Below are 144179 nucleotides of genomic sequence, written 5' to 3'. Positions count from 1 at the left end.
AGTAATGAACTCCTGGGACTCCTTTCATCAAGACAGGAGGACAGCAGAGAGCTCCAGAGCAGAAAGCAGTCGGAGAGGAGGCCAAGGTATGTTTCTAAGCGCTTGCTTATCAACTGAGATTTTTGACGTAAAAGGTCATTAGATCAATTTTGTAAGTACAAGCCATATTGCTTAATGAAATAGATGAGACAAGAATAGAAAAATTAGTGAGTGCACTGTGCATCACAATGATGAAAATACTTTCTCATGAACTCACTTTTGTTTCATTAATATATGTACATATATTTGTGTAACGGATCACAATGTAAAATGTGTTTCTTAGTATGAATCACAATGAAAACTGTTGGAAAAATACTGTTCTGGCAAACATAGAGAGAATAAAGGCCATAAGTAATTATTAGCACACATTTTAGAAAATGCTTCCTTACAAAAACCTCTTATAGGGACTTCCCTGGTGGCACAGTGGTTAAGAATCCTCCTGCCAATGCAGGGGATGCAGGTTTGATCCCTGGTCCGGGAAGATCCCACATGCCACTGAGCAACTAAGCCCGTGCGCCACAACTACTGAGCCTGAGCTCTAGAGTACGCGAGCCACAACTACTGAGCCCGCATGCCATAACTACTGAAGCCTGCACGCCTAGAGCCTGTGCTCCACAGCAAGAGAAGACACCGCAATAAGAAGCCCGCACACAGCAACGAAGAGTAACCCCCGCTTGCTGCAACTAGAGAAAGCCCGCGTGCAGCAACAAAGACCCAATGCAGCCAAAAATAAATAAATAAATTTATTTTTTAAAAAACTCATATAAAGACGAAGTATTTAAAGTAAACTTGAGAGCCTGAGTCCTGGTCAAACTTTTATTTACTATGTTAATAAAAAAGCACCTGAAATTTTAATACAGGGTCTAAGAGCTGGTGTTACTACTATCATTGCGGTTGAGGCAAGAGTAATCATCTCTGGAATCACTGTGCTGTTTTTTTCCAGAAAGATGAGAATGGCAAAGTGTGGGAAAGCTGAGAAAAAGGAGGTGGGTAAAATGCATATGGAACTCAATGCATAACCACTGTAATTTGAAGAGTGACTACAAGAAGGGAAATGAGCGCATGGACTCAGATTGCAAATGCATCAACGTAGGACAACGCAAAGATCTTTGAGGATTACTGTTCATTAGTTAACATCATATATTTGTAATGGTGAATATGTACTCAAAATATAAGTAGCTTGAAATTGGCTTTACCAATCTTAAAATGTGACCGCAAGTGTCTCACATATGCAGATTTAATTTTTTAAACCCAGAACTTGGACAGCATCATTAAAATATTTATACATAATATTGAAGAGTATACATTAAATATGCTTCCACAGTAATGGCTGAATTACTACTGTCCCATTCATCATGATTGAAAGCTTCCTACCTATTTACTTTGTGTCTTATACACATAAACTTTTTAGTGAAATATGAAAGAAAGCATTTTTAAACAGAAAAAAAAGCAAAAGTGAGAAAGAAGGACAGAAAGAGAGAGAGAAAGAGAGAAAGAAAGAAAGAAAGAGAGAGAGAGAGAAAGAAAGAGAGAGAGAAAGAAAGAAAGAAAGAAGGAAAGAAAGAAAAGAAAGAAAGAGAAAGAAAGGAAGGAAGGAAGGAAGGAAGAAAGAAAGGAAGGAAGAAGAAAAGAAGAAAGAAATGGAAGGAAGGAAGGGTGGGAGGGAGGAAAATAGAAAGAAAGAAAGAAGAAACCATAAGCAATTACATACTAGGAACTGATTATTTTTCCCAGCTTCCCTGAAAGGGCTCTGATACAGGGAAGCAGCAACTTGGTTCAAAAACGGCACATGTTAGAAACTGTATGGAATATAGAACATGGAATTCAGAACATCCTCGTGGTGCAAGAAAAAAATAATCCAAAACAGACTAGAATAGGCTAAAAGCTGGGGTACTGGGTTTAACACTTCGTTAGGAAAGGGAGCTTGGAATCACACTGCAATGGAAAAGCTGTGCTTAAATCAACTACATAAACACAGTTCTCACCCATTAGTGAGGATTCAAGCATCCTCCACTCGGCTTTCCTATCGTCTCCATAAGCTCCTCAGTTAAAAACATCCCTCCAAATATAGCCATAGTTCAAGAGCTAAAGTGAAGAGATCCATCCTGACTCTCGCAGTCAAAACCCAGATACACCATCAGAGCCGACAAACCAGGCACTGAGCCCAAGTTACAGAAACTCTGCCTAGCCAGGCATATTTGGGCATAGGTATGCTACCCAAGTCACACATGCAAGAAAACACAAGCAAATTTGGTTATCCACCAGAAAATTCCAGCCATAAGCCACAGAAAGTCAGGAAAATAGCTCAGAAAATTGAAGCCACAAGCCACAGAAAGTCAGGAAAATAAGTAATATGCCTGTCTGTTTTATCACCTTCCTTTCAGATGTTACACACAATCATTCACACATCTTCAAAAGCGAAGTTTCGAAGTTTTAGAACTTTATGCAGTTCCCCAAACATCTCCTACTAAAGTTCTGCCTTTATGCTCCTTCTGATCATAATTTCAGTGAACTGGGTTATCACTTTGCAGAAAGGACTTGAATTCTCACAGAGAAGGCCCATAAAACACCTCGGGTTTTCATCTAAATTAGAACGTCTGCATCTGCTGCCCTCTTTCTAGGCAAGAATTTTTCTTTTCACTGTGTTCTATACTTTCAACCTATTTAAAAATCAAACTATCTTCTTATCTTCCTATTTTGCAACAGATTTTGTCTACGTGAAGCCAAAAATGACTGAGATTCTGAGCCTCCACCAAGATTTTACCAAAGTTTCATCTGTAGATGACCTACAAACACACAGTTCCTACTCAGGAGTGCGTCAGATTTCTACACGATTAGGAAATTCAATGAAAAAAAAAAATGAGGACAACTTGCGATTTAGCTTCGTACAAAAAAAATTAAGCTGCCTTTTTCAACACTTGATTCTGTGGTGTCCTATAGATGAAAGTTTTATCTGACACTGATCGTATTCTTTGTATCTCACTGATAAAAGTGCTTCTTTCTTTTCAATTTTATGTCATTCCTTCCTCGATAAAGTTCACATTTCTAGAACTGCCTAGCTCAAAAACAATTTTTCGCTTTCTTATTATCATATTTCCTTAACAGAACCTCTTCCTATACTATCTACACCTGGAAAACTAATAATGAACTGGAAGTTTCTTGAGTAAAAGATTATTTTTATTTTTGTATAGCACCCAACCCCACATAGTAGACACTCAGAAAATAGTGGATGCAAGAATAAATTAATTGAAACTAACACTTTGGATTTGATCAAATATGACTTCATTTTCCTATAAACTCCTAAACACTCTGTAGGAAAATTTTCAGGTTTTTTTCTCTAAAATCCATTGGATCATCTCACATGGATTTAGGCTTACCCGACTCCCCATTATTCTGTCTCCCTTGTTTAGGAACGATGTTCATGATTATAGTAAACTTTCTATTATCTGTTCCAATGAAGCAATGCAAAGGTGTGAATATAACCAGAATACAAGTTCTGATTTTGAAAAGATTCACTTTTCTGAATTAGCCTCCCTTGGGCTAATATTAAAATGTGCTTGCATCAATTTGAAAAAGACTGTTAGGTAAGTTTCAAAGAAGTGGGCTGGATTTTAGGGGAGAGGTCAATCCAGGATGAAAATTTACTGGTACTTCTCAAAGTGAGAGAAAAAATTCACATAACTACACATGGAATGTATAAATACCAGATATCACTTGCACGTTCACCTTCAAAAACTCACCCATTAATAGAGTCAGCAAGTTTGTATTTTTGCTGCAGATTAGCTGTCGGTAAATGTTGAAACATTTTTGGACACGTATTTGCACTGGGGCTACGTGTCATGAACAGATTAGTGGTTCCTATCAGATGGTCCAGACTTCAAAAGGCTTTGTTGCTTTACTCTCTGTTTCCCTGTGGCATCGCTGAGATAAATGGTCTGCATGATTATTCAACGGTTAGAAGAATCCGCTTGTTCAATGAGGTTTGTAGATGAAGCGATGGAGCCAGTCTTTTACTAGACTTTCATGTACCATCTATTTCTCTTCATCAAAAGTTTATTTTATACTGTTATATGCAAATTTATAGCCTCCATTAAGCAGCTTTTATTTCAAAACCTTGGGTGAGAAATTTCAAAACATGCATAGTGGATATCTGCCTTTTTGATTGCACAAAAGTAGCAAGGAAAGTCATTGTTAATTTCATCTTGAAATTACCTTGAAATTATAAAAATGTCAATGGACATTGAAAAAGAAATACAATCAAACTTCATTATGCTGCTGGAAATGGGAAAGCACAATAGATGTCTGTATTTACAATTGAAATCAATAAAGTCCAGAAATTTTTCGGTGTCCATGAGCAATTTAGTAGCTGCCTAGAAAAACAGACCCAAAATACAGAGAAAGTACTCTAATTCCTAATTTCCTTTTATAGAAAACCACCACCAATAAGTTTTCATCAAAAATGTAACTTTATCTTAAAATTGTTTTACCGGAGACCCACAGTGTGTAAGAACCTTTTGAGTTGCCACTTATTTTTACCAAATGCAACTGAAAATTATGACTTTGTTTTAAAGTTTTTATATCCTCTCAGAGACTGTATATAACCTGTGGATATTGTTATATACAGTCTATATAAAAATAAAAATAATCCATCATTTGTCAAGAACCTTGACAAATAATTATTATCATTCAGAATGCAATATAAGTTAATACGCCACATTTTTTAAGGATTAAGTTAAGTAGTGTGCTTTTTGTTATCTGATGGCCCTGAGCTCTGGGCAGATTTTCTGTGATAAAAGAAAATATGGCTTCAATACTCCTCTTCTTAATGAGTTAGTTAAGTAACTGATTAATTAATCCAGCTTTTGAAAGACCTTTGTGCTATTGTTTTTGTTTTGTGTTATTGGAGCTAAGATAAAAAGTTTGATTTGCCTTGAGCAAATCAGGTTTGTATCTGATACACGGACAGTACCTAAACAAAAGTAGGTACTTAGAGAATGCTGTTCCTCTTTGTAGAATTTCTACAAATTCTAGGAATATTGTTATAATTACCTCAGCTTGGGAAAAAAGAAAATGAGAGTCTACGCAAATATTCTGACTTTCAATAGCTTGTTTTCAGATTCTAAGTTACTAAACATTTTCTCCCGTCACACAATGATACCACCGAGCCAATAATATTTAGACTTCACTTTTCTGAACCAGTGCAAAGAATAATAAGCTGGTGATAAATAATCAACTACTTTAATAGATCAATCTTAGGGGAGATGAAACAATGATGAGGAGATCTGCTTCTGACGAACAGGAGGAAACACTGTCACAGGACAGAGCCCAGGAGGAAGAATAACCTTACTTGCCTGACACGTCCTTCCTGTTCAGACAACGGCCTGAGCCCTGAGCCCTGTCATGATTCACGAGGAGCCACATCCATCTCAAGAAAGCAGCCATAGAGGAGCTTCGGAGCCGCGGAGGAGAGCGCAGCCACAGGGGTGCGGAGGGCAGAGCGGAGAGATTCCCGCACAGAGGATCGCTGCCGACCGGCACTCACCAGGCCGAGCGGCTTGTCTGCTCACTCGCTGGAGCGGGCGGGGCTGGGAGCTGAGTCTCGGGCTTCGGTCGGAGCGCAGGGAGAGGACTGGGGTTGGCGGCGTGAACACAGCCTGCAGGGGGCTAGTGCGCCACGGCTGGCCGGGAGGGAGTCCGGGGAAAAGTCTGGAGCTGCCGAAGAGGCAAGAGACTTTTTCTTCCCGCTTTGTTCCTGGTGCGCGAGGAGAAGGGATTAAGAGCGCTGCTTAAAGGAGCTCCAGAGACGGGCGCGAGCCGCGGCTAAAAGTGCGGACCCCAGAGACGGGCATGAGACGCTAAGGCTGCTGCTGCCGCCACCAAGAAACCTGTGTGCGAGCACAGGTCACTATCCACAGGCCTCTTCCGGGGAGCCTGTGCAGCCCGCCACTGCCAGGGTCCCGGGATCTAGGGACAACTTCCCCGGGAGAACGCACGGCATGCCTCAGCCTGGTGCAACGTCACGCCGGCCTCTGCCGCCGCAGGCCCGCCCCGCACGCCGTGCCCCTCCCTCCCTCTGGCCTGAGTGAGCCAGAGCCCTCGAATCAGCGGCTCCTTTAACCCAGTCCTGTCTGAGCAAAGAACAGACGCCCTCCAGCGACCTACACGCAGAGGCGGGGCCAAATCCAAAGCTGAGCCCCGGGAGCTGTGCGAACAAAGAAGGGAAAGGGAAATCTCTCCCAGCAGCCTCAGAAGCAGCGGATTAAATCTCCACACTCAACTTGATGTACCTGCATCTGTGGAATACCTGAATAGACAACGAATCATCCCAAATTGAGGAGATGGACTTTGAGAGCAAGAGTTATTATTTTTTCCCCTTTTCCTCTCTTTGTGAGTGTGTATGTGTATGCTTCTGTGTGAGATATTGTCTGTATAGCTTTGCTTCCACCATTTGTCCTAGGGTTCTATTCATCCGTTTTTCTTTTTGTTTTTTTTTTTACTTTAAAAAAATTTTTTCTTAATAATTATTTTTTTATTTTAATAGCTTTATTTTATTTTACCTTACTTTATTTTATTTTCTTTTATCCTCTTTCTTTCTTTCTTTCTACTTTTTCTCCCTTTTATTCTGAGCCGTGTGGATGAAAGGCTCTTGGTGCTGTAGCCAGGAGTCAGTGCTGTGCCTCTGAGGTGGGAGAGCCAACTTCAGGACACTGGTCCACAAGAGACCTCCCAGCTCCACATAATATCAAATGGCGAACATCTCCCAGAGATCTCCATCTCAACACCAACACCCAGCTTCACTCAACGACCAGCAAGCTACAGTGCTGGACACCCTATGCCAAACAACTAGCAAGACAGGAACACAACCTCAACCATTAGCAGAGAGGCTGCCTAAAATCATAATAAGGCCAGAGACACCCAAAAACACACCACCAGACGTGGACCTGCCCACCAGAAAGACAAGATCCAGCCTCATCCACCAGAACACAGGCACTAGTCCCCTCCACCAGGAAGCCTACACAACCCACTGAACCAACTTTATACACTGGGGACAGACACCAAAAACAATGGGAACTACGAACCTGCAGCCTGCAAAAACGAGACCCCAAACACAGTAATATAAGCAAAATGAGAAGACAGAAAATCACACACCAGATGAAGGAGCAAGATAAAAACCCACCAGACCTAACAAATGAAGAGGAAATAGGCAGTCTACCTGAAAAACAATTCAGAATAATGATAATAAAGATGATCCAAAATCTTGGAAATAGAATAGACAAAATGCAAGAAACATTTAACAAGGACCTAGAAGAACTAAAGATGAAACAAGCAATGATGAACAACACAATAAATGAAATTAAACATACTCTATAAGGGATCAATAGCAGAATAACTGAGGCAGAAGAACGGATAATTGACCTGGAAGATAAAATAGTGGAAATAACTACTGCAGAGCAGAATAAAGAAAAAAGAATGAAAAGAACTGAGGACAGTCTCAGAGACCTCTGGGACACCATTAAATGCACCAACATTCGAATTATAGTGGTCCAGAAGAAGAGAAAAAGAAAGGGACTGAGAAAATTTTTGAAGAGATTATAGTTGAAAAGTTCCCTCATATGGGAAAGGAAATAGTTAATCAAGTCCAGGAAGCACAGAGAGTCCCATACAGGATAAATCCAAGGAGAAACACGCCAAGACACATATTAATCAAACTGTCAAAAATTAAATACAAAGAAAGCATATTAAAAGCAGCAAGGGAAAAACAACAAATAACACCCAAGGGAATCCCCATAAGGTTAACAGCTAATCTTCCAGCAGAAACTCTGCAAGCCAGATGGGACTGGCAGACATATTTAAAGTGATGAAGGAGAAAAACCTACAACCAAGATTACTCTACCCAGCAAGGATCTCATTCAGATTTGTTGGAGAAATTAAAACCTTTAGAGACAAGCAAAAGCTGAGAGAGTTCAGCACCACCAAACCAGCTTTATAACAAATGCTAAAGGATCTTCTCTAGGCAAGAAACACAAGAGAAGGAAAAGACCTATAATAACAAACCCAAAGCAATTAAGAAAATGGGAGTAGGAACATACATATCGATAATAACCTTAAATATAAATGGATTAAATGCTCCCACCAAAAGACAGAGACTGGCTGAATGGATACCAAAACAACACCCATATATATGCTGTCTACAAGAGACCCACTTCAGACCTAGAGACACATACAGACTGAAAGTGAGGAAATGGAAAAAGATATTCCATGCAAATGGAAACCAAAAGAAACCTGGAGTAGCAATTCTCATATCAGACAAAATAGACTTAAAAATAAAGACTATTAGGGGCATCTGTGGTGGCGCAGTGGTTGAGAGTCCACCTGCTGATGCAGGGGACATGGGTTCGTGCCCCAGTCTGGGAAGATCCCACATGCCGCGGAGCTGCTGGGCCCGTGAGCCATGGCTGCTGAGCCTGCGGGTCCGGAGACTGTGCTCCGCAATGGGAGAGGCCACAACAGTGAGAGGCCCACGTACCAGAAAAAAAAAAAAAAAAAACTTCCAACAAACAAAGCCCTGGACCAGATGGCTTCACAGGCGAATTCTATCAAACCTTTAGAGAAGAGCTAACACCTGTCCTCCTCAAACTCTTCCAAACTGTAGCAGAGGGAGGAACACTCCCAAACTCATTCTACGAGACCATCATCACCCTGATACAAAAACCAGACAAGGATGTCACAAAGAAAGAAAACTACAGGCCAATATCACTGATGAACATAGATGCAAAAATCCTCAAGAAAGTACTAGCAAAAAGAATCCAACAGCACATTAAACGGATAATACACCATGATCAAGTGGGGTTTATTCCAGGAATGCAAGGATTCTTCAATATTCTGAAATCAATCAACGTGATACACCATATTAACAAATTGAAAGAGAAAAACTATATGATCATCTCAATAGATGCAGAAAAACTTTCGACAAAATTCAACACCCATTTATGATAAAAACCCTGCAGAAAGTAGGCATAGAGGGAACTTTCCTCAACATAATAAAGGCCATATATGACAAACCCACAGCCAACGTTGTCCTCAATGGTGAAAAACTGAAAGCATTTCCACTAAGATCAGGAACAAGACAAGGTTGCCCACTCTCACCACTCTTATTCAACATAGTTTTGGAAGTTTTAGCCACAGCAATCAGAGAAGGAAAGGAAATAAAAGGAATCCAAATCGGAAAAGAAGAAGTAAAGATGTCACTGTTTGCAGATGACATGATACTATACCTAGAGAATCCTAAAGATGCTACCAGAAAACTACTAGAGCTAATCAATGAAATTGGTAAAGTAGCAGGATACAAAATTAATGCACAGAAATCTCTGACATTCCTAAACACTAATGATGAAAAATCTGAAAGTGAAATCAAGAAAACACTCCCATTTACCATTGCAACAAAAAGAATAAAATATCTAGGAATAAAGCTACCTAGGGAGACAAAAGACCTGTATGAAGAAAATTATAAGATACTGATGAAAGAAATTAAAGATGATACAAATAAATGGAGAGGTATACCATGTTCTTGGAATGGAAGAATCAACATTGTGAAAATGACTCTACTACCCAAAGCAATCTACAGATTCACTGCAATCCCTATCAAACTACCACTGGCATTTTTCACAGAACTAGAACAAAAAATTTCACAATTTGTATGGAAACACAGAAGACCCCGAATAGTCAAAGCAATCATGAGAACGAAAAACGGAGCTGGAGGAATCAGGCTCCCTGACTTCAGACTATACTACAAAGGTACAGTAATCAAGACAGTATGGTACTGGCACAAAAACAGAAATATAAATCAATGTAACAGGATAGAAAGCCCAGAGATAAACCCACGCACATATGGTCACCTTATCTTTGATAAAGGAGGCAAGGATGTACAGTGGAGAAAGAACAGCCTCTTCAATAAGTGGTGCTGGGAAAACTGGACAGGTACATGTAAAAGTATGAGATTAGATCACTCCCTAACACCATACACAAAACTAAGCTCAAAATGGATTAAAGACCTAAACGTAAGGCCAGAAACTATCAAACTCTTAGAGGAAAACATAGGCAGAACGCTCTATGACATAAATCACAGCAAGATCCTTTTTGACCCACCTCCTAGAGAAATGGAAATAAAAACAAAAATAAACAAATGGGACCTAATGAAACTTCAAAGCTTTGGCACAGCAAAGGAAACCATAAACAGGACCAAAAGACAGCCCTCAGAATGGGAGAAAATATTTGCAAATGAAGCAACTGACAAAGGATTAATCTCCAAAATTTACAAGCAGCTCATGCAGCTCAATAACAAAAAGACAAACAACCCAATCAAAAAATGGGCAGAAGACCTAAATAGACATTTCTCCAAAGAAGATATACAGGCTGCCAACAAACACATGAAAGAATGCTCAACATCATTAATCATTAGAGAAATGCAAATCAAAACTACAATGAGATATCATCTCACACCAGTCAGAATGGCCATCATCAAAAAATCTAGAAACAGTAACTGCTGGAGAGGGTGTGGAGAAAAGGGAACACTCTTGCACTGCTGGTGGGAATGTGAATTGGTACAGCCACTATGGAGAACAGTATGGAGGTTCCTTAAAGAACTACAAATAGAACTACCATATGACCCAGCAATCCCACTACTGGGCATATACCCTGAGAAAACCATAATTCAAAAAGAGTCGTGTACCAAAATGTTCATTGCAGCTCTATTTACAATAGCCCGGAGATGGAAACCACATAAGTGTCCATCATCGGATGAATGGATAAAGAAGATGTGGCACATATATACAATGGAATATTACTCAGCCATAAAAAGAAACAAAATTGAGCTATTTGTAATGAGGTGGATGGACCTAGAGTCTGTCATACAGAGTGAAGTAAGTCAGAAAGAAAAAGACAAATACCATATGCTAACACATATATATGGAATTTAAGGGGAAAAAAATGTCATGAAGAACCTAGGGGTAAGACAGGAATAAAGACACAGACCTACTAGAGAATGGACTTGAGGATGTGGGGATGGGGAAGAGTAAGCTGTGACAAAGTGAGAGAGTGGCATGGACATATATACACTACCAAACATAAAATAGTTAGCTAGTGGGAAGCAGCCGCATAGCACAGGGAGATCAGCTCGGTGCTTTGTGACCACCTAGAGGGGTGGGATCGGGAGGGTGGGAGGGAGGGAGACGCAAAAGGGTAGAGATATGGGAACATATGTATATGTGTAACTGATTCACTTTGTTATAAAGCAGAAACTAACACACCATTGTAAAGCAATTATACTCCAATAAAGATGTAAAAAAAAAAAAAAGCCGCCATAAACTGTGGGAGTGTATTGTCTTGAGGCAGGAGAGGAAGATATTGGTTGATAGCACTTATTTCTTTCTCCTTTCTACCCTATAATTTGGTTCTTAACCCACCTTTAAAAATATGTATATATAGTAATCAGAAAGCTCATTTTGACATGTACCTGTAGGTGATTTTGGAGAAAAGTAAGATAAACCACTTTCTCCTTTAGTTATCTAGTTTATTGAGAAGCCATCTAGAGCAACCTTCTAGGGAAATGAATATCTTAAATGAGAAATCAAGTCAAATCCAGTATTATTACTAAGAAAACAACTCAAAGTGGGTGTCTCACTTGCAGATTCATGGAGAATTAAATGACTTAATTCACATAGAGTACTTAGAGAAATAAGTGCCTAATAAAGGTGTGCAGTTAGTATTAATAATACTGATTAACATTTCTGTCACATATTATAGGATACCCTCAATCTTATCAGCTCATTCAATCTTTACAGTAACCTTAAGAGATAACTAATACATTTTACGGGTTAAAAAAATGTCTTATCAAGTTAAGTAACATAAATTCCACCATCTCACTCCCCACCACACACTTTAAATTGTTTCATCTTTCGTCTTTAGGATAAAGTTCAGTCCCTTTAGCATGGCGCAAAAGGCATTTCATGATCTGACCCCTTGATTTCCCCAGGGTAACTCCTGCTGTGGTCCTACACAGACCCTTCACAAAGCCACTCCTTTCCTCCAATAGATCAGCTCCATTCATTTGCATAGGAATGAAACACCTTCCCTCTAGACTAACTCCTGTCCACCTGGCCAACTTCTACTCATTTATCAAGACTCAGCTCAAGCACTGTGTCTCCTAAAAGGAACCATCCTTGACTGTTCGTTCCCCACCTTCTCTAGTGACAGGTTGCTTCCTTCTGTGCTCATCTTTTCACAAATTTATCACATGACTTTAAGCCTGGTCTGCCCCCTAATGCCCGGTTTAGATGCTGAGGGAGCACCCATATCCAGTTCTTATTTATATCTGTATTCCCAGCATTTTGAACACTATCTGACACAAGATAGGTGCTCTCTCTACGGTGGTAGAATGAAAGGGGAAAAAAAAAAGAATGAGTAAATGAAAGAACGTGCACAAGTCATAAGCAGTAGACCGACACTTAAACCCAAGATTTCCGAATCTAAGTTCTTTAGCGAACAGACATTTGTAGTGTATCCCTACTATTTTCTAAGTTTGCCACTAAACACTAGAGATAGAGAGTTGAAAAGGGCATGATTCACACCCTGAAAAGCAAATATACACATGCTATCATGCCTTAAGAAGGCCAATTATTATAAAGCTATTAGACATCTCATTTGAAATATTATCTTCCCGGATCTATGAAATTGCTCAGAGTGCCTTGCACACAGGAAGAGGAGACAGAGGAGCTGGGCTTTGTCTTTCTGTCTTAGGCGTCAAGCTGCACACCTGATGGTGACATCCTGAACTTTCCTTCACCTCAGCAAAACCATTAGATGGGAAAAGATACACAAAAGAAAACTGCAGTTTTTACAGAATACATAATTAACCATAATTATTTCCAAGCTCCTTTGATTCTGTAGAACTTGACTGGGCAGGCAAAGGTTCTGAGATGATCCTGGATGTAAATTTTTAAAAGGGCCATTTAGATGATCATCATATAATAGAACAGTGTAAAGTCACAGAAATTGATTGTGATTTCCAGCCATGTTCTTTATGTGGTCAGTCTAATCCAGCAACTCTTTATACATTTTTTGCATAATGAAAATTATATTTTATTTGAAGTCATTTATGAATTAAACATAAACTATTGGAACTAAAAGCTATTGAAAGAGAGCAAAACTGAACACACAATTTTTCTTCTTGCTGAGGGTCAGTTTCAAAATCACGATTAATTCTGACAGAAGCTCCACTCTGAGATTTGAAGCGTGATTGAGTTAGATGGGATCTTTTATGTCAAGGAGTGCAATATTTGCATATTCATAGGGAACATGCCTCCTCGGAGTAATGAGAGAGATACTATCAGGCCTGTCAGCTGAAAAATGCCTCCTCAAAGTTTGGCATGACTGTGCCTTCCCCCAGGTCTGAAACACTCACCACTACAGCTTACCTTTCAAACGCAGGGACAGGCCCTTTGGAAAATGGTTTCAAATACACTTGGGTTAATTGAAGAGAACTCTCTGGTGTTCTCTTATATAAAAGGGAATAAAAAGTTTGGAGAAATATAAGAAAGGGTTCATTAAGAAAGATAACAAAAAGAGAAAGCAATTTCAATTTTATTTAAGATCTGCCCTGCCACTAAAAAAAAATGCCACCTTTCTCAATCTTCTATTTTAAGTGCCTCTAGAAATGGAGAATAAATCTTCCATCATGAGCTTATTTTATATGAGTCTTTTTCTAGTTATAATAAAAGTTTTCTTCTACTCAGTCTATATGAGGGGTCCCCCACCCCCGGCCACAGCCTGATAGGAACCGGGCCACACAGCAGGTGAACGGCGAGCAAGAAAAGCTTCACCTGCCGCTCCCCATTGCTCACATTATGGCCTGAACCACCTTCCCCCACCTGTCAGTGGACAAATTGTCTTCCAGGAAACTGGTCCCTGTTGCCAAAAAGGTTGGGGACAGCTGGTGTACACTGCATCATAAGAATATTGCATTTTTCCACATGTTGCCATGAAAGTGCTTCAAGCTCATTTTAAGGATTTATATTAGTCCAGGAACCATGTCTAATTTTAATTACCATTAAGTGCCTGCTATGTACAAGGCACTGTCTGCTAGGAGCAGTGAAAAATATAAAGATCAACAATGGGAGGGAGAGATTAAGAGAAGGAAGAAGATGAAGAAAGAACATTCAGTGTGGGCTTGGGATGTCCATTAAGATAACGCTAAATTGGTGGCTTTGAATTGAAATGTATTTCTCACTTACAGAAGTCTAATGTGTGTGTTATTGGTCTGTCAAAAGCTTTCCTCCATGGGATGATTCAGTGATCCAGGCACTTTCCATCTTTGGCTCCACCGTCCCCTAGTGCCAGACAGAAAAGAAAAGGTAGAGAAAACAAACTCACTTCTCAGCTGCATTACATCAAAGGCAGCACACATCACTTCCACTTACCTTCCATGGGTAAGAGCTTATATGTAAGCTTCATATGGCTGATTCTACTTTAGATGGAAGAGGGACTGAGAAATGGAATCCCAGCCTAGCCAGCTGCTTCCTGCTGATCCTAGAAGCAGGAATCCGTGGTGAGACAGCTAGACATCCCTGCCCCAGAAGGGATGCAGCATCAAGGGTTCAAATTTCAACATTCACGTTAATTTTTTTTTAATTCTATGTAAATAAAGAGGTTAAAAATATGAGTCCTGATCTGAAGGAAGGGCAGTAGGTTAGACACAGAGCCACATCCTCAGTGGGCACTTAGACAGTTTTTCCTGAGTCATCTAATTATTCTTTAAAAAAACAAACATTTCATACAGTACCCAAACAAGAGTTGCTGGAAAATATCCATCTGTCTCTGTGTGTATATTTATCACTAAATAAGGTCTAGAATAGAATGACCTATAACAAGATATTAACACAGTCATATCCAGGTACTAGAGTTAGGATGTTTTATTCTTTTCTTTTTATGCTTGTGTATTTTTAAATTTATCTACAGTGAAAATGTGTTACATTCTCAATGAAGAATAAATTTTAAATACTTTCAAAGTAAACACAAATCAGTGTTTTGACATTCAGGGATTTGAAGAAGTGGTTTTTAATTTTTTCTTTTTTCAAAACCATACAAGTTTATTCACATCAGCGTTGTCTATTAGATCACAGAAGTAAGTTGCTTTTTACGTTAATCAATTTTTTATCATCGGTTCAGACCGATTTCTGGTTCTCTCTTGGACCCATCAAACAGCTCTCTCCCATAGGACACTACCCACTACCCCCACCAATTGCACAGAATAATAATAATGATAATAACAACAACAATATTGGGCATTTATGATATGCCAGACACTTAATCACTTTACATGTGATGTCCCACTTAGTACCTACCATCTGGTGAAACAAGTGCTATTTCTACCCCATTTATACATAGGGAAAATTGGTCTTGGAGAAGTATACTACTCGCCCAACCTCTCACAACTGGTCAATAGCTGAAGTGACTATGAACCCAGGCAGAGCCCACGCATTCAAACACTATATTACTCTCCCTTCAGAAAAAACTGTATGTTATCTAATAAAAACTTATATGTGCAAATTAGTTTATAATATTCAGGGCACCTTTACAAACATTACGGCATTAGCCCTTTACAATGGCATGGGAATTCTCACCATCATTTTCCAGGTAAGGTGACTGAAAGTCAAATGCTAAACTGTCCAAAGCTAAAGAAGGTTGCATCAGTATGTATCCATCCAGAGAAACAGCAAACATGCACATTATTTCAATTGAAGGTGATCTGGTACAAGGAATTGATTACCAAATTGTTAAAAGGGCTAGAGGAGAAAAAGGGAGAAGATGTTTAGTAATGACAGGGAACCACTACCATCACTAGAGCTGAAAAAAACAGAAAAGAAAGTGATGTTATCCTGAGCCAATAGGCGCTGCACTACGGGGCAGAAGTGCAGGACCCCTCTCCCTCCTGACAGCTCTGCTGAAGCTTCTGGACTGGTTGCTTTTGCTGGTAAGTTCCACAGTCACTTGCTACTGCTCCTGCAGCCGCTGAAGCCAGAAGCAGAAAAAAATACAGCTTCTCTCTTTGTCCCTTCTTAAGATCTTATACAAGTTGTTCCATTGGCTAAGTTCAAGGGCCTCAAGGAAATACGGTTTTTAGACTTCCAGCCATGTGCAATACAGAGAATACAAAATGGCAAGTGTGAAGCTGAGAGGCAAGAGATAGATAACTGACACAGTGGCAGAAACAGAACTGAACTCAGATATTCTGACTTAGAATCAGTTATTTTCATTCAATGTATATTTATGCAACTACTCTGAGTCAGACAATGTGACGGCTACCAGAAGTTACCATTACAAACTAGGTCATGGTCTCGTGGGGATTACAGTGTTATAGAAATGAACATGGGAACTCTTTCCATTACATTCCATCCCATCCTCTGGTCAGAGCTGAGGCCTCTTTTACAGGTGAAAGAGTTTGCTGGACTTTGCTGTGTCAACTTGATTCATCCGGGAACCATGTTTAACAGTGTTTCCTAATACGTATATTTCTGAGTTAGAGTTGGATAAAAGAGGAACTTGCATGAGATTGGAAAGCAGAAGCAAAACAGAACTGTCACTCTCAGAGGTCTTTGTGGTGAGATACTATTAAGGACAGATGACGTACCTGGTGGGTCTCGTCTCTCCTCCACCCCACTGCCTTCCCAATCGCTGGTTCTACCACCACCTAACATTTGGCTGCGTGGAAGCAGTTCATTATGCAGGAGCCGATTCCCCTGGGTCATTCCCTGAACTGCCCCCTTCACCCCCTTTCAGCAGCTGGATGTGCTCTCATTGCACACTTCCCTGCATGCCCCAGTCTGTCCACTCATTCTGGTCCATCAGGCAGATGAGTTAGCGACTCTTCCTCTAACGCTGGGACTTTCACTTCCCAGTCCCCCAACAGTTGTGGATGGTCTAATGTTAAAGAAATCTCTTATCTCATAAACTCAAAGTGGCCCTACTATCTTAACTGATAACATAAAGTCCCTTTGGTATTTTCAAAAACAAGCTGTCTTTCAAAATACTGGAAAGAACTGCTACATGCCACGTACTAAATCATTTCTTATGCGTGGTTCATGATGATTTCTTACATGTCTGAGACCTATCTACATCTCAACCAGTTCCTCTCCCAATCATTAGCTTAATATGCTGATCTGGCTACAGAATTCAAAGTCTAATTACATCACTGACATTAAATTAATAAATAATTCAGCAAAATGCTTCTGACAGGTCTCCTAGGAGTACCAAGTGGCTGACCAAAAAGATAACCAAAAGATGATTTGAAATGCCTCTTTCTATAAAAACAAGTTTCTTTCCCTTATTTCTTTCCCTTATTGCTTAAGGGAGTTGGATTTTTCTCCCTTCCCTGGTATAATGCTTAATACCCAGCACTAAAATGCTAACAGCACAAGTCTTCTCAACTTTCTTACGAGTAATTAACTGTCCTGTTGACTGTGTATTGGAAACATCTTCTGCTGTCATGATAATTGCCAAAGAAGATAACATAGATTCAGCAAAAGCCAATAATCAATAAAAAGCTGGGGTTGACTTTCTGATCTTCAAGAAAAAGGGAATAAGGGGTTTGGAAAAATAATCATGTGTTCTCTTCTGTGAGTCACTAAACCACTGTGTAATTTTCTTGTATGATTTCAGTGACACTGATAGAAAATGTCATCATCCAAACTATTTGAAGTGCTGACCAATGGAGACAGAGCTAAGAGAAAAGACTTTCTGACAACAGCACAAGAAAAGCTTCGAAATCCCACATCAGCTTATACTCACATTTAGTTAATTGTAGTGAATACATTAACATAAAATACAAACTAGGATGAACTAGGAGCTCTGGGGCATTTGGATAGCCAGAAGCAAGGACTTAAGTCAGAATCCCAGAGAGTGAGCTGCAAAGATAAACTACAGGGATGGTTGTCTCATTGAAATCTCTATGCAGTTGTTGGTTTGAAACCGCAGGAGCTTCCCAAGTGAAATCTGAAACTGGCCCCCATAGGTGGAAGGCAAGGAGAGACCAAAGAAAGAGGCAGACCACACCAGATTGGTACATGGCAAGTTTAGTAAGCAAGGGAACTTACATAGGAGGCTTGTCTCGGGCAGTTGAAAGACAAGCAGATCTCCACACCTGCTTGTCAGAATCTTAAAAGTTTACATAGAGGCCTTAACAGGATTCAGTCACGTATACCACCCAGATAGTCTCAATAACACATTGTTCTCTCAAGGCCGCCTGGGGGTGGCTTCCACTGTGGGAACAGTATGCAGAACATACATTTCAAGGATAGGGGAAGGGGTGAAGAGCCTCTGACTGCCTGAGTCCAGCTAATGGGTCAACTGATGGTCACGTCCTCTCGATGACCTCCTACAACAAAAACACTGGGCAAGCAAGGCAACATTTGGAGGTTGACCGTGGTGGAATGAGTTGGGGACTAGGGCAAGAGAGGGAAAGAGAGTCTACCCATGTTGGCAGAGTGCTTTTGTTCAAGGTAGCCTTGGTGCTGGTTAGTGTACCACAAGCAGGAAGCAACAGCAGCAAGGTGATGCCTTCCAGCGGCTCTGAAGAGAAATACGAAAAAGAGGCCAGAGGAAGAAAAACAACAGAAGACAGAAGGACCTAAGAGCACATGCCCAACATTTTTAAAGATAAGAGAGACCATACTTTGTTCCCCGTGGAGACTAGATCGGAGAAGTGAATTAGAATAATTGATATTGCAAGAATTCGAACTCTTAGCAAGAAAACAGTTTCGAGAGTGTGTACCCAAAATGTTCTCTGGACATGTCATTCGTCTTTCTGTTCACCACCTAGGGTTGAAAACCAGAATCCTTTGTGGAGCTCTTCAAGCTACAATTACCGGTGCCCCATCTCCAGAAAATGTCTGGGTCCTGAGTACCGAGTTTAGGATGGCATCACCCACCAATCAGTCAGCCACTTTTTTTTTTTTTTTTTTTTTGCGGTACGCGGGCCTCTCACTGTTGTGGCCTCTCCCGTTGCGGAGCACAGGCTCCGGACGCGCAGGCTCAGCGGCCATGGCTCACGGGCCCAGCCGCTCCGCGGCATGTGGGATCTTCCCAGACCGGGGCATGAACCCGTGTCCCCTGCATCGGCAGGTGGACTCTCAACCACTGCACCACCAGGGAAGCCCCTGTCAGCCACTTTTGAGAGAGAAATAAACTTCCAGCATGTCTGAGTATAACATTTGGAAGTTACTCGGTAAGTAGCTAGTTACTTAACCATACACATGACTGAGGAGTATATAGTTAGAAGGAAAATAAGAGTCCAATTTTAGGAACCCTCTGACCCGCAGGCCTCCTATCCCCGCTCAGAATATCCATCCTCTGCTACTGATCCATAGCCCCGCCACCATCTAGGATGCGTCAGCTGCTGGGGAGGCTTGTGTACGTTCTCCCCTAGCTGACAGGGCCAAAGGGCCATCAGCTGAAAGAGGCAACCCTACGCATCATCATTTCAGCTCATTTTACACTTCTTACTTTGACAGTCTGATCAGAGGGCTTTAACATCTGGGCTCGTCCCAGCCTCGGCAGGCGTCTGATCCAGCTTTAACAATGCAAAGCAGCCTGTCTAGCCATCTAGCAGGCACTGTCCCCCTACCAACCACTTCATTAGAAAGCCCTATAATCTCTACTAGGAACCACATTATAAAAATCCAAGGACTGAATTTGATGGTCTCACACACACACGCTTTTCTGATATGAGGCTGTGCTTAATTTGGGGGCAGGTAAAAAAATGAAGACGTGTTATAGACAAAGCATCCACAGCAAATCAGAGTCTTTTCCTTGGACTGTAGAACGATGGCTGACAGAACAAAAGACTTGCTCTCTCTCTGCGCTTCCTGACTCTCCCTGTCACGCTATTCTATTCTGCACGCTGCAGATCCAGAGAATCTGAATACCGAGGAGGGGTGTATTGGGATTAAAGAAGAAGCCATCACTTTCAACCAGTGATCAAGAGTGTTCGTATGACAAATAATTAATAATACAGATCCCCTTCATTATCTGATGGAAAAAAATCATGGAGAAGACACCTAAGGTCTTGAACAGAAAGTAAGTTATTCTTAAAAATTTAGGTCACTTGTAGGCAGAGCACGTCAACTTCCCTGGAAAGAAGTAGGTACGGGGGATTTCAGAAGAGCGCCAGTGTGTTTACTTCTTTGCCCTGCCAAATTTCAAGATACAGTTCTTTTTTTTTTTGTTTCTGGAAACATTCAGAGCTGACAGGATCAGGGACTAGGTAGCTGTTTGCCTTATAAATTCACATTGAATGTGTCTCCAGTTTCTGATTTGTTAACTCTGACAGGGTTTGACAAGCCTGGCGAATACAGCACACCTGACCAATTTCTTGAGGTGGGAGACTTTTGAGGCTATTTCAGTTAACATGGCCAAGAAAAAGGGCTGCTGGGAGAAGTCAGCCAGCTCTGGGGGCCGAGAGCACACAGGAGTTGATGAGAATGAAATAGGATGGGCGTGGGACTAAACACTGGACTGCAGGAATAGAAAATGGAAGCTTGTAAAGAAATCACATTCAGGTAAAAAAAAAAAAAAAAAAAAAAGGGCAGTGTGGCAGACGTGTGGGGAGTCAAGTGAATGAGTTTCTCAATTATGGGGGGGAACAGGGTCACTACGTATTAGAACCCAAGTGAACTGCACAAATGAATTCAAGCTGAGGAAGGTGGGAAATTAAGACAGTGGAAAGGTTGTTAATAAAGTGATTTCCTGCTAGGATGTGGGTCCCAGCATTACACACTGTGCTCTATGGGATCTCAAGCCTAACCCAAAAAGCTGTTCGATTTTTCTCCAGGTAAACAAGGGAGGTTTGCAGTAGGAAGGTTTGCAGTAGGACTTCTACTAGTTTGCGGATTTTTTTTTTTTTCCAATAAGGCTGCATTTTTCTGGAGTGAGGGAGTAAATTAGATTCCCTGATCTCAAGGCACTGTGGATCCCAGGACTGGGGTGCAAAGCCCCCTGTGCTGAAACTCCAGATAGAGATAACTCTATCTCTGGTTAGATAACTCTAACCAGTTAGTATCTTTTTATTACTTCATGTTTTCCAGGACATAACAATCCGGGGAAAAGCCCAAGGGGAGAGCAATAGGCAGAGAGAAAAATGGCCATCGGAACTCACAATCCCCCATCCCCAGAGCTGACCTGCTGGTACTCCGCTCCCCTCAAATTCTCCACCCACATTTCTGAGCAGCCCCACTGGCGTCAAAGGGGTATCAGAGGGTCTCTCATGGGAGAGGGTGCAGCATCCTCTCAGCTGTCCGCGGCATCCTCCGTTTCCTCTTCTCTTAATCCATGCTGCCTGCCCAGAATCGTGTTATTGGAGGCACCTCTGCTGGCTCTGCTCGCCAAAAGCAGGGTCATAGCTGTGGGTGCCCTCGCACCCACGCACATGCTACCCGCCCAGGTGCTGACGGCGTGAACCTGCTAACTGTGTTGTCACCAGGTCTGCCATCCCTGCCAGGGCTAGCTGCTCCCACTGTAAATGCTCTGTAACTAGTGTCGACGCAGATGACATTTTATTTATAGTTCCTTTAGTTTTCACTTGAGCATAATTGGAGCTCTCTCATGCCAGAGCTCAACCCAGGAGGCTGCAGTCAGGGTACAACCTGAATGGTAACATTCACCATCATCAAAATCCCTCCTCCTTTCAGACACTAGTGGACGGTCCTTTTGGCCAAGTTTATGTCTTGATATTCTCTTTCCTTAGATTGAGTTCTCTCCAAAGAGGTTTCTCCTTTCCTATAATGAATGAGGTAGACCTGTCCCTCCAGTCCTGTAGACATGTGTCATCCTGTCTGAATCCAAGGCACTGCTGGGTCACCATAATTCATTCATTTATTCATTCAACAAACATTCTTGAGCACCTGTTTACCAGAGGCTCTATGAAATGCTAGGGATGCAGTGGTGAAAAAGACCAATACAACCCCTGTCTTCATAAATCTCTCATTGTAGGAGGGAAAATAAAACAAAATAATCATAAAATAAACTGGGATGAGTATGATTTAATTGCCAAAGAGCTGGCTATATAAAAACATGAGGAAATTTTTGAATCTATGTTCAAATCTATTTGAAGAGAAGAAAATCAATCTGCTCAAATTTGTCCTGGAAGTAGGTCAACATAATAAAAGGTTCCAAAGATTATGACCTTCGCAAAAAAATTTTGCAGGCACATTCAAAACTACCTGGATGTTGTCCAGCACAGTCCTAGGAAATTGAACTATAGATCCCTCCCTAGGTAAAGTTTCACAATTATTTCCTTCCCTGTGTGTGATACAGGGCACTCAGGATAATTGGCCACAGTCAGCAACTGTGGATTTCAGAGCACAGATAGCCTGCAGAGGTTCCGAATTGTCTTAGAAATAAGATAACAGCATCGGTCCAACTCATTCGGAATTGTCTCTGAGGTTGGTCTTGTAGTTCCCCCATAGAGTTAATGTGGCCAGCGGCGCTCCTAAGTTTGCTGTGTAGAAAAAGCGCAAAGACAAGGGCATCTAAATATGTCCGTGAAACCACTGCAGTTTCCACTTTTACTACCACCATCATTGCCATCTACATGGTCACCCCCACTTTCGAATTGATGTTCCAGGGCGGGTGGCCTCTGAGAGATGAAGGGCAGGGCAGTAGATGGGAAGGTACAGGATCCTCCTTGTTCCCTGGTCAATGAAGTGCCAAGAATCTTAAAAAATAATAATAAGGATTTTTAAAAGGAAAAAACAAACCTAGTGCTTCACAGAACCTAACAATTCCAACTACCTGCAAGGGTGAAACAGAGCAAACACTAGTCCCAGGCCTTGTTAGGCCAGAGCCAGGTCCCCATCCCCCACTGCCCCGGCCCAAGTGCACAAAACTATTCGCAGCATCTCAAGCACAGCTGCCGTGGTCCAGTGCCCAGGCCGGTGAAAGGTCCGGAATCATGCATAAAGGCAGCGGTGATGACCACAGGTATGTCAGCCACAAGAGCGGAAACTGCAGTGAAAGCTGTACTGAGTTACGTCCCGTGAGGGAAATATTGGCAGGGGAGCAGCAGAGTCCAGGCCCAAGCAGCAGGAAAGTAGCCAAGCAAAGGCGATGCATCACCTCCAAGACAGTGTGGGTGTCCTTTCACGATTTTTTTTTTTTTTTTTTTTTTTTAGCTGTATGCGGGCCTCTCACTGCTGTGACCCCTCCCATTACGGAGCACAGGCTCCGGACGCGCAGACTCAGCGGCCATGGCTCACGGGCCCAGCCGCTCCGCGGCATGTGGGATCTTCCCAGACTGGGGCACGAACCCGTGTCCCCCGCATCGGCAGGCGGACTTTCAACCACTGCGCCACCAGGGAAGCCCTCACGATCTTTTTTGAGAGCAGAAGGTACTGATGGAGAACGGGGCTTCCAGGAAGCTGGCACGGCTGAGCTAGTATTGTGACTCTATCGAACCTTGGTGCTGGAGAAACACTTGCTATGCTTGTTGAGATTAAGATGAGGATATCAGTCTTCAGAGCCAGCAAGGAGTTCTGGGATGGATTAATAGGAATAAAAACACCCTCCACATGTATATTCTTTGAGACAAGTGAGCTCATCCTATCTGTGCCCTTCCCACACCCATTTCTCATTCCCCGTCCATAAATAAACTAGTGGCAGCATGATGCTGTTATCACAGAGCCTCCAGCCTTGTCCTCCTGAGATCCCTCACCCCCTTGGGCTAACAAACGATCCAAGTCCCTGGCCTCCGATCCTGAATCCCACCTCTCTCAGCCGTCACCCCAGATGCTTACCTGGCTTGTACCTCCCGCCCCTCCCCTGCCCTTTATCCCTCAGTTGGGGTGGCTTCTTTCAGTCGAAAGTTTTTAATAGCTACTCAGTATCTCCAGCTGATTTCCTCTAGAAGCCCCTGGCCTATGGCGTGGAGCCCAGAAAGACACTCAAGATTGTTGCTCCTCCACAAATATTCATTTCGCCTCATCATGTGAAAGGTCGAGCTTGCTATTAGAGTTTCAGCGATATACTCCATTTGACCTCTGCCCTCTAAGACTTTATGATATCTCACAATCACCTATGGAGTTTAAAATTCTCATATCACAAGTTGCTCAGTAGCTTAGTTATGGGTTTAGAAACTTAACAAAATAAATATATTTAATGTATGCCTTGAGTTGGAGCTTCTAACCGTGAGAAAGATAAAGTCCACTGATAAGGCATGAACTAGTCAAATATATTCAGATCTGAGAGGGGGGCAACTTCATGGCCCTGTGACCAATGCAGCTCATAGGGCCTTGTGCTTGCTTTAATGCTCTGGTATCACTGTCTTGAAATTCTTAATAATTTTTGAACAAGGGGCCCTGCATTTTCATTTTGCCCTGAGCTCCGCGAGTTAAGTAGTTGGTCCTGCTTGAGAGGGTCATGGTCATGTAGTCCGCACATTCACTGAAATTCCAATTCAGGAGAATTGGCAGGAAGCTTCCAAACAGAATTCAAATAAAATCACAGAGAAGAAGATAAGAATCAATTCACATCAACAACTGAATTATCCTAAGAGATTCGAAACAAGAAGAAAATCAGCCATCCAATGTATCTCACAAGCAGGGCAAAGTCTTCTCTGCTATAAGCCATTTCATCTGTTCTTACTTTACGCTCTTAATCTCTCAGCTAAGGAAACTCTCAGAGTTTCCACAAAAGAAGGTTTAGAGTAGTTGGGGGAATGCCAAGGAAGAGTTAGGTTTTGACATCTTCTGTTTACATGGGTGAATGTGGAGTTTATAGAGAGAACATGTTGATATGGAGAATAAAGAAGTTTTTCCAAGCAAGAGAGCCGGAGTTGGCAGGGCATGTGCTAAGGTCAAGTGCAGGGCAAGGGTGTGTATGGGCAGCACCAAGAATGTGGTTGGATGGCGACTGAATGAAAGAGGAAACTTCCAGGGATATTTGAAACAGGACTTCAAAGGGTGGGTAATAGAAAACCTAGGCAGATTCTTGAACAAGAGAATAAAGTAACGTGGGTGGTTTTCTCTGAAAGGCTTGTTTGACAAATTTTTGCCTTTTGGTCTGGGATGGGAAAATATGAAGAAAAACAGCCAACTGGAAGAATGCTTCAATCATTCACAAAAATGGCGGTAAGCACTGAAATTAAAGGAAGAAAATAAGATGTGTTTTCTAAAAAATATACAAAATTGTCACCAGAATTTTGGTGGTCAGTGGGGAATCTAGATTCAAATAGAAAAAGAGAAGCTAACACAAAGCTCTGGGCAGGGTTTGCATTCAGCACCGGTGGAAAGTATTGAAACCAGGAAACATGTACAAGAAGAAGGGTGATAGACAGAAGAACCAAGAGGTGGAAAATGTCTAGAACATTCTATTTTGACAGATGTTTTTAGGATATTCAGTAAGTAGAAAGATAACTAAGTAAAGATAACTAAGTAAAGGTAATATGTGATTTTAAAACTGTCCCAGATTTATTTTTTTTAACATCTTTATTGGGGTATAATTGCTTTACAATGGTGTGTTAGTTTCTGCTTTATAACAAAGTGAATCAGTTATACATATACATATGTTCCCATATCTCTTCCCTCTTGCGTCTCCCTCCCTCCCACCCTCCCTGTCCCAGATTTAATGCATTAATTTTTAAGGGAACAATAGCAGTTTGTTTTTATTTTATAGTTTTACATTTTACTCCATGATGTAAAGCTCATGAGGGCTGACACAAGAATTCTGCTCGCCATTATACTCCCAGCACCTAGCATAATGTGGTGAGAAATCAACCTCCCCCTTCATAATAAAAGCTCATATCATATCTTCCAAAAGTAAAGATGTCAACGAACAAGAAAATTTCATGTCTTACAGCTCTTGACAAATGCTATAACCTCTTTAAAGATCCTAAATATCTTACTGGACAAACGCTAGTGACCTTTTCCAATGCTGCCATCAAATGCTGTCAAAGAGGCTTTTTGAAGTATCATGGGACCACAAGGTCCACTTAGCATCACCTCCCCACCCGCTAAGCAACTTGATATATCATCTTACCTACTTGAGGGCCATGAAGATGGCATCTCCCCTGCTGACCATAAAGCAGAGGCGATATTGGCTATCTTCAGGTACCAAAGAAATAGGGACATTTTTTCATGTTAAGGAACTAGGTGTGATTGGGCTTCTTCCTGCAACAGATATATAAACAAGGAAGTCTTGTTTATGATTTTGGGGACAAAGGCTGTGGGATATAAAAAAAGAAAGTTTTGAAGAGTGAATGATGGTGATTCACCCTCTACATTATGAAGGCTGGATGGTCATCCAACCACGAATATCATTGGCATTGACTTTGCTTTGTCTAAAGCATGAAAAGAAATGGGCTTGTCTATAAGTTGGGCTATAGATATCCTGACTGCTAAAATCAGAATAATGAAGGGGAAGAGCAAGAAGGTAAAATAAAACCTAAAGTACGTGATTTTAATTTTAAAAAAGAAACATAAAAACATCCCATAAAACACACTTTATGAGTTGAAAATTATGGGAAAGGCAAAGAGAATCAAGGATATGGGAATGATTGAAATTATTAGAAGGAAGCAAATTATATTTTAAAAGAGACTGCAGAGAAGGGGAAATCTTCAGAGGAAATAACCAAAGAAAGCCAGAATAAAAGTGCTCATCCAGAAAACTGCCACATTTTTCTTGTGTTTCATTTCCAAAAAATGTTCGTAGCTAAAAAGTCAATTAAACAATACAGGAGCGTTTGTGAGCACCGGCTAAGCCAGCACAATGTGCATAGGTCACTGGAGTGCATGTAACATGCAAGTAAAGCAGAACCCCACAGGCAGGAAAACAGATGCAAAATACAAAAGACCCAAGAATATCTCTCCAAGGTACAATGAGGGGAGAAAAACTCATAAACTATCCTGCAGATATAGGGGTGAAAGCAATGAACTGTACATAGATGGGGATGTGATTTAAATTATGTGGTGTCATGCTGGATGAACTGATAAAGGAGCTTCATCTCTGCAACAAAAGCCCAAGGTTCACAGTGACAAACTCCCCCAACTGTTGCCCAGCAATAATGTGAAAAAAAAGATGACTCGGGACAGAAACTGTACAGTGGCTACTCTCCGCACCTGGAGAAATTCAACAGAACCAGGTGAAAGAAATCAGATACAAATCTGTCCAAAGGAGAGGGGGAAAGCTCTTAGACAGATAGATGGTATTTTTAAAATTATGATGAAACCAGCTTCAGGGAAAATCGTTGACAGGGAAGTGAGGCAAGAAAATAAGTATCCATTAACATGATGGGTCTCAGAGTCCAGGTACAATGTAATGAGTCCAGAATGTACAGTAGATTTAAGAGGAGCCACTAAGATACCCCCAACCCCCCCAAAAAAAAGTCTGGCTCCCAGAGTTGCCAAGAAAAATAAAAGAGATTATCATTAATCTGCTTCCAGATGACCTCTTCAAGCCTAGAAATTTCCCTGGAAAACTCACAACCAGGAAAGCAATCTCAATGGGCAAAGAGAACATGCTCTCTGCCTAGACCTCAACTTTGGGGGAGAAATTGCCCCAGGCAGACTCAGGTTGGAAAAAGAGAAAACGTGGCATGAAATGTGCCTTTGATTCTCACAGCACGCTTACTTTAAGAGGAAAATAATATCTGATATTTATGTTACAACCACCAAGAAGTGCACAGATATGACAGAGATTAAGGAATATGCAATGTTCTGGTTTGAGTCTGAGAGTTTTTTCATAATCTGTATAAACTGAAGAGACATCCTATTCTCACTAAGCACAGCCTTCTCCTAAAGCAACTCTATACTCTCTGCATCCATTGTGTGTGTGTATTATTGTGTGGGGTTGGGGGAGAGACAGAGAGACAGGAAGAGAGACAAAGAGACAGAAAGATCAACAGAGAGACAGAGATAAAGTCAGAGAGACAGAAAGAGAAGCAGCATACAGAATAAGGGAAGGGCATAAGGAGAGTAGCTCCTAAATGGATTCCCTTTCCCCAAGGTCACATCATTTCCTTTACATCCCAAATCAGCCAGTACCCATCACCTTGCCCACAGGAGTTCTGGTTAATAGAGGTCTGCACTGGAACTCTAGGTCTGAGTAGAGATAGTCAACCCAATTAGCTGGAAAGGACAGAACAAAGAGTAGCCATTTTCAGGTGCCTATTGTCAACTTAAAGAAAAACACATAGCGTATGAGTTGTGAGTCTGTTTGATTCAGGGTCTTACTGAGGACTAGTGCCCAGGAGACAGCACCTCAGCTCTGAGGAACTGCTCCAAAGAGGTAGGGGAGAGGCCAGTTTATATATGAAATTTTTTGGCTGGGAAATACATGCAGTCCAACAGACATCTTGGTAAAATGCTAATCACAAAGAACAAATACCTCCAGTTAACAATTTTAGTGCTTTTCTACCTATGGGATGTTACAAGAATCTAGGGTCATTGAAATTCTTCCTGAGATATGCATCTAACATGTAAGGGCCTGTTCATCCAAAGCAGAGTGCCTCAGCCTGTTTTTCATCCTGAATTTCTCTAGGTCGCACTGTGGGTGGGCAACTGCAGTGGGTTATGACTTAACCTTGCAGAACAGGGTGGTGAGCAGAGCTATTTTGTTCTTCTTGGTTTATACTACCTTTCAATATCATTCTGATGCTTCCTATAGTAATAACAAAGAGAGCAAGTTTGAAAGGCAATTCTTCCTTGAGTTCACTGCTAATTCTATTTCTACTGTGAATGAAAAATATTTCCTGCCATATCTGTAAACAAAGGTTGTTGCAGCCATCAAACCATCACATTACAGCCACCCTGCGGTGAACCCTGAGGGAACTCAGGGTGGAGGCAGGATGCCCCCCAATCTAGCAGTCAGCTGCTGCAGCCACCCCAACGGTGCACCCCGAGGAGACTCAGGGTGAGAAAGCACAGGATACTGGCCCCAGATAGCTGAGATGCATATCAAAGGAATGATTTCAGAGAGCCCAGACTCTTGCATCTTCCCGTATACAGAAAAGCTCTAAATTCCTCAACTTGAGATGTCTGGTTTTCTTTTATTAACAGTAATCTTTTGATGTTCCAACTAGCTGGTCTTTGTTGCAAAAACTCCCATGTATCCTGGCTCCCCCCTTTGCCTCTTCAGAGCAATCTCTCAGAGTTACGTGAGGTGCTGTGTCCCAGGCCCAAGTCCTCATTTTTGTCCACCAAATAAAACACAACTCTCAACTTTTAGGTTGTGCATTTTTTTCAGTCAACACTACTTAACTTTCATATGATTAATAAATATTATAAGTCCATCATTTCCACAAACCACATGCCCTGACACTGCTCCCTTTCCTCCCCATCTAGCCACTCGTCGTCTTCCATCTTCTTTGCCCCCCCACAGTTCTTTCATCCTTGCTTCTCTTCATCCCACGTTCTTTCTGCTCATTGTTTTTTCTAATTTTCCTCTTCTCTCTCTCCATGTATCTTTCTCTACTTTGAACTCCTTTTGCCAAGTTCCTTCCCTCATTCCATCCTACCTTAACCTCCTTTCTCCTTTCCCTTCAACTCACCATACTGATTCTCCGAAAAACGGCTGACGTTTGGATTCAAGGTTTGTTAATACAGTAAAATCTCTGTAATTCATCATCATTGGGAGGTTATTTAACTTAATGGAAATTTTGAGGAAGAGAACTTTTCTTAAAGAAATTGGGTTTCAAAATATTCCAGGGCAAAGCAATGAAAGTGCTGTCACAGGAAGGCAAGCTGTGAAAGCACTTTAACCGATAACATATTTATAATGAGCACATCCACTGTTTGAATACAAATGTTTCAGCTAAAGGCCTTCACTCTCAATCAACATAAGATTCCCCTTGTTTACTCTATCAATTTACTTAGCAACCCCCTTTTCCGAGATGCAGGTTAAACGAGGATTCTAACAAAGCTATATGTCCCAGCAGATGGCCTGTAGAAACAGCCTTGTTGGTCTAGTCAAAACAAATTTTGCACAACAAACACTTGCGGTTCCACGGCCCTGTCATAATCATATGCCTTGTCAGAGTCATTCTCCCTGGAGGAAAAACATTTAATTGGGTATTGTTTGCTGTTTGCATTAGAAGCAGGCAGAGATGGCCTTAGATATAAATATGAAAATAGTCTAATTTTGTCAGCTAGGTCCTGCTTGCACCTCTTCTCCCCCTTCCCCCTTCTTCTATCCCACCATAAGCAAGTGGTCTATTTCCCTGCCTGCCGTGGAAGTGACTCCTTCTCCCAAGGATCAGTCCCCATTCCACTGGAAAATGTATCGCACTAACGAAGCTATGAAAAGGAAGAGTGTTGGGCTTCCCTGGTGGCGCAGTGGTTGAGAGTCCGCCTGCCGATGCAGGGGACACGGGTTCGTGCCCCGGTCCGGGAAGATCCCACATGCTGCGGAGCGGCTGGGCCCGTGAGCCATGGCCGCTGAGCCTGCGCGTCCGGAGCCTGTGCTTCGCAACGGGAGAGGCCACAACAGTGAGAGACCCGCGTACCGCAAAAAAAAAAAAAAAAAGGAACCACGAGATGGGTGATAGGGCAGAGACATGGTACAGTTAAGACCCACACTCCTGGGCAGGCAACCCACAAACAGGAGGATAATCACAATTGCAAAGATTCTCCCCAAGAAGCTAGTGTTCCAAGCCCCACACGGGGCTCCCTAGCCCAGGGGTCCTGCATGGGGAGGATGAGCCCCCAGAACATCTCGCTTTGAAGGCTAGCAGGACTTGCATACAGGAGAGCCAGAGGGCTGGAGGAAACAGCGACTACACTGTTAAAGGGTACATGCAAAATTTCACAGGCTCCAAGTTCCCGTGCAGAGGCAGTAATTTGAAAGGTGCCTGGTAAGTGGATCAGTAAGATCCACTTACTGATCATGGAGAGCCTCCCAGACAGGCAGGAGGCAACCTGGAGTCCCCTTGAGGACATATACACTCGCAGCAGCCATTTTTGGGAAGCGTGTTCTACTATGACACTGGTCGTGGCAAGCATATTTTGGAGTCCTTCCTCTAGCCCATTAACATGAAGGGTTTATCTCCCCACCGGCAAAATGGCACCAGTCCCGGGAACAACAGGGACCCACAGCCAGCCACATGGGGGCCAGCCCCAACCACCAGCAGGACGGAACCAAACTATTTCAAACTATTGAAGAGGAAGAAATGTTTCTGACCTCATTCTATAAGGCCAGCTTCACTCTGATACCAAAACCAGACAATGATACCACAAAGGAGAGAGGGGGAAGATGGCGGAGGAGTAAGACGTGGAGATCACCTTCCTCCCCACAGATATATCAGAAATACATCTACACGTGGAACAACTCCTACAGAACACCTACTGAACGCTGGCAGAAGACCCCAGACCTCCCAAAAGGCAAGAAACTCCCCACGTACCTGGGTAGGACAAAGAAAAAAGACTAAACAGAGATTAAAGAATAGGGACGGGACCTGCACCTCTGGGAGGGAGCTGTGAAGGAGGAAAGCTTTCCACACACTAGGAGCCCCTTCGCGGGCGGACACTGTGGGTGGTGGAGGGGGGAAGCTTCAGAGCCGCGGAGGAGAGTGCAGCCACAGGTGTGCGGCGGGCAAAGCGGGGAGATTCCCGCACAGAAGATCGGGACCGACCAGCACTCACCAGCCCGAGAGGCTTGTCTGCTCACCCGCTGGGGCGGGCGGGGCTGGGAGCTGAGGTTCGGGCTTCGGTCGGAGTGCAGGGAGAGGACTGCAGTTGGCGGCGTGAACACAGCCTGCAGGGGGCTAGTGCGCCACAGCTGGCCGGGAGGGAATCCAGGGAAAAGTCTGGAGCTGCCGAAGAGGCAAGAGACTTTTTCTTACCTCTTTGTTTCCTAGTGTGCGAGGAGAGGGGATTAAGAGCGCTGCGTAAAGGAGCTCCAGAGACGGGTGCGAGCCGCGGCTAAAAGTGCCGCACCAGAGATGGGCATGAGACGCTAAGGCTGCTGCTGCCGCCACTAAGAAGTCTGTGTGCGAGCACAGGTCACTATCCACACCCTCCTTCCAGGGAGCCTGTGCAGCCTGCCACTGCCAGGGTCCCGGGATCCAGGGACAACTTACCTGGGAGAACGCACGGCGTGCCTCAGCCTGGTGCAACGTCACGCCGGCCTCTGCCGCCGCAGGCTCGCCCCACATCCATACCCCTCCCACCCATGGCCTGAGTGAGCCAGAGCCCCTGAATCAGCGGCTCCTTTAACCCCATCCTGTCTGAGCGAAGAACAGATGCCCTCAGGTGGCCTACACGCAGAGGCAGTGCCAAATCCAAGGCTGAACCCCAGGAACTGTGCAAACAAAGAAGAGAAAGGGAAATCTCTCCCAGCAGCCTCAGAAGAAGTGGATTAAAGCTCCACAATCAACTTCATGTACCCTGCGTCTGCGGAATACCTGAATAGACAACCAATCATCCCAAATTGAGGAGGTGGAATTTGAGAACAAGATATATTATTTTTTCCCCTTTTCCTCTCTTTGTGAGTGTGTGTGTGTATGCTTCTGTGTGAGATTTTGTCTGTATAGCTTTGCTTTCATCATTTGTCCTAGGGTTCTGTCCGTCTGGTTTTTTTTGTTTGTTTCTTTGTTTTGTTTTTTACTTAAAAAAATTTTTTTTCTCTTAATAATTACTTTTTACTTTAATAACTTTATTTTATTTTATCTTTATTTTATTTTATCCTCTTTCTTTCTTTCTTTCTACTTTTTCTCCCTTTTATTCTGAGCTGTGTGGATGAAAGGCTCTTGGTGCTGCAGCCAGGAGTCAGTGCTGTGCCTCTGAGGTGGGAGAGCCAACTTCAGGACACTGGTCCACAAGAGACCTCCCAGCTCCACATAATATCAAACGGCGAAAATCTCCCAGAGATCTCCATCTCAACACCAACACCCAGCTACACTCAGCGACCAGCAAGCTACAGTGCTAGACACCCTGTGCCAAACAACTAGCAAGACAGGAACACAACCCCACCCATTAGCAGAGAGGCTGCCTAAAATCATAATAAGCGCAGAGACACCCCAAAACACACCACCAGATGTGAACCTGCCCACCAGAAAGACAAGATCCAGCCTCATCCACCAGAACACAGGCACTAGTCCCCTCCACCAGGAAGCCTACACAACCCACTGAACCAACTTTATACACTGGGGACAGACACCAAAAACAATGGGAACTAGGAATCCGCAGCTGAAAAAGGAGACCCCAAACACAGTAATATAAGCAAAATGAGAAGACAGAAAATCACACACCAGATGAAGGAGCAAGATAAAAACCCACCAGACCTAACAAATGAAGAGGAAATAGGCAGTCTACCTGAAAAACAATTCAGAATAATGATAATAAAGATGATCCAAAATCTTGGAAATAGAATAGACAAAATGCAAGAAACATTTAACAAGGACCTAGAAGAACTAAAGATGAAACAAGCAATGATGAACAACACAATAAATGAAATTAAACATACTCTATAAGGGATCAATAGCAGAATAACTGAGGCAGAAGAACGGATAATTGACCTGGAAGATAAAATAGTGGAAATAACTACTGCAGAGCAGAATAAAGAAAAAAGAATGAAAAGAACTGAGGACAGTCTCAGAGACCTCTGGGACAACATTAAATGCACCAACATTCGAATTATAGGGGTTCCAGAAGAAGAAGAGAAAAAGAAAGGGACTGAGAAAATATTTGAAGAGATTATAGTTGAAAACTTCCCTAATATGGAAAAGGAAATAGTTAATCAAGTCCAGGAAGCACAGAGAGTCTCATACAGGATAAATCCAAGGAGAAACACGCCAAGACACATATTAATCAAACTGTCAAAAATTAAATACAAAGAAAGCATATTAAAAGCAGCAAGGGAAAAACAACAAATAACACCCAAGGGAATGCCCATAAGGTTAACAGCTGATCTTCCAGCAGAAACTCTGCAAGCTAGAAGGGAGTGGTAGGACATATTGAAAGTGATGAAGGAGAAAAACCTGCAACCAAGATTACTCTACCCAGGAAGGATCTCATTCAGATTTGATGGAGAAATTAAAACCTTTACAGACAAGCAAAAGCTGAGAGAGTTCAGCACCACCAAACCAGCTTTTCAACAAATTTTAAAGGAACTTCTCTAGGCAAGAAACACAAGAGAAGGAAAAGATCTACAATAACGAACCCAAAACAATTAAGAAAATGGGAATAGGAACATACATATCGATAATTACCGTAAATGGACTAAATGCTCCCACCAAAAGACACAGACTGGCTGAATGGATACCAAAACAAGACCCATATATTTGCTGTCTACAAGAGACCCACTTCAGACGTAGGGACACATACAGACAGAAGTAAGGAGTTGGAAAAAGATATTTCATGAAAATGGAAACCAAAAGAAAGCTGGAGTAGCAATTCTCATATCAGACAAGATAGACTTTAACATAAAGACTATAAGAAGAGACAAAGAAGGACACTACATAATGATCAAGGGATCGATCCAAGATGAAGATATAACAATTGTAAATATTTATGCACCCAATATAGGAGCACCTCAATACATAAGGCAAATACTAACAGCCATAAAAGGGGAAATGGACAGTAACACATTCATAGTAGGGGACCTTAACACCCCACTTTCACCAATGGACAGATCTTCAAAAATGAAAATAAATAAGGAAACACAAGCTTTAAATGATACATTCCACAAGATGAACTTAGTTGATATTTATAGGACATTCCATCCAAAAACAACACAATACACATTTTTCTCAAGTGCTCATGGAATATTCTCCAGGATAGATCATATCTTGGGTCACAAGTCAAGCCTTGGTAAATTTAAGAAAATTGAAATCGTATCAAGTATCTTTTCTGACCACAACACTATGAGACTAGATATCAATTACAGGAAAATATCTGTAAAAAATACAAACACATGGAGCCTAAACAATACACTACTTAATAACGAAGTGATCACTGAAGAAATCAAAGAGGAAATTAAAAAATACCTAGAAAAAAATGACAATGGAGACACGACGACCCAAAATCTATGGGATGCAGCAAAAGCAGTTCTAAGAGGGAAGTTTATAGCAATACAATCCTACCTTAAGAAACAGGAAACATCTCAAATAAACAACCTAACCTTGCACCTAAAGCAATTAGAGAAAGAAGAACAAAAAAACCCCAAAGTTAGCAGAAGGAAAGAAATCATAAAAATCAGATCAGAAATAAACGAAGAAGAAATGAAGGAAACGATAGCAAATATCAATAAAACTAAAAGCTGGTTGTTTGAGAAGATAAACAAAATTGATAAACCATTAGCCAGACTCATCAAGAAAAAAAGGGAGAAGACTCAAATCAATAGAATTAGAAATGAAAAAGGAGAAGTAACAACTGACACTGCAGAAATACAAAAGATCATGAGAGATTACTACAAGCAAATATATGCCAATAAAATGGACAACCTGGAAGAAATGGACAAATTCTTAGAAATGCACAACGTGCCAAGACCGAATCAGGAAGAAATAGAAAATATGAACAGACCATTCACATGCACTGAAATTGAAACTGTGATTTAAAATCTTATAACAAACAAAAGCCCAGGACCAAATGGCTTCACAGGCGAATACTATCAAACATTTAGAGAAGAGCTAACACCTATCCTTCTCAAAGTCTTCCAAAATATAGCAGAGGGAGGAATACTCCCAAACTCATTCTATGAGGCCACCATCACCTTGATGCAAAAACCAAACAAGGATGTCTCAAAGAAAGAAAACTACAGGCCAAAATCACTGATGAACATAGATGCAAAAATCCTCAACAAAACACTAGCAAACAGAATCCAACAGCTCATTAAAAGGATCATACACCATGATGAGGTGGGGTTTATTCCAGGAATGCAAGGATTCTTCACTATGTGCAAAACAATTAATATGATAAACCATATTAACAAATTGAAGGAGAAACACCATATGATCATCTCAATAGATAGAGAAAGCTTTTGACAAAATTCAACACCCATTTATGATAAAAACCCTGCAGAAAGTAGGCATAAGGGAACTTTCCTCAACATAATAAAGGCCATATATGACAAACCCACAGCCAACATCACCCTCAATGGTGAAAAACTGAAAGCATTTCCACTAAGATCAGGAACAAGACAAGGTTGCCCACTCTCACCACTCTTATTCAACATAGTTTTGGAAGTTTTAGCCACAGCAATCAGAGAAGAAAAGGAAGTAAAAGGAATCCAAATTGGGAAAGAAGTAGAGCTGTCACTGTTTGTAGATGACATGATACTCTACATAGAGAATCCTAAAGATGCTACCAGAAAACTACTAGAGCTAATCAATGAATTTGGTAAAGTAGCAGAATACAAAATTAATGCACAGAAATCTCTGGCATTCCTATACACTAATGATGAAAAATCTGAAAGTGAAATCAAGAAAACACTCCCATTTACCACTGCAACAAAAAGAATAAAATATCTAGGAATAAACCTACCTAAGGAGACAAAAGACCTGTATGAAGAAAATTATAAGACACTGATGAAAGAAATTAAAGATGATACAAATAGATGGAGAGATATACCATGTTCTTGGATTGGAAGAATCAACATTGTGAAAATGACTCTACTACACAAAGCAATCTACAGATTCAAAGCAATCCCTATCAAACTACCACTGGCATTTTTCACAGAACTAGAACAAAAAATTTCACAATTTGTATGGAAACACAAAAGACCCAGAATAGGCAAAGCAATCTTGAGAGCGAAAAACGGACCTGAAGGAACAAGGCTCCCTGACTTCAGACTATGCTACAAAGGTACAGTAATCAAGATGGTATGGTACTGGCACACAAACAGAAAGATAGATCAATGGAACAGGATAGAAAGCCCAGAGAGAAACCCACGCACATATGTTCACCTTACCTTTGATAAAGGAGGCAGGGATGTACAGTGGAGAAAGGACAGCCTCTTCAATAAGTGGTGCTGGGAAAATTGGACAGGTACATGTAAAAGTATGAGATTAGATCACTCCCTAACACCATACACAAAAATAAGCTCAAAATGGATTAAAGACCGAAATGTAAGGCCAGAAACTATCAAACTCCTAGAGGAAAACATAGGCAGAACACTCCATGACATAAATCACAGCAAGATCTTTTTTGACCTACCTCCTAGACAAATGGAAATAAAAACAAAAATAAACAAATGGGACCTAATGAAACTTCAAATCTTTTCCACTGCAAAGGAAACCATAAACAAGACCAAAAGACAGCCCTCAGAATGGGAGAAAATATTTGCAAATGAAGCAACTGACAAAGGATTAATCTCCAAAATTTACAAGCAGCTCATGCAGCTCAATAACAAAAAGACAAACAACCCAATCAAAAAATGGGCAGAAGACCTAAATAGACATTTCTCCAAAGAAGATATACAGACTGCCAACAAACACATGAAAGAACGCTCAACTTCATTAATCATTAGAGAAATGCAAATCAAAACTACAATGAGATATCATCTCACACCTGTCAGAATGGCCACCATCAAAAAATCTAGAAACAGTAAATGCTGGAGAGGGTGTGGAGAAAAGGGAACCCTCTTGCACTGTTGGTGGGAATGTAAATTGATACAGCCACTGTGGAGAGCAATATGGAGGTTCCTTAAAAAACTACAAATAGAACTACCATATGACCCAGCAATCCCACTACTGGGCATATACCCTGAGAAAACCATAATTCCAAAAGAGTCATGTACCAAAATGTTCATTGCAGCTCTATTTACAATAGCCCGGAGATGGAAACAACCTAAGTATCCATCATCAGATGAATGGATAAAGAAGATGTGGCACATATATACAATGGAATATTACTCAGCCATATAAAGAAATGAAATTGAGCTATTTGTTGAGGTGGATAGACCTAGAGTCTGTCATACAGAGTGAAGTAAGTCAGAAGGAGAAAGACAAATACCGTATGCTGTGTTACATATATATGGAATTTAAGGGAAAAAATGTCATGAAGAACCTAGGGCTAAGACAGGAATAAAGACACAGACCTACTAGAGAATGGACTTGAGGATATGGGGAGGGAGAAGGGTAAGCTGTGACAAAGCGAGAGAGAGGCATGGACATACATACACTACCAAACTTCAGGTAGATAGCTAGTGGGAAGCAGCCGCATAGCACAGGGAGATCAGCTCAGTGCTTTGTGACCGCCTGGAGGGGTTGGATAGGGAGGGTGGGAGGGAGGGAGATGCACGAGGGAAGAGATATGGGAACATATGTATATGTATAACTGATTCACTTTGTTATAAAGCAGAAACTAACACACCATTGTAAAGCAATTATACTCCAATAAAGACGTTAAAAAAAAAAAACCCAAAGTAACTATTATACCCTGTTTACAGATGAGGAAACTGAGGGTTAATGAGTTTTCCCAATACCACAGTTCAGGGAGGGCCAAGAACAGAACATTAATCACCTTCTAGTCATCTCTCTTGCAACTAGATTCAAAATTCCAAAGAGTACAAGTATGGAGGAAAAAGGAGTGTAGAAAAACGACTGCGATCAGAAAAATTAATCAGCGCAAGTAAGAATAATGGGAGGAACAGCAATATTTCACTGAGGAAAATAAGATTTGGGGGCTGTCAAATATAGGCTCCCAATATCTAAAAAATCATCCCGCTGAAGGAGGATTACACTTGTTCAATACGACCCAAGTTAATCTTAACCAGCAAATATCATAAGTAGCCAAATTCTGGTTCAAGGAAAGAGGGTCAAAACTGTCCAAGCCATTCATTCATCTTAATTGGGCACATCTGATCATAAGCTGAATAAATCCATTTGCCAGACTCTGTAGGAAATTTTAATCAAACGAACAGCTGGGCTTTATCTAATGAGACTCTACATCTGCATCAGACATTGTTTCAAAATACACAAATAAACTTCTAGAGAAAGGTGGTTCTAATTTCACAATTATAAAATTAGGAATAAATTTAAAGTAAAACATAGGAAAAATTCTTTCTCGATGAAGATAGATATGTAAGTACAGTGAAGGTTTTTTTCTAGGCATTTTTATTATCCATATTCAAACAAAAGGAAACATATAAATTATATAATAAGCACCCATGTACCAGCAATGCAAATTAAACAGAAGTGAATCTGCCTCCAGGTATTTTAAATATGTTTTAAATATAAATATATACCTATATGTTATGAAGTATGTTAAATTACACACAAACGCATTACCCATCGTAAGAATGAGAATTACCTAAACTAAAGATACTCATATATTCTTCCTTATCCCAACCCTCTTCCCTTCCCTACCTGCAGAAGAAATAACTTTGCTGAATTTTTATCCTAAATATTTCCTTGCCCTAAAATGAAAAGAATAATATATTCCACTGTGTGACTATACCACAACTTACTAACTCAATCATTCTGTCAATAAACATTTGCAAAGTGAAAAAAAAAAAGAACCAGTTCAAGAATGCTGCCACCCAAATAATATGGATTCTAGAAAGAGAAAATATAGAAATTAAAATATGGAAATCAGATCCCTAAAAGAGGTTTTCAATAACTAAAGGACATGAATACTTAGATTAAAGGTCCTCTAAGTGCCCCACAAAATGGATTAAAAGAGACCCACAACCAGAAAGATTATCATGAAATATCAGAACATTGCAGACAAAGAAAAGATTCTAGAAGTTTCAGGAGAGTAAAAGATCCCATGCAAAGAATCAAGAACAGGACTTCGCTGGTGGCACAGTGGTTGAGAGTCTGCCTGCCAATGCAAGGGATGCGGGTTCGTGCCCCGGTCCGGGAGGATCCCATGTGCCGCGGAGCGGCTGGGCCCGTGAGCCATGGACGCTGGGCCTGCGCGTCCGGAGCCTGTGCTCCGCAACGGGAGAGGCCACAGCAGTAAGAGGCCCGCGTACCGCAAAAAACAAAAACAAAACAAAAAAAGAATCAAGAACAATTCAGACTTCAGATTTTAGTAGCACAGGAAGCTAGAAGATGATGGATGGATTAATTAATGTCTTCAATATTCTAAGTAGATGTTATTTCCAACCTAGAATTCTGTATACAGTTGACTTAGTTCTTTTGGCCTGCTATAACAGAGTAGTATAGACTGAGTGTCTTATAAACAACAGAAATTTATTTCTGACAGTTCTGGAGGCTGGGAAGTTCAAGGTCAAGGGGCAGACATATTCAGTGTCTGATGAGAGCCTGCTTGCTGGTGCACCGAAAGCAGTCTTGCTGCTGTGTCCTCATGTGGCATAAGGAGCAAGAGGGGGTCTCTTTTCTAGGGCACTAATCCCATTCATGAGGGCTTCACCTTCTGACCCAATCATCTCCCAAAGGCCCCACTTCCAAATACCATCACACTGGGGTTAGTTTTCAGCACATGAATTTTGGGAGGACAGAAACATTTCGTCTGTAGCACTGGCCAAACTATCAGTCAAGTATCAGGATAGATGGAAGCCATGTTCAAACATATAAGACCTCAAATTTATCTACTGTGAACTTTCTTTCAATAATCTACCAGAGCACGTGCTCTGCGAAAACAAGAGATTAGGTTAAGAAAGAAGGCAACCTGGGGTTCGGAAAACGAGAGAAGTGAAGGAATCCCCAGGATACTTGTGAAAGGAGATCCCCAGATTACTGCTGTGAACAATAACAAGAAATGGAACACTACAGCCTGGAGGAGGTTAGAAAGCTCTAGGAAACATGGACCATCTGAGGTGATTGACCATATGAGGAGGAAATTTACACATCTGGGGTAACATTTGGGATTAACTGATTGTTTTATATGTAGGAAACTTAGGGAGACAATGAGATAATTGCAAAAGTCATTAGAGGTTACTGGTTAAGAGCATAGGCTCCTGGGTTACAAACCTGGCTCTGCCACATACACCTTGGTTTCCTCAAATATAAAACAGAGACAATAGTACTTACCTCATAATGGTATACTGAGGAATATATGGGTAATCTACAGAAATCTCTAGAACAGTGTCTATCACAACATAAGAGTACAATGCATGTTAGTAATTACAGTATATTCCACACTCAGCTATATGTAGCATGTATACGGTCACAATAATATAAGATTGAACTTTCGATAAACTGAAAATACAATAAAACTGAGGCAGATGGAAGGATGGGACTAGTACATGTTCACGAGTGTGGGGAGCGTTTGTGTGGGGTAGGGGGAGAAGATATTCTTAATATTCGTCATTTGATAACGCCTGAAAGCGAAAAACAAAAAAACAGTAATAGAAGCATATTGTTTAGAGGTGCAAATGAGGCTACTAGAAGAACTAGCTTACGGAATTAAAAGTGGTTGCCTTTGAACGGAGGGAGGTATGGTACCATTATCTTTCACAAACCTTGTAGAACTGTTTGACTCTATACACTCTGTGCATGAATAACAAATTTTACAAATGTAAACCAGACTTAAACCCAGAAAGGTCATCTGTGTGTAATGCCAGAAAGAAAGCAATATACAAAGCAGGCCATTTCTATGAGAATGGAGACAGCTTTGCTACCTCTGGAGACAGACATATCGACTAACCACAGACTTCCAGGGGTGGCAATTAAGTTCTTTCAGTGGATGTTCCTTGCGCATGTCATTTTGGAAAATATTTGACCCTGACTGTCAGCCTTCTTCTGCATTTGGCCGGACTTCCCCTGGTTCTCTGTGTCCCTGTAACAGGTGAATAACTAAGGAAGAAAAGCATTCCTTCTGTCTGTAGACACTTGTTTATAATGGCATTCAGGGTCCCCTAGCTGGGCTGACAAATGCTCCTCCAGAAGGTTAATGAGATAAAGTTTCCTCCAGCTGGTCCTTAAGCAGAGATTACACCTAAGGGGAAGATAAGGAGATTATTCCAGAAGCAGGCACTGCCTCATGTTCTTCATAAATTAGCCCTCATAAAGGTAAACCAAGAAGGTTATCCTCACTCAGCTAATATCAATATTTCACTATTTTTCATATTTCTGTCATTTTATTTTTTTAATGAGACTTGGGACTGTTCTGTGATTGTTACCAGAAACACCAATGCACAAAAGCCAGAATGTATTTGGAAACTAGAAGGGCTGTTTTTGTTCTTTGGATTTTTCTCCAAGTTCAAGGAATCAAAGGTAAATTATTTAAATATTCATTTATTTTTTAATTGCTTATATATAAAATCTATTTACAGAGTTGAACATTCAAAATCAAGAAAGTCACCCCTGTATCTCAGAGGGCTCGTATATGGTAGGCCTTGAATGAATATTGATTGATGATTGAATGATTGTCAGAAATGGTTTTCACTTGCTGAATATTTATTTTATATTTGCATAATATATGTGTTTTTATATATATTTTATATTTGCATCTTAAGTGCAATTTATGTTAATAAAATAGGAGAGATGAATGCATCCTATTTACTCTTATAAAACATTGAATACACATTCATAACATTAATGTCAATAAAATTAGTAGGTCCATGAAAAAAATGAAATACTTTGTCAATTATGATCAAACAAAAAATGTATTCCATACCCTCTCATAGTTAAATCATTAGTTATTTTCCCTTAGAAAATAGCAAGGGTGCTTCATCTTCAGAGTCCATGATGGGGACCAAATCAGAAACTCGGTTGCTTGTAAAGTTGTATGCATAAAAGAACAAGCACTGCAAGTTTTTTATAGCAAATCTTCAAGTGAATCTAAAATTAAAGCAAGCCACAAAACAGGCATATTTAAGAAAAACAATGTACTAAAAATAACTTGTTGAACAAAGCTTCACTTTTTTTTAAGTATAAGGCTGACCATTATAACATAATGTTTTAAGACATTCGAAATCAATAATGTTCAGTTCTTCTTTAAGGATGACGTAGCTTTGGACAATCAACCTTTTAATTGAAGCATTGGTTTTAAAGCACCCATAGAAAAGTAGAACACATTGTTGATTGCATTTGTTAAGTCACAAAAATAACAGACCTGTCAGTTATTTTATATGTAACATTTTAGTGGTTGCATCTGGAGAGAGAAGAAAATTTCTGGAAAAGATTATATGAAAATTCCCTTTATGTTTTGCTACCTATAAATGATAATGGATGGAGAAAAAGTTTACTTACTTGCCTTTCAATTTGTCAATTACATATAAATGTTTACATTTATAAAAACATTTTAATTATAAACAAATGATGGGATTCCAGTATATTCTGAGCTTAATCTGCTGAAGCACACCGATTTGTCAGTTTCCGAAACTTGACCGGTCAAATCAGCTTTGGTTTTGTTTAATTAATTATGTTAACTAATTTAGCTATTTTCTCTATTTTCCTATATTATGTATCAGCTATTACAATTACAAATAGCATAATTACATACAGAAATTTAAATGAAAGAAGCTCACCAAAAAACTACAATTTGCTATATGCCAATATCTATGAAACAAACTATTATAACTGCATAATAAAAAATCTTTACATGGTTACTTGTTTGGAGCTTTTTATTCCATAAGAACCTCAGATCTGTGAATTTCTGTTAATCTTTAATTAGTGAGGTCCACGGGTAATTAGAGTTTATGTACTTCAGCCAGACTGGTTTCCCATTTGTGACTAATTAACCATTACGAGTGTATTTACATAGAAAATGCTTTTGGAAGAGAGAGGAGTTCAACTCAATACAACTAGCTGTTGAGCATAACAACTGGGTATTTAAAGTCAAGAATTTCTTTTTAAAAAGTTATAGATTATTTGAAAAATCGAAAGATATGGAAAATTACCCATAGTACCCCTATCCAAACACAACCTATGCTGACACCTTCATATGTTCCTCAGTCTTTTTTCTATGCTTATTCATTCTTTCCATGATTGCAGTTCTACTGTGCACACAATTTTATATGAGGCTTTTTGCACATCTTTTGCATCAGATGAATGGTCTACATTGCTATCTTGCTTTGACAAGCATCATTTTATTGGCTGCATAATGTTCCTTTCAGTTGATATCATGATTTGCTTTATCTAAATACTCAACGAAAGAGAAAGAATCGTTTCTAATTGTTTTGTTATTATGATATTAAGATATTCATTGCAATGAATATCTTTGCACATAAGCTCTCTCAGTATTTAAGATTCCTAGGATGAATTCACTAAAGTAAAATTATTGGGTCAAAGCAATATAAACAGTTTATGCATGGTATTTGATTCATTTTGCCAAATTTCTTCTCAAAAGTTTTCCTATGCCGGTAGGTAATTTTTCCCAATTTGATTCCACAAGTGGAGTGTTTGCTATGTACCCAACACAGAATATTAACAGATTCAGAGATATGCCGATATTTCAAAAGGTTTCCTTTAAGCTTTGCAGATTTCAAATGTAGTTTTTCCATTGATACATAAAAATGAAATGGTTTCGATTTCAAAACATTCATTAAATAAATCGTTTAGTGCAACAAAAGACAGTTCAATAGTTTCAAAGAACAATTAGTTCATCAAGATACAAGCACCTCTCTTCGGTTTTCATAATGCAGATGCCAGTTATATCCTACGTGTACTGCACTGCTTTCTTCGCTTACCTTTCCATTTCCCATAAACAATTTCATCTAATTGCTTGTGACATTCTGAGGTGTGGGAGAAAGAGAAGAGAGAAAAGCCACCCTTAGCAAACCCTAAAATGGAAATGGTGTTTATCAGAGTATGGGCTTTTTGCATTATATTTGGTTATACTAAATGAAACCTTAACTAAGTTATTATTAGCTCACCAAGGTAGGGTAATTTATTTTAGTAACTGTGAAATGTCAGGAAATTTGCATTTGAAGACACTCCAGTTCTTGCTAATTCTTTACTACTGAGATATGTTCTCATTTCATAAAATTACCCAGGAAGTTATTTTTCCTCATTGCGGCTCCATGAACAGAGAACAAAACTTCATTTATATACCTGAGATAGCCACCCAGTGACAGTCACATTAACTTTGCAGCCCCTATATTTTATCATCTCTGCTACGGTCTCAGAACAGTGTAATTCAAAAGGTTGAAGGCAGATCTTTTTCTTCAATTATACCTGAAAAAATGTCCTTAAAATCAGTCATGTAAATTGAAGACACTTTATGTCCAATTGAACAAACCACGGCAGCACACCTCACTCAGACCATTTATTAGATTATATGCTTTAAAAAGAAAAGGCGATTGCTGCCTTGTGACCCTTCCAGGCTTATTTTGCTGATCACACTGAAGGACTATTACATGTGTGAGCTAATTAGGCAGCGTTGACAGGACCTATTGCTTTCGTGGCCATTTCCATCAATCATGAGCGAGCCATCACCTTAAATATCAACCAGATTTGCATGCTAATCCCGTACGCAAATTCAGATCCTGTATACCTTCGGTGCCTCAGCCATGTTCACAGATCTTATGCCGTTTTAAAATAATCCGTTTGAGGCAAACCAAAAAACCAGTTTGTTTTTCATAATAGTCTCTAGGTTTATATTATATATAATTCAGTAGGTATTTGGAAATGACCATAGGAAAAGTCTGGTTTTCAGCAACCATTGGGTCTGAGCTCCCTGTCTGAGACTGAGAAACAGTCTCCCTGGGATTTTCGCCTCACTAATCAAGAGCACCATGTCAGATGGAACCGTTTTAATAAGGGAGGGAGTGTACTTTTTGCTCTGGATCCAAGGCAATCTGCATGCTGAAGCTTATCCTACAGAGAGCTGATACCGTGATAATGAGAATTCATATATGGAAATGCCACTGTCAGATCCGACCTACAGCATGCATCATTACGATTATTTATTGAGAATGTACTCCCACTGCTGCCCCTCTCTGCTGGCCACAGTGAATGTGGGAAGAATATGAAAGAGCTACAGAACCATGATAAATACTTCTAAGCCTACGGCTGTATTCAGTAGATAAATATTCTCCCATTTACATGCAGCCATTCTTGAGGAAACTGTGTCTTTCTGCGCACCTTTATAAAGGCATCTTCTTTCATTCCAACTTGGGTTTCTCCATCCAGCCACCTTTAGACCCCTCACTCACCATGGCCCACATCTATTTTCATAATTGCTCCCCTAGGAATAGGATTAAAGGAAACTAAGCCAAAAGCCAAGGAAAGAGAAGAACTTCCAAAGTCTCCCCGATGCCTTCAGAATCAAGTCCAATCATTTCATTTGAGTGTCCTTACAATACGCCCCTACCTTCCTTTCCAGCCTTACTTGTAGAGCCTACATGAGTCCGCGCCATGGCTAGACACATTGCTTTCTGCAGATCTCCTTACTTGGGAAATATACACCAAGAGTGTACAAAACATATATGTGGTATTTAGAGAATAATAATAACATGCTCGCTTCCCAGGTTAAATAATAAAACATTAATAGTATCTCAGAAGTCCCCTGTCTGCTCTGCCAGGATCTCGTCCCCTTTACCGTCATGAATCTTGTGTTAATCACGTCATTGCTTAACATTAGTGTTTCCACCTATAGATGTATATTAATATTTCTTCATTTTGTTTGTGTATTTATATAAGTAATCTCATGCTGTATGTGTTCTCCTATGACTTAGTTCTTTGGCTCAACATTATATTTTTAAGAGTCACCCACACTGTTGCATACATCAGACCCTGAGGCAAGAGCTTACCTGCTACTCTTCATTAGGGAGTGCATTTTCAGGGAAACAGGAGGAGAAGAAAATGAGGGATGAAGCAGTGAAAGAGGGAAAACCAACATAAAGATGCCTCACCAAACTGGCCAGCACTTGGTGTCAAGTGCAACCAATTGCTGATATTAAGGGACCATCTTTAGAGACTACAGGATCTCCAGATTGTCCATGAGGTTGGGAGCCTAGGGGTAAATGGAGAAAAATTCATAAGAGATCTCCTCAAAAGTTCACCTTGGGCTTCCCTGGTAGCGCAGTGGTTGAGAGTCCGCCTGCCAATGCAGGGGACACGGGTTCGTGCCCCGGTCCGGGAAGATCCCACATGCCACGGAGCGGCTGGGCCCGTGAGCCATGGCCACTGAGCCTGCACGTCCGGAGCCTGTTGCTCCGCAACGGGAGAGGCCACAACAGTGAGAGGCCCACGTACCGCAAAAAAATAAAAATAAAAATAAATAAATAAAAGTTCACCTCAAAGGACATTAACTTCCCTGCACTTCCAGTGCACCCGTCCATGGACCACGGGTGGGTCTTGGTGCTTCTCACACCTCTGCAGCAACAGAAAATCCTGGGGCAGGAGAAAGCAGACACCGTGACACAGCAAGAGGCAAGGAGCTGTGGGCTTGTGTCTCCCATAATGGGTCAGAGCTTATGAAGAGCTGGTCTGAGAGACAGGTGAGGCTAAGTGGGCCTGAGATGGTGCTTGAGAGGCGCCTGGGACATGCTGCTGCCTGGTATGGATACACCGTGTATTCATTCTTCTGTTGATGGACTTTGCATTACATACAACACTGGTACAGACATTCCCAATTGTCCCCCGGTGCTCTCCAGGAATCTCTCCAGCGTCTAGCTCTCTCTTTCTCTCTCTTTCTTCTGAATAGGAGAGAAATCATTGTGTCACGAGGAATGCATGTTTTCAGTTTTACCAGGTGATACCGAACTGTCTCCCTAAGTGTCTGTGCCATTTAGAGTGAGAATCCCTTTTGTTCCAAATCCTCATGCACACTTGTTATTGCCTGACTTTTTATTTTTTGTCACTCTGCGTTGGGGGTGAAATAGTGTCTCAATGTGGTTTTAATTTGCATTTCTCTGATTACTAACGAAGTTAAGTATCTTTTCCTGTATTTTTGGGTCTTGTGTGCTTCTTCTAGAAAATCCTTGAACAAGTTTTTTGACCAATTTTTTCGTTGAGATATATGTCTTTTCTTACTGATTTGGAGCAGTTCCTTTTAAGTTGCAGACACCAACCCTTTTGCAATTATGTTCAAAAACCTTCTGTCAGTTTGTAGCCTTGCCTTCTTACTGTCTTAATGGTATAGCCTTTGATGAACACACATTCTTAATTTCAGTGTTGTTGAATTAGCCTTAGTAACTTCATATTCTCCTATATTGTCTTATAAAAGACGTTTTGTTTTTCATACTTAATTCACGACAATTTATTGTGTGTGTGTGTGTGTGTGTGTGAAGCAGGAAAACAATTTCTTTTTTTTTTTTAATACTGATAATCAATTGTTTTAGCGCCACTCAATGAATACTTTCTCCTTTTCTCTCTGCTCTGTGATGCCTCTTCTGCCATGGACATGGGTTTGTTCATTTTTTTATCCCTGAGCTAACACCACATTGCTTCAATTATTTCAAATTTATAATAATCTTGAAATCTTGTACCCATGTTTCCCTGGCTTAGTTCTCTTTCTACAGGAGTGTCTAAGCTATTCTTGACTCTCCACTCTTCCCTAATACATTCTAAAATTAGCTCACCAAGTTCCACAAAAATCCTATGGAGGTTGAACTGGAATTATGTTGGATCCATAGATGAATTTGGGGGAAATTGACACCTTTAGAGCATTAAGTCTTTCTACCAAGAACAGGGATTATCTCTCCTTTTATTAGTACCTTACAATTAAGTTGCATAATGACTTTTTAAAGGGCTCCACATCATGGACTTATCCCTAGCCACTTGATATTAATTGTGATCATGTAAATGGCATCCTTATTACATTTTTTTAACATCGTTATTGGAGTATAGTTGCTTTACAATGTTGTGTTAGTTTCTGCTGTATAACAAAGTGAATCCGCTATACATTACATATATCCCCATATCTCCACCCTCTTGCGTCTCCCTCCCTCCCACCCTCCCTATCCCACCCTTCTAAGTGGTCACAAAGCACCGAGCTGATCTCCCTGTGCTATGTGGCTGCTTCCCACTAGCTATCTATTTTACATTTGGTAGTGTATATATGTCAATGCTACTCTCTCACTTCGTCTCAGCTTACGCTTCCCCCTCCCTGTGTCCTCAAGTCCAATCTCTACATCTGTGTCTTTATTCCTGTCCTGCCACTAGGTTCATCAGAACCATTTTTTTCTTTTTTCTTAGATTCCATATATATGTGTTAGCATATGGAATTTGTTCTTCTCTTTCTGGCTTACCTCACTCTGTATGACCGACTCTAGGTCCATTCACCTCACTACAAATAACTCAATTTCATCTCTTTTTATGGCTGAGTAATATTCCATTGTATATACGTGCCGCATCTTCTTTATCCATTCTTCTGTCAATGGACACTTAGGTTGCTTCCATGTCCTGGCTATTGTAAATAGAGCTGCAATGAACATTGTGGTACATGACTCTTTTTGAATTATGGTTTTCTCAGGGTATATGCCCAGTAGTGGGATTGCTGGGTTGCATGGCAGTTCTATTTTTAGTTTTTTAAGGAACCTCCATACTGTTCTCCATAGTGGCTGTATCAATTTACATTCCCACCAACAGTGCAAGAGGGTTCTCTTTTCTCCACACCCTCTCCAACGTTTATTGTTTGTAAATTTTTTGATGATGGCCATTCTGACTGGTGTGAGGTGCTACCTCATTGCAGTTTTGATTTGCATTTCTCTAATGATTAGTGATGTTGAGCATCCTTTCATGTGTTTGTTGGCAGTCTGTATATCTTCTATGGAGAAATGTCTGTTTAAATCTTTGGCCCATTTTTGCACTGGGTTATTTAATTTTTTGATATTGAGCTGCATAAGCTGCTTGTAAATTTTGGAGAATAATCCTTTGTCAGCTGCTTCATTTGCAAATATTTTCTCCCATTCTGAGGGTTGTCCTTTGGTCTTGTTTATGGTTTCCTTTGCTGTGCAAAAGCTTTTACGTTTCATTAGGTCCCATTTGTTTAATTTTGTTTTTATTTCCATTTCTCTAGGAGGTGGGTCAAAAAGGATCTTGCTGTGATTTATGTCACAGAGTGTTCTGCCTATGTTTTCCTCTAAGGGTTTTATGGTGTCTGGCCTTACCTTATTACATTTCTATGTAAAAAAGTAATTGGTTTTATATTCCAGAGCTTTGCTGAACAATCTTTATTCTGAAAATTCACTAGCAATTCTTTGGAGTTTTCTCCATTATCATTTGTGAATAAAGAAAATTTGAGTTCTTTCTATTCAGTCTTTGTATCTTTTCTTTCTCTATATTTTCTTGCTGCCCTTCCTAGGCCAGCCAGTATGATGTTAAAGAGAAACGCTGATGGCATGATCCTTTCCTTGTTACCGATCTTGAAGAGAATTCTTTCATAGTTCACCATTAAGTATGATGTTTGTTTTAGATTTTGTGTTTGTTTTGTTTTTGAAAATTCCCTATATTAGGTTGTGAAAAAAAGTTCCTTGCTATTCCTAAGAGTTTTAATCATGGATAAATATAGAAATGTATTGTGTATTTCTTCTATTTCCATTGAGATTACCAAATGGTTTTTCTCTTTTAATTCATTAATGTGAAAAATTACCTTAATAAAATTTCAAATATTAAACTAACCCTACATTCCTGAGATAACTCCAACTTGGTCATGACCTTTTTTCAAACGCTGCTGGATTCCATTTGCTAATATTTTATTTCAAAATGTTACATTAATATTCATAAACAAGATTGGACTATGATTTTTTTCACATAGTTTCCTTGTCAGGTTTTGTACGAGTTTGTATGAAAATAAAGTTATTTTTTCCATGAATATTTGATAGAACTCTCTGATGAAGCTAAAGAGTTATATTTATGAAAGGATATTTGACTACTGAGTCAATTTTTTAAAGGTGATAATAATTAGGTTTCCTGTCTCTTCTTATATCCATTTTGGTAAGTTGTATATTTCTAGAATTTATCCATTTCATATAAAATTTCAAATTTAGTGACAAAACATTATTCATACCCTCTTGTTAAGTTTTTCATGTCTATAGAAAATATAATGATGTCCCCCTTTTCAATCCTGATAGTAATTAAGTGTATCTTCTCCTTCTTATGATTTTTGTTTCTGTTATTAGTATTTTCAAAGGAAAAGTTTTTGGCTTTTATATGTCTTTTTCTTCTCTTTTATGTTATCTTCTCTTTTATATCTTCTTAATCTCTACTCATCTTCTTTTCTTGTATTTTCTTTTATTTTTTTTCTTTTGTTAACCTCTTGAGATAGATGCTTAGCTCATTAATATTTAGCTTTTTTCTTTTTCTAAAATAGGCATTTTAATGAGATAAGTTTACCTTTCAAGTACTGATTTAGCTATATCCCACAAGTTTTACTATGTAAAAGTTTATCATTTGATAAAGATATCTCTAATAACCAGCATGATTTCTTCACTGAATTATGGGTTATTTATAAGTATTTTTTTTCGATTTCCAAACATATAGGGAATTTTCCAGTTGTTTTTTAAAACTGATTTTTAGCTTACTTCTTTGCTGGTCTGAGAACATAATGTACATGCATTATAGTCCAATATACAGTCAATATTTGTATGTTCTCCCTGTGCTTGAAAATGAAGTATATTTTATATATAATATAAATATATACTATATTATATTTTTGTTTTATAATGTTCTATATATGTTCATTAAGTCAATTTTAGTTATGTTTTCAATCCTCTGTATCTTTATCGATTTTTTTCTGCTTGTTCTATCAGTTACCAAGAAAGATCTCTTAAAATCCACCTGCTATTATTGTTGATTTTATTTTCTTTATTGTTCTGTCAAAGTTTGCTTTATATATTTTAAGGTAATATTATTAAGTACATAAAATTATAACTTGTTACATCTTTCTGATGACTTTTAAATTTTTACCATTATGATGTGACTATCATCGTCTTTGTAATACTTTCAGCCAAATAAGGAAATTTGTCCACTGATGTGGTGGAACTGGCCCATACTGACTTACAGGAGCCAGTTGCTCACATCTCTTCCCAACTCTGTGTTCAGTAATAGCACATCGGTGGCTTGAAATCAGCCATGGGAGAGTTATAACACAGAAAAATTGGCAAATGTTGCAAATCAGGCCTTCTCATCCAACCCTAAGAGCTGGTTATGGAACATTTAACAGAAGACCTCTGACCTCATTAGATACTAATATAGCTATACCAACTTTCCTTTGATTAGTGTTTGCATAATATAACTTTTTTCCATCCTTTTAATTTCAACTTCCCTATGTCTTTTCATTAAATGTGTCTGTTAAAACAGCATATAGTAGAATTTTTTAAATGTAGTCTGACAATCTTTCTCTTTTAACAGAAACACTTTGCCCACTTATATTTAATGTGTCCCAAATATTGCATGGGACATACTTATACTAAAAATTTACATAGTTGTTTATTGGAAATTCAAGTTTGACTGGGTGTCCTATATTTTATTTGCTAAATCAGGCAATCCTATTCCTATCTTATTCCTAGCCCTAAACCTCAAAGTATAACGGTACCACATCATAATAAGAGCTAACAATGTGCCAGGCCTTCTGCAAAATCGTGACCCCTATTTTCTCATTTAATCTTCAAAACAAAACAGAACTATATAACACGCAAACATGAATCCGTATCTATGGTGTTGGAATTATTGTTATACCCTTTGTAGGTTAGAAAGTTGAAGCACATCGAGATTATTTGCCCAAGTTCAGGAAGTGGCTCAGGAAGGCAGAGCCATCTTACTGTAACTTCAGCCCCACAGGTACTCAAGATGAAGTTCATCTTTCTTCTCTGCAAGAACTGTGATAGTTTCTCATGCATAAGAAAGGCAGAGATGTATAGCTGTTTAACCTGTTTAATCTGTTCCAATTCTGCTCTCCTTGAGCAGCTACAATATCATTCTTTTGTGGCAATATATGCAAGAACGCTGTACATGCAATTCTCTTTACTCAGAATTCCCAATACACTCCAAGACCAGGTTTACATGAGAGCACTAAAACTTAAGAGTAGCTGTTTCATAGTGTGTAATATTAGAATCGTCAGCAACAAAGAGGTTCAGAAAATAAAGATGCTGGGCTAAATTAGCTGATTCTGATATGAGTACTTCAGACATGGTTAGAATCTAATGAGATAAATATGCCCCAAATATGTAGCACCCCTAGAAATCAAAGGGAGAAAGACACCAGCACAGCTGGAACCAGAGGAAAGTGGTTAATGTGTCCCATAAGCGAATCTATCTTCCTGCCCCCTGCTACTTCCTCAGTGTACTCCCAGCTTCTGAAGTTAGCCTCCTTCTAATTTGGGGGATTTTTTTACAGGCTCTTGGTAGGTCTTTGTGATTTCCTGCTACTTATCTTCCCCACCCACTTCCAAGCAGATGGTGGACAGACTCTGCCGCGAAACCCTTTGGTTTCCGTATCATTCAAACTATCTGTCAAGCCAGGCTAGAAAAATGCTCTGAAAACTATCACATTCCATACATTTGTGAGATACAACTCATCATCCGCAGATCTCAGATTAACTTGTAAAATTCCATTCTGATTCTCTTATTCGTAACCTGTGTATTTATTTAAACTCCACATTCTGAAACCAATGGAGATGGTGCCCCCCAAGTTTACATGATGGGTTAAAAATTGGAAAGCAGAAAAAGGTTAGTAGAAGTTAAGTTAATGTAAGGAAGAGATGATTAAAAGTGGCTTAACAGGGTTGGTCCTACACAGATATGGAGAAGGTATCTGCCTACCCAGGGTGATTTGAGGGGTACTAAAACATCCAGCTGCTGGGGAAAACACTGTTTCTCTCTGTCAACTCCTGAAAACAAGCCTTAGCTAGGCTAGCCAGCAACTTCAACATAATTGTTCTCACCTCAGTTTCACATGCCTGTTTACTTCAACCTGACCTCAGCACTAAACCAACTCCACTCACCGTTTTCCAAAGAAATATACTTTACAGTTAGTCACAGCTTATAGAAATATCCTACTCTTCTAACTTTCAAGACTGGCTTGTTTGGGGGAGAAAGGATTTTGCTGAGTTTGCTTATGTATTCATGTGAAAATCATTTACAATCCTTCACATTTTAAACTTCGCTGCTAAAATGCTCAAGTAAATTTAGCACTGCATGAAGAAGCTAAGTGTTTATACTGTGGTTTCTCACAACCTCTGACACACGAATGCAGACCTTGAGGGCACTTGAGAGTCAAGGGCATCCCATGGTCCTGAATTGCAGCAGGAACAGTGCCTCTGGAACCGGCAGGTGGCTATGAACGGGCCTTGGCCAAGAGGATTTTTGTGAAGGATTCCTCGCCTTAGGTGAAGGCAGGCTATGAGCCCTTCAAGCTACCCCAGGACAAGTGCCTCAGTTGTGTTGCTCTCCTTTCTGAGGACACAGAAGGCCAGTCTTTTTGGAGTATGCTCCTACCCCTACTCAACATCCTCCTCTGTCTCCCCATGAAAGGGGTGGGGAGTGAGCACCCATTTTTGTTCTGGGTCCAAGACCCTGCCCTGCTGGACCCCTGCCTGTCGACTCCCTGACACCTACCAGATATGAAGAGCTCAGGACCCCACTTGCTCACAGGTCATCCCCCTGGGGCACAAAAGAGACCACCCCCTTTCTCTTTCCTTTATTGGAAATCTATAATTAACATTTTTATAGATCTTTTTAGATTTTTCTATGTATATGAACAGATAATTATTTTATAAAAATTGGATCAACAAAATATATTTTCATGCCATTATCTTTTATGCTTGTCCAGAATTCTAATGAACTCTTTTTTTTAACTTGGTAGGTATTTTTTGTTGTTGTTGTTTATTTATTTTTCATTGAAGTATAGTTGATTTACAATGTTGTGTTAATTTCTGCTGTACAGCAAAGTGATTCAGTTACACGTATATATACATTCTTTTTCATATTCTTTTCCATTATGGTCTATCCCAGGATATTGAACATAGTTCCCTGTGCTCTACAGTAGGACCCTATTGTTCCCCTTTCTCTTTTCTACTTCTCCCTTCAACTTCCATTCGGTCCCTGCCCTCTCACCATGACGCATACGCCCTCAGCAAAATTTCTCGGCATCTCACCTATAGATTTAGTTCTTCCTCTTTTTTTTAGTGCAGTGAGATGAACTTACCAATACATATGTATCCGTGCAAATACATAGAATAGAAGATAGCAAGCTTTACTTCTTACAATGGTTTTCCAGGGTCCTAACCCTTTCCTTCTGACGTAGGAATGCAATGGCCAAACCTATTTTTGCAATGTGAAGAAAAACAGTGCAACCGCTCTAATGCTTTGAGAGAAGGGGGCACTGATTTTCACCCTCAGCAGGCGGTAGTGGTGTGGAGACAAGGAAGGCTGCCATGGCACCCAAGTTTCCAAAGCTTCAGGGAGGGCAATGGTGTGGCATCCACCTTGCATCACCGATAATCAGTCTGTAGGCTGACTACCGTGAGACTGCATTGGCTTCGTATCTCATTACAGAAAATCACTGAAGTTTCCCTAATTTCTATGGTCCTCTTTTCCACCATTTACTCGCTTGCAGCAGGCTTGTCAGGATGGAATTTCACTGGGAGCTACACGTAGGAAGATAGAGGAGAAAGCAAGACGTAGGAGCTCTTGTCATCTCCACTTGATCATGCAGAAGACAGTGTGCTTAAAATCCATGCAATTTTCTGGAAAAGCGTTAAGCAAGTGTTCAGTACAACTGCATAATTTTTGAGGTGTGTTCAGGTATGTTAAGCACAATGTACATTTAGTTCCCTTGCTCTTTGGAAGAAAAAAATTTCAGGTGGGTAATTGAGCATTTCCGCTAATGGAGGGGCTGGGACTGGGATGTTTTGCAAAGCTGAGCGTTTGCAAAAAGGCCAGAACTGCTTACTCTTTTTTGGTAAGGTCTGGAAAGCATATGTAAGATGAAATTTTTATTTTTTAAGCCTTCCAGGTATTGATTTGGTCCTGGAGTGTTACCCACTTTCTCTCTGTGGAGTTCTGTTCTTCAAATGGAGATTTTTATTCTGGAGGGATTCCAGTAGCTTTTGTCTCCACTCCTGTTAATTCGTTCATTAGGACATCGCAGCCTTTTTCCCTTAGGAAAACATAATGGGTTCACTAAGTGCTCTTACCAGTGGCTGTCACTCTCATCACAATGGTGCCGCGGACGCCCCATTCTCCTTTTTCTGTTGTCTGTTACTGTCACTATATGTGTACAGTAATCCTAGGTTGTAAGCCTGCAGGGTTAGATGGCGAGAAAACATTCCTCTAGAGGAGAGAGTCTGGTGAGAATTGGTCCAAACAGGCTGGTAAGGATCCCCTTGAATACATAACCAAGAAAGAGGCGGCCTGGTGGGCACGGTTGAGCCCTGAAATGGAAAATTTGTAAGCAATCTATGATTGGAGGCCAACTTTGGTACAGGAAGGAAAAAAAGACTCTTCAGTGATGTAATAGGGAGGTAATAGGGAGGTTTCCAGGTTGCCTGTCAACATTAAGCCCTACCAGCCTAGAACCTAGAGTGGAAAAGATACTTTTGACTGAAGGGCTGACCTTCACGTGAACTAGTGGACATGTTTAGGCAATGCTTAGACCATCTAATTTTAACACAATAAATGAAGGGGACAAAGCCCAGTATTTCAGAGCTGCCTCTCCACCCCAGCGAGATCTGACTTTTTCTTAGGATAATGTAATGTTTGAATTCAGTGTTTGAATCAAATGGTTGTTCATTAATTTCCCTTTCTGTACATTTGGACATTTCCAAACTTGTCACAGCTACCCTGGGTGGCAGGAGCCGGGTCAGCTCCAGGACTGAGCAGTTAAAGAAATTTAATTTAAATCCCAGTTTAAACCTTCGGTGTTGACCACCTTCCTCAGTCTGCTGGACGTTGCCTGCCTGTGGACCTGCGGTCCTCTTCCCGCCACCTAAATACTGGTATTTCCCATCTGCCAGGCCTTTCAGGAGAACCTCCCAGCTCAATGGGAGTCCATCCCACCATGCTACGTCTCAGCCCTTCCTCAAATGGTCTGTTTTGCTGCAAAATCACAACCTTCACCACCACCCTCATCAACAAATGTCAGTACTGAACACGCACAATCCCAAAGTCAAAGAACTGATTATTGGGGTTCCGTTTTCCAACCTTCAGCTCTCATTATATTATGTGTTCGATAGCGACACCTTCTGGTGAAGTGTCACAATAGCATGTTGAATACACAGGGCTCTAAGAGCACACTGCAAACATCAAAATAAAAAATAAAAATAAATAAATGAAAAGAAGGAAGGAAAAAAGAGGAGGGAATGAAGAGAGGAAATGTTGATAGCTTTGCATGTGGTGTCAGGGGAATCCTCCCTCACTCATATAGGACCTTGCTTTGTTTCAGGAAAGGAAGTAAAAACAGATCTTTCAAAGAGTTTTGCTCTAAGTGCAAATAGAAAAATGGGTCAGTGGCTGGAGGGAAAGTGATAGCAAGAAAGAATCTTTTAGGAAGAAGGAGAAAATAATAGAATGTTTGCAGGCCGATAGGAACGATCCAGTAGAAAGAGAGAAAAATGATTCAGTAGGTGAATGAAAGGAGGGTTTCTGGATGAACGTCCTTGCGAGGTGAAAAGGCTGGGATCCAGTGCATAAGTAAAGGAACTGGGCTTAGACAGGAGCACGGACCAGTCATCAAATAGTCACAGGAGGGAAAGCAGAGTATTGAGCACAGATGCAGCCAGTGAGTGGATGCAGTGCTGGGAATCCGAAAAGTTATCTTCTGGTTCCCCTTGCTCTCAATAAAACGTGAAGCAAGGTCATCAGCTGAGAGTGAGAATTGGTAGGAAGTGCAGGAAACCTGAGAAAAGTTGCGTGTAGTTCTCCGAGAGAGAGAGAGAAATTCAATGGACCAGAGAAATGTAGTGTGATATTGTTGAAGGCTCATAAATTTAAAGTGAGTCCTAATGGTTGATTTTCTCCAGCCATGTTCAGCTACTAGGGTGCCCGTGAGGAGAAGGCAAAGAGTGGTATTTAACCCTGGTTATGGTTTTGCCTGTCAGGTACAATAATGGGGGCAAGAGAGTGGAGGACTCGTCCTCCTAAAGAACCAGGCAATATTAATACTCTTTCCTATTGATACCTATGTTTGTAATTGACTCCATTTAGTATTTTTTCATTGGTTTACTCTTGGATAAATTGAAAGATCCTGGGGATGCTGATTTTACTAAATTATACTTTGTGTATAAACCGTCTCCTTTCTGTTCTTTTGGTTTCCATTCACAAAGGGATTTGGAAAGCCTTCTTTAACAAGATGGGAACCTAAATCTCTGTAAGCCACACGCTGGTGGTCTCCAGGGGCCAGAGTGAGGGGTCCTAGCTGTTCATCAGTAATTCCTTTCTTAAACGGTAGAACGGCTGAAAGGAAAGAGATGGAGTGGGAGAGGCAGAGTGGAGATCTGACCACACTGTTAACATGCTCTGTCACCTCTAGGCCTCGGTACCTGACGGAGTGGTAAACTGAGAAAAATGGTATCTGTTTCATCTATACACTAGAGCTTTTCTGAGAGTGATATGAAATAATACCGATGGAAAAAAATTCAAAATAAAATAGTACTCAGTGAATGTAAGTTATTTTTCTGAGAGGTCTACAAAGCTAAAAACGAAATCCAGACCTAACCCTACCAGACACCTCAGTGCCAGTAGGATGAATGGCTCCGGGAGTTTAATCCTCTGCCAACACCCTCTCTTTGACCTCTCCTCCATCCCTTCTCTCATCATCTCGCATAAAATATCAAGCTTGCTCTGTAAATGAAACTCTAAGGCCCCAAATCACTTTCAACCAGATTGCCACCCCCGGAGCCCTGCCCTCAGAGAAATCCTAGGGCTGCTGTTCATAGGCAGGGAGGTTGTTTTGTTGCATTTTTTCCCCTAGGTTTTTAGAAGCACTCTACTTCCTCATCAAGAGTGCACCTCTGGGTACCACAATGCTATATCATTCCCCACTTGAATCATCATGTCTATCTAAAGAGGCATCTCTCTGGAGGCTTGAGTGCTAAGTGAGGAGTGATTTTTAGAGAGATGTGTGGGAAAAGGTTTCAATATTCGGCAGCTCCTAAAGGCAAGATGATTCGAAATGTTGTTTTTGTTTTTCTTTTTTTTCAATACGCTTGATCAGCCCATTATGCTACTCCCTGATTTCTGAAAATGTCTTGTCATTGAAATATCACATTTGGAAGTTGCAGCAAAATAGAACTTCCATAACCCTCAGGATCAACCTTTTAGTTTTTTCCATCATTTATTATATGCTTCACTTACAGCACACACATGTATATACTCATCAGGAAATCAATCTTTTTTTAATTGAAATATAGCTGATTTACCATGTTTTAGGTGTACAACAAAGTGATTCAGTTGTACATGTGTATATTCTTTTTCAGATTTTTTCCACTATAGGTTATTACAAGATATTGAATATAACTCCCTGTGCTATACAGTAGGTCCTTGTTGTTTATTTTATATACAGAACTGTGTAACTGTTAATCCCAAATTTCTACTCTATCCTTCCCCGCTCCTTTCCCCTTTGCTAACCATAAGTTTATTTTCTATGTCTGTGAGTCTGTTTCTGTTTTGTAAATAGGTTCACTTGTATCATGTTTTTAGCTTCCACACATAGCGATATCATGATATTTGGCTTTCTCTGTCTGACTTACTTCACTTAGTCTGATAATCTCTAGGTCCATCCATGTTGCTGCAAATGGCATTATTTCATTCTTTTTTATGACTGAGTAGTACTACCAGGAAATCAATCTTTCTTTTACAGATCTCTCCATTAAAATATACAGTTCTGAAATTAAAGACATAGACAATGCCGCAAGAATTGAAACAACCGAAAATACTGGAAAATTTTACAAAGTGTCAACAATGAGACGAATATTCGATTTGGCAAAGCCTCGAACCAAAAGATCATCATTTTTCCCAACTGGGCTTAAGGTCTGTCCACAGGAATCCATGAAAGAGATTTTAGCAAGTCTTCAAGCTTATTATAGACTGAGAGGTAAGGAAAGAGGTGCAGCCTGTTCAGACTTTCCCTCTCTTCATCCCCTCCCTTTCATCCATCCCAAGGTTGTGTTCAGCCCAGAACTTCCAGTCTCTCATTCAGTCACAGGAGTTATAAAAATCAGCCTACTGACTTGAGAGTTATGAATAATAAGCCTTCCAAACTATGGTAGATCTGTGCTTGTATGTTTTAAAACCATGTCCTGTGCAACACAGAACCACGAGAGCATTTAACAAGCCACCGGAAAGCCTTGGCCTTTGGGTTTTTTTGTTTGTTTGTTTGTTTTTTGCGGTACGCGGGCCTCTCACTGTTGTGGCCTCTCCCGTTGCGGAGCACAGGCTCCAGACGCGCAGGCTCAGCGGTCATGGCTCACTGGCCCAGCCGCTCCGCGGCATGTGGGATCTTCCCAGACCGGGGCACGAACCCGTGTCCCCTGCATCGGCAGGCGGACTCTCAACCACTTGCGCCACCAGGGAAGCCCTGGCCTCTGGGTTTTACCTCTTTGTTTTATTTTTGCCAAAGCCCACTATTAAATCCTAATGTTGTAAGAAGCACAGGATGATTGCAATGTCAGGAATCTGTGCAAGTTGATTTATGACCTAAGATTTCACTTTTCAAAAACCACATTACAATCCCAATCCTCCCTCCCTTCTTGGTAAGTTTCAGTTGTTTATTGCTGATCCAGTAAAAATGTCTGAAGCTGGGAAACCTGGAGGCACAAATTAGCAGTGGTTACCAAGATATAATAAACGGGTGTTAACGGGATTTACAGCACAATTACTGTGGTTTTCATCAGAGTTACAGTGCAGTTTTTACCCCAAGACAGCATTACAGGACTCTTACAGCATTCCCGGAAATCATGATGGAGTTCAATCACACCACAGCCATCAGTAGCTGTCCTTGTCATTCACTTACCATGGATGAAAAAAAATCCCATGGCTTCTTCTTTAAATGAAAGAAAAGCATCTTTGGTAACTGCTATTAAACTCCCCAGGTAGCTTGTCTGGCTGCATCCTAAACGCAAGTCACCTTACATGTGAAAATTGAGGACGTTTACTGATTTCCACCTTGATCATAATAGATGTTTGCTTCCACTCCAAAAAGCACAGTCACCCTGCTCTATTTCAAGCCTATTGACTAGAGCAAGCTGGTTCAACTCTAGCCTGTGATGTGTTGCACATTCTGACAACTGAAAACTATGCCATCAACTAACATCCCACCAAGTTCTCAAGTATTTACATTTATAAGATGTGCAAAAGTTGAATTAATCTGGGTGTTCTTATATTGCTGCAACCAAATTTTCAGCTCTGAATTTTATTCTTAGCTCTTTATTCTTGATTAGGTTTGCTTCATTCTTGCTTCCCTGGATGAAACAAACCACTGTTTTTCTCCCCACAGCAATGACAGCCTATTATCTTTATGGCTGCCCCTGGGTGATGTGAAATTTTAGTGTTCACCAGCATGGGTTTTTTAAGTCTAACAAATTGGTTCACAAAGAAACTAGAAATAAGACCCAGCTAGCTATAAAGCAGTGTTTCTTTGACAGAGTAACCCAGTTATTGTTGTCATAGCTGCTTTTACAAAATTATCTGTTGACATTTTTCAAACTTAGAGGAGACAGCTCCCACACTCCTCAAATCAAATGGAATACTGAGCTATTTCTCCTCCCAATGCTTAAAGCAACACAAGGGAAAATGTTCTGAGCTTCCTGATAGAATCGCAAAGATTTCCTCAGAAAGCTCAGACACAAGGGTCAAGGTCGTTTCTGGTAGTTTCCCAGGCAGAACCTCTGCTCCCACCACGCAAACTCTCTTCTCTGTGACTGCCTCCCGTCAAAGTCCTCTGTGAGTCCTTTGTGATTTCACCCCTCCCCATGTCTCTCCCTCTCTCTCCCTCCCTCCCTTCCTCTCTCTCTCTCCACTCTCTCTTTCTCCCAATCCCAATATTAAAATCTAGATCTTTCTTTCACATTAATGTGTGACTCGGAGAAAGTTAAAAGTGAAGGGAATCCTAGTTTTTGCTACTCAAACTGCTGTCCACAGACCGGCAGCATCACGTCACCTGGGAGCTTGTAAGAAACGCAGATGTCCAGGTGGCTCACCAGACCTACTTCATAATCTGCATATTCTCATATTGATAAGATGCCCGGGTAATCCCGTTCCCCCACTTGCGGCCCTTTCTCCCACCTCAGGGACACAGAAAGCCCTCATCCCTATTAAAACCTACTTTCCCCAAAGGCTCTGAGAGAACATTCTCCTTGAAGCACAAATGCCTGGAGTTGCTTGAAGAATTATTTCCCTGGGGCACTGTCGTCTACAGTGATCAAAATGTCGGGATGAAACAGGAACCAGTATCTTTTCTTTAGGCGATTTTTGAGGGGCAGGATTTTGGTGACTCCTCCGATGGCATTTTTCTGGCATCCTGGAAGCTCAGCACACATCAGGAGGCACAGAATCCTTCTGTGATCAAGAGAACAGAAGCACCAGCCCATGACTCACGGGCAGAGTCATCCATCCTTGCTAAGGGAGCCTCAGATAAAAACCTTGAAAGTCGAGGCATCAAAGGACCTCAGGGCTGGGAGGAGTCTGAAAACCTCTGAAAAGCTGGATTTTTCTAACCTCTGGCTTTACCTTTCTGCACCGTCTTTGTCTGACTCTATTGGGGAGGATTGCCGCAAGGATTTTGGAGAAAGCCAGAGCCTTGCCTCTCCAGTATCCCCACAGTTGCTTGAGATCTGACCACAGAACCTCAGCCTTTCTGCTTAATGTCTCAGCCTAGGCTGTTTGATGATGTAGGGAAAACCCCAGGCAACACACACCTCAAATGGCACTTTTGGGTGCTGCAAACCCCCCCCCCACCCCGGATCTGTGGTCAGGTTGCTGCTAGTAAATGACCTGAGCTTCTGTTGGTCTGGAATTCTCTTTGCCTCTTAAAACAGAAAGCTAAGAGAAATCCAGATGTGGACCAAGTGGGGAGTGAGGGAAGGTAAAGTACTAGAGTAAGAGTCTCCAGACTGGGCTTCTCATACTTTGTTCCTCCCCATAACCCATAACCCCTTTTCTCTGCATGGCAGTCAGAGGGTTTCTTTAGAAAGTCAGATGATGTCAGCTTCTGCTCCAAAGCACCCCTTTCCCCCTCATCCCTCCAGAGTTAAAGATCAACATATTACAATTGCTTATGACCAAAGTCTTCTATCTTTTTCTAACTTAATCCCCTAAAATAATTTTTAAATTAGGTGCCCTCTTGAGAGCTTTTCTGTTGACATCTGAAGTTTTTCATCATAAGCTTAAATAATTGGATAAGATGTAACTTTTGGTGAGCTGTAAATAAGTATTGATATTGAAAATAAGATAGGAATTAAAGCATTCTCGTATATACAGTGGAATCTGTCATAGATACTCAATACTTACCATCAAGTACTCTACAAATGCATGAACAAACCCTTCCAAACAGGAGGCAATGTCACGTGGTCCCTTTTCCTCCACACACCCACGTTTCCATCCCACCTCTCACTGCAGAGTCTTATCTTAATGTAATTTAGGTCATACTTGAAAGTCTGTTATGGGTTGCTCTAAAATATTTCTCAGTAACAAAAATGTACGTACATTGAAATTACATTTTTTACTTATTTCCTAAGTAAATAACTTATTTGACTTAGTTCCAGAAATTTCTTCTGGATTCAGTTGCATTTATAATTATTTTTAATATATAATTGACTAAAGGAAGTAGATATAAGTTTGACAAAAGTTTTTAATTTTTTATTGATGGATATAAACTCAGATATGGGTTTGGGGTAACTAATGTTTATAGATACAAAACTAGGAACAAAGCTTTGGAAGGGGCCAATTTAAATGAAGGGCCTATAGCTTAAGCTCCACTAGCTTCTGCCTCTGGATAGATGGGGTTGCTTTGGTGCCGTCCCTCTATAGTTCATGTGCCATTATTTATTATTCCTATTATGTATTGCTAACATTAGACAGGATTTAACATCCATTTTATCCCTATTCTTTTCCTTAGTTTCACTTAAATGCTGAGAAAACGTGTTACATAAATAAGTAGACGGGAACAGATGGAGTTTTGTTACAGTAGCATCCTTATTCCTAAGTTCCTCCGGCATTTTATGCTAACAATCACATCGTGATCTGCCATCATTATTTTTAATGATGTATCAGCTGTCGACTTCATTAGGACTTCTTCTAAGGTGTTGAAGGCAAAGCATCAGAAACTGCCATACTTGCAAAAACTGTGTTTGCCCTTGACTAAGTTCACTCCCTGTCTTAATCTCAAACACAGTTATTTCGAATACCCTTTGTGTGGCAACCTAGGGGCACTGGGCCGTCACAGGAAGACTATGGATGGGGAGATGGGGGAAGGATGATGGCCAAAGGGAAAGTGAGGAGAGAAAGATGTGCTGTTAGGCAAACCAGTTTAGGAAAGCACGCTAAGGAAGTTGAGATCAAGAAATTGAGTCTCTTTAAATGTCTGTGTGCCTGTTTACCCCTTGGAAAGTCTGCAGATACAGCTGGGTACCTGTGCCCCAGTTGAAGATGTCTGGACCGCAAGACCTGCACCATCTCTGTGCCTCTCACCACATCCTTCCATGTTCATCCTCTATAACTCTCAGCCTTGCTCTGGCCACAGTGACCTTTTTACCGTTTCTTCAATGTGCCCAGCGTTCTCCAGCCTTGGGGCCTCTTCCCAAACTGTTCAAAAGTCACCTTGATCATGAGGCCTTCCTCAACCACCCTATTATAAATAGCAGTCTTACACACACACACACAAACACACACACACACACACACACACCCCTGTATTTCTATCTCCCTTCTTGTATTTTTCTCCGTGGTGCATATAAGGCTCAATAAATATTTGTTAAATGAATTCATCTCTATGGGCTATAGGCTATTGTATCAGCATAAGCCATGACAGAGCTTGCCATGTTTAAGATTGGGCTTGGGTTGGGAGAAGGGCATCTTCTCAGGATGCGGCCGCTTTTCACTCCTCATGACGCTGCCTTGCAGTGTGCCAGGAAGCAGTGTGGGAAGCGTATCGGATCTTCCTGGATCGCATCCCTGACCCAGGGGAATACCAGGACTGGGTCAGCATCTGCCAGGAGGAGACTTTCTGCCTCTTTGACATCGGGAGAAATTTCAGCAACTCCCAGGAACACCTGGATCTTCTTCAGCACGTAAGTTTAAACACAGAGTGTTGGGAACCCGGTCCAAATAGCTCCCAGGCCTCCAGACCCTGCCCCTTTTGAAATGGTTCCCCCAGCATAAGGGTTGGCTGAAGAAATGCTTGGAGAAATCTGAGAAGGCCAACAGGAATTTTATTCCTGCAAAATAACATTTTACAGGCTGATTGAAGTGGAGTTAAAGGGAAAAGGGAATGAAAATAGACTGGCTCTTCAGTTGGCATTGTCTCTTGATAAAATTACTTTTTATCTTCCTACAGAGGATAAAAGAGAGAAACTTCCTTGAGAGGTGAGTACCCAAAACACAGTGCAGCATGCTCTTGACTTCTGAAAGATCACATGAGGAGTGAGACTGAGCTATTGTGCCTTTATATTATTTCAGCTACTGAGATCAGAGTAGGTTATTCTGACAGACCTTTTATGCATATATTTTGCTGAAGATAAATGAGCATATAAAAGGGAAATGGATAGACCTTATAGATTGAGATAGATGTTTGCACTATATTTGCAGATAAAATGAATGCAATACTCTGATAATTATCTAACATGTTTTTTACTTATTAGATACAGAGCAATTAAAATAGTTTAATTTTTAGAACTGATGAAAAATATTACTTACATCAGGAACGTGTTGAATGCAATCAGAGAGCAACCTGAATTTTGAACTCTCATTTGGTATTCTGTAAAGTGTTAGTATTTCTCAAACTAAACTGAAGCACTGAGCTGTGTCTTCTACAAGAACCGAATATCAAATCAGAAAATCAAAATGCAAAGAAAAAGCAAAGTACTTCCGATAAAAATGATTAAAGAAGAGAGATGCTGTTGTCAAACTCTAAACTCACAAATTACACTCATAACAGTTAGGAATCTAAATCTAAAGATAATAATACTGCAGAGAGAGCCACAAATTGGGCTGTATGAATTACAATTCTTTATAATGCTTTTCACATTTGTTCCTTGGTTTCTGTTCCCTTTGTCACCACCTGGCCCAGGACCTTATTAATTTACACTGTGCAAAACGTCAAATCCTCGCCTCTAACCTCTTACCCTCCTTAACTTGCATAACTGCTCCTGGGTTCATACATCTGAGATATTCCTTTTTTTACACTGAGCCTTGTTCAAAGGCTTTTCAAAAATACTCCCGCATCTTCCCCTCGCCCTTCTGAATATCCACTGCCACCCTTCTCCACACGCTCTGTGTGCAGAGGGTTGAGCAGGAGAGACTGACTCACTGGCCCCCCTTGGCCTCTGACTTCTGGGAAGGACCAGCCAGTGTGGATCAGGAAAGCAGAGGGAGGAGCAGAATGAGGTGAGCGACTTTATCACCTCCCCACGCCCCCAACCTGCAAAGTCTTCCAGGGCTACAGACCTCTTTCAGCAGCAGCTCAGCTCCTGTCAGGCAGCCCTCTCTTTCCACAGAGCCTTCTCTGTCTCTGATGGGTGGTAACTGCTGCATCACCTCACCCCTCCTGGAGAGGGGAGCTTTTAGTACCTCGCTGTTATCACCCACGGGTTCTGCACTCGCCCTTGTGGTTGCTCGTATACTCTTCCCATGACTTAGTAAGTAAGGCCTTTATTAGACTTTGCTCAAATTACCCAACTCTGAGTGAGCCATTTGTTCCCTCTCAGGACCTCCACTGAGGCAGAGGCCAAACTGATTCATCAAGGGCTTCACCCCCTGACCTTTCCAACTTTGCCTTCCATGAGCCAGGATCCCAACACTGCCACCATGACACTTCCCCACCACATCCAGACCGCACCCTGCTCATCCTGGGCTCTGACCACAGCCTTCCCCTCTGCCTGAAGAACCTGTCTTCTCCACCCCACCCACCGAAATCCTGCTGTCCTTTCAAGCTCCCTAGTCCCCTACAACAACAGAGGACCTAGCCATTCCCTCTGGTCTTCCATCAGCGTGAGCCACTATTTAGATCAAACAGTCAACCATGACTATATTGTACAAGCCCAGACACACTACTTTGAGACCTAATAGCTTATAGTAAGAAATCTTTCAGGGAGCTTCAATAGCTATCACTACTGCTACTCCTTCCTAAATAAAGCTTGCTAGAATGGGCTAATGTGATATGCAGACAACTCTATAACCATGACCTTGGGTGACACTCCCTGGCACTGCAAACCTACCCACAACTCCATTGCAGGCAATGATTATGTCCAGAACAGGGATTCAAGACACCTTCATTATCCAGAAATCTCTCTCTCTCATTATCGTAACCACAAGAGTTACTTTATCAGATAAACTTAATGACTCTCTGAATTTACAGGTTTGAGGGTCTGAGATTTTAGCAAGAATATTTCAGTCATAGATCATGTGATCAATTATCTTTGATGTCAAGGACACAGTTGAAGCACAATGGGGACTATAAAACATTGAACCCCCAGAACCATCTTTGCCTACTATGAAAATACTCCCCAGAATGGCAAAAAGCCAAGATGCTTATGAAAAACCCTGGAGTCAAACATAATTGTTTTTGGGTTGTTTGAATTTTTCTTCAAAGAAAATATATTAGAAGATTACTTAGGTAATGAAAATATAAGTAAACCTAGTTTTAAAATATACTTTCTCTCTAATTTTTAGGTCTATTCGGTATAAGCAAATTTAAATGCATTTCCTCTATTGTCATCAAACTCCTTTTCACCAACTCTCTTTTATTTCCTATTGCGGTAATAGAAAAGATGAAATACACACAACGGAGACATTAGGAGAGCCCGGTGAAACCCCTGAGTTTTCAACAGGTAAGCTTAAAACTCCTCGTTTCATCTGCTACTGAACCTTAATTCAAACCATCATGAAAGCATGTTATGTGAAAAGCAATGGTTAATTGAAGTCGACACAGTTTATAATGCACTTTCTCAAAACTAACTTGTATTACTAACCTTACACAATGATTTAAATTCATAGCATACGCCTTGGAAAATACAGAAAAGAATAAAAACAAAACCGAATCACCCATTATCTTACAACTTGGAGGCAATCATCAATATTTTCCAACAAACAAATTCAAGATAATGTATTCATGTGTCCTTTACCTAGTCGCAAAAAAAAAAAGTAACCAGATCTCATTAGGCAAAGCCATTTAACTGTAACACATCTAGGGGAGCTCCAAACTTGCGTTCTGGAAAGGAACAATGAGGAATTTAAGTGGGATCTCGAGTATGAGTTATATTTTGCTGAAGAACATATTTGTGTGATCTTAAGAGGAAATGAGTTCAGAATGCACCTAACATCTGTAATTTCCAGAGTGACAGGAAAAGCATGTGACATGGTGACCTCATTCTAATTTAAACTCCTCCAGTCTCATTTTCGTGCCTGTACTTTTTTAAATTTCCACAGACATTGCCAGTGTCTCACCCGGGTCCCTACCTCTCCCTCCTGATGACACACTCCTCAACGAAATCGTCAACAACACCCTCCCGGACACCAAGATGCCTACAATAGTAAGAAGTTCTCAATCTAGCCCTTCAAATGTCTGTTTAGTTTCATTAGTAAAACAGGGAAAGACAAGGGATGGACTGGCCATTCACTGTTATTAGTGCTGCATTTTTATCACCCCAAGTAAGAGTCAGTGATTTCCTTCTATTCACTGTTCTCACTTCCTCCAAGGGAGGGACTGAAAGGAAAAAAAAAAATAGATTGGAAACTAGGATAAAGTGAGAGAAGTTGCAACTTAATTATTAACTCCAGGAGGGCAGGGGCCCTTCTTCCCTCAATGCCTAACAGAACCTTATGTACAGCAGGTGCTCACCAAGCGTTAGAGTGAATAAATGATGGGTGAATGAATGAATGAATGAATACATCAGTCAACCCATCAATGAAGTCCTTTCTCCACTGAAGTGTAATCACACACTGACAGCAAGGGTAGAGGTCTTCTTCCCAGTCATGTCCAGCACGAATAGACCAAATAAATAACCAAATGACCGAAATCCTGCATGTCAAGCTGGGGAAGAATGAAAACAGTGTTTTCTGGCAAAAAGCAACACTGGCCACCACTCTGAGTGAAAGGGCACGCAGGATTGTTAGGGAATTGAATGTTGGTTATCACTAAAGGGGGACTTCTTAATTGAAGTAGAGTTGACTTACAATATTTTATTAGTTTCAGGTGTACAGCAAAGTGGTTCAATGGTTTTATACTCCATTTAAAGTTATGACAAAATAATGGCTATATTCCCCGTGCTGTAGAATAGGTCCTTGTTGTTTATTTATTTGATACATGGTAGTTTGTATCTCCTAATCAAAAGGGAGACATGCTTAACCTCTCCAAAAGCTTTGAGCGCAGAGCCTCAGTGCAGAAGCAGACAAACACCGCTCCCTTTGCTCCAGTGATAGAATTGTGGCAGCACAAGTCAGGCAGCAGACACAGAAGAGGGCAGTCATGTAAGGAAGGGACCCCAAATCAGAAGCTGGATCTTATCCTTATGCCGTCACTGCCACAGGTCTACCATTCCCTGTCGTCTGTGAGGCTTCTCTGGCCCTTTCCTCTTCCTGTGACCCTCCTTCCAAGGCACAGATCAAAGCCAGAAGGTGAAGGCAGGAAGTTCAGTCTCACCACCTCTACATGGAAATTCAGAGATGAGAACCCTGCTGGCCATTCTCTCTGGGCTTTAGGCTGGATGACTGTAGACTTGATGGAACTGTTGCTATGAACAAAGAATCTAAACGTTTTGTCTTTCTCAAAAATACTGTTTCCTCAACAGTGAAAACTGCTGTTGCAAAAAATTATTGAGAAACATATTCACTGCAAAATTTCTAAGACAACTCCAGTCTGCCTTCTCTCTTTTCTCACATTACCTGTGCCCCGTCTCCTTCAAAGTCTGATATAGGTCCCTCCTTCTCCTGTAAATATCCCCTGAATATTTTATTTCACATTCATCATATCCTCCCATTAACATCCTTTTCACCACCTACATCTATATTTATTCTTTCATTCAGCAAACATTGGGCCATGCACTAAAGATACTAAGATAAACAAGACTCAGTCCGGTCCTTCAAGGAATTTATAGTGCAAATAAGGGCAACAAAATAGCCTATGTGCTATGACTGAAGACGGCCGATGTATAGACAAAATAATAGGCTAGGACAGGTTGCTGAGGATGTGACCCGCCTTGTCGTGGATATTCACTGAGAGTTTTGTGCAGAAATGGTCTCACGTTTTTTGCTTTGAGGGACTCAATGAAGTGTGGGAATCACACTGGATTCAAGGAGATTTTATATGGGGTGACAAGATTACCATATTAAAAAAAACTTCTATGTGAGTGTATCAGAGGTACCAAGTGAGCAATTCAGATGTAATTTGCTAGTGCAAAGGTTCAGAGAAGGCAAAGGTTTCTACCCTAGATGGTAGAGGAGATGTTTTTTTTAATGAACCAAAGGATATTGGTAAAAGGTAAACAAGTGTGTGTGTGTGTGTAAATGCTTTCAGGAAGAGCACACAGTCACAAAATGATGGAGTTCTCAAGGATTCTACATAATTAACTCATCGGAGCTTTGATACTCCGTGAAATGCAGAGGCCACTGCTAGTTAATAGGACTTTTATTCTAGAAGCACTTAAGGCTTCATAACCCACTTCCTGAGACAGTATCAATATATATTATACAATGGAACCATTTGCTTGTGATTTATGTTAACAGAATCCCTTCTCTTTTTTTTTAACTCTAACCCAGGAGAGGGAAGTAGAATTCACTGATGCTGCTGAGCATGCGCTAGAGCAGAAGGTGGAGCTAAGCATCTCTCTGGCAAAGCAGAAGTTCAAGGAAGAGCTCACCGACTCGCAGTCCCCGTATTACCAGGAGGTTGCAGCCAAGTCTCAGCTTCAGGTGAGTGAACCCACCTCACACAACCAGAGCCCAAGGCAGGACTCAGATCTGGGAGTCAACAGCACAGAAATCCTCTTGACTCATCTTCCTGTGACCAGGCGTTCTTTTCATTTTTTTATTTTTATTTATTTTTTTTATTTTTACCTTTTGACCCCCTTCACCTATTTCTCCTACCTTCCACCCATCTCTACCTCTGACAGTCACCAGTCTATGTTTTGTATCTATGAGCTTGGTTTCGGGGGTTTTGGGTTTGTTTTTAGGTTCCACGTATATGTGAGATCATTCAGTATTTGTCTTTCTCTCTCTAACTTATTTCACCTAGCATAATGCCCTCGAGATCCATCCATGTTGTCGGAAATGGCAAGATTTCATTCTTTTTATGGCTGAATAATGTTGCATTGTGTGTGATGTATTCCACCTTCTTTAGCAGTTCATCCATTGGTGGACACTCAGGTTGTCTCCATATCCTGGTTATTGTAAATAATGCTGCAATGACCGTGAATCTTTTCAAATTAGTGTTTTCATTTTCTTCAGATAAACCCCCAGAACTGGAATGAAGTGGAATTGCTGGATGATATGATAGTTCTATTTTTAATTTTTTGAAGACTCTCTGCACTGTTTCGATAGTAGCTGCACCATTTACATCCCCGCCAACAGTGCACAAGGGCTCCCTTCTCTCCACACCCTCTCCAGCACTTGTTGTTTTTAAAAGGCATGGCATTCTTCATGGGTGATAAGTGGAAGAACTTATATGGTCCACATCATCCGTCACTAAATCAAGACACTATCCCAAGATGGCTCTTCCATCTCTGACCATCATCGCAGCTGCTTGTTCCTGGTTAATTTAAAAAGCTCTTCATTCCCTGCAGGGTAAATCCAAACTGTCATGCTGAACTTGGCATTTCTATGCCATGATAAGACTCCTGCCTTCCTTTCCAGCCTCGTCTTCACACCAGCTCTTTACTGTCCCCCTCTTTACACTCTACTTCCCAGAAATGCGAACTGCTTGCAAATCTTTTCCTACCTTTAGTCTTTACATGTGCTGCCTTCTCTGTCTGGAATGCCCTTCCCTGAGTTGCATTTTGCAAACTTCGTCATGAAATGTTCTCTCTACGCATCCTGGGTTCAGTGCCTCTCCTCTGGGCTAACACCCGGTGCCCACCGTTGTCACAGCACTTGTCACCTTGTCTTGAGATTGTTTGTTTACATGTCTATGGCTTTCATTGTCTCCACTCCTCTCTGCTCTCCGGCCACACTCACTGCCATGAGGGCATGAGCTTCCCCTTGAGGGCAGGAACTGCTTCTTTCATCTCTGCTGCTTACCTCCTAATGCAGAGCTTGGGATGCAGTTAACTACTCAGTAACTGTTTGTAGAAATGCAATTGAAATTAGAAGCATCCGTGAGATTATGTAACCATGAGCTACATTTATGAACAGCCTGGGTGCCCAAGCATCTTAGCGTGGCCAGGGAAAAACAGGCATCTAGTTCTCATACTTGGAAAATTCAACGCTTCCCTCCTCTTAGCTGGAGAGGAGATGAATAACAAAAACGTTCTCAACCTCCAACCTCTCTCCCCGCATCAGTATTCAGTCAATAAAATGTAAAGAACCTTTTCTATGAACTTCAAAGAGAAAGCATCAGCGTGGGATATTTATGAACCAGAGAAGTACTTAGACGTGGATTAGTAGATAGAATGAATTAAAGAATTGTCTGTTAACTCTTCTATTTGTTCTTTGAAACATTCTTTTCAACAAATGCTTAGGCTAGTCAGAATATCTTAAAATTGGATAATTGACCATAGACTGTCTTCACTGACCTGTTGTTAATTTTCCAAGCACCTAAAACAAAATGAGAATTTGGGGGGGTCACTTCCCTGACCTTGATTCCTCATTTAGAAACTAAAGATGACCTCGAAGTGCCTTTCCAAGTCTAAAATGCTCTGTATCGAAATAGTAGCACTGTTCTTAACGTTTTATATATATTAACGGGATTTTTTACGGGATTCTATACTTAAAGTAAAATCATTTCTCTTTTTGACAAGTGAACATACTGAGGTGCAGGGAGATTAATTAATACACCCAACAATGTCACACCTATTAACTAGCAGAGCCCAGATTCAGACCCAGGCAGCCTGGCACCAGAATCCCTGCTCTTAACCACTAGGCTATACTTTCTATTTTTCCCAAATAAATAGGCATGGGGAAAGGATTTTTGGATCAGCAAATGAACATGCCTCTTCTAGCCTCTGAAAAATTTATCAACCAAAGAAGAGCATGTCTTGCTGGATCTCGTTTCAGAGACCATCACATCAGTCTTGCTGGTTCCATTTACATGGTCACTGGAGCCCCTCTTCTCAGCACACCTGTTCCCCTTCCAGGCACCTGAGCAGTCCACCCAGCCGCTGCCATGAGATAACCAGCCAGCCTCACCACAGCCCAACACGCGCATTAGCTCAGCCATTCAGGCCTAATCAGGAATTAATGGCCGGTGCTTTGCAGTAATTTAATTTCCACAATAAAGTTAATGACCAATTTAATACAAATGTCAAAAGGAATGCTTAGTTGTTGTCCAAATGCTTTCTGCTGTGCAAACATCCAGGAGAACTCAACACGGCTGCCTTTTTTTAACAGACATTCCAGCAGAATCAGGAAGGCCTCTGTGCATTTCACATTATTAATAAGGTTAACTGGGCACTTAATTGGCAATTTAGTGGTTAGCCGCTCCATGATCAGAAGGTCTCCGGAAGATAAGTTAGCAGAATTAACTGAAGGCCTTTGTCATCGCCTCCTTAGACGCCTTCTGCACCCTCCTAATCAAAGCTGATTCTTAATCAGTCACAGCCAGGTTCACAGAGAGGACACGGGACCAGCAATCAATCCCGTCCGCTGGAGCCGGGGCTTAGGGGCTGCTCTCCCCGCGAGGCTCCCTGCTGCGCACATCGCAGCCGGGGCTTCTCCGGAAGCAGTTCTGTGTGTGATGGGTTCTTTCCAGATGTGTAACGGCATCACTGATATCCTGGACCAGATAGATGGACAAGTCAAGGGTCTGAACCTTGAGCTCCAGAACCTGCAACTTACACTTAAAACAGTCCACGCCAGGTGCTGTCACTGGAATGGCATTTGGGGGCACAAATGCCTTGTGGCCCCAAAGCCATTTGTCACAAGGCCTCCACTGAGCTTTCCCACCTGCCCCCGTAATAAAGATCAGCTCTGCGGAAACTGGCCTCCTCTCTCACCTCTATTAAGCCCACCGTGAGGTGGGAGTGGAGGCACGGAAACTTATTACCCAGGCCCCCTGCCCTTGACCTCTGTGAGGACCTTCATCCTGTCCTTCCCCGCTGAAGTCTGTCAAAAACAACTGACTGGGGCTTCCCTGGTGGCGCAGTGGTTGAGAGTCCGCCTGCCGATGCAGGGGACACGGCTTCGTGCCCCGGTCCGGGAAGATCCCACATGCCGCGGAGCGGCTGGGCCCGTGAGCCATGGCCGCTGAGCCTGCGCGTCCGGAGCCTGTGCTCCGCAACGGGAGAGGCCTCAACAGTGAGAGGCCCGCGTACCAAAAAAAAAAAAAAAAAAAAAAAAAAAAAAAAAAAACTGACTGAAGGCTTGCTCTGCCTTGCCAGCCTCCATGCCATGTGCCCACTGAGGAAGTAAAAGTAAATCGAGCTTTAAGGAGCTGGGAATCCAGTAGAGGTGGCAAAGACTAAGTAAATAAATAAAACAATATTACCAGCTCTCTGCTCACCGTGTCAGGCACTTACTAGTTATTCCTTGTGACAACCTTACAATACACGTATTGTTATCCCATTTTGGGTGAGAAGACCAAGATTCAGAGAGATTACGCAATAAACTCAAGGTCCTGCAGCTAGAAAGTAGCAGAACCGATTTTTTTTTTTTTTTGCGGCACGCGGGCCTCTCACTGTTGCGGCCTCTCCCGTTGTAGAGCACAGGCTCCGGACGCGCAGGCTCAGCGGCCATGGCTCACGGGCCCAGCCGCTCCGCGGCATGTGCGATCTTCCCGGACCGGGGCACGAACCTGCGTCCCCTGAATCGGCAGGCGGACCCCCAACCACTGCGCCACCAGGAAAACCCGGCAGAACCGACATTTAAACTCAGGTGTATACAGCCATCTCCTCGTCACACAAAAGCTGAGCTACCTTTATCACTACAGTTGTTACACACTCAGGGAGCAAAACCACTTCTAATACTGGTACAATAAAATATAATTTAGGTGGTAAATCAGTCTGCTGGGAAAAAAAAAAATCCACGATGCACTCCAAAGCCCAATGTTAAGTGATTTGGGGATTATCTGTGCGTCACTGCTCTAGTCCTTGGCATAGATAATGTAGACTCAGCAGTAATTTTAGATACAGTGACAATGCAGTGGCATATTGATGAGTTTAGAGAAAGAAAAGATGCTCTCAACTCGATTAAGCAAAGTTTGCTGAGTCCCTACTACACGGATGACGATCTGCTACAGACTGGGAGGAAAGGAGATAAAGATGAATAAATAGGACACAATCCCTGAGCCCAGGAAGCATAATCTCAATGAAGAGACAGCATGCCCCCTCATGGACTGTTTTACAGGACGTATGGCAATAAGTTCTAGAACAGTAGGGAGAAGAAATAATGGAGCCTGACTCGGGGGAGCTACAAATGCTTTTCAATAGAGAAGATGCTTGAGCTGTCTTTGAATGATGGCGTGGGGGAGGCAGTCAATGAGCAGAAGGTAGGAGAAGTTGCATTTGGGGCTAAAGGGAAAAAAAGGTCACAGAAGCCTGGAGGAAGTACGTGTCATATTTGGGGAGACACAGGAGTTAGTCTAGTGTGACCAGAGGACACGATATTGGCCGAAGGGGTCAGGATGGCAGGAAGTGCAAATGGAAATGTACTTGGAGGGGCAGATTGTGGAGGGTCTTAAATGTCATTCTAAAGAATTGGACCTTATTCATTAGGCACTGCAGCCCATCACAGGATTTTTAGTGAAGGGCAACAGATAGGGAATGATTAACTTGGGAAGAAAGTGTAGTCAAGGGGACATCTTCCTTCGCCCGCCCTAGCACACCCCCAGAACCCATTTCCTTTCCCTCCCCCTACACACACCCAGAAAACCATTCAGCAGTGTCAGAGGGGAGACAGGGAGGGTGTGCCTGCCATGGGAATATGAAGAACGTGGTAGAAACAAAAGTCATGTGGAATTCAGACTAGCAGGCATTGGTGACTGGACAGCAGGAGCACAGAGGGAAGGCGTGTAGGGTTGCTGGACTCTCTGGATGGAAGACCATGGGTGTTCGTGACCCTGACGGAGATAGGGAGCCTGGGAGGAAAGGCAGATCTGGAAGGAAGAGGTTCACTCTGGTTTGGGCGTATTTAGTTGATGGCAAAGTTGGGATTTCCATGTGAAGAACTCCAAGCTGCATCTCAGGTGATTGTGGAAGACCCCCCAACGAGAGGCAGAGGGGAGTGGGTGCAGGGAAAGGGGGACAGGGTGGGCCCTCCCTTCAGTGCTTTACTACTAACTGCTATCACTTCCTCATGGTCTCTCTTGCCTCCCTGCCTCCCACGAGTGAACTAGATGGGGCAGAGCCCATTTCCATGGTGATGTGTCCTGAGAGCCTAGCACAGAACCCACAGCAGAGCTTCCTGCATACATGGGAGTGTGTGTGCAATGAGGGGCTGAGAATGCAGACCTGCAGAATCCTTCCAGCTGAGGGAGAGGGTGAAGTCAGAAATAGGATGGAGTGAAGGAGACTGAGAAAGTGGCCAGAGAGATGGAAAAAGAACCCGAGAAAAGCAGGCACTCTGTGGAAAAGGACTGGAAAGTGCCCCTGGGTTTGGAGAGGACCATCCTCTTTGGGGGAACCCAGAGGCAGAAGCCAGGCTGCCGTGGATCTGGGAGCCACTGAGTACTGCAGTTGTAAACTGTTCTGATCACACACCTCATGAGCAATATGAAATCAAGCAAGCGTAAAGTCCACATAAATCTAAGAGCAAAACTAATAAGATTAGAGTTTGCTTCTACCATTTTTTTTACTCATTCTTTTTTTTTTCAATTGAAAGATGGTTGGTGTACAATATGGTATGTTACAGGTGTACAATACAGTGATTCACAATTTTTAAAGGTTTTACTCTATTTATAGTATTATAAAATATTGGCTATATTCCCTATGTTGTACAATGGATCCTTGTAGCTTATTTTATACCTAATAGTTTGTACTTAACCCCTTACCCCTGCATTGCCCCTCCCCCTTCCCTCTCCCCACTGGTAACTGCTAGTTTGTTCTATCCGTGAGTCTGCTTCTTGTTTGTTGTATTCACTAGTTTGATGTATGCTTCTACCATTTTAATTAGGTACAGCAGCCAGTTTGACTTTAATAATCCCTTTAACATTACAGATGTTTTCCAAATCATATAATTCAATTCAGAAAATATGATCATTACTCTGTGTGTATAAATAAAAATACTGTAGCCAAAAAAGTTTCTTCCAAATACCACCTTAAAATTATTTCATATTTTATGTAAAGTAACCAGTAAAGCAGGTCAGAACTACCCAATTACAGCTTTTAAATAAATAGCAAAACACTTTCCTCTGGGTTTTAGAAATAAATGAGAACAAAAAGTTTGGCCTCAATCGTTACTTCAATTTTCCATGTTCACTTTTTTCCCCTAACTCATCAAAAGTGTTTAGGCTTTCTCAGTTAGATAAGATCTGACCCAGTAGAACCAAAGAGTATTTCATAAATTTCTTTCTCTCTGCAGATGCAAAAGGTATTTAAGAAACTTCCAGGATTCAAAGAAATCCATGTGTCAGGATTTAGGTAAGAGAATCGGACTCTTCTCAATTTTTAACTTTCTTTCTCGCTATCCCCTTTTAAAAGCAATGTCATGAGGATTTTAAGGTCACTTTTACCCCAATTGTTTAGCTCCGCCAAATCCTGAAATCTGAATACATTTCAGATGAAGGAGTTGTCTAATTAGAACATGACTCTAGGTGATTTTTAAGGAGTAACACAGGAGCCGACCTCCTTCCTTCCTCCAGATTCAGAAACAGGCAAGGACAATGTCATTTACCAAACCTCTTAGGAAAATCCCTCAGCAGAGACAGATCCAGAAAAGTAGCAATTAGTTACCTTGATGTCAATTGCCTGGTTTCCTATCCAGTGCTAAGTACCGTCATTGTTTAAGCAAATCAAGTTGACCCTAGGGAGACAGGGGAAACTAATCAAAAGTGGTACCTATAGGGGTAAGAGAATTGGGCAGACAGGGATGGGGATGGAACTATTAATACCTGTTTTATCACTTTGATGCCTGACCGTACTTTTATACCGTTCTGATGTCTGGTCCATAGTAATGTATTACCATGCAAAATTTATAAAATTGAATATTTAAATAGAAGACATGAAATAAAATAGTGCCACGCTAAAGCAGGGTTCCATCATGTTCCCACAGCTTTCCCATAAGCAGGCCTATATCCAGTAGCATCTCAATATTCCAATGTGGGTTCAGGAGTTTTGGCAAGACTTTTGCATCTTTCTTTTAAGTTCTCACTATTCAAAACATCTACAAGGGGGATCATAATGTGGTATTTTTTTTACTGTGCCACAGGGCATATATCAGCCCTGGTGTGAGCAGAATGAGATCCCTTGCACTGAGGGGGATTTGTAAAACGGGAGGACAGGCCTCTCTCGAAGTTCCTCCTGGCCTGTCACCATCTGTTGTCTTAAAGCAAGAAGGTCCACAGGGTGGGTCCCACATAATCACAAAGAACAGTTGTGTAGGTGGGGGGCTCCGCCCATTTATTTCTCTCGAAGCTATCAGGACCCTCTGATTTGTGTAATTTCAGAGGAAGGACATGTTGAACCATGAAAGTAACAACAGATGAAACCCTTAACATTTACCAAAGCAGACTCATTTTTCTTTATTTCACGATGCTGCTTCACAGTACTCCATGTGAAATCAGATGGATTAGAGAGAAATAAAAGGTGATAGGAGAATACTCTGCATAGATGCAAGGTCTCCTGGATAGACCACTGCAGTTAAAGAATAAATTTTTAATTTAAACCTGAAGGAAAGGATAGGAACAGTTCTCTCGGTGGATGTTCAAATGCTCATTATCTCCTCTCTTCAAATAAATGAAAAACTAATAATAATTTAAAAAATCTGTTTCAGAAGAAAACCAAAATGTTAGGGGATGAAATTTTGCAAGGTAAATATTTTAAAGTTATTAGATCCTCTGAAACTGCATCTTTCCCGTGTGTTTTTCTCTGTAAGAGTTTATCCTTCTTTCTGTCAAGGATGCTTATAAAGTATATTTGATCGCATTTTCCCAGTGATTTCCATGATGCTACGTAGACTTAGTCTCCCAGAAAACATTTTGACCCCCGAATACAATAAATAATATGCTTATGAGTGTGGCAAACTTTTAATCCTGAAAAACAATGCTCAGAATATTGTAAACTTGTTATGAAGGAAATTGCTTTCTCATGGAGCCAGATCTTCCCACAGAAGACCTAAACTCCCAGGAGTCTCAAGGTACCCTCTTTCTATGAGCTCACTCTTATAAAACCTGATCTACAATTAAACAAATACTTTTATATCAGTGACCTCATTTGATTCCTGTAACACAACTGGGAAGAAGTTAGAACATCTATTATTAACACGGTTATAAGGAGGAACATTAAAGGTTCCACTTTAAATATTGCTTTATCTCTTAAAGCAACTATGAGAAACTATTAACAATCATTCAATCTAGGTGGAGGGTATATTCCTTCACAAACGTGTACACAGCTATCCACAGCAGCTTCATTTGTCTTAGCCAAGAACTGGAAACAACCCGAATAGCCATCAGCAGAGTCATAGATAAACAAATTGTGCTATATTCTTACCACAGACTGCTACTCAGCAAAAGAATGAACTACTGGAATACACAACAACATAGATTCATCTCAGAATAATCATGTGGAGTGAAAGATGCCCCCAAAAAAGGAGTATGATATAATTCCATTTGCATTTAACTCTCGATAATGCAAACTAGTCTACAGTGAGTGAAGACAGATGAGCTTCTAAACTAAATTCACGTTATGTGCCCAGAGAAGTCCAAAATGTTGTCGCCAGTCTGGTGACCAAATGGCCTTTTTTTCTGGCACAAACAGGTGGTGGCGTGGCAAAACGAGCCCAGGCTATGGTCTTCCAGGCCAGGGTTGGAATCTCGGCTCTGCTACTTTTCCACTGACAGCTTTCCCTCTCTCTGCATCTTCCCTTATCTATAAAATGGTGATCATGTTGTTGAAAAGATTAAATGAAGAAGCATGTGAACTGCCTGCAACAGACCACCCACTCAGTAAACAGGGGTTTGCTTTTCCTGCAACCTGTTGCATGGTGAATTGTTCCATCCCCTCAAGGCTTACTGATTAAAGCAATTCAAAAAACAGTCAGCAAAACTCCAGTTCCAGCCTCTGGTCTCAGATAAATTACCTTCAGGAGTAAACTAAGGGGATGAGAAATCCATTTATAAAATACTTTTTAAAACAACTTCCTGGCACCAGCACCCCACTGAAAACCTAAGATGTATAGGATATATTTGAAGCCTCTGTAAAAGGAATATAAGGAAATCAAAGAGTTTAAGTACCTAAAATCTTTGAACTAAGGCTCAAATCCTAGTAAGAAACATCATAGAATAATGTTTACTTCCTGAGATCCATATGGTTCCCAAAACTTCTATCCGAAGTCTGATGGCTCTGAACCAACATGGGAGACAATGAAACTTTTTTTTGTATGTGATTGATTCATCAAATGTCTCAATAAATTTCATGAAAATTCTTTCTCCCTTGCATGTTCCCGTTGTGTATGATGACATGAAGACCAAAGAAAGAAAGAGATGGGTAATTTGAACTTTTTTTTAAATGTTTTGAAATATAGTACATTTCCCCCACACACACACACGTTTCTGTGCTAAACTCTTGCAGATTATTTTTACGTATAAAGTCTGGGATAAGCCAGTGTCTTTTTATTGGTGTCTTATTTAAATGGAAGTATTTGATCAATTGCTCAGTAGTAGAAAAGAACCCTCAAATCAAAATCACTATGTGGAGAAGCAGGTAAACAGTGACTTACCTGATCAGCGAAAGTGTGTTCTATACAACTCAAAAGCTTTTCAAAAGAAAAACATAAAAACACCTATCTGTGATGCAAGTATGCTTCAACAATTTCTTAAATGTCATTTGTGATGGGAAGTTGTCGGCCTGGACGCACACTTGTGCATGCAAGCCGCCTAAGTCTGTAATAAAGCAGAGGAACTAATTTGCCACTTGTTCCCACGTCAGTGTGAATGGGAAAAGGGCACACTGTATCTAGCTTGGCTCCTGTAATTGGGGAAATAACCAACCGTAGACTCTGATTGATCGTGTGACCCGAAGAACTGCCGAGAATACACATTATCGGTTCCTGTGGCCTTTAAAACATTTTTGTATCCCTCTGTGTGGATTTATGGCACAAACTAAGAGGTAAAACCTGGTCCTGGAGGACAGAGCTAGAGAGGATCCTATTTCACGTTTACATGAGTAAAGGCGCTGATTCAATAAATATAACAAATACAGTTAATCATGAACTACTTCCCTTTCTCTTTTCTCACATCTTCCAAGATGTTATTTTAAAAGCAACTTGAGGGAAGAAGAGATTATGTTTAATATAGTGTTGTATTTTTTAATTAAAAAATTCTTCTTCAAAAAAGTAGAAAAGAAATAGCCTTGAGAACTGAAGCTTTGACTTGGCTAAAACACGTACATATTGTTGTCCCCCTGCTATATCCTACAAGAGGCTACTTGTAGGAAAAGAAAAAAGACAATTCATCCTTCTTGCTGATTGGCACTTATAAGACCACGAAAACACGGATCAATACCAGCAGCTCTTGACAATTAACTTTTTCACAAAGACCTGAAGTGAAAATGTATGGTCACTTGATCCAGTTAATAGTCTCTCTTCAAGCTGGATTTCAGTCCCATTATACATTCTATTTCAGAGCTGAAATATATGTCAATTCTTTTTCTACCTTTTAAATTTCTGACAAACACTGAAATTAGTTTCAAGTGTGTGATATTCATTAAAAGTCCGTCAGGAAAGAGGTTGAAGCTGTCCTGAAGCTTTGTAGCAACATAGTGATTCTCTTTATAAGGCATGTAACAATGGCTTTGGATGTGATGTGTCCTCTGCGATCTACAGGTCAAGCTCTACAGAGATGCAACTTACAGCCATCTTTCAGAGAGACAAGGCAGAAGCAAAAAGCCCTGCAGGGGACCTCCTGTCTTTTGATTCCAACAAAATTGAAAGTGAAGGAAACCTTCATGGAACGATGGAGGAAGACAAGCAAATGGAAATCTACCCCACAGCTTCAGACCTCAGAAAGCTGATCAGCAAAGCACTGGAGGAAGACCAGTCCTTGGATATGGGGTCAATTCAGTTCACTGATGGTCAGTGGGTGATTTCATAGTTCTGAGTTTATCCTCATCCTGACAGAGAGATGAGGAGGTGTGACTGTCTCCTGGTCACTGTCATTTTAACTTGGGTCCTGTAGAGTCAGTCATTTTGGTGACAGGCCAATCACGGATGGTTATCATTTCTGTCTTTCCTCACTGCCCCCCGGGTCTCATTCAATGAGCCTTTCATGACCACTTCACACCAAAAATAGCTCTAGGGAAGCCAAGAGGCTCAGCTCAGCCCAGCTCGACCACAGTCACCCAGTGGAACCCAGGTGGAGAGAAGAACTCGAGGAGAGTTCTGTTCCCTCATCTGGCACAGCCCAGATTCCCTCATCTAGTAAATGGGTCAGGTTCCAGGTGGCACATTTGAACTAGGATAATTTGAAAAGAGTTTCATAAAGGGACTATTTATAAAGGTTTCCCTAATGCCCAGAGGACTAGGACAGTTCCCCGGGGCTAGAAGCACCAAGGCCCCACTACTACCTCCAGGCCTGAAGGGCTGCCTAATGATCTAAGCCATCCCAAAGACAGGGAGCAAGGAACCACTGACATGGTCCATATAAGTCAACCTCCCATGGCAGGGAGTAGTGGGGAGAGAAGAGCATGGATCTAAAGAAATCAACAGGTAATCAGGCTCACTCAGGGTCCTCAGAGGGGGCCCTGGAGGGACCCAGGAGCCTGGAACTCTTCACCCAGTACTCTTGGCGTAATAGATGGGCACTAGAAATGCCATTTTAATGTGACATGGCTTGAAACTGGCATTCTCTGTCAGTTCTGTTTCTGTAGTTTAGAGAGTCAAACTCAATTCTGGAAAATTTTACAAAGATCCCTCGGGATGAGATGTAGGGTGTGTCACTAAAGTTGTCAGTAAACATTAAAATCCTCTTGGTTCACTTTTGAATTTCTAGACAAGGAAAGTTCAGTGAAAACTTCAGACTCATCTCTGAGAGCATCTGGTACTCTGGGTTGGTCTCTTGGTTGAACCCTTTGGGATAATCTGAGAATTGGGCTTCAGGGTGGAAGTAGGACTCGCAAGGACTCACATTCGGTCCTTGGTTCCAGTATTTATTTTAGCCATTTCTTTCTTTGTCAACTTAGTTATATTTTTGTCCCCACTGGCCTAGCCAATCAGTTGGCCTGCTTGGTCCACATGTGTACAACAAAACTAAACACCCTAAAAATCCACCTTAATAACTGTTCATGTCCCATAGACTAGCAAGATGCACCCCTTGCATGCATCCTTCAGCAGATCACTCAGATAATGACCACTAGTGCATCTGATGCTGATTTCTTGATGATTTGTTGTACCACTCCTTAAGAACCGATTATCGCCACATTTCCCAATCTTCACTGTTTTACTGCTCCAACCACAAAAGAAAAAAAGAAAAAGAAACACTCAAACCTTGTGATTTTTCACCCACAGAAATTGTTGGGTCTTTGCCAGGTCTTGATCCTGACACCCAATCGGTGCTGCCCACTCTCCTCGCTGACATCACAAAGGTGAGTTTGTTGTTCTTCTGTTCTTCAAATAGGAACAAAGCCTCGAAATCTTCCATCAGAAAAAGTCAGCTTAAGGACTGAACAGAGCAAGATCCCCTCTGCAATGCTAAATATAATTCTTTTCTGAATCTAAAAAAGAATGAATATATGTATATGTAGAACTGATTCACTTTGCTGTACACCTGAAACTAACACAACATTGTAAAGCAACTACACTCAAGAAAGAAAGAAAGAAAATTCTTTTCTGGTTTTTACAGGCAGTACTTGCTTACCCACTTCCACTATCTGTATTAATAAAATATAATACAACTTGCATTTCAAATATCCTTAAATTCAAAGTTTCCTTCAACATAGTTAGAGCTCTGTTTCAATTAGAGTCAGGAATTGCCATTTTTTGATAAAACAAATACATGTTCGTGAACTGAAAAAATACTTAAAGCAGAATATATTATTTGACTTTCTGAAATAAATATAACATAAAGATACTTTATAAGTTTGTCCTTAAGTCTTAAGGTCTTATCTATATGTTTTATGGGGGGTTTTAAGGATAAATTAATAACTTAGGAAGTAAAAAATAATGAATTCAGTAATAACTTTTGTATTTCATTTAAAGCTATGTTCATTTAATTTATGCCAAAAGTTGTCACTATGGTGTTCATAAATGGAAGTGCTAAGCTTTATTCCCTTTTTAAATAAAAAGATTCATAAGTTCGAATATGATTGACACACGTTGCAAAGTATTTTGGGTATCAGTTAACCCTATACAGGCAGACTCAGCCACGAGATCGTATTTTACTACTGTATCAATGCATGTTTTCCTTTCACGACATGTTTCTGTATCAGAACCTACAACAGAATCCACAATAGATTCAAGTCAACTATGAAATGATTTGCTTAAATTTAAATGAAAAGAAAAAATACAGAGTATAACCCTTCTCATATACAGAGAAATGTCCCTTGTCAACATCTGTCCTAAATTCCTTCTTCAGGTTGTTACTCTGAGTCCAGAACTTCCTCTTGGTCAACCCATGCTGGAGACAGTGGACAGAGCAGGACAGAGTCTACCTGGTGAGTTACTTCCCACAGGGTCTGTGTTGGATGATGACATCCTCTTTGAGGAATCCATCTATGACACTATCTCAAAGACCAGTGATAAAGTCATCCTCCACCCAGGAGAAGGTTTGGTCCCACCACTGTTTCCAATGGAAGAGCTGTCCACTGAACCACCTTCTTCTAAAGAGGTGGTCACCCTCAGCATCTTTCCCTCAGCTCTCATCCCCAGTCCCACAGAGAGCACTGATAGCCCTTTCCTGACGGATCTGGTGAAAGAAGCTGAAACCAAAGCAGCACCAACCGCTGCCCACCCAGAACAGCCATCTCAACTGAGCTTCAAACCTGAGAGTCTGTCAGGACAAGGTGGGTCCTAAGGCCCACGTCCATGACAAGGGGCTATGGCGACAGAGGATTGGGCTCTTACAATCAGTGTTTGTATTCCTATTCTCCATATACAGGCTGACCCCGGATACTGTCTGTTCTGCTATGTGTGTCTCTTTAGTGCCAATTAGCACACATGTAACTGGTCAATAAGGATGTCAGTAAACATCGAAATCCTCCTAGTTCACTTTTTTATTTTTTTTTTTACTTTTTAATTAAGTAACTTATTTTTTTAAATTGATGTATAGTTGATTTACAATGCTGTGTTAATTTCTGCTGTACAGCAAAGTGATTCAGTTATACATATATATACTTCCTTTCTCATATTCTTTTCCATTGTGGTTTATCACAGGATATTGAATATAGTTCCCTGTGCTCTACAGTAGGACCTTGTTTTTTATCCATTCTATATATACTAGTTTGCATCTGCTAACCCCAAACTCCCAATCCATCCCTCCCTGACCACCCTCCCCCTTGGCAACCACAAGTCTGTTCTATCTGTGAGTCCATTTCTGTTTCATAGACAGTTTCATTTGTGTCATATTTTAGATACCACATATAAGTGATATCATATATTTGTCTTTGTCTGACTTACTTCACTTAATATGATAATCTCTAAGTCCATCCATGTTGCTGCAAATAGCATTACTTCATTCTTTTTTATAGCTGAGTTTTATTCCATTGTGTATATATACCACATTTTCTTTATCCATTCATCTGTCAATGGACATTTAGGTTGTTTCCATGTCTTGGCTATTGTGAACAGTACTGCTATGAACATAGGGGTAGATGTATGTTTTCAAATTATAGCTTTGTCTGGATATATATACAGGAGTGGGATTGCTGGATCATTTGGTAATTCTATTTTTAGTTTTTGGAGGTTCCTGGTTCACTTCTGAATTTTCAAGAATGTTTACTTTTGAGGCAATAGGGTCAAACTTTCTCACAGTTAAAGAGGAAATCTTTATTAATATATGAAGACCTTATGGGAAAAAAGCGAATATTCTGCAGAAGAGTCTTTTTTTAGTGCAAGAAGTAGTGGATATAGTGGCTTTAGGCAACTCTGTGCTTCCCACTTTATGCAGCTCCCTGGTGAAACTATAAGTAAAAATGTCTTTAAGGAAGCAATAACCCCAGGATATAAGGCTGATAAGGATGCTCTGTGATTCTAAGTGGAAATGCCAGGGAAGATTTTTTGTGGCTGATATTTTTAATAGAGCTGTTTCTGTTTTAGTTAGGGCTCTTTACAAAATTCTATGGGTTTGGGTGGTCTACCTCATTCCTATTTTCCTCGTGTGAAATCAGTAGGCAACTTTACTGAGTACAAGTTTTTTCACAAAAACATGTATGGCATGATAGCAGAACCACCTATACAGATTATATTTGGTTTACGTGATTACCAGTGACTAAATATTAACCGCATGATACAGTTATCTATTTCTGCATTACAAATCACCCTTCAAGCTAGTGCCTTAACACAACAATTGCTTATTTTGCCCATAAATCTGAAAATTTGGACAGGGATCAGTAGGGACAGCTGTTTTCTGCCCCATGTTGTGACAACTAGAGTGTCTCAACTGGCGTTGAAGATCTTTTCTCAAGAGGGTTCACTCACACAGCTGACAAGTCAGTGGTCAGCCAGAGCTGTTGGCTGGAGGCCTCATTTCTCCACTGTGTAGCCTCTCTGAGGGCTGCTTGAGCTCCCTCTCAGCATGGCAGCTGGGTTCAAGGAGTCATTGTCACAAAAGAAAAAAGTGGAAGGCTCCAGTCTCCTCAGGGCCCAGAAACAGTGTCACTTCCTCACATACTAATGGTTAGGCAGCCATAGCGTCCATCTTGATTAAAGAGGAGGGAACATAGACCTTATCTCTTGATGGAAGAAGTAGCAAAGCATTTATGGCCATCGATAATCAACCACAATTCACAACAACCACTCTTTTGACTTTTAAATCACTTAAAAGTTGGTTGGATAAAACAGACCACCTTTTGGTGACACGAATGATATTAAATGCTCACTGGATTCCTTTCCTTCATTATGATACCAAAAAACCTTATTATAAGATCAGCATTTGGGGTATATTAATAAAAATGATAGTATATCTATGCTGAAAGTATTATTGTGTTTTCAAAATTGCTTTACTGTTTTCATTTTTTGTATACATTCCTTCCATTCATGAATATACCATAGAACACTAAAGCTGGTAGGACTCTTAGACATACTCTAGTTAAGCTGTATGTTTCACAGGTAAGAAAACCAAGGCTAGAGGTGGGAAGTTCCTTGCTCAAGGTCACACTGCGTAGCTGGTGGCAAAGCCAAGACCATCATTCAAGTTTCTTCCACCTATTACACTATGTGTGGCTTAGTAGCCCCATCATTTTAAAAAAAATATAGTGCCCCAAACTTGTTTTCTCTCAACCCACAGCCTCTTCTTTCTCTATTTCACTGCCTTGTCATTTTCTTTAATAGTCTAGCATTCTGAGTCTTCACAATCTCGCCTTCTAATCACCACAGTTTTCACACGGTTTCACACGTTACAGGGACACAATTTTCACACAAATCACAGATCGTTTTTCAATTGAGCAGCCTCCGTTCCATCTTTATTTTACTACACCGCTGGCACAGGGCTTCTATTGACACTCCCTTCTTTATACTCCATTTAGCTTCTGCAAGATGAGTCATTCTTGGTTCTTAGGTTTTTCTTAATAATTTGTTTATTAAAATCCTGCCTCATTCCCCAAAAAAGGTGATGATGGTTTACAGACTTGTGTGAAATACAATAAGATTTTATTTTAAAGAACTGAAAGAAAAATGGAAGAAAAGATGAAACAAAGATAGGTCAGATGACTCTTGGAGTAATGAAAATGTTTAGGAACTAGATACAGGTGGTGGTTACACAACGTTGTGAATTTTCCTAACACAATTACTGAATCATTCACTTTTTTTGAGGTCATCAGATGTTTATAACTAATAAATAATTTTAGAATAACAGAATTAAGGCAATATTGAACTGAATATTGCCATCACTCCTTTTTTATATTTGGCATTTTACGATTTAAACCATTTACTTTAAAACGTCTAATATTATGTTATGTTTCACCGTAATAATATTTTTAAAAAAATCAAATGACTCCATAGGGAAAATTGTTTAGAAAGTAAATATCAGAACATTATTTCTTTGCTTAGGTGGTTCATGAATTTGGCTTTGAGCTTCTCAGCAGACTGTGCAGTGAGGACAATGCAATTTGTCACATGATTTGGAACCTGCATGCTTAGAGCATGGTAATTGCTTAGGAGAAAAATATTCCTCCTATGAGTCCTCCTAAGAAGGAGCATCTGGGTTACGGTGAACCACGTCTGTCTGCCTCAGCCTCCCCTACAGCATCAACTCGGCGTCAGGTGTTTCCTAGAAGGCCCTCCCTGGAGACGCATAACGAATGCCTGAACCCAGTTCATTACAGTGGTTCCATGAGGGACAGGTGCTGACCGTCTGCCTTAACTCAAGGATTGATTTTAGAGTATCCAGAGGCATGACCATGCGGTATAACCTTCAGTCAATGCCCCATAAATAAAAATGACCCTCATAACTGAGCTTTTGATTAGTATTGACCAAGAAGCACTATATTTGTTGGCCTGGGCTTAGACAGCAAATATGCTATGTTGCCAATGAAAGGCAGATCCATACGTTTTCATAATCAGCCCAGCCAGGGATAGAAGGGACATATCTCAATGACCAATGAAGACCCCCACTAGGAAACATCCCTGATAAAAAGGCATCCCACTCATATATGTAGAAAGGGGAAGGAAAACAAAAAGCAGCTCTCGGCAGGATCAAGGCTTCCCTCCCTCAAAAATTTCTGGGTCTCTCCGCAGCACAGGTAGATGACACCCAGGACTCCAAAGCTCTGCACCTCGGTATCACTGAGATAATTCTAGCCTGGAAAATTTTTAAGGTTAGTGTCACCAAAGGCCCACTAAGCCATTAAAATCTCAGTCAAGTACTCATAGAAATCTCTCAGCGTAAGTAGTCTAAGGTAGTGGTTAATCCCCTGAGATAAAGTACTTGCAAAACGTGCCTCTAGAACACTAAATGAATTGGTGTCTATCTGGTCTCGAATTCTGAGGTCTTCTATTTTTATTTTTTTAGGTTAGTTGATCCCATTCTTTCTTGCAGAGCCAGTTATCTGTTAAGATTATTCCTATTTCATAGAAATGAGTCATAAACCTATAGGACAAACTCAACATTCTGTTCTCCACATAACATGCATCCAACTCGTTCAAAAGTGGTATATCATTAGGATAGAAATTTTGTGTGGTTTGATTTGGTTTGGTTCACACGTGCGTAGGCAGCAATACATTTTCCTTTTCGTTCATTAGAATGATGATCTGACCTGCCAAAAAAGAAGCTCTTTAGTGTTCTCCCTCCCAAATTAGTTTCTCACTTGCTAGACATTCCATTTAAGATGTAAGCCAGATCTCTCAATAAATTGCAATATGTGAAACGGTGAAAAAGCAAACTTTAGGCAGAGCTATTCTGCTATTGGACATTGTTTTGCCTTTAATTCCCTGCATTAATCTGGATTCTCCAGAGAAACAGAACCAACAGGAGATTAGAGATAGAGATTAGAGATAGAGATAGAGATGATAGAGATAGAGATATAGAGATAGAGATAGAGATAGAGAGATAGAGAGATAGAGATAGAGATAGATTCACTATAAGGAATTGGCTCCCATGCTTATGGAGGCTGAGACATCCCAGAGCTGCAGTCAGCGAGCTGGGGACCCAGGAGCATCAGTGGTGTAAGTCCCAGTCTGAGTCCAAGTCCAAAAGCAAAAGAAGATCAGTGTTCCAGCTCAAAGACAGGCAGAGAGAGTGAATTCCACCTTACTTCGCCTTTTGTCTTATTCAGGCTTCCAGCAGATTGGATGAGGCCCACCCACGTTAGGGAGGAGTCTGCTTTACTCAGTCTACCAATTCAGATCTTAATCTCATCCTGAGACACCCTCACAGACACACGCAGAATAGTGTTTACCCAAATATCTGGGCATCCCATGGCCCAGTCCAATTAGCCATCACATCCCCCATCTAGGCAATAGGTTAAAACACCACACGTTTCTGACTTTCCTTAATCTGGCCTCAGCCTTTGACTCCATTGAAAGGAATCAGTGATATGAGCTAAACTGAATGAACCCATTAGAGAACCTGGGTCCTCATATTCCTTGAGGTCAAGGACTCGGTCTGTCTCTACTCATTGCATCATCTTCAGTGTCAAGCCAGATGCGTGGAACATCTAGACAGGCAATTAATATATATTAAATGAGTTAAAGGAGTAAATGAACACATTTATAGCATAATATCTCCATGAAAGTAAGAGTTGATGGGTTAATTTGATTATTTCCCTTTTTGCGCTACCTAAAAATGCAGCTCAGAGAGAGCCAATGAAGTGGTACAGAAACAGTGGTCAGCTATCTATTTTGGCCATTGTGCTCACCATTGCCGTAATATGTCATCCATAGTCATGCCTTTGTGGCTTTGCACGAATTATTCTGTCTTGTGCTTATAATACCCATCCATCTTTCTAGCCTGATGACCTCCTACTCATACTTTAAGTTCCAGCCAACATGCCACCTCCTCTGTGAAGCTTTTCCCAACTGCTACCTGAAAAGACTCATAATTACCATTTTTCCCTGACTCTAAAACAAGAAAGTATATATACCTCCACTCAGTATTGAAATAATTGGTATGCATCTCTGGGGTCCCTCCAAGACTGACTTCCTGAAGTGAAAGAATGTATTCTTATCCTTTTTTAAAAATCTCCTGCACTGAGCACAGTGTGTGGCACATGCTTGGGGGTTCATAACTATTTGTTACTGTTGTCAACTTTACTGGGTCCATCAGTGTTTCTGGTGTCAGACGGTAAACTCCTGGAGGATATATCTCTCTGTGTATCGGTCCTCATGCATCTCCAGAGACAGCCTCACATGAAGGGTGATATTCCTCATTGGTAAATACTTTTGTCAAAATGAGCGTGCTGAACAACTTTCATTAGCTCCACCGCATGGGATGTGTTAATACCACAAGGATTCATGTGGAGGCATGAAGTGGAGGAAATATGCAAGAAGCCACTCTCCCAGCCAAAACATTTTACTTCCTAACTCTCAACCACAAGAGCCTGGCCAAGGTGTTATTTAATTTGCTCCACTTCAAGATGAAAAGATAATAACTAAGACTTGGTAAGATTTGTAAGAAAAACTCAGCTGAACTTTACACCACTAAGGTCAACATGTTTGCCTCTTCTTCCTTGTATTTCTAAATTGAGGACCAAACAGTAAATTTTCCCAGCAGGAATATGCCACTAATAAAAATAGTTCAGAGGTCCATGGGGAAAAATCTCATCTCAAAGAAGGAAGGGACGGCCATTCAACAGGGGCTTGCAATTATGCTCCATCCCTAGATACCATCTTCACAACGCCCAGAGAAAACTGAAACGTGAAGGCCTTCCAACTCTCAAATTGGATCAAAGCTGAGATAGTGCTGTCCTCCAAATTTTATATTTGGGAATTTGCCCCAAATTGTGGCAATTGCCAAGAAAATGTGTTTTCTGACTTTCTGCCCCCAGTTGAACTGATCTGATGCCCTCTCCCTGCTGCAGCGCTATTCAACCCTCATTCTCTCAAACCTCTCCTCCATGACCACCCTTTTTCCAGCTCTTCCCAATTCCGTCCTCAAGTTATGATCCAATGTTTTATGCGGAGTAGTGGTCCCTGTAATCTCTTTTCAACATTTTAATGAACAGAAACATCGAGTTTTATGAGCCCTGTTAAGAACATTGAAGGGGTCTTAAGCTTGGGAATGACACAGCAAATCTGAGTTTAAATAGATCTTCTGCCTGCGTTGTGAGGAATTGGCTGGAGGTGGGCAAAAGCAAGCCATCAGTTAGAAGAGTGTTAACAGCAATCCGTGCTGGAAATGTGGATGGCCTGGACTTGGGTGACAGAAGGGGAGTTGGACAAAAATGAACTGACTTGAGTGGTAGTTAAGAGGTAAAACCATTATGAAGAATTCTGAAGCCATGAATGGCTTCGGCAAGAAAGCTTGGCCTGATTATGAGCAGCGTCTGTTACGGGCTCAATAGTGGGTGGTGGTGATCTATGTGTCTGCAATGTCTGTACTATATGCAAGTAAGCTGGTCTGGGTCACACTCCCAGATGTCCAAATATGGTCTTCCTGTTGCCACTTTATGGTCATACGACCAGTGAGCACATTCCAGGAGATGCCAGCCCTAGCTTGTTCGCAGACCCTTGACATGGCCACTTTCATCCAATTTTGTTGGTTCATATTTACATAATGAGGAAGGTTGATAAGTATCTATTATTAGCAACGCTTCTGATTGATCTCTCGAGTATTTTACAGTGAGGAGAAAAGAAGAGGTTGATAAATCCAGAAAACTGTGCCACATAACTAGGTCAACATAATGATTTTAAGGACTTGACCCATGCAACTGTGAAGGCTAGCAAGTTCAAAATCTGCAAGGTAGGCTGGCAGACCAGAGACCCAGGGAGGACTCTGCTGACAGAATTTCCATTTCCTCTGGGGAGGTCAGGTTTCTTTTTTTGTTCATTGAGGCCTTCAACCGATGAGGCCCTCCCACACTATAGAAGGTAATTTGTTTTACACAAAGTCAACTGATTTAAATGTTATTTTCATCTAAAAAATACTTTCACGGAAGCAGCTAGAATAATGTTTGACCAAATATCTGGGTATCATGGCCTAACTAACATCAAATTAACCATAATAGTGTGTCTTGAATGAGCATGGTAGGTAAAAAAAAAGAGAGTGCTTTATACATTAGGTCAGCAGGAAAAGATGCAAAGCCAGGACTAGAATGGGCAGAATCAGGTCATAATTGGACAATTCATCTGGCGCAGAGAGAAAGCAGTGCTGCCTGATGGAATGCCCTTAGTCATAATGTGAAGGTGTGTTTGTCATCAGTGATAATAGGTGGTCAGCATTTGTGGAGTTGGAAGGAGCCCACGGTAGAAAAGGGGGCAGGAAATACACAGTAGACAGAACATTGTGCAGAAGAAAGCCACGGAGAGACAGGCACCAGGGTGACATGGGCGAGGCAGTCAAAGTGACATCTAGCCAATCCCATAGTCACCCGTTCCCACCCGTATCACTTCTCGAGTGACTGGGACATGGCGTATTCATAGCTACAGGATTGCTGTCTCGTGTCCTCTTACCTTGACCCACACGAGGTAACATCACAATGAGGGTGGGAAAGCAAATATTTCTGACTCTCTTTTGCCCATTTTTACAGAGAGTATAAGGCACCAGTTGTGCAAATGGTCTGAGGCCAGTGAGCAACCAGGAGCTGACAAGGTCATCTCTGAGACTGTGGGGAAGGAATGTCACCTTGGGTCCTGCTGTGAAGACTCGGGGAGTTTACAATACGATCCGCTTTGTAATCAAAGAAGCACCTCTTGCATTGAGGGAAAGTGACATTTTAGCAGTCCTTAAGGTAGAAATAGCAAGAGCATTTACAAGGGAATTCTATCCATTTACATGGATAGAAACTCCCATGAATTCCTTTAGTTTTTAAGTTTTAAGAAGATGAATCTGCATTCCTAAAGGCATCAGGAAATAACAAGTTGCATGCAGTGGTCAGTTTCTAGAAGGAAGTCCACACGGGCAACTGAGCAAACCACTCACTGTCATACACTTCTGCTCAAAGAGACAGGTCACATCATTCACCTGACCTTAAAAATGTGTCAGGAAAATGGGAACTTTGTCTTTAGATTCTATAATCTCAGAGAAAATTTAATGTCTTTTGACCACTGAGTAAACCAAAAGATAAGACGATTTTCAATTTCTTCTGTCTCTATTTTTTTTTTTGCTTGGCAATGAATGAGATGGAAAAATAACAACTCTCCCGTGCTACGTGGCAAGTTCTCTGTATTGTCAAGTTAGGTAAAATCCTTGCCAGAGCACGTGTATTAGCTTTATTCTATTTGGAATGTTGAAACAAGTGCTAATCCACAGAATTTTAATAAAATGTTCACAAAATGTCATCCAAAGACAGCATTTACAAAACTTACCCAACTTCATTTATAGATGGAACGAATGAAAGCATTTGAAGACAGGTAAATGAATACCTCTATGTGTATTTGTTTGTTTGCCTTGAATGAGCACGTTTAGAATTTAGGAAAATGTCTCTCTCCATACTGTTCTCCATAGTGGCTGTACCAATTCACATTCCCACCAGCAGTGCAAGAGTGTTCCCTTTTCTCCACATCCTCTCCAGCATTTATTGTTTCTAGATTTTTTGATGATGGCCATTCTGACCGGTGTGAGATGATATCTCATTGTAGTTTTGATTTGCATTTCTCTAATGATTAATGATGTTGAGCATTCTTTCATGTGTTTGTTGGCAGTCTGTATATCCACTAATACTTTTGTATATCTTGCTAGATATTCATGTATATGGGGGGGGGCAGAAAACTGTAAATTTCTAAGCCTGGACCTAACTCCTGTTAAAGTAAAACTTTATTAAAAGGTAAAATCATTACTCTCATACAAATATAAAATGAACATAAGTCAAAGATTATATTTAGCAAATTACTAATAAGGAAACAAGTAAGACGTTATGACCAGTTTGAAGGAGAATTCAAACAACACAATCAGCAATTAAAAATGAGGAAATAAATTTACAAGTTTATGCAAAACTGGCCAATAGCCACACGGAAATAGTCAATTATATCCCACCTGATGAAAACCCTTTGTCTTTCATGGACAAGAATAATTTGCATTACTCTAAGTATACTACAACTAAAAGATTGCAAAATTGATAAAAGGCACAGACCTGTATAGATCAGAAAACCCAGAAAGTGCACTAGATAAGATACTTAGGTCCTTTACATTCTTTCCTGACACTTCTTTTTTTATATAAGTATAATTTGCAAAATGTATTTTGCAAAATTTAATTTAACCTGAGCTTTCTGCAAATTCAGCCAATGTGTATAATGAACTTTACGAAGTGTTAGCCACCAATTCAGGAAATCACTACTTCTCTTATGACAGTAGTGATCATTGTGTTTATGTGGCCAATACAACATCTGAATCTGTCTGCCATTGTAGCTGTGGAATCCACAATGATGTTTATAGATGTTTACATATAAGTACATATAGGAATCTAACTGCTTTATTATGTCTTATGGTGCTATAATGCCTTTTGAATTACATATTGTGCTATTATAAATTATTTTCCTTTTATTTCTCCTTTATGTTACAGTTTTTTTAACTTTTTATTTTATATTGGAGTATAGTTGATTAACAATGTTATGTTAGTTTCAGGTGTACAGCAAAGTGATTCAGTTTTACGTATACACTTATCTATTCTTTTTCAAATTCTTTTCCCATTTAGGTTGTTACATAATATTGAGCAGAGTTCCCTGTGCTGTACAGTAGGTCCTTGTTGGTTATCCATTTTAAATATAGCAGTGTGTATATGTCAATCCCAACCTCCCAATCTATCCCTTCCCCCCACCCTTCCCCCCTGTTTATGTTACAGTTTGAACAATGCATTGACTTTTTTGAAAGTGTGTATTTGCTTGGTTATATTCTTGATGAAGCTCATTCAGGATCATAAGGGGGCATTACCAAATATTTGTTAGAAAAAGGGGTACTGAATTGGTCGGGTTGGGGACACCTAGCATGGAAGTCGCCTACGGCAACCTAGATTAGGTAAATACAATTCAGAGCGGCAACGCTGAGGATAGAAACCATGTTCCTAAATGCAAAACCTACGTCTGTCTCTCAGTCCTTCCTTCTACTCACTCCTCCCCTTCTTCCCACCATAAACACAAACACACACCCTGTTCTAAAAGCGTCCCTGTAAATAGACTGGCGTCTAATGTCCCCATTGCAGATTAGAATACTGATATTACACACACACACACACACACACACACACAATGGAATATTACTCAGCCACAAAAAAGAAGGAAATAATGCCATTTGCAGCAACATGGATGGACCTAGAGATTATCATACTAAGTGAAGTAAGTCAGACAAAGACAAATATCATATGATATCGCTTATAGGTGGAATCTAAAAAAAAAAAAAAACAAATGAATGTATTTACAAAACGAAAATAGACCCACAGACATAGAAAACAAACTTATGGTTACCAAAGGGGAAGAGGAAGGAGGAATAAATTAGGAGTTTGGGATTAACATATACACACTACTATATATAAAATAGATAACCAACAAGGATCTACTGTATAGCACAGGGAACTATACTCAATATTTTGTAATAACCTATGAAGGAAAAGAATCCAAAAAAGAATATATATAAGAATTTATATATTTATATATATACACACACATATATATATAACTGAATCACTTTGCTGTACACCTGAAACTAACACAACATTGTAAATCAGCTATACTTCAATAGGGAGTTCCCTGGTGGTCCAGTGGTTAGGACTCAGCGCTTTCTCTGCCAAGGCCCAGGTTCAATCCCTGGTTAGGGAGCTAAGATCCCACAAGCCACACAGCGTGGCCAAAAAAAAAAAAAAAGTATACCTCAATTTAAAAATTTTTTTTTTAATTTTTAATAAAAAAAAAGAATATCCTAAACCAAAGCCAGATCCTTTGTGGTATTCTGATTAAAGCCAGAGTTAGAGACTGGGAGACTTAAATCCTGCACTGCCCAGTCTTTAAGGGGTTCTATGTGGATTGGTTATCTGTCTCTGCGTATAAAGTGACTCTACAACTTGGTGGCTGACAGCAACAATAAACATTTATTGTCTCTCCACTGGGAGAGGTTGGAAATCTATGTAAAAATTTAGCTGGTTGGTTCAGGCTCAGAGTCGCACATGAGGTTGCAGTCAAGACGTCAACTGAAGCTATAATCTTAAGACTTGACAGGGGCTGGTGGATCTTCTTCCAAGATGACTCACACATCTTGCAAACTGGCCTCAAGAAGGCCTCAGTTCTTCCTCATACAAGCATCTCCACATGGCTGCTTGAGTGTCCTCACAACATGGCAACTGATTCCCTCCAGAGCAATTGATTCAAGGGAACGAGGTGGAAGAAGTAATATGTTGTATGACCTAACCTCAGAATCATGCATCATCGTTTGTATAGCATGCTATGGAAGTCAGCCTCTACAGCGTGGGAGGGGACACCACAGGGATATTAAAAACAGGAAGTAAGGCTCATCAGTGACCCTATTAGAGGCTACCATACCCTGTAATGTGTTGTGGGTCTTCCACAGTCCAAAATGCACACTATATGTAATATTAATCTTTATCATTCTCTCAGGTACATTATTGTTAGTAGAGAGATAAATATATTGATTATTTCACTTTGCAAGTCAAAGCTGGAAAAACACCACCTTTTCCATAATCTTGGAATAAATGATTCAGAAACCATTCAGAATTGAACTATAACCATGCTATTAAAAGCTACAATATCACTGCATGTCAAATCCATGTCACTTTACTTCATTTGTCCCAAAATACTCATTTCTTCAGTGAAGGCAAATTTTATTGTCACCAACAAACCAGGGATAGATGTTCTCTTTTTCCAAGTCGTACAATTTTCTCCTAGAGGGCTGATTCTAAACTGAAAGCTATTAGAAATTATGTTACAATGAAGAGAGGAAGTAATCAGGTGTGACTCAGAGCTCTGTAGGTTTTATATTATATGAGGCAGGGTTTAAGTCTAATAAGATATCACAGATTAGGCATTTTTGTTTAATGGGGGAAAAGTATAATAAACTAAACTGGAAAGAAATGTGCCTTGTTTGATGATTTGTTAAAATACACTGACATCCACAGCTCATTCTGATAATGACCTCTGGTCAGGGGACCCTCATCTTTGTAGCCTCTCTTAATTACTCACTTTAATCACTTAAGAAGACAAAATTAGATATTTCAAAGACATCAAGTAGTGAGTGCAGAGTGTAAAAATCAGGTGAAAACTTATGGCTTAAAGTAATGGAAGATTTTTTAAAAATATCCCTTGTACAGTACCTAGAACATAACAGGTGCCAAATAAATATTAGTTTCCTCCCATCTCATCCTCAATCCTGCCTCTCAAGGTTCTTTTTGTTTTTAATTTATTTTGTTGAAGTATTGGTAATTTACAACCTTGTGTTAATTTCTGCTATACAGAAAAGTGATTCAGTTATATATATCTATATATTGTTTTTCATATTCTTTTCCATTATGGTTTATAACAGGATATTGAATATAGTTCCCTGTGCTATACACTAGGACCTGTTGTTTATCCGTTCTATATAAAATAGTTTGCATCTACTAGTCCCAAACTCCCAATCCAGCCCTCTCCCTGCCTCTCAAGAGTCTAAGACTAGATTTTGAGGCCATAACCCCATAGAAACATCTAACTAAAATATATTGTAAGAAACTACAATGAAGTCCTCCACTCCACGGTGTAGGAACTAAGTTTCTTAACAATTTCCGTTTTAATCCAAATCTTATTTTAATGTTAACAGTAACAAAGATTTGGAGTAAAATATTTTTACTTCTGTGGTGGCTCTCTGCTTAAGACTTACTTAATAAGTAGATACATGCGAAATTTCATATTTACCTCAGTTTACCAAGGAGCTATTTTTTTATCTGAAGTTTGCAAAAATCTAAAATAACATCTATAAGAAAAATTTTTTAACTGTATATGTCTGTAAATGTATTTTAGGTAATGTGTATTTCTATATTTCATGGTGCACAAAAATATAATATTGGAGATTTCCAAAAAATTGTGTATCATTATGTTAGACTAAACACTAGACTTTTAAAAATAGTAATTACTGTTACTTTTAAATCATACATGCTCATTATTTAAAATGCTAAAGGAGGAAGAAAATTACCAAAAAGAGAAAATAAAATAATATTAAAACTGTGCTACTCAGAAATAACTAAGTATTTAATCTATTTTCCCAGCTATCTCTCAATACATTTTAATAGACAGGCTACATAGAAAGGCTTTTACAAACATGGAATTTTTCTGGAATGCCACTCAAATAAAATGGACTGCATTTAATATTACTTGACTTCAACATAAGAAAATGAAACAAATAAAACTCAAGAAATTGCTGAATTTCAGATATTTTCTTTATTTTTTTAACATCTTTACTGGAGTATAATTGCTTTACAATGTTGTGTTAATTTCTGCCCTATAACAAAGTGAATCAGCTATACATATGCATATGTCCCCATATCCCCTCCCTCTGCGTCTCCCTCCCTCCCACCCTCCCTATCCCACCCCTCTAGGTGGTCACAAAGCACTGAGCTGATCTCCCTGTGTTATGCAGCTGCTTCCCACTAACTATCTGTTTTACATTTGGTAGTGTATATATGTCCATGCTGCTCTCTCACTTCGTCCCAGCTTACCCTTCCCCCTCCCCATGTCCTCAAGTCCGTTCTCTACATCTGTGTTTTTATTCCTATCCTGCCCCCAGGTTCATCAGAACCATTTTTTTTAGATTCCATATATATGTGTCAGCATGTGGCATTTGTTTTTCTCTTTCTGACTTACTTCACTCTGTATGACAGGCTCTAGGTCCATCTGCCTCACTACAAATAACTCAATTTCATTTCTTTTTATGGCTGAGTAATATTCCATTGTATATGTGCCACGTCTTCTTTTTCCATTCCTCTGTTGATGGACATTTAGGTTGCTTCCATATCCTGGCTACTGTAAATAGTGTTGAAAGGAACATTGTGGTATATGTCTCTTCTTAATTATGGTTTTCTCAGGGTAAATGCCCAGTTGTGGGATTGCTGGGTCATATGGTTGTTCTATTTTTAGTTTTTTAAGGAACTTCCATACTGTTCTCCATAGTGGCTGTATCAATTTACATTCCCACGAACAGTGCAAAAGGGTTCCCTTTTCTCCACACCCTCTCCAGCATTTATTGTTTCTAGACTTTTTGATGATGGCCATTCTGACCGGTGTGAGGTGATACCTCATTGTAGTTTTGATTTGCATTTCTCAATGATTAGTGATGTTGAGCATCCTTTCACGTGTTTGTTGGCAATCTGTATATCTTCTTGGGAGGAATGCCTATTTAGTTCTTCTGCCCATTTTTGCATTTGGTTGTTTTTCTGATATTGAGCTGCTTGTATATTTTGGAGATTAATCCTATGTGGTTTCCTTTGCAAATATTTTCTCTCATTCTGAAGGTTGTCTTTTCATCTTGTTTATGGTTTTCTTTGCTGTGCAAAAGATTTTAAGTTTCATTAGGTCCCATTTGTTTATTTTTGGTTTTATTTCCATTTCTCTAAGAGGTGGGTCAAAAAGGATCTTGCTGTGATTTATGTCATAGAGTGTTCTGCCTATGTTTTCCTCTCAGAGTTTTATACTATCTGGCCTTATATTTAGGTCTTTAATCCATTTGGAGTTTATTTTTGTGTATGGCATTAGGAAGTGTTCTAATTTCATTCTTTTACATGTAGCTGTCCAGTTTTCCCAACACCACTTATTGAAGAGGCTGTCTTTTCGCCATTGTATATTCTTGCCTCCTTCGTCATACATTAGGTGACCATAAGTGTGTGGGTTTATCTCTGGGCTTTCTTTCCTGTTCTATTGATCTATAGTTCTGTTTTTGTGCCAGTACCATACTGTCTTGATTACTGTAGCTTTGTAGTATAGTATGAAATCAGGGAGACTGATTCCTCCAGCTCCGTTTTTCCTTCTCGAGATTGCTTGGGCTATTAGGAGTCTTTTGTGTTTCCATACAAATTGTAAAATATTTTGTTCTACTTCTGTGAAAAATGCCATTGGTAGTTTGAAAGGGATTGCAGTGAATCTGTAGATTGCTTTGGGTAGTACAGTCATTTTCACAATGTTGATTCTTCCAATCCAAGATCATGGTATGTCTCTCCATCTGTTTGTATCATCTTTAATTTCTTCCATCAGTGTCTTATAGTTTTCTGCATACAGGTCTTTTTCTCCTTAGGTAGGTTTATTCCTAGGTATTTTATTCTTTTTGTTGCAATGGAAGTGTTTCCTTAATTTCTCTTTCAGATTTTTTGTTGTTCATGTATAGGAATGCAAGAGATTTCTGTGCATTAATTTTGTATCCTGCTACTTTACCAAATTCATTGATTAGCTGTAGTATTTTTCTGGTAGCATCTTTAGGATTCTCTATGTATAGTATCATGTCATCTGCAAACAGGGACAGCTTTACTTCTTCTTTCCCGATTTGGATTCCTTTTATTTCTTTTTCTTCTGTGATTGCCATTGCTAAAATTTCCAAAACTATGTTGCATAATAGTGGTAAGGGTGGACAACATTGTCTTTATCCTGATCTTAGAGGAAATGGTTTCCGTTTTTCACCATTGAGAATGATGTTGGCTGTAGGTTTGTCATATATGGCCTTTATTAAGTTGAGGTAGTTTCCCTCTATGCCCACTTTCTGGAGAGTGTTTATCATAAATTGGTGTTGAATTTTGTCAAAAGCTTTCTCTGCATCTTTTGAGATGATCATATGGTTTTTCTCCTTCAATTTGTTAATAAGGTTTATCACATTGATTGATTTGCGTATATTGAAGAATCCTTGCATTCCTGGAATAAACCTACAGCTCACACCCATCTCTGGAGCTCGCTTAGGTGGTGCTCTGCCTTCTGTGGGCACACAGAGCAGGAATCCCCTCTTCTCGCACACCATAAAACAATGGTCTCTTGCCTCTCTGACAGGTCCAGACTTTTTCCCAGACTCCCTCCCAGCTAGCTAGCTAGCCAGTGGCACACTAGCTGTCTTCACACAGCCAACCCCAGTCCTCTCCCTGGGGTCTGACCTCTGAGGCCCGAGCCTCAGCTCCCAGTCCCCACTCGCCCCAGCAGGTGAGCAGACAAGCCTCTCAGGCTGGTAAGTGCTGGTCAGCACCGATCCTCTGTGTGGGAATCTCTCTGCTTTGCCCTCCGCACCCCTGTTGCTGTGCTCTCCTCTGTGGCTCCAAAGCTTCCCTCCTGCACAGCCCCCATCCCTGCCAGTGAAGGGTATTCCTAGTGTGTGGAAACTTTTCGTCCTTCACAGCTCCTTCCCAGAGGTGCAGGTCCCATCCCTATTCTTTTGTCTCCATTTTTTCTTTTTCTTTTGCCCTACCCAGGTATGTGGGGATTTTCTTGCCTTTTGGGAAGTCTGAGGTCTTCTGCCAGCATTGAGTAGGTGTTCTGTACGAGCTTTTCCACATGTAGATCTATTTTTGATGTATTTGTGGGGAGGAAGGTGATCTTCAAGTCTTACTCCTCCGCCATCTTGAGGGTCTCCCTCTTCCTTACTTTATGAGATACTCATTCTTAAAAGATCCCTAAAGGCTAAGAATAAGATTACCTAAAATATTAATTTGGAGTCATTTCATTTACATTGTATGTACCAACATTAGGCAGCATTTTTGATGTACTTTCATAAAAGGTAAGACTATCAGAACACCCATAGTCCAGCCATCTTCACTCCCCCACGTCCCAAGTTTTGATAATTAGACGAGTATATTACATGGTCAAGGTTTATAAATTTAAAATTGATTCTGCAGCCACAACTCCCATGGCTTCCTGGACAGATTTCCATATTTAAATGGATTTAAGGCTCAATCTCAAACCTTCTATCATAGCTTCTGTATTCCTGAGTTCTCTGTTTTGATGTATCTTTTAGTTGGCTGGACTGTATCATCAGATAATTGCTTCAGGAAGGGTATCAAAGCTCCTGAGGGTTTGGCTACTAAAAGAAGAGCTACTTCTCTATTCACAGCACTTCTAATATCAAATGTGTAGGGAGTTTTCCTATATCAACCAATTCTCGACTCTCCAGACATCAACTGGGTGTCCTACAACTCAATTATGACACTAGACACCTGGAGTTGATGCAGAGCCCACAGATAAAGAGCTCAGATCCACAAGACTGCCCCCTACTGTAGATACCAAAGTCCCAGGCTGTCACTTGTACTTCTGATCAACCAGCTAAAAACTGGCTTCCCAACTTTTATGGCTGCCATCAGAGGGACTGATTCCCAAATCACCCAGCTCTGGCAGCCAATGGAGCTCAGCATTCACAGTCCCCCAGAACCACAGAAGACAAAAGAGGCAATTTTAAATGGGTACCAAGCACTTCCTGTGGCCTTCCCCTGGGGTTCAGCACAGAGGGAGCCGGCATACACACACAGCTCCCAATTTCTCCCTGGAACGGGTTTGACGGCATACTTTTCCAGCTGTTGCTCAAGGTTCAGAAATTTAGGAGCTCTGTGTGAGGAACTGGAGGCTGAGGCAAATATATATTTCTTATTGTATCCCAGCTACTTACTACCTGTAACTTTCAAATGTGAAGGACAACTTGACTTTTGGAGTTTCTTCTTCTGCCATTTTCACTGATGCCCTTCTCTACTATTCTTAGAACTGCATTTGAATATTCAGTTGTCTCAAAATAAAACATTTAATACTTCTAAAGCCAAATCATTGAAGTATTCTGACAAATACAGCATTTTGCTACCTCACACTTCCCCACTGTGCAGTCCCACTTACCAAAAGTACTCCCTTTTAACTCAGCTATTTCTTCTGGCATTTATTCTTGCCATATTCTTAAATAATATACATCTTTTGACTCATCTGTTTTATACATTATTTACTGACTTCCTATTATTGCAAATGAGGATTTAAGTTTCTTACAACACCCTTCCCTATCAATATGGTAATAACTATTATTGAATCAATATTCAATGTTTCCATTATGTATTTACAGATGAACTATTTGCTCTAAATATGTTTACTTTCTGTTTTCCTGGAATTAATGTTTTCTTTGATTTTTTTATTTGCTTAATGTTCTTCGTACTTATTGCCAATTCTTTTCAAATTTTGCATTGAAATTTCCAGTAGAATTTTCCACATCAGGTAACTTATCACTTCCAATTTTCAAAGACCTTCTCTTTCTCCTGGACTACTACTCTCTAGGCCTTTTGGACACCTGTCACCTGGGATTTCCATTTTCTGTCATCCTTAAAATTTCCTTGGCCTTTCTCCTGAGTTGGATTCCCTGATCCCTAGATCTCAGGCCCCTCTGAGATCACTCTCTTGTTTTATGGAGCACATCCATTAGTAGTTTTCTCAAGTTAAAAAAAAAAAAATTGGTACAATGGCAGAGGGCTTGGTGATACAAGCATCGCATGTACTTAGTTTCCTTTTACACCTCGAGTACCCATCTCTCTGAGATGGGGATTTCCCTTCACCTTCTTCCTGGAGATTTCCCTAACTTTTCTTCAGTACCCCATGTCTTCCTATTTCTCGGTTTACCCTATCATTTTAGGTAAACACATCCTAAGAAAGGGTGCCCAAGAAGAATTTTTTGAGACTTTATGTGTTTAAAAATATCTTTAGTCACCCTCACTCTCAACTGAGAGTATAGAACTTTATTCTGACCATGCTGCCCTCACAGCTAGCTGTTCCTGGAGCAATACAGACACCCTTCTTTCTCTGGCTTTCTCATTTGCATTTGCTGCATGGCTAAACTCTCTCACCTCCTTCAGGTCTTGCTCAAATATTGCATTCTCAATGACCACTGTATAAAATTGCAAACCCAGCATTCCCACCTTCTTTCCTGCTTCATGTTACTTCATTAGCTCTTATCACCACCTGGTATAGAATATATTTCCCTTTGCTTATTTTGTTTATTTTCTGTCTTCCTCCACTAGATAGTAACCTTCTTGGGGGAAGAAACTTTCATCTGTTTTGTTCACTGATGTACCCCTGCACCTGGAACAGTGTCTGGCACATAGTAGGCCATCAATATCTATTTGCTGAATGAATGAATAGTAAACACATATGTTCTATTTCTATAATATGCCAAAAAGAAGATGACTTTTTTGTTGTGATAAATAAGAATGGATTTGTTTGATAGAGAATTAAGAACTTGCTGGTCACATCACTTGAAGATCTAGAGGAGACTGTGGAATCTTTGTTTTTAGGTTTTTAAACATAAACCAGGTGACCACCGGATGTTTATGATTAATGGGTACATGTAGATGTGTGACCCTTTCCAGCAGCATTTAGGACGATCTTTCATCTGCACTTGCCTCACACGTCTCTGTGCCTTCCTCTGGCTACTAGTGGGGCTCCTGGCTGCCCCCACTGAGCCCATCCTCACCTGTTACTGGCTTATCTCACTTTGGGCTTCAGCTGGACCTGAGTTCAACCACTCTGGTTTGGAGCATTTCATCTGTGGCCTTTGTTTGTGGGAAGATCTCCTGCCCAGAAAGTGACCAAAATAGCCTTTACCTTTACACCCAGCAGCTGGGCTTCTACCAGCGGCCCCCTGGGCACACATACATATAAACATACCTCATGCCCTCATGAGAACTCTACGCATGCTCTAACATGACAGCTAAAAAGTCAAGTTATCTGGAGTCTGTTTTGCGTACCTCATGATGAAATAAATGGCCTTGGGTTTTCGTGCTTGCCTTCTCCATTGCAGTGTAAAAACTTAGGGTTAGGATGGCCTTTGTTGCTGGCATGTCTTTTGCATAAGAATCTGATGAATAATTATTTTAAATACATTTATAAGTGGTGGTAATGTCTGGATGATATTTTGTTTCAAAAGAATTGACTATAGCCTTAGTAGTTTCAATATCAAGCTGAGAGACTGTGAGGGGTCTGTTAAAATCACACTTAAATAGGGCTGCTAGATTCAGCAAAGAAAAATACAAGATAACCAGTTAAATTTGAATTTCAGATAAACAACAAATAACGTTTTAGTATAAGTACGTTCCAGTGGAAATCCTGTATTTTATCTAACAATGTACATTTAAATAGCCAACGGTTCTATCAGTGAAATAACTTGGTTGGGTTTATTGTGAATGTGAATGATTAATGTTAAGATGCCACAGGGACTTCCCTGGTGGTCCAGCGGTAAAGAATCTGCCTTCCAATGCAGGGGACGCAGGTTCGATCCCTGATCGGGGAGCTAAGTGCCCCCCACATGCTGCAGGGCAACTAAGCCCACGCACCACAACTACTGAGCTCGTGAGCCTGAACAAGAGATCTCGTGTGCTGCAACTAAGACCCGACACAGCCAAAAAATAAAAAAAATGTTTAAAAAGATGCCACAAAGGTTAAGAGTTAGAAATTCTTGTTTGCTGGTTGATGACATAATGCAACAGACTGTTTTAATCTGACTAAAATCTCTGTACTGAGAAAGGTATGAGTAATGAGATTCTGGCCTGGAGCAGAAAGAAGACACCTGTCATTGTGCTTCTTCCCTGACCCTGACCATCTGGAAGAGCGCTGAGGAACTCAGATTCAAATGCATTTCCCCCCAGCACAAAGTCAAATCAAACCACTGATAGTACTTGAAGCCTTCAACTTATTTATCCCAGATCTTTCCAAGGATGTCTTAGTCAGCTTGGGCTGCTATAACAGAACATCATAGACTGGGTGGCTTAAATGACAGAAATTTCTTCCTCACGGTTCTGGAGGCTGGGAAGGCCAAGGTCAAATTACTGGATGATTCAATTCCTGGTGAGGGGCTTTTTCTGGTTAGCACACAGATGCCTTCTTTCTGTATCCTCACATGGCAGAGAGAGAGAGAGATCATCTCTCTTATGTCTCTTTTTATTTATAAAGGCACTAATCCCATTCATGAGGGCTCCACCCTCCTGACCTAATTACCTCCCAAAGACCCTACCTCCAAATACTGTCACATTGGAGATGAGGATTTCAACATATAAATTTTGGGAGAATGCAAACATTCAGTCCATGGCAATAGAGATTTGAATAAAACTACGAGTGTATATCTAGAAAGATCTTGGATGTTACAAAACATCATTTCTGAGAGTTGAGTGAATTATGGGTAGACACACTCAGGCATCCTCCCCAGGTGGAAGAAAAGGGCGTGCTTCTCTGAAATCTGGTTAAATTCTCCACAGACAGGTTTTATTTTAAGAAACTAATAAAAGTAATATGATTCTACCTTTCAGAGCTGTTTATTACTTGGAGTTTCAGTTTGGGTGATTGCACTCTAGTAAATTAGCTGACTGAGAGTCCAAAGATTATATCTGCATCCAGACAGTCCATTCATCATGCTTAGCATTTGGACTTTAACACAGCTTTCCCACATATTTGCCAAAATGCCACCAAAGTATTCACAGAAAGCTCCCTGTTTTGATCTACCTAATGCCTTAAATATTATCTATCAGTGGCTCTAGGTTTAGGTTTATTGGAATATTTTAATAACCCACCAATATCTTTATCTGAAAGCTTCATATAACCACTTTCTTAGTTCATAAATACTTATTGATTTTAATTTTGCACCAAAAAGGGAATGGACTTCAGTAGTTCAATATGTACCTACTCAAGAAAGCAATGCAAAGTGGTGGTATCATCATGTAGGAATGAAAAAAACCTTTAAATATTACCCAATATTTAGTTGTATGGCCAATACAAAGTTCAAATTATATGTGTAACCCACATCTTCACGGTCTCCACATCATTTTGCAAATAGGCAAGTTATTCAGTCAGATTATCCAATTTTGGAAAAGCATAATTTAAATTTTAATTGATGAAACTACCAAAATGTGATAAGCTGAGATCCCCCCAAAAATCCAATTACATAAAATTCAGGTTTGCATGATTGGAAGGTGAATAAAACTCCAGGCCAAAAGAGCCCAGCTAATTGTCTGGGAGGTCCAGATGGGGATGTGGGATCCAAGTCTACCCCAAAGCCATCTGTGGTGTGCCACCACCTGCTGACCTAGTCCTTTTTGACCACCTGGTCCCTAGATGTGCTGTGTCTCACTGGACAGTAAGTAATTCCTGTAATTCTAGGCAATTGGTGCTCTTTTAGTCTCGCATATCCAGAAGTATTGGGCCTGAATAAAATGGTTATAGAGACCCACCCTCTGTCTCCCTAGGTGTGGACACAGGGCTGCCTGCCCTTTCTGTACCAATTTGTCTTTTTTGTTTTTTGGCCGTGCCATGTGGCTTGCAGGATTTTAGTTCCCTGACCAGGGACTGAACCCGTGCCCTCATCGGTGAAAGCACGGGGTCCTAACCACTGGACCACCAGGGAATTACCACCAATTTGCTTTTTAAAATATGATACTAAGTATGGTAATTATTTCACTACATAAGTAAGTTAAAACATGCTGTACATCTTAACTTTATGCAGTGAGGTATGTCAATTATATCTCAATAAAACTGGAATAAAATCGAAGAAATTTAAAAATAAATAAAATAAAATATGACATTAAGATAGTCAAATGCTATTTTTCCAAAAGTAATTTTAACTTTCGATTTTCTTTTTTGCTTTCTATTCCTTGCGGGGATGCTTGGACATAATGAATTGGTCTCAGGAGTTTCCTCCATGGACAGTTCTTGGTCTCCACCTGCTGTGGCCTCCACCTCCCTATCAGAAACTCGACCTTTTTTTACTGCATCGAGCATCTTTTCTCAGACTGATCAAAGTGCCACAGACATAATTTCCCTTGATCAGACAGTACTAATCCCACGGCTAACCATCCCCACCGATGATTATTCTGCCATCAGCCAATTGGCTCAGGAAATTTCACGTTCACCTGCATCTTCAGAAGACAGCAGGTTGAGTATCAGCAGTCAAGATACAGTCGGAGACTTAGACGGAACGGATCTCGCCAGCACTCACGCATCCTCTGAGGTACTGGGATTCAGTGGGTATGTTTCCACCCTGGATCATTTCTTGGAGAACATCACTCCTGGCCCAGCTTTGCAGTACATCACCACCAGCGCCATGACCGTCGCCGCCAGGGGCCAAGAGCTGGTGGTGTTCTTCAGTCTGCGTGTGGCCAACGTGCCCTTCTCCACTGACCTGTTCAACAAGAGCTCACTGGAGTACCAAGCTCTGGAGCAGCGATTCACACAACTGGTGAGTGGACACCACATACAGCTATCTGTGTGTCTCCTTTCTTTTTTTTTTTGCTATTATTTTATAATATAATCCCTGGCTGTCTTGAGCAATGCAAGGTGGAAGAGACAAGCCTCTGAGATAGCTGTTGCCGACGGCATTCAGCTAGAGCGTTGAGATGGATTCAGATCCAATGGGCCACTGCCACCCAGCATCCTGGGAACAAACTTATTTTTAAGACCTTTTCATTATAGTTCCTCCCGATTTAGTTTTCCCAGGAATAATACATAACCACTCATGGACTGAACTTGGAATTTATAAACAGTATGAGCGGACTTTCCCTAAGTTATAATACAACATGCTGTTTTCCAGCCATCTGAATAAAGGGTTCAAGGCTAGAAAAGTCCAGCACAAGTGAGGCCAAGAGTTCAAGTGTAAGAATTCTTATTTTTTTCAGTTCCCCTTCAATTCTCATAAAACTAAAAAAAAAAAAAACTGACTAAATGGCTTAGCATCCCAAGCCCTAACAAAGAAAGTAAGAAGACAATCATGGTGGCATATAACCCTGATTTATGAAACACCCCCCAAACTCACATGTACTAGAAATACATGCACAGTGAAAACTGCTGAACTGTGAACCTCTACACAGTCACGGCTAATGAAATTCAAGTACACAAGGCATAGCACAAAGATTACAGAATTTCTGAAAATAAGAGGAAAAATATTTGTAAGCTTCATATAAGTTAAGTCATTAGCAAATTAAAACCACATAAACACCAATGCTTCAGGTGAACTTTAAAGTAAGACTTTGTGCTATTCCCCCCTCCCCCAAATGAGGTGAGTAGATATTGGGACAATCTCAAGGAACAGAGTCCCAGGGCACCGAACCCAGGTGTATTAGGTGTATTAGGGTACATGCTGGGCTGCCATAATGAAAAGATCAAGAATACAGTAACTTAAATAGAGTACAAGTGTATTTCTCTTCCACTGGGTGGGTGCGACAGCTCTGCTCTATGACGTCATCCAGGGACTCACAATCCCTTCATCTTATAACTCTGCCAACCCCAGGGGTGTTTCCTCACTCATGCAGCCAAAGCTGGGTCGCCGGTACATCCCTGTTTCCACTGTGAGAAGGGGAAAGAGAGGAAGCCCAGGGCAAGCAATTTCCTAAGCAAGTGATGCCAAAGTTGCCCACATCTCTTACACTCATATTCCATTGGTGGGAACTGGTCACGTGACCACAGTTTGCTGCAAGGGAGGCTGGGAAATGTGGTCTCTAGCTGGGCAGCCTCTTTCCCGTGAAGAAGAGGAGAATGATTTGGGAGAAGGGAGCAGCTAGTTGTCTGCACACTAGCTGAGGACAGGGAATTCCCACCAGGGGCCAAAGCAATGTTAAGACATAGAGAATGAGCCTAGTCAAAGTAGGTGGGAGAAAACAGGAGAGAGCGGTTCCACACTTTGTATAAAATTTCATTTTATTTTCACAAAGACCTTGTGCGGGGGGGGCGGTTACTGGAAGGGGTACCAACATGTGGGTCTGGGTCAGTGTCAAAATTCTGGTGGGGTGGGGACAGGGGCAAAGGAAAAGCAGGTCTGGGCCAAGCCTGGGAGATTGTAGTTTGCATCTGTGCCCTCTCTGGGTTCGTGGGTGTTGGTTCATGAAGGAGAGGGCTCACTTTCAAGGCTGGAAACAAAGCAGACATCGCTGAGTTTCAGACATTTCTGAAAAGTGATCTCAAGGATGGTCGTGGGGACCTCCCTGGTGGTCCAGTGGTTAAGACTCCGCGCTTCCACTTCAGGGGGCACAGGTTCCCTGGTCGGGGAACTGAGATCCCACATGCCATGCAGCACAGCCAAAAAAAAAAAAAAAAAAAAAGGATGGCTGTGGCTTACAAGAGACAGGTGTGGGAACGTGAAGCACAATCCTCTGGGGCATCATTTTGAGATTATTAAATTATAACTTGGGAAAGGTCCTTAGGGAACAACTTTTCTTCTCCCTCACAATTCAGGTGAGAGCACTGAGGTACTACGGTGGTTAAGTGGCTTGAGGAGGTCACACCGCTGGCTAGCAACAGTCACAGGACTGACACCTAGTCTTCTGACAGCCAAGTTCTCTGCTCTTTCCACTTCACCACATTTGTGTTGATAGGAAGCATCCTGCACAGACAGACGAGCTGATGTTTCAGCTGTTGTTTATCTCAATACGTCATTTCAAATTGGTTGCTTCCAAATGGATGTCCTATTGACCAGGCATAGGTCAGTCTGCTCCTGGGCTCGGTTTGGAACACGTTTTTATTTACTTGGATTTTTTTTTTTAAATAACTGAACCTGGCATCCCTTCTTGGCTGATAGCATTGACCTGGATTTTTTTTTCAATCCTCTGTTCTCACAATTCATCATGAAGAAAATCACTGCCCATCCATCTCAGTACCCAGGAAAGTGGAAATACGGGACATAATCACTGCAAATAGATCATTAAATAGTGGTGTTCTGGTCTCATGTTCAATCCAAACACCAACATAAAAAAGGAACTGAGGGCTTCCCTGGTGGCGCAGTGGTTGAGATTCCGCCTGCCGATGCAGGGGACACGGGTTCGTGCCCCAGTCCGGGAGGATCCCACATGCCGCGGAGCTGCTGGGCCCGTGAGCCATGGCCGCTGAGCCTGCGCGTCCGGAGCCTGTGCTCCGCAACGGGAGAGGCCACAACAGTGAGAGGCCCGCGTACCGCAAAAAAAAAAAAATCAGTGTCAAAAAAGGAACTGAAATTTATGCCTCAGATAATGAAATGTGAGTACAAATGGAATGAGCAGCATCTGAGCACTTAGAACACCGTTAAGAGTAAACCCTCTTTTATTTTTGCAGCTGGTTCCATATCTACGATCCAATCTCACAGGCTTTAAGCAACTTGAAATACTTAACTTCAGAAATGGGAGTGTGATCGTGAATAGCAAAATGAAGTTTGCTAACTCAGTGCCATATAACCTGACCAAGGCTGTGCGAGGGGTCTTGGAGGATTTTCGTTCTGCGGCCGCACAGCAGCTCGATCTGGAAATAGATAGCTACTCTCTCGATGTGGAACCAGGTAAAAGAATCCAACCCAGAAAAGTGTGGGGGTGTTTTGGTTTTGTTTGCTTAGGCATGCAGTTCAACGTTGAGGCCACAAGAATCAGTTTAAAACTGCACTTGACAGAATAACTTTTCAGAAGCTATGAATCAACGTGGTAGAAAGGTAGGGTCCTAAGACATGCAGGTTAAAGTTTTCCTACATCCAAAGAGCAAGTATACCTCTTGCTTCACAATCTGGGCTCTATAGTTTCCCCACAGAACAAAACTTTTGCTGTGCTTAAGAGATTTTTTTTTTAACATAACCCCCAGCCAAGCTAATTTATATCTTGCCGGAAGTCAAAAGCACTTTCTCAGTGAACTGCAACCACCTAAGAAACCTTCCAGTCCTCTTCGTAGCACAATTCGGGATGAAACTGAGACAGTTTCCCGAGGAAAGAAAAATAATCATTAGACCGAAACTCAAACTTGGAAGAAAGCCACTTCACCATCACCCAAGAGGAAAATCCTGTCCCTTCCCATTTGTATACCCTAGATCAGCTTCCACTTGTGCAGGTTAAAACAAAGCAGTTAGATGTGAAAAAAAACTTAAAGATACAGGGGCTGAGCCCGAAGCTACAAAATAGCAAACATTTGTTCTGATGATAAAGCATAGTGTACGTACCAATATAACCAGCTATGCCCAAACTGGGAACTGTTTCCACCATTAGCTTCAAAATTCTGTTTTCTAACCAACTGAAGACAATTTTTTAATTCTCTGCATGGCAAGGGGGCAAGGCTCCAAATCTACTGGAAAAGCGACCTTGGAGTCATGTTCAGAACAAACTTCCTAATTGGCTGTGAATTAGTGAGGTGGCTTCCTGGGGACTAACAATGAAGGGGTAGGGAAAGGCCTCGGGCAAAATGCAAACAAAAAGGCTCACTTGGGAGACGCTTCCCTTTGATGGAGCAGAGCCTCCAGCAACTTTAAGAAAATTGCCTCCTACCTCAGTAAACAGGATTATTAAAAAGACAGACAGCCTGAAGGCACTGAGCCTGGGAGCGCTTACCTTTGAACACAAGCAGCTAAGCAAGCCCTCCGGACCCCTAAGAAATCAAAGACCTCCTAAATGCTAGTAAGATACCGCCTCTTCCCCTGAAAACTACCAGGGGGTCCCTGCCAGTTAAGATCAGAAGACCAATTCTTTTCAGTCAATTGAAAACAGGAACATATATAGGGAGAACTTAGCATAAGAGGGACAAGGGCCCGACCCCCTCCCTTTTTTCCTCCCCAGGGAGCTGACAGGCTACTTAGAGACCCATCCAACAATAGGAGCCAAGTTGAGGCAGAGGAAAACTGGGCGCCTCTTAGATAGAGGGCAGGAAGCTGGTAATGTATTTGCCAGGGATGTGTAAGGGACCCTGGGGACGCTGGAAGGAAGCACAGCAGAAAACCATGACCTTGGAGGGCTACGGTCCTGAACATGAATCCTGTGTTCTAATGATGCCAAAAACTCTGCCTCTGTGCACCAGTGTGGAATCGAATCTCAGAGACAGGGCTTTGGGTGAAGTAGAAAAGAATAGTTTTATTGCTTTGCCAGGCAAAGGGGGACGCAGCAGGCTCGTGCCCCTCAAAACTGTGTGGCCCAACCTGGTGGGGGGGGGGATTTGGTGAGGAGTTTTATAGCAATGGTTCAAGGGCAGGGTTGCTCATAAGGATGGGGTGTGTACAGGGCCTGCATTCCTTTAATCTGGCCTCAGGTGGTCTCTTGATGAGTTTCTACAGGTTATCAACTGTGATCTTCCCCAGAAGGAAGAATGCTAACATCTTCCATTGGTTGGGGGTTTCAGTTCTGCAGAAGAGCTGATATTGTTATGTGTATCCCTTGAGGCGGAACCAGGACCCTGCCCCAAGGCTGCACTATTGTTTCTTGACTATTCCTCCCTTATCTCACCATCCCCTCCCTTCCCTGATTAGCATCTGTTTGAACCTGCCCTTTGGAACGCAGGGAAGGTCATGGAGGCTGGAGTGTATTCCCTACAAACAAGAGAGAGGGGCACAGAAAGACTTCCGTGCCCAGGAGCCCTACAGGGTCCTGTTCAGTTTCACTAACAGCAGGACTCCATCTCCACAACTGGAAAATGGAGGTAGTAAGAGCTGTGAGGATTAACCAACACTTAGCATAACATTCAACACACTGTAGTTGACTAATAAAAGTTAGTGGTTGATATTGTAACATCGTCATTAGCAACTTGACTAATAATCTGTGATCTGAGGAGGGTACCAGTGGGAACAATGACAGTACCACGACAAGGTATTTGTGTGGAGGTTCAACTGAAATTATTTCACTAATTTCTCACAACCAGTTTGGCTATGTAGCTTTTCCTCTAAGAAGCCAATAGCAATAGAAATGAGATGGTGCTAACGTGGGTTCCAGTCCCTACTGGAGCCAAATTTACACTGATTAATGGTAGAGCAAGAGGGGGGCCAGAGAGCGCTGGGCCACCTGGGACATTACCTTACTCTACTTATTTCTTGATACTTGGAGAATTCAGAAAAATCTCAATTTTTAATACGTTGGAACTCATAGAATTATTGAATGACTGGATGGATAGATGGATGAGGTCTGCCAAGAACGGCTGTCGTGAGCCAGCCAGGACATGAGTAATGCCTAAACGAAAGGGTTGGAGGACAGCAGAACTAGAAAGCCAAATATGGATTTTATAAAAGTTAAAAATAAATAGCAAAGAACTTTATGGATTCCTCTATATAAATCAAAACGGATAAATCTAATATCCAAAAGGGCTCCTAGTTATAGTGAGAAGCCACTGTGCCATCTTCCAACGGACAGGGAGCTGGAGAAGGTGGGAGGAGGCAGGGCTTCCTCCCTCGCAGCTGGTTTCGTTATTTCACAAACGGCAAAGGGAAGATTCACCCATGTAGCCAGCAAGCGGCTGATGATGGATTGAACCTTACCATCTTCTACACGGGTAACCCAAGAGTCAGCATTCATCCACCACGGTGATAACCAGCGAACATATGAAAGTCCCTGCCCAAAGGAACTTGCCCTGTGGCCAAGGGTGGTCACCTTACAATGATGCTGGGATCAAAGCTATGCCTTTTCCCTTCAAAGACCTTCTAATGAGCACTTTCTGATACGCTACTCTTAGTTGCAAATTTCTGTGAGTTTGGGAATCACCAGGGAGGCATCCCATAAAGAAGAAAGCACTGAGTTTTCCTTTAAATCCCATTTCATTGAAGCCTGAGGCCTGAACAGTACAGGGAAAATATGGGGATAGAGATGAATGTAGAGAATTCTGGTCTCCCTGGCTGATCTCAGGCAGTGAGGAGGCCTGTGGTTGTTGGTGGTATGAAGGCTGGGCTGCTGCTGCCGCCACGAAGACAGCCAGCGTCGTTAAAGAAACAATGACTCAGTGACATTTGTTAAAGATGCCAAGGGAGACTTTATTCCCGGGGCCCATCTTGATGGATGTAGGGACCACGGCAATGGAGTCTCACAGTGGAGGAGAGAGATTGGACTCAGCTCTGGGCGCAGCACACGCAAGTGGGAATTTATAGCCAAGGAGCAGAATGGGTCAGTGGGTGGAATATTACTAAGAAGGAACATCAGGGGTGAGAGGGGATTCTGGCTAAAATGACCTAAAAGGATTCTTGCAGAAGCCAGGCCAGGTGATCAGACACCACCTGGGAGAGAGCAGAGGATGAGGAACCTGAGGATCAGGTATATGGAGGATGGGAGATTCTGGCCAAACCTACTTAACAGCTTTCGTGCTAAAAGTGGACAGTGAAGAGACAAACACAGCCCAAGAGTTGAGGCCGAGTTGGAAATTTTAGGGGAGCCTGAGTTAGGGTCTGGTCAAGGAGAAAAGCTTTGTCAGCACCAGAGCCGGAGAGGCAGGACACCAGCCACAAAAGTTTTGGTGGCAGTGGCCCGAGCTACCTTTGGAGGGTGGCGGCTGCCGAAGAGAGGGAAGTAGCCACCCAAGACAGAGAGGTACTTGGGGACCCACCCAGACACAGACTCACAAATGCTCCCACCTTCGTTCTCACACTATTCACAGCCCTTCCCTGTTCACAGCCTGCTACAACCATTGCTTCTGCACAGAGTTCATTAGTTTCTTACTTCTGTGAATCTGCACATCTTATAAAACTTCTTGAAACGTAAAATGCCGATCATTAAAAAAAAAAAAAACCACCTGTATACTTAGTGTTTCTAGCCTCAGTTCTCCTGTACAATTTTAGTTTGGGGAAATATGTACAAAATTAGTATTTTGATTATAGAAGAAATGGGTGTCTGGATTTTAAAACAAATTAAGGGAAAATATGCATATGATATTCAGTAGTTTTCTTCTAATTCCTTTAATCTAGAAGATGACAGCTACTTTGCTTCTAGTTTTTCAGCATAACTGGCTGGTCCTGATTTTCTCCTCATGGTGGTGTATTTAAGTGTAAGCTGTCATGGTGATTGACAGGCAAGCTGATTAAAACATCCTCCTAGTACATGCAACCAGTGCACCCAACTGCTCACGCTGCCTCTCAGGTCCCTGGACCCCAAGGACTTCAGCTTCCTAGAGAACAAGAACTCAAATCCCAATACACGCGGCCTCTGGCTCTGTTGCTGGCATGGTCTTTTCTAGTGTCTAAGGTTCGGTGGAGGCTCAGCAGTGCCCATCCCCCAGCATGTAGTAAGAGAGGTCACAGGGTCAGGGCACCGACCATCAAAATCCCAGATAACACCCGAAGGCCATTTTAGCCAATAGAAGAAGCCTCGCTGATTCGGGTTTGTTCATATAAGTATTTGCTTGAACTTACTGGAGAAAACTCTCCTTGAAATAGGATCCGAAAGGGAAATACTGTACATCCGGAATAAATACCTAGCTTGTCTACGGGAGAGAAGCCCAAGAATCTTTCCTTGGAAAATGGGGAATGTGTCCTATCATTTCAACCTTTTCCCAACCAGGATGGCCAAATACAGCAACACTAAGTTACGGGGTGTCTTACCTCTTTGCACTTTTCTTACCACTTTCTTGGAAGAAACAGACTAAAACTAGGGCTACACAACACTGGAGGGTCTCCCGCCTCAGGTGCAACGTCCCCCAGCCCGGGAGCCGCCAGCCTGCCTCCTCCAAACCCCCAAATGTGAAAAGCATGAATGTCATACGAATAGATAGTGAGCATATGCCACAGTCTTATTTGACTCATTAATAAGGAAATTGTTAGATGACAAATCTGGTTTAAAGAGGATGTGGAAACAGGGATCTTATATAAACAGAGAACAAAAGCAAATGATGAAATCTAAATACAAAACAGAAAATACAACCATTGTATCTTATCCACTTTCTCTACGATAGCTTCTAACTTTATAGAGTTGTAAAAAGCCATAATCAATAGTAAATGGTAGGTCAAACCAAGTTACTTCCTTCTAGGAGTCAGCAAAGTGTTTCTTAAAAGGCCAGACAGTGAATATTTTAGGCCTTACGAGACAAAAGGCAAAATTGAGGATATTATGTTGGTGCCTATATAACCACTTGAAAATGTAAAAATCCAGCTGGCCGGCTGTAAAAATGCAGGCATTTAGCCGGGTCGGCCCACAATGATCCCTGTTTACCAGGCAACTTGTCATCCAGTTTTCTCCTTATTTCCAAATATTGGGGGATTTTTCTTAAACCATCAAAGGTTTCCCAGCCTCTTGCTCTCTCCAGCCCTTCTCTTTGCTGTTACAGAAAAGTCAGACAAGTAAATGACAATGCAAAAATGATGTGGGACTCTGTTCATTCATCCCTTCAGGAAGCACTTAGGGACCGTCTGCCTAGAGCCAGGCGCTATTCTAGACCCCGGACCCAAAGGTGGATGGAGCCCATCTCTGCCCCAAGGAGCAAAAGGTCTAACAAGAGAGACAGAAGTATGTACAAAAAAATCAGAGACTCTCTAAACACTATAGTCGGGATATGAACAGAAATGTTAGGAAGCACAGAGCAGGGAGCAATTCACTCTCCCCAGGTGAGAGAATGTCACCGCAGCCTTCCTAGACAGACAGCCATAGGGGCTGGGCCTTGTAGAATGGTGGTGGGCCCAGGCGAGGGAGGGTAAGGAGGGGCTATTCCAGAAAGGGCAGGAGGAAAACGCAGACATTTCTGGGAGTGGCGGGGTACTTCTTCCACTGTGAGAGCAGCTTTGGGTACTAAGCAAGGAGTAAAGATGCTCAGAATGGAGGGAAGGGAAAGCCAGGCTGAGGCAGTGTTACCCGAAAACTGGGTTCCCCTCTTGATGGGTGTCGAACCAAAAGACACAAGCAGGCCAAAGAGCTGGAGAAGGAGTCATCATTCTGGCAAGAAGCTCTAAAGAGATTTATATCTCAAAGGGGCAGAGGAAGAATTTACAAGTTTTCTAAACTGGCTGCTCTTGATGCCAAAAACTCAGCCTCTGTGCACCGGTGCCGAGTCAAAAGGGGGTCACAGTGGGTTCATGCCCCTCAAAACTGTGTCCCAACCCGCGAGGATTTGGTGAGGAGTTTTATAGCAATAGTTCAAGGGCAGCGTTGCTGATAAGATTAGGGTGTGTTCAGGGCCTGCATTCCTTTAATCTGGTCTCATGTAGTCGCGGCCTCTCACTGTTGTGGCCTCTGGACGCACAGGCTCAGTGGCCATGGCTCAGAGGCCCAGCCGCTTGTGGGATCTTCCCAGACCGGTGCACGAACCTGCGTCCCCTGCATCGGCAGGCAGACACTCAACCAATGCGCCACCAGGGAAGCCGCCAATGTACTTTCTTGATAAGTTTCTCTTGTTCCTTTAATCTGGCCTCAGGTGGCCTTCTCTGGAATGAAGAATGCTAACATCTTCCATTTGCTGGGGGTTTTAGTTCTGTGAAGATCTCAAAGATATTGTCATGTGTATACCTTGAAGGGGAACCAGGACCCTGCCCCAAGGCTGTGCTATTGTTTCTTGACAGCTCCTCCCCTGTCTCTGCATTCCCTCCCTTCCCTGATTAGCAACTGTTCCACTCTGCCCTTTGGAACTCAGGGAAGGTCATGGAGGCTAGAGTCTTACCTACAAGAAATGGGGGACACAGAAATATTTCCATGCCCAGGAGCCACAAGGGTCCCACTCAGTTTCACTCTAAGGAAAGGGAGGTTGAAGAAAGAAGCCAGTGTAAAGTTTAGTTGAGCTGAGGGGACTGTTAAAGCCCTCTTGGTCAGAGGATGTAGCATTTCTTTTCTTTGCCCCAGTTTTATTATATTTATAGGCAATGCCCGGACAGACCAATTATTTAGTTCCATTTGCAAAATTTGAAACAAAACCCAATCAAGTGCTTTTCTTTTCTTTTGGCCTAATGTCAGGGTGGAAGAGTGGTTTATGGTAGCAATGCCGGGAGGGGTGGTTATTATTCCTTTACTACTTTGGGACTAAAGAGAAGAAAGAAGATAGAATCTGAAAACCCTCATGAGATTTCCAGGTGAATTTCACCCCACATTCAGATCAGCATCGAGCTGTCTGGCTGTGTCCTCTAAAGGAGGGTTAGCACTTTGTCAGGCCAGATGGCATCTGCAGAGGCGCAGACAGGTAGGAGAAGCCACACACGCTGTTGGTACTGTGTGCGGTTTGCCTTTCACCTTTTGAAACTCCCTGAATAAATGCATCTCTGATATAAAAAGTATAAACCAACGTTAGAACTATCTGATTTATCAACCGAAAAACAATAAATCACGGCTTGCTCAGTATTCTACCGGCACCCGCAGCAACTAGAGTTGTCTTTCATTTAAGCTGCTGTGAAAATTCTTCAGAAGCATGTAGAGCTTTTATGCCAGTTAGGTGTGCAGGTTGAAGATTTCAAACATGCAAACTACATATAACTTATGCTGACTTATTCTCTCCTTGAATTCCTAAAAGTCCTCCTCAAAAACAGGCAGACTCAAGGCTGGTAAATGGTAAAGGTTGAAATTAACTACAGTCTGGCATCCTAGATGCTTCCAGCCAGAATGTGGATCAGCAAACTCATTTTCTCTGCAAAGTGCATCATTTGTAAGATTCGCACTTAGTCACCAGCTCTGAGAAGATTGTAGATGTCACTCATCACAATAATGACAATAAAAATGATAACAGCTACTGTTGATTGACACTATTTTTTAATCTTAATAATTAACTACACAAAGTTATTATTTTCCCCCTATTACACAGTTGGAGAAACTGTTTCCTAAAATTGTAAGTAACTTACCTTTTACTGGTCACAGAGTCACCAAGGGCTGGAGCTGGAATTCAAAGGCAGCTTTGTGTGTTTCCTTCAACTCTACCTACTGCCTCTTTATAAAAAGGAGTCTTATCAGCCCTCCTACGGGGTATACAGAGGCTGTTTAAGCTACTTAGAAAAAGTGACAACACACTTCAGTCTAATTAATCCTAGATGAACTGTTAGGTTCTACATTTCACCAAGTGAAATTTCCTACAATATTTTGTCATATACTAGAATGCCAAAAAAACCCAAAAAATCGTTCTCTCAGAAACAAAAGTCCCAAACTTGCAAATGTCCCCTTTCCATGTACTGGTGATCGGCTCTGCTAGGAGTGCCCCCTCCGAGCTGGGGCAGCCACACGAATCCTCTCTCCAGGAGACTCTCCCCAGCTCCCCCATCCCGTCTCCTAGGTCTCTGGCCAGTCTCCTAGGGTTACATTGCTGCTGCCCCGTGCCCCCCCGGGGTGCCACCACAGGGATTTTCTGTTAATGTCTGCTTCCGTTACCAGCTGGACTGCCACATACCTTTCACCCCTCTCCAGCGTTTCAACCTGTGCCCTCATCTCACACCCGAACCACCCGACGGAGCTTCCTTACGACACTCCCAGAGCCCTTCATCCAACCCCTTAATGCAAACCCTCCACACAAGCCTGGGACTCAGCCCAGCTGCAGGGTCACTTCCCACAGCCCCTGCTGTCAGCCGTCCCCCTCCACATCCTGGGACACACAGGCCCTAAGATCAGTGCACCCAGAACACCTCAGTTTAGCTGATACAAAAATGACTGAGCGAGAATTCTTCAACCCCCTGTCCACGGTAAGACATGTGTGTTTGCCCTGGAAATGTTACTGAGAGCCTCCTATAAAGAGTTTGTGGTGGTTTTCTTGAGAATGGTGGAGAATTGAAATGAAACCCTAAGTTTCTTCATTGCATGCCCCTTCAAGCCAGACAGAAGGCCCATTAATAACTTACTCAATTCCACAAACGTGTGTTAAGCTGCAACCACGTGCATAGTACTATGCTGTGCGTTATGTATCATTGAATAGTTATTCTCACTCTAATCCTACCCTTTGGCAATAAGTCATAAGCAAAATATTTTTGGCCAGTAATAAAATAACAATAAAACAATAAACATGAACTTAAATGTAGATTTTTTTAAGTTCTTTTAATGTAGATTTTTTTTAAGTTCTTTTAATCACTGAATTGCGCAACAGTTCTGGAGCCCGGCTAAAGCTCCGGATGCCTTTGTTCCAGTAGGACACCTAGAATGGGAGATTTCTATTTGAGCTGGAGGAATGTTAGTGATCACCTGCTTTCATTACCCCTTTTTTATAGAAGGGAGAAATGAGACACAAAGAGGCTAACCTGCATTCCCAGGGCCACAGATAATTGCTGAGAACCAGCTCTTCTCGCCCAGGGTGCCTTCCTGGAGGCTTCAGCATTGACAGTAGGGATGAGCAGGTTCACTCCGCGGCAGGTGCGGCCAAACCCAGAACGTTCTCAGGACTTGGGAAAACAAGCCTGATGGGCCTGTGTGGAAGGTGAGGTTCCCCACACAAACCCCCAGAAGGGCGCCACATTTATTCAATGACGAAGTACTCAGCACCAAGCACTGAATTAAAATGACATTCACGCCGTAAGAAGGGAGCAGGCAGACGACCAGCGCTGCATGAGGATTTCCTGGGCTCTAGACCCTTTGCCTTCATGAATATTAATTTTAAACATTAATATTAATAGAAATCTTTAAAATTATATTTTATGTCTGCGGTGGTATCGAGACAGATATAATGCAGATTGGATTATATTAATTTTTCTTCTGATTTTAAAGAATTTAAAACACGTTCGCGAGCCCCTAAAAGTACGGTCGGTGGGCTAGTGCGTCCTGTGCCCTGCAGATTACCATTGATCCGGATGTGTGGGGCTGTCATTCCGTGATGCCCCAAGGAAAGGAATGACACGCCCTCCTCCCCACCAACAAAGCCGGGACCGCAAAGCCTAGGTTGTTCGGGGGTTAGGGGGCCCCAGCTCCCCACTTCTCTCAGACGTGAGGCTGGGTCGCGGCTTCCTCGGAACTCCGGGGCCCTGTCTCTGCCTTCTTGAAATGGGAAAAGATCCAGGAGTTTGCACCACATGCCCCAGCCGGCCAGGCCCGATCTGCCGCGGTGATCACGGCGTCCTAAGGGCTCTATCAGCGGTCCCCCGAAGCTGATTCTGCCACCGCGCCAATTCCAGGCGGACCTCGCCTCCCTCCACCGGTGCGCTCCGCACAGCGGCTTTTAAGCAGACAAAAATCAGTTCGGGCTCTTATCGTTTCATCCCCTGAATCTATTCCTACTTCTTTTGCTATTGAGCGCCATCTAGCGATCACTAGGTTTCATCGCATTAAAATGTTAAAAAACAAACAGGAAAAAAAAAAAAAAAAAGTCCACAGAAAAGTCCTAACAGGCCCTCAGCCCCGGCCAGACCAAACGAAGCCTGAGTTCCAGCCATACTGAACTGAAATCCTGCCCTAGGACGGGACCCGATTAAAGGAGATGCCTCACTTCCGGTCTAGCACGTGAGTGTTAGGACCGCGCAAGGGAAGGGGATGGTGAAATGGTAAAGAATGATGAAGAAAAGGGCAGAAAGACAATCAATACTCAGTCCCAAGGATGCGGTACAAGTGACAGGATGATCTGGGGGGAGGGGTGGGTGCAATGAACCGGAGTTAGTGACAGGTGGGCCTGAGACCCTCAGAGCGCTGGCGGGAAACAAGAGTCTATTTTCAGGCATGAGTGCACTTGGGACCAGAAACAGAGGGCTGGAAAAAAGACAGTCTTGGACCATCAGGAACCTATGGATTTATAAGCTGCTTGATGACCTGGATCGTAATCTTTTTTAACTATAACTGTAAAGTGCTTTCAAGTGTCCTCTGCAGGCAGGGGGTATTCATTTAAATGCGTTTTGATCACATGATGTAGGACTGAGAGACCACCTCCCTCAGTCAGCAGCTGGGAATACTTTTCAAGACCTTTGAAATGCACACCAAAGACATGATAGAAGCAAATCCAGGGGAGAAACTGACACATAAAATGTGCATGTACTGGAAATCTCAAAATGATCCAAGCCCCACATGACAGCTCCATTACCGCAAGTCATGTTCATTGCTGTCACATTTGAACAACAGAAAGAAATGTGGAGCCACCGTCTGTCAGACTGCGCTTTCTATAAGGGAAGCTTTCTGCCTCATGAAGGAGCAGTGGCAGAGGAGGGTTTTGAGCTTGCTTTAGTTAGGAGATTAAGGTTCAGAGGAAAGCCTTCCTGGACATCTGATTTGTAAACCAATGAGACTGGAGATGCTGGCGAGTTTCGCCTCCCCACTGCTCTCTCCCTCGTCCCTATTCACCCCTCCAAGCCCTGAAGGGCCTCCTGGAAACCCCATATTTGAAACCACTAAAATGATGTCAAAAGCTGAACATGTTAATCTTGGGTCATACTACCTAAAATGGGCTTCAATTTCCTTACCTGGGAAAATGAGGTCAGCACTGTCTACTCTGGAAGATTATTGTGAATATTAATGAAGACACATGTTTAAAGTGCCCAGCACAGTGCTAAACAAACAGTAACCCTCATTACATGTGCGCTCCCAGTTCATATAGATAATTGCCATTGTTCTCCTGGCGAAGCTGGAGGCTCAGGATCATGATTTCTGAGGCCAAGTCAGGGACAAGGCCTGAAATGAAATGACACCAGTGTTCTGACTATGTTTGGAAACCACGTGGGAAGCCAAGGACCAAGTGCCAGGATGAACCTGGACCTTTCCCACCTGCTGCAAATGAGGAGCTACTAACACAGTCAACTCACTGAGTGCCCTGGGCTGCCTCTACAGAGAGATTGTCCAATTTGCTCTGCAGAAGAGCTATCCACATGGATTAAGGATAGAATATTAAGTCATTTTGCTAGCAAGCAGTTATGATAAGCCCAGAGGATGTCCCAAATCATACTAGGTGTTTGCTGGGTGTGGTGCAGGCTTATAGAGAAACCTCTTGGGAGTACGCACCATCAAAACAATCTATTTAAAGGGGATTTAAGTAAACCCAGGAGGCTAAGGCATCATGAGGCCCTCACTTCCGCAAATCCACACACAACCTGATAGTGATTTGAAAATATCCTTCTAGAAAATGGCAGCTAATTGTTCTCTTCCTGACTGGCTGCTGATCTCAAGTCTTGTCCTCCCTTTTTCCATGACACACACCACATTCAGAACAGAGCATTTTAGGTTGTTGCTGCATAATGTTGAGATTATTAATCTTGACCAAATCAAGAGCAAAGTGCAGGAAGTTTAGACCAATTTGTTCTGCGCATGTCCCGGGGAGTTATGTTAAGGAAGAGGCAAATAGTTGTGTGGTCCACTCGTGAATGAGTCCATCATTCTAAGGTGAATGAAGAATGAAAAAGAAAGGAAATAACAACGTAGGGAAAGCTTTGCTTAAGAAACTTCTACTAGTTAAACTTTCATCCATCGTAGAACCATCTCTCCTCTTCTATGGCCCTGCCTCTGCAGAATCAGCCTAAAGCCCAAAGTTGTAGGTGTCCCTCAAAGAATGATATGTAAGTAAAGAGGGTCATTTTTACTTATGAAAAAAATTTTCCATACATTTTTAAGGTAACAGGAGGGGACGCAGTAAGAGTTGCCTCACAAATTAATGTAAATATTCGTCTCTTCTGTTATGATTCTAATTAACTGAGATTACCTTTACAAACCATGGCCAACAGCTCCCCCTGGGACTCTTTCCTTCCCTGGAACCTGTCCTCACACAGTCCACAACATGGGGGGGCCGGGGGGAAGGGGGAGGACTTGAGTGCAAACAGCCTTGATCTTGGCAACATTCAACCTCACTGAGTCTTGGCTTCCTCATCTGCAAAGTGAGCAAACTAGTGGAGAAGGTTTCCAAAATACCTTCTAGCTCTAAAATTCTGCCTCAAATGTAAGGTTTTAAATATGGATAAAATAAAAATCTAAAGCAATTAGCTGGACTGGAATTCTTAATACTAAAGAGTTTGAAGGGCCAATCTGGTATTTGTTGAATGACTGTCTTAGGACCCAGGAAGACGTACACAGCAAACCAAAACAACTAGGTGACGTGAAGTCTTGTACTGTTCTGTAGGCTGGTCCCAAATAAATGACATGGGAGAAGCAAGTAATCTATAAACTAGGTGCATTTGTTTGTCAAATATAGCCAACTGATGGCCCCCAGATTTGGATAAATTCATTTCTCCAGTGTTGCCTTACTGTGTTCTGTTCAGCTTTACTGGTACATAGACATAGACTACGCCTGGCTGGGCTGAAGGAAATATTGGTAAAACAGAAACATTGGGCTTGCCTGGTGGCGCAGTGGTTGAGAGTCCGCCTGCCGATGCAGGGTTCGTGCCCCGGTCCGGGAAGATCCCACATGCCGCGGAGCGGCTGGGCCTGTGAGCCATGGCCGCTGAGCCTGCGCGTCCGGAGCCTGTGCTCTGCAACGGGAGAGGCCGCAACAGTGAGAGGCCCGCGTATCGCAAAAAAAACCAGAAACACTTTTTTAAACAGGAAACTCACCTGATTATCACACATTTCCTATTACTCTTCAGAGGGGTAGACTCGGTGCATTCAGTCTGCTTTCCCAGGTAAATCTATTTCTCCACTGCAGAAAGAGGGCAGAGGAGGCGCTGACTCTTCCCTCCTGGCCTTTGCTTTCAGGACTGCAGGCCTGGCTGTCAAGTTGCTGACAGCTGTTATTTATTAAACCAGGCCCTGGACATGAAACACCTGGGTTGTCAGGGTAAATCTGAGTCATTTTCTAAACAGTGACAAGGACCCCTTCGCATGGCCAGCTTTAGAACTGTGAGGCAGGGAAACCCGTTCGCATTAGCCAGGCCTGGCTGTCCATATGGACCCTCAAGTTGCAGAGAAATACAACTTTACGTAAAAACGTAGCAGGTCTACTTTGCTGGGAGACCCCAAAGTATGTTTTCAAGGACCTGCTCTCGCCCTCCCTCCGCCTGGGCTGGTCTAGCCAGCCCCCTCGCTCTCATTTTCCACCACGAGGGGGCGCTAGATCGGGACAGTGAACACAAGGGTCCGTGGAATTCTCGCCCCACAAGCTGCACCCCACACACCTGCAGGACTTCTGTGGTCAGTAAACTTGGCAAAGCGGCTGACGCCAGCCTTCACTCGGAGATGTGCAATAGATATTCGCTTATTAGTGACTCTAAGAGGTTTAAAAGTAAAAAGAGAAGGGGATGCAGCTGGAGGGAGAGAGAGTCCAGGGGAAAGAGAAACCGGTTATGTTTATTTCATGCAGCATTTAAAAAAAAACTTATTTAGCCACCAAATCTATTTTTAACATAAAACTTACTAAATCCTGCTCAGTTGGAGTTCTGCAAATGTTCCCACTTGGGAAATACTATACCAGACGATCACGGAAGCAATCCTAATTCTGAAACTTCTAAGATCTATTTACATATTTTCTAAAGCACAAGTCTGATCACAGGCCTCCCCTGCCCCCAAATCCTCCATGGCTCCCACCTGCCTGTAAGGTCCAAATTCCTTAGCACGACATTCAACACCCACCGGAGCTTGGCCTGAACGTACCTCTCCAGTCTCAATTCCCTTCCTCCGTGTGCACGAGTCTCTGCTCTCCTCCATGCTGGGCTTCCCCTGCCCCCTCTTCACAGGGCAGTTGCTTTCCCACCTCTGTGCCTCTGTTCATGCTGGGTCCAGTCGGAGGGCCTTTCCTAGTCGTTGCACATCAAATGCAACCCACTTTAGACACACAGTTCAACAGTCCCCTCCCAGATAGCTCTTCTCTAACACACCCTCATAGTGAGAGCCCTTCCACTAGACAAGATACTAGGCTTCTTGTGTAGAAACATCTGTGTATATGTCTTATTGTCCCCTAGGGTTCTTGAAAGAGTGGCTTCATACCCGACTGCCTGTCCTCTAGTTCCTAACACATAATAGGTGCTTCTTGAAATAATCTGAAGGGTAAATGGCTGATGTGATTCAACAGGAAACCTTCCGGGCGGAAGAGAACAGTGGTCTGGGGACCAGAGGCCTGTTCTGGTTCTGCCATCAGCACGTGGGGACGTGGGCCTTTTGCTTCTCCGCCCGAGAGCTCGGTAGGCTCAGCTCTAGAAAGACAGGGAAGGGGCTGGCAAGGGCCACAGACCTTCCAGAGCTAAATTGTCTGAGATTCTCCTGATTTATACTCCACCTTACAAAGAACTTGAGGCAATCTTACAGAAATAAGAATAGAGTGAAAGAGAACAATTGATGACAAAAGAAGAACAGAGACCTGAGGTCTATTCGAATTTTCCAAAGGAAAGAACCTCTCACATGAGGGCCTTAGGGATCACAAGAGACTGAGAAAAAGAGATTTTTTTAAATCAAGAAATCATCCTGAGTTCTCAAAACTGTCCATAAAAATGACTATTTTATTACTTCTAAGGTATCTCTCATCTTAAATATATAAGATCACCAATTCATCTCTGCAGAAAATGCTTGCCTTTAAAAAAACCTAATGGGGCTTCCCTGGTGGCGCAGTGATTGAGAGTCCGCCTGCCGATGCAGGGGACACGGGTTCATGCCCTGGTCCAGGAAGATCCCACATGCTTGCATACCACACAAAAAAAATAAAATAAAAAAACCTAATGAACAAAAAAAATTTTTTTGAAATATATTTGATTTACCATGTTTTCAGGTGTACAGCAAAGTGATTCAGTTATATATATATATTTTTTCAGATTCTTTTCCATTACAGGTTATTACAAGATACTGAATATAGTTCCCTGTGCTATATAGTAGGACCTTGTTGTTTATCTGTTTTATATATAGTAGTGTGTATCTATTAATCCCAGTTCATCCCTACCCACTCCTTCCCCTTTGGTAACCATAGTTTATTTTCTATGGCTGTGAGTCTATTTCTGTTTTGTAAATAAATTCATTTGTATCATTTTTTTAGATTCCACATATAAGTGATATCATATGATATTTCTCTGTCTCACTTACTTCACTTAGTATGATAATCTCTAAGTCCATCCCTGTTGCTGCAAATGGAATTATTTCATTCTTTTTACGGCTGAGTAATATTCCATTGTATATATGTACCACATCTTCTTTATCCATTCATCTGTCAATGGACATTTAGGTTGCTTCCATGTCTTGGCTATTGTAAATAGTGCTGCTATGAACATAGGGGTGCATGTATCTTTTTTTTTTTTTTTGGCGGTACGCGGGCCTCTCACCGCTGTGGCCTCTCCCGTTGCGGAGCACAGGCTCCGGATGCGCAGGCTCAGCGGCCATGGCTCACGGGCCCAGCCGCTCCGCGGCATCTGGGATCTTCCTGGACAGGGGCACGAACCTGTGTCCCCTGCACCGACAAGCGGACTCTCAACCACTGCGCCACCAGGGAAGCCCTCAAGTATCTTTTTGCATTAGAGTTTTCGTGTTTTCCAGATGTATGCCCAGGAAAAAAATTTAATTCTCTAATACAGTGGTTATCAAAATGTGCTCCCCAGGTCAGATACATCAACATCATCTGCATTAGAGAATTTTTTTTAATGTTCCCTTTGTTAGTGCCTTAGAAATACAAATTCTCTGTCCTCAAACTTCCTGCATCAGAAACTGTGGCGGGGGGGCAGGAGTCTGTTTTAACAAGGCCTCTAGATGATTCTGATGCACACGAGTTTGTGCATAATTATGTTTGGAGCTAAACATGTTATCACGTGTGTCTATAAACTCATTTATCAAAGATACAGAAATGTGTGGCTCCCTTTTCTCTCCACTCTTTTCTCACTCTTGTACAACTCACTCCAAAGTGGGGTGATGGGGCTTCCCTGGGGGCGCAGTGGTTGAGAGTCCGCCTGCCGATGCAGGGGACACGGGTTCGTGCCCCCGTCCGGGAAGATCCCACATGCTGCATGCTGCGGAGCGGCTGGGCCCGTGAGCCATGGCCGCTGAGCCCGCGCGTCCGGAGCCTGTGCTCCGCAACGGGAGAGGCCCCAACAGTGAGAGGCCCGCGTACCGCAAAAACAAAAACAAAGTGGGGTGATGGCAAATCTATGTGGTCCCTCATCTCTGACTTCTGCAGGATCCACTGCTCAGGCGTCCTTGCATCAATAAAATCTGCCCTGTTTTTTACAGCTGATCAAGCAGACCCCTGCAAATTCCTGGCCTGTGGCGAATTTGCCCAGTGTGTGAGGAATGAGTGGACCGAGGAAGCCGAGTGTCGCTGCCGAGCGGGGTACCCTGGGCCCTGTGCCTCCGGAGAAGACTGTGACGACACCCCAGGGAAGGGAGCGCCGTGCAGGTGGGTCTAGCACCGCAACACTCAGACCCAAGAATTAGTCACTGAGGCTTCTGAGACACCCATCATTAGCATGAATTCATGCAATCCCGTAAACCCATGGTTCTCAAACTTCAGTGAACACCGGAATCTCTCAGAGAACCTGTGAAAGCACACATGGCTGGGCTCTGCGAGGCTGTTTGTGATTCGGTAGGTCTGTGCAGGGCCCAGGTACGGCTGCTGCTGGTCCCAGGACCACACTTTGAGAACCATTGGCCCTGAGCCTTTCTGCAGGATTTCATTAAAGCCAGTTAGGGAAGAAAAAAGAGGCTGCATCAGCTTTAAGACAGAACACCACGTGGCCTACTACCTTAATCGGTGTCTATGTGTCTAATATTTGAGTTTTTCCCTGGTTGCAAACACATTAGCTGTCATCATAAGAAAGCTGAAAAATATAGAAAGTGACGAGAAGGAAGATTAAAAGCCTGTATAATTCATCACGTTAATTGATGTACTTCTTTACATAGAATTTTCCAAAGCAAAATGGAATTAGACTGGCTTCTTTTAGAGTCAGCTCTTTTTACTTAGAACATTGTCCCATGTCATTAAATATTTTCTGTAGCATCATTTTTTTTTAAATTTATTTTTGGCTGTGTTGGGTCTTCGTTGCTGTGCATGGGCTTTCTCTAGTTACGGCGGGTGGGGGCTACTCTTTGTTGCGGTGTGTGGGCTTCTCATCCTGATGGCTTCTCTTGTTGCAGAGCACAGGCTCTAGGCACGCAGGTTTCAGTAGTTGTGGCACACAGGCTCAGTAGTTGTGGCTCATGGGCTTAGTTGCTCCACGGCATGTGGGATCTTCCCAGACCAGGGCTCGAACCCGTGTCCCCTGCATTGGCAGGCGGATTCTCAACCACTGCGCCACCAGGGAAGTCCCTGTAGCATCATTTTTAATGTTTACATGGTAAGCCATTCTCTGGATATGTTATACGTTGAATCAGTCCTTCATTTCTGAAGCTCTTTAGAAGGAGGAAAAGGAAGTAAGGTATAATTGGCCTTCTATTCACAAACTAGACTTTAGGGCGTAGGTTGCCTTATGAACAAACAGGGAACCCAGTGGGTCCTAATTCTTCTCCAAGTCCTGTGTCACCCAGTGAAGTTCTGCCTGGGGGGCCTCTGTCCTCAGAAGTCTTCTCCCGAGCCTGTCCCGAGCTTCCCCAGTCCTGAGCTTCCAATCACACACTCTTGAACATTTCCTCCGCGAGGATCACCTTGACGCATGTCTTTATTAGATCATCCTGTTTTTGTCACTGTCCTCTTATTCATTCTCGTGGCCGCTGTCCCTAATTTCCCACCAGGGGCACTTGTGGCCAGCTGCTTCCACAATCGACAAGAAACAAGAGAGACTGAGCCCTTTTCTTGATGAAACATACCCTGTTCCTTTAAAGTAGTAACATTTTAAAGACCATTATCCAATAAGAGTTAAGAAGCAATATTCTGGAGTCAGACAAATTGTGATTAAAATGTTGGCTTAGCAATTTACTAATCAGGTGACGTTCAACAAATTTCCTAACTTCTCTAAACCTCCATGTTTTTTCATTGGATAGTGAGACCAATAAAAAACCCCTGTTGGGTTGCTGCAGCAGGTATATGAAATTACATTTATAAAGCTTCTTAACAAATAACATAAAACACAGAGTATCCGTTCAGGTAAGGGAAGATTATGATGATGCTGTCAGTTTTCTCTGAGTTAATCTCAATCCTGACAGAATTCTTTATGGAATTTGACATTCTGGTTCTAAAGTTCCCCTGGAAATAAAAATGTACAAGAGAAAATCTTAAAGTACGATGGTGGGGAGGCTGCTCTATAAGATAGAAATACATAAAATAATAATATTTAAAGCACTAAGATAGACACAGACGTAGACGATAGATCAACAGAACATATATAAGCCCCAAACAAAGCCCTATATATCAAAGAATTTATTTTAACAAGCATTTCAAATCAGTAGGGAAAGTATAGACTTGTCAATAATGATTAGAGTACACCTGGCCTTCCATTTAGAAAAATAAAATATTAGTTTCTTACCACACACAAATCAATTCAAATCAAAGATTCAAACCTAAGATTGAAACTATGAAAATATGAAGAATTTCTTTTATATTTCTATAAATTAGGCTAAAAAAAGGCTTCCGTAATAAGACCTCAATCCAAGAAGACATTTTCCCCATAGGGGAAAACACACCATAAATAAAATTAACAGATAAACAACAAGGTGAGAGAAAAATATTTACAACTTATAGACAAAGGATGAACATCCGTACTAACAAGCGCTCCTACACATCAATAAAAGGCGAACATACTAATATTAAAATGAGTAAAGAATATAGAGGCAAGTTCATAGAAGAAATCCAAATGACCCGTGAAACATAGGAAAAGGTATTCAATCTCACAGTAATTAGGGAAATCTAAAAACAATGAGGATATATCATTAGCTACTCATGAGTTTGGCAAGAGGTCAAAAGTATCCAATGTGGGTAACATCAGGGAAAACTAGTTCTATCAGGCATTGCTGTTGGGTGTATTAATTGGAAAAACGTGTTTTCAAGAGAAATTTATCAATATCTATAAAATTTTTAATTTGACTCAGATACTCCACTGTGTAAATAATTGTTTAGACAATTATTCCTACAAAAATCATTGCACTTTGCAATGTTCACAGTATCATTGCTTTGAATTATGAAATAATTGCACAGCCCATCAATAGGGGAACAGTTAAGTCCATAGTGTGGTGTATTATTCACTGTGGAACATGGCAGTTAAAAGCGGTAATATAGCCTACTGGAACTGCCATAGGAAAAGACCAGGACATTTCATTAAATGAGAAAAGTAAATTTCAGGATAATAGATCCTGGTTACATAATATATCAATAACAAAAATATGTACTTATAAGTATATTAGTTTCAACCGTATGGCATTGTCATGTTGCCAGTTAGAAATCATCAAATATTGACAATGTTGTATGATTCAATCTAATATGTAAGTAAAAGCATAGCAAATATATGGAATAATAAGTATCATTAGCTATCATTCCAGTTAACAATGGAAAGGAGCAGATTTGGGGTCCAAAATTTTAATAGGGCTAATGTGTTTTCTTTGACACTATTTATAATAATGAAAATCATTTCAAACATAGGGGCCAGATTAAGTAAATGATGATAAAAGTGACATGTATAAGGAGGTTTTAATACTATGGAAGTACTTGTTCTAACTACAGCAAGATCACAAGTTTGCTCTCATTGTACACCTCAGATGGGGCAGGGTAGCGGGAGGTCCATTTTTTTTGCCTCTAGAATCGATTCCTATTTCCCTTTTTGAGCCCTTTCTCCACTGGATAGTAGGGGAGGGGGAGACAAGAGAGGGAGAGCTTGGAGTTTAATATAATCCAGTCCAGTTTTTAAGAACTCCATGTGATTAATAGTGCAAGCAATCACTTTAGGCAACTCAATTCCCTTGGTATATTTAGGCTCAAATGTCCTCTCCCATTCCCCTCTCTTCTCCTAGGTGGTATCTGGATGTATGGCAGAGCGGGGTTGGCCCTCTTTGTCTTACAAGATTCTTTGAAAAGTTTCCATTTCCATTGTCCCCTCACCCGTGATCTCTTAGTCCTGACTCCAGGTTTTTTGTTTTTTGTTTTTTTGGCTGCATTGGGTCTTCCTTCGTTGCTGCGCGGGCTTTCTCTAGTTGTGGCGAGCGGGGGCTACTCTCCGTTGCGGTGCGCGGGTTTCTCATCGCAGTGGCTTCTCTTGTTGCGGAGCACGGGCTCTAGGCACGTGGGCTCAGTAGTTGTGGCTCAGCGGCTTAGTTGCTCCTCGGCATGTGGGATCTTCCCGGACCAGGAATTGAACCGTGTCCCCTGCATTGGCAAGTGGATTTTTAACCACTGCGCCACCAGGGAAGTCCCGGCCCCTGGTATTCTTGGAGCCTCCAATTTGCCCAACCAGGGCAAGTAGGAACCCAAAATGCTACCTTAGCTGGTGGTAGGAGGAACAAGGAACTTGTTACTCAACCTCTTCAAACCACGCGTCTCTCCTCACTCTTCTGCCTTCTTCCTATCAAGCACTAGGGCCGGACAGGGTTTCCCTCCTTCCTACAATAATACGCTCCTTCCCCCTTTCCTTGATATTATAATGGACAGAATGTTGAGAGAAAGAAAAGAGTTTACTGAGTTTACTGATAAGGGAACATATATCATAAAATATCTCACAAATATTACACCCATTTTATAATGTAAAGTGTGAAAAAGCAAGGTGCAAAATGTTTATACAGTATCGTCAGAAATTATATGTACATAGAAAAGTCTGGAATTGTATACATCAAATTTTAAAATAAACTTTTTAAAAAGTTTTTTTTAAACTGTATGAACAAAATATTATTGCAGAGTTGTTTTCCAGTAACCATAACTCAGAATTTGACTTTAAAAATAACTCCACTTCTTGCAAGATAAAGTTATCACTCATCTTTCCCGTGAGCTTTGTCCAATCCTTCTGAGACCACTGCCTATGAGACGGTAAAGCCAACTGGAAGGCAAAACTCGGGGCAGAGGTGGGCTGGTGCACAAAGCATATCTCCTCCAACTCTAATGGAGGCACCTGCAAAAATACGCTATTTTCATTTGTCCTAATAATTTTAGAACTAAAATAGTAGAAAGCCATAGTTGCGCTTAATGTTGATAAGCCCAGGAAACAGGATATCTTGTGTTTGCTTTCTTTTGCAGGTCACCAGATCAATCTAGAAACCAAGTGTATGAAACTAGTGTTAAAAAGTTCCAAAATCAGCAAAATAACAAGGTAAAATCCCATTTTTATATGTTGGTTTTAATTACTGAATATAAATTTTGAAGGAAATTAAAAACATTTCTGGGCCTGACTCTTAAATAGAGATAAGAAAAAGCAGTTTTCCTTTATTTGCCAAGCTTTTTTATTTAGTATTTTCAGAGGGAAAAAGGCATTTTCTGGTACAAAAAGTATAGAGACAGGGGCTGGCATTAACTGAAATGTGTAGACAAAACAATAAAATAACAGAAAAAATCCAAGTATTTTATAATATTCCTAACCTCTTCTTTAAAAATATACATGCAATTTATCAAATGCATTTCAACAACACTGAATTTCTCATAATGATTTATATTCCTGGAACTGGGTAATTATATATATAGACATATATATATATATATATATATAAAAAATATATGTATATGTAATTATCTATATACAGGTATATATATTATATATATACATGTATATGTATATTATGTATGTATATATTCTTATAAAGTATTTTTATTTCAAATAATCAGCTAAAGGAAAAATATGAAGAAACATGATTTGTGAACAATGAGTAACCTCAAAGATTCCTAGAAGTTCATCCTCAGATAAGTGTTCCTTCCAGTGTCCTAGATGTCTCTTTCAAAATATTCGTCCATTCAATCAACTTTTTTGACTAAATTTTATTTTACAAAGGGAAATAACTTATCCAATAAGCAGGTTAAATATAGCCTACGTAGAGCTTTTTAAATAACTTTTGGAAAAATACCTTCGATAACTTTTAGCCTAAAATTACCTAGTTTCAAAAATTATAACTAGTCTTGGATGGTAAAATTGGGTGGTAATCAGCCAGTGTCCACTCTACCTGAGGTCTCTCTCTCTATATAGTGCTAGATGGAAACAATCATGGCAAAGTTTGCAGTTGAAACTAGTCATTACGGTCAACATACACTCCAGAAGGATACTGAGGCCATTACACCAAACGCTAATCATAAGTTCATGTGTCCAAGTGCACACAAGGAATAATGTGTGCCATTTTGACTTCCTGATACAAAGAAAATTGAGAAGACAGAAAAGGTTCAGACTTGGGCCATAAAATGACAATAGGACACAGGATCTGATATTAATAAAATGCCCAGGATGAAGTATACGCCAACTGAATCTGGAAGTACCAGGTAGAATTAGGAACCACATTTCAAATGAGGAAGCAGCTTAGAGTAATGATGTCTGCTATGGTTGGAAGGGAACATGTTGACTTTGATTCACAAATTATTTGCCATCCCTGCTTCAAGAGATTGATTCAGTCTGAGAAGATTTAAGAAGAATAGTAGGTTTAAGAATTCTTAGTAGGTTGTAAAGTTAGGAATCTTTCCCACCTTTCAAAGAATGTATCCTAAATGGCAAGCATATTATCTCATCTACCAGCAGAGGTAATATTGGAATGAACCATTGGTTTGACCTTGGGTGACATTTTTTAATCTCTTAAAACTATTTCTCTTCCAGGTAACCAGGAAAAGAAATTCTGAATTACTGACTGTAGGATATGAAGAATTTAACCATCAAGATTGGGAAGGAAATTAAAAACTGAAAATGTACAAATTATCATTTAATCTATCGCAAGAGAGATGGCTTGTTTCTCAAGGAAAATTATATCCACTCTGTCAAAATTCTGAAAACATAGGCAGGCATATCCACTGGTCATCGATATGCAGGCATGTAGTCAACACTGAGACCCAGGACACATCACATTTCAAGTACAGAAGAGTCATGTACTTGAAGACCAATAAATTCTGGAAAAAAAGCAGCTTATTATCAAAATCAAAACCACCACCAGTAAAATGTAGTTTGGTTATTCCTCAGTGATAATCAAGGTGATAGCAAACGAGCTTTGTGTCCAGCTGCCCTTAAAATATTGTTCACAGGTCATTTACAACAAGTGCAAATTATTATTTGGGGGCAGGGGGGTGGGATATACTGGGAAATAAAGCTCTTCATATGTTAGAATGTACATAAAAGATGATTACGTATGCAGGGAGGTGCAGGATGAATGCATATAGTATGTAAATTGTGGTGAGTTTATAGACGCTCCACACTTCAGTGTCTGTAACTCACATGCCCCTTCAGTTCTTAGGCCCACTAGTTTTATACAAAATTCCTGCTTACATGGTGGATAATTTTGTTGCCAATAATTTCTAAGTTGCTCCTTTAAATAAAAGAACTGGGATATACATACCATAGAAAATCTTACTTTTCTTGTTACTGCATAAAGCTATTTTAAAGAAAGATACTATATTGGGGGGAAAAAAGTGAGGTTGTACTTTGTGACATAACCAATTCCTGTTTCCCACCACGGATGAACTATGTTTTCTTCCAATGTGATAGCTTCATTGAATACTCCTTGACACCCACTGTGGTGTGTACACAGGCAGACTGGCATCAAGGTATTCCAGTTCATCCAGTTTTTAATGTGCTATTTAATGAAAAACAAATTCCTCCATATCTCTTTCAAATGCTCGACTATCAAATATACCTTAATTTCAATATGATAAGCACTGTATCTATAGATTTGTAATGTGTTTACTAGAATTATGATGATTTTAAATGAAAAAATCACTTATGTTGGCCTCCCAAATGCATAACTTTCATCCCTATTCCCAGCCCAACTGTCCCCAGAGTGAAGGGCTATGATATAAGGACTTTGTGTATGGTGATAAAGTGCCACAAAGCAAGAATGGTGGCAAGAGGTGTACCTGCTCACTTCCGTATCCTTGGGACTCCCCAGAGGAAAACACTCTTGTTAGAGGCATGACAGGCCAGCCAGTAGCATATGAGAAAAATTCCATGGAGAGAAAATGAAAATCTAATGCTATCACCTCCCCAGAATGTGCCCTCTGTCACCTACATTTCAGTTGTGCTCTAACTGCTGCAGAGAATGTAGCTTTTGAGGAGGAAAGAGAAGGAGGCAAACACTTCATCTTCTGTGGGGAAGGTCCCCTTTGGAAGCAAGTGTCTCTCACTCTTCGGATCACCCACTCTTTGGATTGGTCTTTTCCAACCAACCAGAGAAGAGCTGTTGAGGTTAAGATGGCCCGCATCTGCCTGCACCCAGAAGACCCATCTGGATCAGGGTAGGTTCCACACGAAGTAGCCTATATACACCAGCGGTGTTTGAAGTCCTAGGTACAAGGACTCTTCTTTGGGTCCCCAGTTTTTACATCCTTTGTCACCTCACAAACAAACTGGTAAGGGCCTGAGGAAAGGCAGCCACGATTTGGATTTTCTCTCATCTAGGCAAAGCGGCTCCTGCTTTCTCCCTGGATGGAAAACCTGTAGGAATTTGGGGTCAAAGCTCAAGGATGCTTCAATCACCCAGGTTCCTTGCCTGTTCCTCCGCCACCAGGCACAGCGTTTCCAGGTCTGGTGACTGGACGAACTTCAGGATTCCAGCGTCTCCAATTTATTCCATTGGAAACAGGAGACAACAAGTGTAACATTTACAACTTTTCTGTTTATAACACCCTGTAACTGTATTAAAAGCACAGGAAGCAAGTTCTACATAGAAGCATTTATTATTTGTATTTCCAGTACATCAGTATTTTAGGAAAGTATCAGATACACATTTTTAGGGAATGAGGAAAAATTCAGTAACAGATGCAATTCGATGAATTTTCAAAAGTGAAAAGAAAATGGCCAACTCATAAACCTATTTGGGGTTTGAAGGTAAGAGTCTGCACAGGTACAAATTAGGATTAAAGATTTTCTTTTCGGTGTGCATTTTTCCCTGATTATCTCTTGAAAAACTTTTTGAAAAGTATATGACAACCAAACTTACTTCACATATTAGGTTAGTCGTGGGGAAGGAAGAATACATTGATTTGACCTGAACTTCACTGTACTCAAAGATCTGGTCCCGGCACGGGTAGGCTCGACCTCATCAAGTATCACCACTTCATCGCTCCGCAGGGTCCACGCACAGAAGGTCTACTGGCCTTCTCCAGCGTGGCGGTGTCATTTCTGTATGCTAAGAATCGATACACCGGGCCTATCTTGGTCCAAGTTTAGTAGGTCCATGGGTTTTGCTCTTACGTTACATACAATTCATTCTACAACTTAGCAAAGATCTAGCAGCGCTTGGTCACCTAAAACGCCGCACTGTTTTCAGCCTGGGGTGTAGCGTCTTCAGGGGTGCACCCCTTTTCTTTCTCTTCCATTCACTCTTCTCTTTCCTTATTGTTACAACCTTCCCCCTTACCTGTCCTTATTCTAATTTTTAGATATTCTCTGTCCTCCCCTCCCTTATTAGTTTATATTCTGGAAGAAATAAAAATGCTCAGTAATTGTTACTGCTGGCAATGCTAAACAGACAAAGGCCATGACATCTGAAGGTGGAGAGTGACAGGAGAGCAACCCTTCATAAACCCCCAGGGGCTACTCAAAGAAGTCTGCTTGTTTTGATTCTTTGTGCTGCACATGAGTGGAGCAAAGGCATTTCTATCTCTTTCATGGCCTAGAATTACATTACCTGAGCTCTCTGGATCTCTGTTTACCTCTTCTGTAAAAGGAGTTAGGTCTACCACTAACACTGTAGTTAATTCACTGATTCATTCAACAATATTTATTCTACTGATTCAGGTACTCTTAAGGTAGTTTAGGTGAAGAAACCAAAGATCTACCTGTTTGGATCCCCTGAGAACCACTGTAATAACCTGTGAGTGAAAATAATCTTTTTAAAAATCCAATTAATAAAACTACAAAATCCTCATTATTCCTTGTGCCTGTGAGTTTCTACTCTCTAAGTTTCCACAAATACCACCTGTGTTCCACTTAAGATGATCTTTTCTTTTGTGATCTGATATGATCTTTTGTTTTGTTGTTTGCAAAACAAAAGGGTTCACCATGTTACTGGAAAGAATGACCTACAGAAAGTCACTATAGGAAGCAGAATGTGAGTTACAGTAGAATGTCTTTTGTGTGGGCTTGTGCTCCTAAGTGTACTATTTAGTTCCTCCTCACATAATCCTTTAAGAAGGTGCCGTCTACCCAACTTACAACTAAGAAAACCCACTGTTCTCTTAACATACGTGTGTATTAGAGAAATTTTCTCTCAGTGCCTACCCGTAGCTCACAATACGTACCTCAAGTGTGTTAATGAGATTAGGAATTACACCATCATTGAATGTGAACACATTTTGTTTTCGCAGTTTTAATATTTTATGTACATCTACCTTTGCAAAGCATATACACTAAGGGAGGAACTGGTATTGAGTGAGACAAGCATTGAGAAGAATTAGTTCTTAATGTACAGTGTGCTCGTTTTAACTTCTAATTTTACATCTCAATTAAAATATAAATGGACGTTTGATTCATACCGTTTTCAACCTAGTGTTTCTGGGTTTGACTGTGAACACTGTAAAGAAGGGGCATCTACATTTTTCGCAACACTCTCTCTGCTGTTTCCCTTAAAGGATGATGGAGGTCCTAAGCTTCTCCAGCAAAGGGGCTTCCGTGTGTGCAGAGCTGTGGTATATAGGTGACTGTAAGTCTAACTGAATTAGGGCAAGTCTCCTGGAGCCACAATTAACTCAGGAGACTACTTAAAACAGATATGCTCTAGGACATGTTCTAGGACAGCTGTGTGACATAATTAGCAACAAAATGGCTTAAGAATGACTATAATTTTATCAGCTATTAAAGTAAAAAATTAAAGACCTGTAACAATGCCTTGCTGTGATATATTTCTGACAAATTCTTCAAAACTTTAAGTTCTCTCATTATGATAATTTAACCTGTGTGATTAGTTTTCCATCAAGTACCTGCATGTATCTAGGACACACGTAAAACTGTTTCTGGAAACAGCGCTAAGGGCACAAGTCATTAAAAATCTATTTGGTTACTAAATTTTCTTCCAGGACTCTACTTGTTACCAGTTAAGAAAAAAGCTTATCATTCACTATCCTGTACAAATAAAAACACCAGTTAAAGGCGAGTGATAAGAAGAGGGAGAACAGGACATTTATTTTCAGTAACCAGACCTTCTGTCACCAAATCACAGGGACCAAATGACCCAAGGGTGGGTGAGTCTATGCAGTAATACAGCCTTAAAAAGATAATCACATTCACATTCTCAACAGTAAAGACAGGACCATTTACTTTCCTTAACAGAAGACGATCGTTTGCACAGTATCATAATAAATAAATCTCTATACTAAAACATATAATGAGAGAAGCAATTCTGAAAACAGTGTCCAGCTCACAAGCACTAATCCAATCAGCTGGGAAATACTTTCCTAACTGAGGTACTCTTTCTAGGAAAAAAAAAAAAAAAAAATCACTGGAAATTCATTTCAAAGGTTAGGGTCTTTAAACATCAAGGGAAAAGAAGTACAGAGAGTAATTTTATTTTCTAATTTTATTCTAAAATACAAACAAGACTCCTTAGGATTATGTCAACATAACTCCTTGATGTATGTTTGTTTCCAAATTCCTAATATGAAAGTCATAAATATTAGGCTTGAAACTGCTGACATTTGATCAAAACTAAACAGCACACAAAACTTTTTTTTTTAATTATCAGTTACATGAAACAAGCAATTCCTCAGTGCAGGGTTTTTGCATTACAAGGCTTATAAAAGAGCTCTACAATGACCAAAATCTCGAAGGCCAAAAAAGACAATAGGAATTTCTTTAAAAAACAAAGGTGTTTTGAAGCAGAACACTAGTTTAAATCACATGAAACAACTTGGACAAGATTCTGACACAAAATCACAACTGAGATGAAACTGAAAGAATATTTGAATTCAGTCCAGTTAAGCCACACTGCCACCTAAAACCTACTTCCTTTTCTAAATGAAACAAGGTTATCTCAAAACTTCCAAGCATTTAAACGATCTGAATTTCCTTTATTTGTCCATGGAATGTAAGAACATATTCTTACAGCAACACAATGTGATAGAAAAGCAAAACTGATCTGTGCAGGACACTATGTACCTTCTTTATCACAGATTGCATCAAATACATCAAGGCTCTCTCCAGAATTCTAGAACTTCAGGTAAACTGCTTTTCTCAAACTAAGACACTGCAAAAGAGGGGGGAAAAATTAAAAATTTCCACCTTTGATGGAAATTTCCATGAATTTCTGAAAAAGTTAGTAGAGAAAGTACACAGCTTTCAGATCAAAATATCAGTGCCTTGATCATTTTAAGTGCCTTAATTTTTGTATGAAAATTGAAGCTAAGTTTTCTTTATTCCAGTTATATGGTACTGTGCCATCCTTAAAAAGCAAGAATTCTGCATTTTTCAAAAACTTTTCCTAAAGAACAATTAAGATGGATTTAAGGTAGTCTGTTGGCAAAGAAGGAGAAATGTCCAGAGTCTGTCCAAGTGTAACAAGTATTACAATAATGAGAGGTCTAACAGTTACAGCTGGATACAGGAAAATAAATTTTAGGTCCCAAATTCACTACCATAATTAACCTTAAATGAACAAAAAGCCATGATTAATAAAATCTGTTCACTTTGTATAAGTAATTCTAACTTGATCTTGGAATGGTTAAATCTCTGGGACACACTCCCTACCTAGTGCCATGGCAAGGGCTCCCAGCTGCAAGGCTAGTGCAATTTCTACTTTAACAGATTCTGCAGCATGGCCGTGGCATAGGTGGGCCTGGCCTGTCTGCTCTCAATCGCTTTCTGAAGATACTGGATGCCTCCACAGCGTTCCCAAATTTCTTCGAACTGTCTTGGCAAAATCTCAGCACCACGCTTTCGAGTCAGGCCTGTCTCTTCAAGATTCAGCTCACACATCTCCATGTCATCCTTACCTGCACAGATGAGACGTCAGAGAATTACTATACCTCCTTTCAGAACCATTTATTGTAAACTTTATTCCTGAAATGTCTACCAATTCTCATAGATTTGAGGACTTTTAAAACCATTTCCTTCCTCTAAGATTGAAATCTGCTTCATAAATTCACCAGAAACAAATGTGCCCTCCACCAAGTTCCATTTCAAAATGTACTGAGGATGCAGTTGAAAAAACAAGTTACCAGGGTTAATAAAAATGCTACATTTCCTTAAGTAACCATTACAAAGCAAATGATATAATCAGACACCAATGAAAAGCTTCCTAGGACACAGACAAGTTTCTATGTGCTCTGCAAGGACATAATTAATCCAAGCAATTCCATACTGTAAAGAAGTTATCCTCAACTGATGTGACTTAACTGCAAAGCTCCATGCCTCAACCCTGAAATGTAATGAATTATTACACTGTACATCACACCATTTCACTCAGAGGGTACTCAATCCTTTTCTGCTTTATAAATTTTTTTTCATGTGAATCGTACACACCAGCCACCAGGAGGATGGGTGGCTTGTCAGGATGAAGCTCCATCTGCCGGGCAATCCACGGTCCATCAAAGTGCGCGTACCACCAGCCTTTCTTCTTATTCTGCGGGTCTTTGTACTGGTCCGCAGGGCGGATGAACGGGATGCGGAAGAAGCGCTGTTGTCGGTTCATCTCGATCCCCTGCTGCCTGGCAGGGAGCTGAGCTGCCGGGTTCTGCTGAGCTGTCACAGAGAACAAGCAGAGTCACGCCAGCAGCCCGAGGGATAAGGAGAGCAGCCTTTAATCCTAAAATGCACCACGAATGTTTACAAAAGCAAAAAGAGGGATTCCTCCTAACAGTGAATTTAAAACAAAATGTAAATTGGAACTGCCTACAGATGAATGCAATTCAAAGGGTGATTTCTTAGAAGTTTCTTCCCCCGAAGATGTTCCTGGGCATTGTAAACACACACACACACACACACACACACACACACACACACAGGCACACACACACAGGCGCGTGCATACACACACACACACACACACACACACACACACACACACACCATCAGCTGCAGCAGCAATAACAACCACCAGCCCCTAGCAGATTCCCACAAACGACTGCGTCTGCACACAAAACTCACTCAGCGAGAAAGCAAACTAGTAGCATTTCCTAGATTTGTATTTTTTCCTCCAAAGAGTTCAAATGAAGGCTGCAGGACAACTTTTGCAGGACTATTTATGATGAAACCAATAAAAAGTAATTTCACAAATCTGAAAGATTCCAGATACTTGTCGATTTAATCACAGATTCTCAAAAGAGTGAAAGACATACAAGTTTTCTCCTCTGCCAACTGATCCTGGGATTTAAAATGGCCAAGATAACACAGATGTTTTACTAACAAGATTTAGACAACTTTGTGACAGCAACAACAAAACTGTAACAGTCAGCATGAACTTTCACTCAGAGAGATTTACTTACTCTGAAACCAGACTTCTCTTGGAATAAAATCCACTGCAATAAGTGGAACGTGTATAATATTTGGTTTCCTTTGCCAATAGAAAAGAGAAATCCTTGCTTTTCTGCTAACACTGGGCATTGAGCTCATTATCATCTCTTTTCCCTCGCTCAATTTCCATTACTAAACGGTTGAGTTTTGGTTTTTTTTCCTGAAAATATTCAGTTCTCTGAGGCAATGACTTTACAT

At 41.2% G+C, this 144179-nt stretch overlaps 2 protein-coding genes across 3 annotated transcripts in view; one reads left to right on the top strand and one right to left on the bottom strand.

Annotated features, from left to right (window-relative positions):
- Positions 1-42129: 42129 nt before the first annotated feature.
- IMPG1 (interphotoreceptor matrix proteoglycan 1) lies at positions 42130-136223 on the top strand (the record flags this gene model as incomplete). 2 transcript variants are annotated; one of them, XM_082669120.1, is made up of 17 exons in its annotated part: positions 42130-42196; positions 59670-59903; positions 64928-65094; positions 65361-65389; positions 67787-67851; positions 68450-68553; positions 70778-70930; positions 77687-77745; positions 80788-80808; positions 82145-82392; positions 83825-83901; positions 84891-84973; positions 108719-109247; positions 112088-112307; positions 129676-129841; positions 134594-134666; positions 136146-136223. In XM_082669120.1, the coding sequence occupies 17 exons, from the start codon at positions 42130-42132 to the stop codon at positions 136221-136223; spliced, it is 2373 nt and encodes a 790-aa protein (XP_082525246.1). The 2 variants fall into 2 exon arrangements, with proteins under 2 accessions (XP_082525246.1, XP_082525247.1); XM_082669121.1 differs by lacking the exon at positions 59670-59903.
- Positions 136224-140632: 4409 nt separating this feature from the next.
- Positions 140633-144179, bottom strand: part of MYO6 (myosin VI) — a 108001-nt gene continuing 104454 nt past the window's right edge. The window contains exons 30-31 of the mRNA XM_082669164.1: positions 142992-143210; positions 140633-142462 (exon numbers count right to left, since the gene is read on the bottom strand). Coding sequence (XP_082525290.1) covers positions 142263-142462; positions 142992-143210 — 419 coding nt within the window. The 3' untranslated portion in view covers positions 140633-142262. The remainder of the gene's footprint in view (positions 142463-142991; positions 143211-144179) is intronic.

The sequence above is a fragment of the Grampus griseus genome (genome assembly GCF_964374135.1).
Source record: "Grampus griseus genome assembly, chromosome: 13".
NCBI lineage: Eukaryota > Metazoa > Chordata > Mammalia > Artiodactyla > Delphinidae > Grampus > Grampus griseus.
Note: the sequence above shows the minus strand (reverse complement) of the source record. Positions and strands in the feature narration are given on the sequence as shown.